Source organism: Callithrix jacchus, chromosome 13, assembly GCF_049354715.1.
Source record: "Callithrix jacchus isolate 240 chromosome 13, calJac240_pri, whole genome shotgun sequence".
NCBI lineage: Eukaryota > Metazoa > Chordata > Mammalia > Primates > Cebidae > Callithrix > Callithrix jacchus.
Window position 1 is genome coordinate 63361595 of NC_133514.1, and position 109423 is coordinate 63471017.

General features: G+C 41.6%; 2 protein-coding genes and 1 pseudogene across 7 annotated transcripts; all 3 read right to left on the reverse strand.

The window, feature by feature from the left end:
* Positions 1 to 8639: 8639 nt before the first annotated feature.
* On the reverse strand, positions 8640 to 49875 carry CLUL1 (clusterin like 1). Of its 6 annotated transcripts, none has more exons than XM_035270690.3 (9): positions 49795 to 49875; positions 48735 to 48853; positions 47468 to 47616; positions 38482 to 38649; positions 36042 to 36471; positions 31669 to 31806; positions 18072 to 18286; positions 13377 to 13564; positions 8640 to 8925 (listed from the first exon to the last, which is right to left on the reverse strand). In XM_035270690.3, exons 1-9 carry the CDS (start codon positions 49866 to 49868, stop codon positions 8922 to 8924), a joined length of 1485 nt encoding a protein of 494 aa, XP_035126581.1. In that variant the 5' UTR covers positions 49869 to 49875; the 3' UTR covers positions 8640 to 8921. The 6 variants fall into 6 exon arrangements, with proteins under 6 accessions (XP_035126581.1, XP_035126583.1, XP_054100007.1 ...); XM_035270692.3 differs by having other exon boundaries at positions 49788 to 49875; XM_035270689.3 differs by having other exon boundaries at positions 8788 to 8925; positions 18066 to 18286.
* A 15160-nt stretch (positions 49876 to 65035) lies between these two features.
* On the reverse strand, positions 65036 to 70647 carry LOC118146678 (tubulin alpha chain pseudogene; annotated as a pseudogene).
* Positions 70648 to 75116: 4469 nt separating this feature from the next.
* On the reverse strand, positions 75117 to 75866 carry CETN1 (centrin 1). Its single transcript, XM_008979579.5, has one exon. The coding sequence runs from the start codon at positions 75801 to 75803 to the stop codon at positions 75285 to 75287; it is 519 nt and encodes a 172-aa protein (XP_008977827.1). The 5' UTR covers positions 75804 to 75866; the 3' UTR covers positions 75117 to 75284.
* Between the last annotated feature and the right edge of the window lie 33557 nt (positions 75867 to 109423).

Sequence of the window (109423 nt, forward strand, 5' to 3'; positions counted from 1 at the left end):
CTGGAGCAAGTAGTAAAATGCAGGTTTTTACTTGATTAAAGGCTGCCAGGGCTTTTTCAAGGTTTTTTGTTTGCGATGGAATCTTGCTCTCTCGCCCAGGCAGGAGTGCAGTGGCATGATTTCCGCTCACTGCAACCTCCGCCTCTGGGGTTCAAGCAATTCTCCTGCCTCAGCCTCCAGCTTAGGTGGAACTACAGGTGCGCGCCACCACGCCAACCTAGTTTTCTTTTTTCTTTCTTTTTTTTCTTCTTTTGCTTTAACAGAGATGGGGTTTTGCCATGTTGGCCAAGCTGGTCTGGAACTCCTCACCTCACCTTGGGTGATCCACCCGTGTTGGCCTTCCAAAGTGCTGGGATTAATAAAAGCGTGAGCTACCGCCCTTGGACCCAAGTTTTTCAAAGACCACATTGTCCAATTTTACTGTATTGCTTATAACATTAACACTGGGGAGTAGGAACTGTTGACTGAAAGATTTAAACTGTTAAATATTTGAAGAGATTTATTCTGAGCCAAATAAGAGTGGCCAATGGCTGGTGACTGAGCCCTCAGGAAATCCTGAGAACATGTGCCCAAGGCTGCAGCTTGGTTGTTTTATACATTTGGTCGAAAGAATTATCTAAAGACTTGGAATCAATAGAAAGATTGGTTAAGATAAGGGATTGGGTTAAGATAAGAGATTGTGGGCCCTGGCTGTGGCTCATGCCTGTAATCCCAATAGTTTGGGAGGCCAAAGCTGGTGAATCACTTGAGGTCAGGAGTTCAAGACCAACCTGGCCAACATGGTGAAACCCTGTCTCTACAAAAATACAAAAAAAATTAGCCAGGTGTGGTGGCGCACACCTGTAATCCCAGGTACCTGGGAGGCTGAGACAGGAGAGTCATTTGAACCCAGGAGGTGGAGGTTGCAGTGAGCCGAGATCATGCCATTGCACCCAGCCTGGGCAACAGAGTGATACTTCATCTCAAAAAATAAAAAAAGATAAGGGGTTGTGGAGACCAAGGTTTCATCTCGCAGAGTAAGCCTCCAGGTAGCAGACGTTAGAGAGAGAGACTGTAAATGTTTCTTATCAGACTTAAAGAGTGTGTTCTACCTGTCTTAAGGTCTGTGTTGATGTCAATGCTAGTCAGCTGTGCCTAAATTCCAAAGGGAAGAGAGAATCATGAGGTATGTCTGGCTCCCCTTCTGATCATGTCCTGAATGTTTTTTTTTTTTTTTTTTTTTAAGAGACAGGGTCTCACTATGTTGCCCAGGCTGAAGTGCAGTGGCTATTCACAGGCACAGTCCCACTACTGATCAGCATGGGAATTTTGACCTGCTCCATTTCCAACCTGGGCCAGTTCACCCCTTGTTAGGCAACCTGGTGTGGGGACACCTGGGAGGTCACCATATTAATGCTGAACTTAGTGTGGACACCCAATGGGCATAGTGCACTACAGTCCAGAACTCCTGGGCTCAAGCCATCCTCCCACCTCAGCCTCCTGAGTAGCTAGGACTACAGGTACGTGCAACCTCGCCCGGCCTGAACTAGTTTTTCAGGTTAAATTTGGAATGCCTTTGGCTCAGATGAGGGGTCTTTTCAGATGGTTCTGGGGCTTAGAATTTTATTTTTGGTTTACAGAATGATTTCATAATGAGTTTAAAATGCACTGATACATGTGCTGTACTTACTTGCAAGCATCCTTTTGCCTCTATTGTTGATTGAGCACAGAGGTGCTCTCAGCATTTTGGGTGGGACTTTTCTTAGCTGGACGGGTTTGTTCTGCATACTGCAAGGCTTTAGCAGGACTGTGGAAAGCCAACCAACCATATGTGGGCATTCTCCCACCCCACACCAACTGAAAAGTGTCCCTACACATTTCCAAGCACCAGCAAGATCCCAGACTGAAAATATTCCAGATTATCCAGATGGACATTATCTATGCTTATTTTCCTTGTGTTATTCTCTTTTTTTTTTTTTTTTTTTTTGAGGTGGAGTCTTGCTCTGTCCCCCAGCTGGAGTGCAGTAGTGCTTGGCTTACTGCAAACTCTGCCACCCTGGTTCAAGCCATTCTGCCTCAGCCTCCCAAGTAGCTGGAACTACAGGTGCCTTCCTCCACGCCCAACTAATGTTTTCTTTTGCATTTTATTTATTTATTTTTTATTTTTTTTGAAACAGAGTTTCGCTCTTGTTACCCAGGCCGCAGTGCAATGGCACGATCTTGGCTCACCACAACCTCTGCCTCCTGGGTTCAGGCAATTCTCCTGCCTCAGCCTCCTGAGTAGCTGGGATTATAGGCACACGCCACCATGCCCAGCTAATTTTTTTTATATTCTTATTATAGATGGGGTTTCACCATGTTGACCAAGATGGTCTCGATCTCTTGACTTTGTGATCCACCCGCCTTGGCCTCCCAAAGTGCTGGGAGTTTTCTTTTGCATTTTTAGAAGAGATGGGTTTCACTGTGTTGGTCTGGCTAGTCTCAAACTCCTGATCTGAAGTGATCTGCCCACTTCAGCCTCCCAAAGTGCTAGGATTAAGGTATGAGCCACTATGCTCAGCCTTCCTTGTGTTATCTTTTAAAAACCTGATACATAATAATTGTGAGGTAGGTGGGGCTTGACTCTGGAGGTGGGGCTCTGATATGGGACCATATTGAGGAGTAGTCAAAACAAGGATAGGGCAGAAGTAGCTTTCTACAAGACACGCCATCAGTGTGCCATGTCCGTTTACCATCGTCATGGCAACACCCAGAGCTTACTACGCCTTTCCATGGCAATGATCCGACAACCTGGAAGTTACCACCCTTTTTCTAGACATTTCTGCATAATCTGCCCCTTAATTTGTATGTAATTAAAAGATTATAAATATGACTGCAGACTTGTCTTTGAACACTGCCCTCGGCATACTGCCTTTGGGGTGGCTCTACTCTGTGGGAGCAGTCAGGGAGCTGTAACAACACTGCCACCTTAATAGAGCTTTTCTTCCACCAGGTAGCTGTTAAATTCTTTCCTGAGCAAAACCAAGAACCCTCCTGGGCTAAGCCCAATTCAGGGCTCGCCTGCCCTGCGTCAATTGCACATCCTTGTGTTATTATTCTTTCTTTCTTTTTTCTTTTCTGTTTATCTTTTTGACAGAGTCTTGCTCTGTCACCCAGGCTGGAGTGCAGTGGCACATTCTTGGCTCACTGCAACCTCTGCCTCCAGGGCCCAAGCAATTCTTCTGCCTCAGCCTCCTGAGTAATTGGGATTACGGGCACCCACCACCATGCCCTGCTTATTTTTGTATTTTTAGTAGAGACAGAGTTTTACCATGTTGACGAGGCTGGTCTGGAACTCCTGACCTGAGGTAACAGGCTGCCTCGGCCTCCCAAAGTGCTGAGATTATGGGTGTGAGCCACCATGCCAGGCTCTGTGTGTTATTTTGAGCCTGGTTTATTTATTTCACCCAAATAACAGCTAAATCACATCTCAAGACTAGGCTCCTCTGCCCACGTGAAGCTTCCTCTTCCGCTGCCTTCCTTGAATATCTTGACTTGATAATAAAGAGAATAACGGCCAGTGTGGTGGCTCACACCTGCAATCCCAGCACTTTGGGAGGCCAAGGTGGGTGGACCACCTGAGGTCAGGGGTTCCAGACCAGCCTGACCAACATGGTGAAACCCCATCTCTACTAAAAATACAAAATTAGCCAGGCATGGTGGCACATGCCTGTAATCCCAGCTACTTGGGAGGCTGAGGCAGGAGAATTGCTTGAACCTGGGAGGTGGAGGTTGCAGCGAGCTGAGATCGTGCCATTGGACTCCAGCCTGGGCGACAAGAGCAAAACTACGTCTCAAATAATAATAATAATAATACGAGAGAGAGAGAGGGAGAGAGAGAATGGTTCTTTTCAAAGTGGTTGCTCCATAAATGTTGGTTAGAATAAATGGTTCTCTCAGACAAATATTATTCATTCATTCATTAACACACTTATATCATGATGCCTTCCTCATGTCTACAAATATCAAGACAGGCAAGGTCCTTTTCTTCAAAGAACTGATATTCTGGCAGAGACAAACAATACAAAAGTAACCAAACAAGGTATCTGTGGATAGAGACAAGTGTGATGATAGTAAATTAATGGGTGTAGCACTAAAGAGTGATTGTGTAGATGATGCTTTAGATCTGATCACCGGGACACCTCATTGAGGAGATCACATTTGAGCTGAGACCTGAATACTGGGGAGAAACTACCAGGGGAAGATCTGGGGAAAGAACATAACAATCAGCAGGTGCATTTATGCTAGTGGATGTCACAGTGCCTGCATCTATAAAAACATTCCCCAAGAGGTATGGTCATAATGCTTAATCCTGTCTTGTTCTAGAAAGAAATAAGAATTATTATTATTAGTGGATACACGAACTTATGGAGTATGAAAAGCTCTTCCTTCTCATTAAGAGACATATTTTTGTTTAAAATTTTACTTTTCTATGTTTAATAGAAATTTATAGTATATTTATGTTATTTTAATTATGTACAATAATAATTACAATGATCACCCAATCCAGAATAAATACTTCATACCTAGAATTTGGTGTCACAGGATATTCTTAATTTCTAAAATTTCAAAATGATCAAAATTTTATTGATCAACAAAAGATATTTAAGCATAAAAATATATTACATTCAGATAAAATTCTCTGAGGAATATAGATTGAAATAAGTGTTTAAGGAGAAAATGGAATGAGATAAGATTTTCACTGTTAAAGAAAAACTTGTACGGGCATGGTGGAGCTCGCCTGTAATCCCAGCTACTCAGAAGGCTGAGGCAGGAGAATTGCTTGAACCTGGAAGGTGGAGGTTGCAGTGAGCCGAGATCGTGCCACTGCACTCCCAGCCTGGGTGACAGAGCAAGACTTTGTCTCAAAAAAAAAAGAAAAGAAAATAAAAGAAAAACTTGTATATTTGTTTAAGTGGATGATGCTGGGTCAAATTGCGATGATATTTAGATTCCAATAGGTACATTTTAAAGAGGGATGACATGCTGATATTTACAATGCATGGGAAAATAACAATTTGCTATTCTTTCAACTTATATAAAAAAAAATCACATGCAAGTGTGTTACAACTTTTTCAGTTCCTTTGAGGGAGTATGAGAGAGCAAAAATCATTTGAAAATTAATGCTCTAGAAAAACCTCCTCTTTACAAACTCGAACATGTCAGTAAACTTAGGTAAAGGAAAGCAGGAAATAAACGTTTTTGAGAGTCAATTATGAATCAGTTACTTGATAATATAATTTTTTACTGTTGTAACTACCATCTATCAATGAGTATCACAAACCACACATTATGGATTAATTGTAGTTCTCACAACTACCCTATAAAACACAAACTTTTACAGTAGTTCCCCCTTATCCACGGGGGATATGTTCCAAGACCCCCAGCGGATGCCTGAAATCACAGATAGTACTGAACCCTATACATACCATGTTTTTTTCCTATATGTACATACATAGCTATGATAAAGTTGAATTCATAAATTAGTCACAGGTAGAAATTAACAACAATAGCTAATAATAAAATAGAACAATTATAACAGTATGCCAGCATCCCTACTGTTATGCTTTGGAGCCATAATTTTAAAAAGTAAGGGTTTCTTGAACATAGGGTTCCTAAGAGACCAACTTGGGGAATGTAGTCATTGTGGAGCCGCTAGACAAAGGGAGCATTCACCTCTGGAGAGGAAGCGGGCAGGGACGGCATGAGATTAATGTCATGCAATTGAAAATTTATTACTTATGTATTTCTGGAATTTTCCACTTAATATTTTTAAATTGTGCTTGACCTCAGGTAACTGAAAGTTTGGAAAGCAAAACCACAGTTTAGCGCGGCACTAGTGCACTTTAATTACCTAATAGATGACACTGAGGTTAAGGATCTTGCCCAAAGTCTAGAAAATATAGTAGCCAGAATGAAAATCTGGGTCAACCTGCACGCAAAATCTTCTTCCCACTTAGCTGCTTTCAGCCTGACTTCCCCCACTCCCTTTCCACTCTGTAAGCTTTTGATAGCTCATTGGATAGAAAATACGTTCTCTTAATCACTTATTTTTTGTCACCTTCACTAACAAATACATAAAATCTATGGTTGAATAGACTCTTTGAGATTGACTGCACACTGAGGAATCCAGGATTCTATCAATAATTCCCTGCCAGAAGCAGTGGCTCATGCCAGTAATCGCAGCACTTTTGGAAACTGAGGCGGGCATATTGCTTGAGCCCAGGAGTTTGAGACCAGCCTGGGCAACATGGAGAAACCCCATCTCTACTAAAAAATAATAATAATACAAAAATAGTCAAGCAGGGTGGTATCTGTAGTCCCAGCACCTCAGGAGGCTGAACTGGGAAGATCACCTGAGTCCAGGAGGTCAAGGCTTCAGTGAGCCCAGATCATCCCACTGCACTCCAGCCTGGGCAAGAGAGTAAGACCCTGTCTCAATATATATATATATTTATAGCCTTCAATTATGATTTATAAAAGGTTTATCTTCATTTGGAGTTTATTATAATCAGTTGGCTACCTCTGAACTCTAACTTTCTCTGACAAGCCTTTCTATCAGATTGGGTGAAAAGTTCTTTAAAAGTTGAGAATTCTCTTTTGTTATGTTTCTTTTTATTTTATTTTATTAATATTATTTTAAAAAAAAAAAGAGTCTTGGCCAGGCTTGATGGCTCATGTCTGTATTCCCAGCACTTTGGGAGGCCGAGGCAGGTGGATCACAAGGTCAGCAGTTTGAGACCAGCCTGGCCAACATGATGAAAACCCCTTCTCTACTAAAAATACAAAAATTAGTTGGGCAGTAGTGGTGGTGGGCGCCTGTAGTCCCAGCTACTCGGGAGGCTGAGGCAGAAGAATCGCTTGAACCCAGGAGGCAGAGATTGCAGTGAGCTGAGAAAGCATAACTGCACTCCAGCCTGGGCAACAGAGCGAGACTCTGTCACACACACACACACACACACACACACACACACACACACAGCAAAAAAGAATCTCACTCTGTCACCCAGGCTGCAATACAGTGGCTTGATCTTGGCTCACTGCAACCTGCACTTCCCGGGTTCAAGCAATTCTCCCGTCTCAGCCTGACAACTAGCTGGGATTACAGGCATGTGCCACCACACCTGGCTAATTTTTATATTTTAGTATGGGGTTTCACCATGTTGGCCAGGCTGGTTTCAAACTCCTTACCTCAGGTAATCCGCCCGCCTTGACCTCCCAAAGTGCTGGGATTACAGGTGTGAGCCACGGCACCCGGCCTACATTTCCTTTTATAATTTGAAATACTGACTGTATAAACTTTGATTGTAATCCTTAGTGATATATACTGACAAATATCTCTCCTATTATTGTGTTGCACCAATGTCCAAATTATGAGGTTGAGTGTCAGCCAGAAAAATCTTGTGTTTTCCATAAAATACGTATGGCTTGTCAAAAGACAGCACTGTTGTGTCAGTTTAAAAAAGTAACTATGTAGTACACCCATGTTCAAACCAGCATTATTCACAATAGCCAAAAGGTGGAAGCAACTCAAGTGTCCATCAATGGCTGCATGAATAAGAAAAATTGGGTATACACAGGCAACGGAATAATAGCCTAAAAAAGGAAGGAGATTCTGACACATGCAACAACATGGACGAACCTTGAAAACATTACTCTAAGTGAAATAAACCAGTCACAAAAGGACACTATGATTGCACCACTGCACTCCAGCCTGGGCGACAGAGTGAGATCCTGTCTAAAAAAAAGAGAGAGAGAGAAAAAGAAGACAAATACTGTATGATTCCATCTACATGCAGTACCTAGTGTAGTCAAATTCATAGAAGTACAGACGTGGTTGCTAGGGGCTCGGGGGCAGGGGAAATGGGAAGTTAGTGCTTAACAAGTACAGAGTTTCAGTTTGAGAAGATATAATGGTTCTGTAGATGGACAGTGGTGATGGTTTCATAACAATGTGACTGTACTTAATGCCATGTGTACACTACATGCAAGTAGCGTTTGCTCAATAAACTCTTAATCATGACTCATTCCAATGCCACAAATTGTGCACTTTAAGATGGTTAAAATGGTAGATTCACGCCATGTGTATTTTACCACAATTTTTAAAAAGACTATACATAAGCTATTGGTCTTTACTAAATAAAGGAATGAATCAAAAAAGTCAACTACGTATATATAGTTATATATATATATATATATAATTTATAATTTTATATATCTATAAATTTTTTCTTTTGAGATGGAGTTTTGCTCTTGTTGCCCTGGCTGGAGTGCAATGGTATGATCTCAGCTCACCGCAACCACCTCCGCTTCCCAGGTTCAAGCAATCTCCTGCCTCAGCCTCCCAAGTAGCTGGGATTACAGGCAAGGCGCCACCACGCCCAGCTAATTTTTTTGTATTTTTAGTGGAGACGGGTTTCTCCACGTTGGTCAGGCTGCTCTCGAACTGCTGACCTGAGGTGAACCGCTCGCCTCAGCCTCCCAAAGTGCTGGGATTACAGGCTTGAGCCACCGTGCCTGGCCAATTATATATATTTTAAGGGCAAAAGCAAACTAAAGGAAGAACACTTTGTTAATTAGAAAGTGACATGTTTGTAGAAGTGATAGAACATAGACACCCAGGTGATTTAGTATTTATTCATTATACAAAGAACTACCAAAGTACCATAAAAGGTAACACATATAATATTTGATTTTTTTAAGAAGGAATTTTTCTTTTAACTCAATTTGAGTATTAATAGCTAAGCTGTTCAACATAAGTAAACTAAGAGTACTTCATAGTATATAGCTAACATACTTTCCTGCAACTATGTTTATTGCATTGTCCTTTTTTATTTCAGGATTTCCTGGTCCCAGATGAAGAGATAATTCTACTTCCTGGATATAGGATGCATTAGATCTTCTTACCTTAAAAAAAAATGCAGCAATGATCAAAATACTAATAAATTATTTACAGACTCTGTATTTTTTTCTTGGAGTAAAAGTCCAGGATGAGTAACAAAATTAATGTTTTTGGCTTTTGGAAAAATTGATACTGTATATAGCAAAATAATGTGAAACCCATATGCATGGATATTCTTAACAATTTGAAGAAATCTTCACAGTTTTCCTGGGTTGTCGAGCCTGTAAGATGGCCTCTTCCTGTTTTTTACTTCCCTATCTTGGGAAGTTAAAAAAAAAAAAAGATGGCCTCTTCCTCTGATGTGATAATAAAGTGTTTATTTTGTACTCTACATGCACATAGTGTTTGCTCAATAAGCTTCTGTTATTCATGACTCATTACATTAGTCAACAAATTTTGTATGTTTGCCCTTCATGATGATGATGGTAAGAACCCATCTACAAAAGCTTATTAAATACTCAGGGTGTACAAGGCATAGTGTTACAGCCTGTGACTCTTGATCCCAGGGCCAGCAGCTGTGAAAATTGGAGATGGGAAAGAAAACACACTGCAAACCAATCAGGAATGACCAGGCATTTAGGATGCTAGATAACTAGATGAAAGTTCCAGAAGAGGGTTCTAAAGATATGTTTCACCCTATAAAATTGGAATTCATGTTTTAGTGAGCTGTATACCTGCAGTTAGGCACCTAACAAATGTTTACGTGATTGAAAATGCCAGGGTAATTCTTTTCTACCATCTTTCCTGGTTTTTCCCTTTATCTTTCTCTCTCTCTTTTTTTTTTTTTTTTTTTTTTTGCCCACCTCCCCTCCCACTGCCAGTATCTTTCTCTTTCAACTTTGGCGGGCTTGAGACCCTGAATGCACTGATATAATCAGAAAATTGACAAAATTTTATCCATGACACTGAATAAGATGCACATTAAAAAATCAGTAAACAAACTTGGAAAATGTTTATTCTCATGCATAGAAAACCATAAAAATTATAACAATAAGATAAAAATTTTCATTGATTACTGAAGATTGTAAAAATTGAAATGTCAGGCTGGGCACAGTGGCTCACGCCTGTAATCCCAGCACTTGGGGGCCAAGGCAAAAGGATCACTTGAGGCCAGGAGTTTGAGACCAGCCTGGCCAACATGGCAAAACCACATCTCTATTAAAAAATACAAAAATTAGCCAAGTGTGGTGGCACATGCCAGTAGTCCCAGATACTTTGGAGGTTGAGGCATGAGAATCGCTTGAACCTGGGAGGTGGAGGTTGCAGTGAACCAAGATCACGCCACTGCATTCCAGCATGGACAACAGAACGAATCTGTCTCAAAAAAAATTGCCTGTTAGTATATGAGAAACTGGTACTTCAGACATTGCTGTTATTAAATTCAGCAATATATATATATATATATCCAGAACAATAAGATGTTAATAACCTTTAAACAAGTAGTTCTATTTCTTGGAATCTAAGAAAATAAGTAGAAAATGTGAATAAGGAAAATCGTAATAACAGTGGTTGTGTTAAGATGGTGGGATTATGGATAATTTTTGTCATCTAAATGTTTGGTAATTGTGATTTTGTTAGTTTTATAATTTTAAAACTATGCATAAAAAAGAAAAACATTGCCTTTGTGAAAAATCACTTTGTGTGCCTTGTTAGTAAATTGCTTGATCTCTCAATTACTCAATGTCTCACTTCCCATTGTCATTGGAAGTCCCAACATCTGGGAAGAGATAGATGACTTTATGGAAAATACTTTGATTTGGCTACAAATGCATAGACAGTATCTGCTGAAGCACCAGCATGAGGTTTCCTTTTTCAAAAACCTATCGCGTCTCACCAGCTCTGTAGAATGCAGCTCAAACTCCATAGCTGGGCACTCAGAGCCCTGACCTCTTCCCACCTTTGCTTACCACCTTCACCTGCGGTTACTCTTGTTGTATTCTACTAACATTTACGTGTGTTTGTTAATTAATTTATTCAACAAATATTGAGGGTCTGCCCTGTGCCATCCACAGTCCTAGGTCCCCACTGACAAGGAGAAGAGCAAAAACCCTAGAACGGTGGCACCCTCATATGGAATGTAGGTCTAGGGATGGAGATGAATGTTTGTCAAAGAGCCACTTGGGTAAATGTCAAATTACAAGAGTTGAGTGGTACATGGTGTTATGGTCATGTATGAAAGGGGAGAGAAGGTATGTTGCCCCTAGTTTATGGGTAGGAGAGGACATATTGCCCCTGAAGAAGTGACTATTTGAACTGAGATCTGTTGATAACTCAGGAACCTAGACAAAGAGGTACTACATGGGGACTGTCAACCAACACTCCCCTCTCTCCTGGTTTAGAGGTAAACATACATGACCCAGCTGGGCCAGCCAGATTCCTCCTGGCAAGTCATGTTTTGAGCAGAGTGACCTAGGACTAAAATCATCTACAGCTGCTTCACCCTGCCTGCTGGGCCCTGAAGCAGCTGTCCATTGGTTTCCTCCTCTCGGACTCTAGACCAACCCATTTCTGCCCGGCTCTGGGGATAGCTGTCCAGCCTCCACTCTGATTCAGGAGTCAGCATCCTTTCATTTCTTTTAGCTGAGCTGGTCTTGGTTGCTTGCAATCAAAGAAAGAACCCAAACTCACAGAGGAGAGGTGCCCTGACACAGGGAAGCTCAAAAGCCCCACAGTGGGAGGGGGACCAGCTTAGCAGGACTTCCCAGCATCCCCAGTACCTAGATGTTATACTCTTCCTTGCCATATTTGCCTATGCCATGCCCCTTTTTGGAATTGTCTCCTCTCTAATCTGTACACTTTGATTCTCCATGTTTGTATCTACATTTATATATTTAATTAATTGATGTATTTTTAAGAAAGGGAGAGAAGGCCGGACATGGTGTGGCTCATGCCTGTAATCCCATCACTTTGGGAGGCCGAGGGGGCACTTTCAAAGTACCTGAGGTCAGGATTTCAAGACCAGCCTCGCCAACATGGCAAAATCCTGTCTCTACTAAGAAATATAAAAAGGGGCCAGGCATAGTGGTGCATGCCTGTAATCCCAGCTACTCAGGAGGCTGAGACACAAGAATTGTTTGAACGCAGAAGGCCACGTTTGCAGTGAGCCAAGATCCAGTCTGGGGGACAGAACGAGACTCTGTCTCAAAAAAATAAAATAAAATAAAATAAAGAAAGAAAATTTAAAAAGGAAAGAAAGGGAAAGGAGAGAGTGGGAGGAGGGAGAGGAAAGGGGAAAAGAGAGGGGACAGAAGGACAGTGAGAAAGGAAGAGAGAAAAGGGAATATATCCAACTCAGAAGTTTCTTCCCTCCCCTGAACTCCCAGGGCCAGCTCTTGTGCACTCTCTAAATCCTGCCTTGCTTTACAGTTTTGTGTGTGTGTGTGTGTGTGTGTGTGTGTGTCTGTCTGTCTGTCTGTCTGTCTTGTGCCCCATTAGATAGGAAGCTCCTTGGGGACAAGATCTTGTCAACTTTCTCATTTTCTCTTTCAGAGTACCTAGTTCCTGTATCTAAACTTAGTAGATGCTAAAAATATTGGTCATTTGATATAGCTAGAAAAAAAAAAAAGTCCTCCAAAGTACAAAAGTAAAGGGAGATGCAGCAAATCCTGTCACATCTAGCTTAACTACACATTGTGGGTGATGTACTAACAAGGTCCCTTATGAATGGTAACTTAAAATGTAATTATTTTTTAAGGTTGATAGCATTACCTACATTTTTATATTTTGCATTTTTTGAGCAAATAGCTTAACAGGAAGCAGTACAGTGTGATGATGTCAGAGAGAGAACTGGCTCCACACTCTGCTTTACCACCCCTGACCCAAGTTGTTCATTGGAACTTGGACAATGAGCCTCAGGATCTTTTTCTGTAAAATGATGATAATAATATTACCTCCAAGACTGGCTTATAATAAAGGTCTTGTTAAAGTAGTTAGCATGTCCTCATTTAAAATTTTAAAATATTTTTAATGTTTTATAAAACACATTGAGTGTATTTAGTCATAATTTACTTAACCACACTCTTGTTTTTAAATATTAAGATTACATTTAACATTGTAATATTTTAAATAATTTTGCAAATGTAGATCTTGGAGGGAGAACTTCTCATCAAGTTTAGATTTATTCCTTAGGATTGATTTCAGAAGTGGAATTATTATATTAAAAAATGTACGGCTTTTCATATGCATAATCAAATAGCTTTCAAAAAGAAAGAAAACCAGTGTATTTTCCTACCAACACATGACATATGAGAATTCCCATTTTATCACATTCCTATCAAGATTTCGTGGGTTTTTTTTAATTTGCAAATTTGATAGGCAGAAAATGCCGTCTTGTTTGTTTTCATGTCTTTAAGAGGTTAAAAATATTTTCCAGGTATTTTGAAACAAGTTTTGTTCTTTCCTTTCGGGAATTAACTATGCCTGTCCACAGGCATTCCTAACCAGGCACTCTGCTTACCAAGTTTTAAGATGTTCCTTAAAATGCTGTAGAGCTTTTGCCACTACGTAGCCAATGAAGGTAGAACTCTCAGCACTTTCTTCAAGAGGGATCTTGAGTGTGAAATTAGAGGAAGGAAGAATGCTTACGTCTGTCATCATTGTTTCATCTTGTTTGGAAATACTTCCTTCATGAAATCTTGGAACTGCCTACGGAAGAAGGATTATATAGTAAAAGATGACTAAATCCCAATACACGTTCAATAGTAATTTAATACCACATTAGTCAGGATAGGCTAAGTTGTGCTGAGGTAACAGATTAGTCTTAGCATTCCTAGGGCTTCATACAACAAAGATTTATTTCTTGTTTGTGTTATGTGTCTGTTACAAGGGCTCCATACTGGTAAAACTGACCAGCCTGGTAGGCAGAAGCACATTTTCTCATAGCTGTAGCAGATGAATTCACGGCTTTCTTTGTGCCCTCAGCAGAAAAATAGAACAGTTGAGCACTCATAGGCTCTTCACTGTCTCAGTCTACAAAGAACCCTTTTCAGTCTTACTCATGCCTCATTGGCCAGAACCTGCCACACGGCAACATTTAACCACAAGCAGAGCTGGAAATTTTGAGTGAGGAGGTGGGATGTTTGCTGAGTATTACTGTCTGTGCCACAAACTTCATTGCATTGCACCAAGTTTTGTACCGAGTTTTCCTAGAAATTTATAGTTTATGGTTGTATGTGTGATTTTTGGCAAGAATCAATGTGAAATTTATGTTACTCTTAATGAATAACACATATGTTACTCTCGGGAGCCACAGTAGCTCAGGCCAGTTGTCCTGGCGCTTGAGGTGAGGCTACGCATTCAAGGCAAGCCTGGGCAACATAAGAACCTCTCGTTCATTGAAAAAAAAAAAAATTATGCTACTCTGAATGAATTCTCAAGTGCATAGACTTTGATTTGAATCATTCAAATGGAACTGAACTGATGCGACTTGATGTAACCTTAAGAGAATGATTTTAAAATATTTCCCTTCTCTTTCAGTGAGTATAACATACATAAAAACTGCCTAAAGTATTTATGTTTGGTATAAGTAATTCTAAAGTAAACACTCATGTAACTATTATACAACCAGGGGCCATACCGTTTTCACTTGCTGGAATTTGTTTATTTCTTTGATAAAGCTTCTCTTCAGCACTCGCTATTTTATGAGTTTGTACTTGACATGGTGAAATAAGAGCTGTTTTGAGAAAAGTAACTTCACAGGCAGTTTAGCAAAGTGGTTACGTTTACTCATTCTAGAGAAACACTGCTTGAGTTTGAATTATAATTCTACCATTTACTAGCTGTGTGAGCTCAGACAAGTTGCTTAACCTCCTTTGTGCCTCATTTGAAAAACCGGGGAAGGAACACTACTTCCCTTATATAGTTAAGGAGGGTATTAAATGATCTGATATATGGAAAAAGTTCTTAGAACACTGCCTGACACCTAATAAGTGCGTTAGTGGTAATAATTGTTATAAACATTTATAATTGAAAACCATAATTTTATGTGGAGGTTTCATATAGAAGTGCCTTTGTTATCAGCATAAAGAATTTTAGATAAATCTGTTAGTGTTACTCAGAGACACTAGAGGGGAAGTAAATTTTTGTTTTTGAGACGGAGTTTTTCGCTCTTGTTACCCAGGCTGGAGTGCAATGGCGCGATCTCGGCTCACCGTAACCTCCGCCTCCTGGGTTCAAGCAATTCTCCTGCCTCAGCCTCCCGAGTAGCTGGGACTACAGGCGCGTGCCACCATGCCCAGCTAATTTTTGTATTTTTAGTAGAGACGGGGTTTCACCTCATTGACCAGGATGGTCTTGATCTCTTGACCTCGTGATCCACCCGCCTCGGCCTCCCAAAGTGCTGGGATTATAGGGGTGAGCCACTGCACCTGGCGTAATTTTTTTTATTACATTTTAGGTTTTGGGGTACATGTGAAGAACATGCAAGATTGTTGCATAGGTACACACATGGCAGTGTGATTTGCTGCCTTCCTCCCCATCACCTATATCTGGAATTTCTTTCCATGCTATCTCTCCCCAACTCCCCACCCCACCCCATTCTTCCACTACTTCCCCCTGACAGACCCCGGTGTGTGATGCTCCCCTCCCTGCATCCATGTGTTCTCATTGTTCAACACCCACCTATGAGTGAGAACATGCGGTATTTCATTTTCTGTTCTTGTGTCAGTTTGCTGAGAATGATGTTCTCCAGGTTCATCCATGTCCCTACAAAGAACACGAACTCATCGTTTGTGATGGCTGCATAATATTCCATGGTGTATATGTGCCACATTTTCCCTGTCCAGTCTGTCAACGATGAGCATTTGGGTTGGTTCCAAGTCTTTGCTATTGTAAACACTGCTGCAATGAACATTCGTGTGCATGTGCCCTTATCATAGAATGATTTATTGTCCTTTGGATATATACCCAGTAATAGGATTGCTGGGTCAAATGGAATTTCTATTTCTAGGTCCTTGAGGAATTACCACACTGTCTTCCACAATGGGTGAACTAATTTACACTCCCACCAACAGTGTAAAAATGTTCCTATTTCTCCACATCCCCTCCAGCATCTGTTGTCTCCAGATTTTTTAACGATCGCCATAGAATGGAAGTAAGTTGAAGCACAGAATAGACAGTACTGACAATGGTAAAAATTAAATACTGGCTGTAGCTTTCTAAAGGTTGAAAGCACTGCTAACATTTTTCTTCAGGCTTTATTCTTCAAGACAAGATTTTTTCATCATTAAATTAAAAGTCTACATATGTGAGGATGATCAAATATATTGAATTATCTTAAACCTTCCTATAGTATGATCTGATGGAGTTATAGAATCAGAGAGCTGGCAGGGATTGGAACAGTGGCTTTCAAAACTCTTTGACTGTGGTCTGTAGTAACAAATACACTTGATATCATGACTCAAAACACATACGTATGTCTACATGTTTATGTGTTTACACACATATACACATACAAAATGGAAATGAAAGTTCCACGATGTGCATATGACTTATGAAATGCAATGCATGCTAATATTTTCTACTTTGTCCTATTGTATTTTTTGTATGGTTTTTAAATTTGGTTTTCTGATGAGCTTGCTGTGATTTTCTAAATTTATTTCTCAAATCATACATGATCCACAGCTTTGTTGTTTGAAAAAAGAGAGAAATGCTGGATTATAGAATGCTGTAAGTCAAATTTCCTGGAAGCAGTGCCTGAGATTCTGACAGAAGTGGCTTATAAAGGAGTGCTCTCAGGTGCAACTTTTAAGGGGATGAGGAAAGCAAACTAGAGAAGTGAAAGAAGCTAAGCAAGGATATGGCTTCAGATGAGCTTAGCCTCAGCCAGATCATGCAGGAAGCTCTGGGGTGTAAGTGCACCAAGGACAATCTTTTGGAGAAAGTTTCAAGGATAAGCAGTTAGCAGCAGCAGCAGCACCAGTGGGAGCTGGTAAAAGGGATCCCCAGGGATCTGGGTAGGGCACCAGCATAACATACTACACAGAATACTGCATTTGTATTTGCAATATTGCAATTCTTCAATTGCTCTGCCTAGTAATTTTTGTATCCAGGTCTTTTGGGGAACCCCTCAATACCAGCCTCATCAGGAATCACGAGCCTGGTGCATATGTAGATTAATGTAATGTGTGTGTGTTGGATTGGGGATACCTTAGGAAGAAAGGTCAGTCACTTTCATGTTATGCAGAAAGTTATTGACTGAATCTGGGAGTCATGGTATCTGCGCAATTTAAGATGGCAATATGGTTTTGTTTTCTTTTTTTTTTCTGAGACAGAGTTTCACTCTGTCACCCAGACTGGAGTGTAGTAGCACGATCTCAGCTCACTACAACCTCTGCCTCTCGGGTTCAAGCGATTCTCCTACCTCAGCCTCCTGAGTGGCTAGGATTACAGGCATGCATCACCACACCTGGCTAATTTTTTTATATTTTTGTAGAGATGGGGTTTCACCATGTTGGCCAGGCTGGTCTTGCACTCCTGACCTGAAGTGATCCACCCACCTCGGCCTCCCAAAATGCTGGGATTACAGGCATGAGCCACTGTGCCCAGCTGGCAATATGTTTTTATGTGAAGAGTAACACATAAATGATGAATTCTCAGGATAACTCAGTGGCTTTATTGTGTTGGCAACTAATAAGAGCTATAATTTACAAAGCTCTTGTTTTGTGGAAGCAGTCTATACTAGCCAATTTGTAGGTGTACATGTTAAGATAGCTATTATTAATCCCACTTTACAGGTGACAACTGAGGCCTAGAATGGTTCAGGTACTTTCCCAAGCTTACTTAGCTGGTAAGTTTCAGAGTCAAATTTTGAACTCAAATTACTTTATTTGTAAGTCTTCTCTCTTAAAAACTACATTGGCCAGATTTCTTCAAGGTTACCTCTGTTAGTTACAGCCCTATAACTCTAAGCAGAATTAGCCATTTCTGGATTATAAAGTATTTTGTATTTTAAATTGATTTTCTTTATAGAGTTTCTTGTTTTCTAAGACCATGAACTATGTTAAATCAAGTCAGCCTGTATGCAGTCACAATGGAAATATGAATACCCTCTACAGCTTATTTTCAAATTCAGATACAATTCGTAAGTAAATTAACAGTGAAATCAAGGTGTGCACATGTCATCTCTGCAACTGCTCTTGGGTCTCACCTTTACCTGTATTGAATTAAAGATGATCTCCGTTTCTGGAGTCTGGTCTGCCAGTTCGGATACCCAGCCAAATTGCCCTCTCATCTTCTCCACCAGATAGGCAGTGTCCTCCAAGTGCTTCCGGGTCACCTGGAGAATCTGGCCATACTGCTGATTGGATATGTTGACCAGCCTGATGGCCTCGTCTAATTCCGTGTGCAGATCAGGTATGTGAGGACAGTCTAGCAAAGAAGAAAGTAACGCAGAGAAGGAAAAGGTCCATGAAACTTGGAGGTAGGTGACATGGGCTTATGTCCCAGCCCTACACTCTCTATTTTCCCCTTTTGCCTGTGGGAGTTGCTAGTTTATGCCTGTTGTTCTGGAGTAATTATTAATGTCTCCTACATTGTGTCAAACCAGATCCAGTTTAACTTAATTATATGGTTTTACGTAACAGAAGCTAAGCTGGAGACAGAACTTTTTGTTACAAATTCCACATGCCTACCATCTATATTAAGAAAAAATTTGCCAAAACAGGTGAAGTCCCTACTATGCCCCTTCTACGTCACATCCCATTTATACCTTAAAAAGAACACTACTATTTGATTTTGGATATATATGGCCAGTACCAGTAATTAGTATGGGAAAAAAGGAAAAGAACCATATATAGTAAAGCCACTTAAAATTAAGACCAAACAAGAGATTGAGACCATACTGGCCAACACGGCAAAACCCCGTCTCTACTAAAAAACAAAAATTAGATGGGCATGGTGGCATGCACCTGTAGTCCCAGCTACTTAGGAAGCTGAGGCAGGGGAATGGCTTGAACCCGGGAGGCAGAGGTTGAAGTGAGCCAAGATCGTGCCACTGCACTCCACACTCCAGCCTGGCAACAGAGCAAGATTCCATCTCAAAAAAAAAAAAAAAAAAAAAAATTTAAGACCAAAAATGTGTAGTTAAAAAAAAAGATTTGTGATGTTTTGGAAAATATTTTATATTTAACCATTATGAAATTACAATTATAGCTGTGTGCTTAATATTAGAACAAAGGAACAAAGTAAATCAAATGCTGATTGATGAGACAAAATTATTGTTTGATAAAAGGTATGAGATTTGCTTATAATAGCAAAACCTTGAAAGCAAATGTACTTCATCTAGGGAATGAATAAACAAATTGTGATAATGCTTACATAGACCAACATACAATAGTGAATTAATGAACAAGAGGAGAATTTTCACTCATTACACTGAGTAAAAAGTCATATTGCAAAAGAATACATAAGAGATAGTATTTATATTGTTAAGAAAGAAAAATTGGCCAGGAGTGGTGGCTTACACCTGTAGTCCCAGCACTTTGGGAGGCTGAGGTGGGCGGATCACCTGAAGTCAGAAGTTGGAGATCGGCCTGACCATGGTGAAACTTCATCACTACTAAAAATACAAAATTAGCTGGGCATGGTAGCGCATGCCTGTAATCCCAGCTACTTGAAAGGCTGAGGCAGGAGAATTGCTTGAACCTGGGAGGCTGAGGTTGCAGTGAGCTGAGATCGTGCCACTGCACTCCAGCCTAGGTGACAGAGTGAGACTTTGTCTTGAAAAAAAAAAAAAAAATTATTCAGAACTTGGAAATGAGGCAAAAGAATGGCTATTTTTCCTTTCATTTCTTTTTTATTTTATTTTATTTTATTTTTTATTTATTTATTTTTTTTTAAAATTTTTTATTGGATTATAGGTTTTGGGGTACATGAGCAGAGCATGCAAGACAGTTGCGTAGGTACACACATGGCAGTGTGCTTTGCTTTTCTTCTCCCCTTCACCCACATTTGGCATTTCTCCCCAGGCTATCCCTCCCCACCTCCCCCTCCCACTGGCCCTCCCCTTTCCCCCCCAATAGACTCCAGTGTTTAGTACTCCCCTTTCTATGTCCATGTGTTCTCATTTTTCATCACCCGCCTATGAGTGAGAATATGCGGTGTTTCATTTTCTGTTCTTGTGTCAGTTTGCTGAGGATGATGTTCTCCAGATTCATCCATGTCCCTACAAATGACACTAACTCATCATTTCTGATTGCTGCATAATATTCCATGGTGTATATGTGCCACATTTTTCCAATCCAGTCTATTATCAATGGGCATTTGGGTTGATTCCAGGTCTTTGCTATTGTAAACAGTGCTGCAATGAACATTCGTGTACATGTGTCCTTATAGTAGAACGATTTATAGTCTTTTGGATATATACCCAGTAATGGGATTGCTGGGTCAAATGGAATTTCTATTTCTAAGGCCTTGAGGAATCGCCACACTGTCTTCCACAATGATTGAACTAATTTACACTCCCACCAACAGTGTAAAAGTGTTCCTTTTTCTCCACATCCTCTCCAGCATCTGTTGTCTCCAGATTTTTTAATGATCGCCATTCTAACTGGCGTGAGATGGTATCTCAATGTGGTTTTGATTTGCATCTCTCTGATGACCAGTGACGATGAGCATTTTTTCATATGATTGTTGGCCTCATATATGTCTTCTTTCGTAAAGTATCTGTTCATATCCTTTGCCCACTTTTGAATGGGCTTGTTTGTTTTTTTCCTGTAAATCTGTTTGAGTTCTTTGTATATTCTGGATATCAGCCCTTTGTCAGATGGGTAGACTGCGAAAGTTTTTTCCCATTCTGTTGGTTGCCGATCCACTCTAGTTACTGTTTCTTTTGCCGTGCAGAAGCTGTGGAGTTTCATTAGGTCCCATTTGTCTATTTTGGCTTTTGTTGCCAATGCTTTTGGTGTTTTGTTCATGAAGTCCTTGCCTACTCCTATGTCCTGGATGGTTTTGCCTAGATTTCCTTCTAGGGTTTTTATGGTGCCAGGTCTTATGTTTAAGTCTTTAATCCATCTGGAGTTAATTTTAGTGTAAGGTGTCAGGAAGGGGTCCAGTTTCTGCTTTCTGCACATGGCTAGCCAGTTTTCCCAACACCATTTGTTAAACATGGAATCCTTTCCCCATGGCTTGTTTTTGTCAGGTTTATCAAAGACTGTATAGTTGTATGTATGTTGTGTTGCCTCCGGTGCCTCTGTTTTGTTCCATTGGTCTATATCTCTGTTTTGGTAGCAGTACCATGCTGTTTTGATTACTGTAGCCTTGTAGTATAGTTTGAAATCCGGTAGTGTGATGCCCCCCGCTGTGTTCTTTTTGCTTAGAATTGACTTGGCTATGCGGGCTCTCTTTTGGTTCCATATGAAGTTCATGGTGGTTTTTCCCAGTTCTGTGAAGAAAGTCAATGGTAGCTTGATGGGGATAGCGTTGATTCTGTAAATTACTTTGGGCAGTATAGCCATTTTCACGATATTAATTCTTCCTGACCATGAACATGGAATGTTTCTCCATCTGTTTGTGTCCTCTCTGATTTCGTTGAGCAGTGGTTTGTAGTTCTCCTTGAAGAGGTCTCTTATGTTCCTTGTGAGTTGTATTCCAAGGTATTTTATTCTTTTTGTAGCAATTGCAAATGGCAGTTCGCTCTTGATTTGGCTTTCTTTAAGTCTGTTATTGGTGTAGACGAATGCTTGTGATTTTTGCACATTGATTTTATATCCTGAGACTTTGCTGAAGGTGCTTATCAGTTTCAGGAGTTTTTGGGCTGAGGCAATGGGGTCTTCTAGGTATACTATCATGTCGTCTGCAAATAGAGACAATTTGGCTTCCACCTTTCCTATTTGAATACCCTTTATTTCTTTTTCTTGCCTGATTGCTCTGGCTAGAACTTCCAGTACTATATTGAATAGGAGTGGTGAGAGAGGGCATCCTTGTCTGGTGCCAGATTTTAAAGGGAATGCTTCCAGTGCTTCCAGTTTTTGCCCACTCAGTATGATATTGGCTGTTGGTTTGTCATAAATAGCTTTTATTACTTTGAGATACGTTCCATCGATACCGAGTTTATTGAGGGTTTTTAGCATAAAGTGCTGTTGAATTTTGTCAAATGCCTTCTCTGCATCAATTGAGATAATCATGTGGTTTTGTTTTTGGTTCTGTTTATGTGGTGAATTACGTTGATAGACTTGAGTATGTTGAACCAGCCTTGCATCCCCGGGATGAATCCTACTTGATCATGATGAATAAGTTTTTTGATTTGCTGTTGCAATCGGCTTGCCAATATTTTATTGAAGATTTTTGCATCTATGTTCATCATGGATATTGGCCTGAAGTTTTCTTTTCCTGTTGGGTCTCTGCCGGGTTTTGGTATCAGGATGATGTTGGTCTCATAAAATGATTTGGGAAGGATTCCCTCTTTTTGGATTGTTTGAAATAGTTTTAGAAGGAATGGTACCAGCTCCTCCTTGTGTGTCTGGTAGAATTCGGCTGTGAACCCATCTGGACCTGGGCTTTTTTTGTGAGGTAGGCTCTTAATTGCTGCCTCAACTTCAGACCTTGTTATTGGTCTATTCATAGTTTCAGCTTCCTCCTGGTTTAGGCTTGGGAGGACACAGGAGTTCAGGAATTTATCCATTTCTTCCAGGTTTACTAGTTTATGTGCATAGAGTTGTTTGTAATATTCTCTGATGATGGTTTGAATTTCTGTGGAATCTGTGGTGATTTCCCCTTTATCATTTTTTATTGCATCTATTTTGTTGTTCTCTCTTTTCTTTTTAATCAATCTGGCTAGTGGTCTATTTTGTTGATCTTTTCAAAAAACCAGCTCTTGGATTTATTGATTTTTTGAAGGGTTTTTCGTGTCTCTATCTCCTTCAGCTCAGCTCTGATCTTAGTTATTTCTTGTCTTCTGCTGGGTTTTGAGTTTTTTTGATCTTGCTCCTCTAGCTCTTTCAATTTTGATGATAGGGTGTCAATTTTGGATCTCTCCATTCTCCTCATATGGGCACTTATTGCTATATACTTTCCTCTAGAGACTGCTTTAAATGTGTCCCAGAGGATCTGGTACGTTGTGTCTTCGTTCTCATTGGTTTCGAAGAACTTCTTTATTTCTGCCTTCATTTCGTTGTTTACCCAGTCAACGTTCAAGAGCCAGTTGTTCAGTTTCCATGAAGCTGTGTGGTTCTGGGTTGGTTTCTGAATTCTGAGTTCTAACTTGATTGCACTATGGTCTGAGAGGCTGTTTGTTATGATTTCAGTTGTTTTGCATTTGTTGAGCAGTGCTTTACTTCCAATTATGTGGTCAATTTTAGAGTAGGTGTGATGTGGTGCTGAGAAGAATGTGTATTCTGTGGATTTGGGGTGGAGAGTTCTGTAAATATCTATCAGGTTTGCTTGCTCCAGGTCTGAGTTCAAGCCCTGGATATCCTTGTTGATTTTCTGTCTGGTTGATCTGTCTAGTATTGACAGTGGAGTGTTAAAGTCTCCCACTATTATTGTGTGGGAGTCTAAGTCCTTTTGTAAGTCATTAAGAACTTGCCTTATGTATCTGGGTGCTCCTGCATTGGGTCCATATATGTTTAGGATCGTTAGCTCTTCTTGTTGTATTGATCCTTTTACCATTATGTAATGGCCTTCTTTGTCTCTTTTGATCTTTGTTGCTTTAAAGTCTATTTTATCAGAGATGAGAATTGCAACTCCTGCTTTTTTTGCTTTCCATTAGCTTGGTAAATCTTCCTCCATCCCTTTATTTTGAGCCTTTGTGTATCCTTGCATGTGAGATGGGTTTCCTGGATACAGCACACTGATGGGTTTTGGATTTTTATCCAATTTGCCAGTCTGTGTCTTTTGATTGGTGCATTTAGTCCATTTACATTTAGGGTTAATATTGTTATGTGTGAATTTGATACTGTCATTTTGATGCTAAGTGGCTGTTTTGCCTGTTAGTTGTTGTAGATTCTTCATTATGTTGAAGCTCTTTAGCATTCAGTGTGATTTTGGAATGGCTGGTACTGGTTGATCCTTTCTATGTGTAGTGCCTCTTTTAGGAGCTCTTGTAAAGCAGGCCTGGTGGTGACAAAATCTCTGAGTACTTGCTTGTTTGCAAAGGATTTTATTTTTCCTTCACTTCTGAAGCTCAGTTTGGCTGGATATGAAATTCTGGGTTGAAAGTTCTTTTCTTTAAGAATGTTGAATATTGGCCCCCACTATCTTCTGGCTTGTAGTGTTTCTGCCGAGAGATCTGCTGTGAGTCTGATGGGCTTCCCTTTGTGGGTGACCCGACCTTTCTCTCTGGCTGCCCTTAGTATTCTCTCCTTTATTTCAACCCTGTTGAATCTGACGATTATGTGCCTTGGGGTTGCTCTTCTTGTGGAATATCTTTGTGGTGTTCTCTGTATTTCCTGCAATTGAGTGTTGGCCTGTCTTGCTAGGTGGGGGAAATTTTCCTGGATGATGTCCTGAAGAGTATTTTCCAGCTTGGATTCATTCTCTTCGTCCCCTTCTGGTACACCTATCAAACATAGGTTAGGTCTTTTCACATAGTCCCACATTTCTTGGAGACTTTGTTCATTCCTTTTTGCGCTTTTTTCTCTGATCTTGGTTTCTCGTTTTATTTCATTGAGTTGGTCTTCAACTTCAGATATTCTTTCTTCTGCTTGGTCAATTCGGCTATTGAAACTTGTGTTTGCTTCGCGAAGTTCTCATATTGTGTTTTTCAGCTCCTTTAATTCATTCATATTCCTCTCTAAGTTATCCATTCTTGTTATCATTTCCTCGAATCTTTTTTCAAATCTTTTTTCAAGGTTCTTAGTTTCTTTGCATTGATTTAATACATGATCTTTTAGCTCACAAAAGTTTCTCATTATCCATCTTCTGAAGTCTAATTCCGTCATTTCGTCACAGTCATTCTCTGTCCAGCTTTGTTCCCTTGCTGGTGAGGAGTTTTGGTCCTTACTAGGAGGCGAGGTGTTCTGGTTTCGGGTGTTTTCCTCCTTTTTGTGCTGGTTTCTTCCCATCTTTGTGGATTTGTCCGCTGGTCGTCTGCGTAGTTGCTGACTTTTCAATTGGGTCTCTGAGTGGACACCCAGAATGTTGATGATGAAGTATTTCTGTTGCTTGGTTTTCCTTCTACCAGTTTAGCCCCTTTGCTGTACGACTGCTGAGGTCCGCTCCAGACACTGCTTGTCTGGGGTGCACCTCTAGCAGCTGTGGCACAGCGAGGGATGCTACCAGTTTCTTTTTCTGCTATCTTTGTCCCAGGATGATGCCTGCCTAATGTCAGTCTTTTGGATATAGAGGGGTCAGGGAGCTGCTTGAGGAGACAGTTTGTACTTTATATGGGCTTAATTGCTGAGCTGTGCGCTCTGTTGTTCATTCAGGGCTGTTAGGCTGCTATGTTTGATACTGCTGCAACAGAGCTCATTAAAAAACCCTTTTTTTTTTTTTCTCAAATGCTCTGTGTTGAGGGGTTTGGGCTTTATTTTTGGATGTTCGATGAGGTGTCCTACCCAGCTAGAAGGCAGACTAGCCACTGTTTGGCTGCCGAGGCTCCGCCCTGCTGTTGTGTGATTCGCCCTGTTCCTGCAGGCTCTGCTGTGGTCTCTGCCACGCCCTGCGGCGGAGTCTCTTCGTTGTAGCGTGTTGCCTCAGAAACGGCAGGCTGCGTTAGCAGTGGGCGTGTATCTCAGTAGTGACGGGTTGCCTCGGCAATGGCTGGGTGCGTCAGCAGTGGGCGTGTATCTCAGTTGGGGCGGGTTGCCTCGGTAGTGGTGGACGCCCCTTCCCCACAGAGCGTCTCGGACCGTCTGCTCGGGATAGTTTGAAATCGCGGTTTTGTTCATCCCACTGGGTATCCCAAATGATCTGTTCCTGCAATCCCCTGGGCTGGCCTACTGTCCAAGTCTCGTTCAGTCTCAAGTCCAGCCCTCTCAAGTCTCAGGTTGCCGGTTCAACAGGGCACCCGGACAAGCGCGCCCTGTGGGGATTGCTGGGTAGGGCCGGCCACCGCCGCCCCGGCTGCCGGCTTCACCAGGCAGACCTACTGCCTGGCGTCCCGTGTCTTTTTTATACTTGGGAGTTTCCCCGTTCTGTGAGCAACAACGATCAGTCTGGAGATGCAGCTCTGACTCACCGTTTGCGGATTCAACGCGAGCTCCAATCCTGGGTTGTTCTCACAGCGCCATCTTGAGTCCTCACCCTGCCTCCTTTCATTTCTTTTTCTGTCTTTTTTTTTTTTTTAAACCGGTTCTTGCTCTGTTTCCCCAGCTGGAGTGCAATGGCATGATCATAGCTCACTACAGCCTCGAACTCCTGGGCTCAAGTGCTATTCCCACCTTAGCCTCCTGAGTAGCTGGGACTATAGGCTCACACCTCCATGCCCAGCCAATTTTACATTTTTTTGTAAAGGCAGGGTCTCACTATGCTGCCCAGGCTTGCATGTCCTTTCAATGTCATACTAAATTATTGTCTAAGAGGCCCATCCAAAGATCACTTCATGATCTAGGGAAGTGATCCTTTGTTGGCCTTACTATTTACTGTTGATTAGGGCCAGACTCCATGAAATTAACTGTAAATTATGGATTGAAAAGTGGCAAATGTTTGTCCAGTAGAGATGTAAATTATCTTGGTCTGATAGAAAAGATAATGGCAACATTTACAGTTTACGTTCCCTTTATAATTTTTTAAAATTTTTTATTCTTTCTCTTTTTAACTGTCTTGATTGAGTTGTAACCATTTAGAATATTAACTAATTTATATATAATTTCATAATCTGTCTCTCCTCGACTGTAAGCATTCCAGTCCGAATTATACTCCTTTGATCCAGTTCTAACACCCTGCTGCTTCCTTCATCAATATGTTAAATAGTCAAATTAACATTTGACATGTGCCCATTTCTTTTCTTCTTTTCTTTCTTTCTCATTTATTTATTTATCTTTGAGACAGAGTCTCACTCTGTCGCCCAGGCTGGAGTGCAGTGGCACAATTTTGGCTCACTGCAACCTCTGCTTCCTGGGATCAAGTGATTCTTGTACTTCAGCCTCTTGAGTAGCTGGGACTACAGGTGTGCACCACCATGCCTGGCTAATTTTTGTATTTTTAGTAGAGACAGGGTTTCACCATGTTGCCCAGGCTGGTCTCAAATTCCTGACCTTAAGTGATCGCCTGCCTTGGCCTCCCAAAGTGCTGGGATTACTGGCATGAGCCACCATACCCAGCCAGTCATGTGCCCATTTCATGTTTGTATGAAGCTTATTTTTAAGTTTAAAAATTCTATATTGACAATACAAAGATTAAAATGCTAAACATTGCTATGTATGATGTATTCATGTTTATATATTTTGTATATATAAGCACATGATATGAGTTAGAAGAAATGCAAGGAAATAATTAATACCAAATTCAAAATAGCAGTTTCCTTTTGAGGAGATGAAGTGAATGTGATGTGGAGGGAGACACTGGGAATTTGTCTATTTTGGTAATGTTCTGTTTCTCAATCTAGGTGGTAGGCACCTTTTTTTTTTTTTTTTAAATAAAGATGGAGTCTTGTTCTGTCACTTAGGCTGGAGTACAGAGGCTTGATCTCAACTCACTGCAACCTCTGCCTCCTGGGTTCAATCAATTCTCCTGCCTCAGCCTCCAGAGTAGCTGGGATTATAGGTGTGCACCACCACATCTGGCTAATTTTTATGTTTTTAGTAGAGACAAGGTTTCATGTGTTGGCCAGGCTGGTCTCAAACTCCTAATCTCAAGTGGTTCTCCTGCCCTGGCCTCCCAAAGACCTGGAATTACAGGTGTGAGCCACCATGCTCGGCCTATTACATCATTCTTTATATATTTATAATAAAATGCATTTTATAATAATAGTTTTAAGCAGCATGGGAGCACATTAGGACATTCTTTACATTTTACCTTTGCAACACTAAACTTTCATTGCATTTGTACTGTGTTATCTGATGTATACTGTATCCACTCTCTGGTGTATATTGATTATCAGGTGCATTTTAATATATTATCTGATTTACTCTGTATTATCTTGTGACATTCAGGGATTATTAATCAAATCTTTTAGCTAGATAGATGGAAATAGATGTTAATGATACATATATGGGATGTTTGCGAGAAACTATTTTGTAACAGTTCAGTATATCAAGTGTATATTTTTCTGTTATAAAACCTGTTTCTGTATATAATCTTGTAACTGTGACTTAAAAAATGAATACTTGAATAATGAGAATCATTGATACTTGAGATGTTTTATTTAATCTTCAAAAGATGTGTATGAAGCAGATATATTATTCCCATCTTCCAAATGATGAAACAGGCTGAGAGAGTCCTCGAGTCAGCAATTCAGGATAGAGAGCACTCTTTTTAAATACTTTTTAAAATTTTATTTATGTATTTATTATTATTTTTGAAAGAGAGTCTAGCTCTGTGGCCCAGGCTGGAGTGCAGTGGCTTGATCTTGGCTCACTGCAACCTCCGCCTCCCAGGTGCAGGCAATTCTTTTGGCTCAGCCTCCTGAGTAGCTGGGATTATAGGTTCATGCCATCAGGCTTAGCTAATTTTTGTATTTTTAGTAGAACGGGGTTTCGCCATGTTGGCCAAGCTGGTCTTGAACTCCTGACCTCAGGTGATCCACCTGCCTTGGCCTTCCAAAGTGCTGGGATTACAGGCAGGAGCCACCGCACCTGGCCAGCAGAGACGGCACTCTTAACTGCTCTAGGTAACTCAGCAAAAAGGTCCAGTTTATAATCAAAGCTACTTGGAGCAATGCTTTCCAAACCCTTTACTGTCATAAGAGATTCTAGATGTCAAAATTTTCTAATATACATTCTAAGGTGGAGTAGATGTGTCCATTGCAGAAAATTTGGCCCAAGAGCGATGTGGAGAAGTAGATAGGTCCATTTGTATTACCCTGCTTTCAAAAGAAGGGGGAGAAAAGACCAACTATTGAGGTGGGGAGAGGTTGAGAGAGAATAAAGTGGAAGAGGGTGAGAAAGAACAATCCTTGTTCTTGTTCTGTGGCCCATGTAAACTGACACCCTCACTAGTCCAACTAACCTGAAAATTCAGTGGAAATAAGAACCCAGGCTGGTGACATTTAAAAAGGAGAAAGGGTCTGGGCATGGTGGCTCACGCCTGTAATCCCAACACTTTGAGAGGCCGAGGCAGGTAGATCACTTGAGGTCAGGAGTTCGCCACTAGTCTGACCAACATGGTGAAACCCCGTCTCTACTAAAAATACAACAAATTAGCTGGGCATGGTGGCAGGTGCCTGCAATCCCAGCTACTGGGGAGGCTGAGGCAGGAGAATCACCTGAACCTGGGAAATGGAGGTTGAAGTGAGCCGAGATCACACCATTGCAGTCCAGCCTGGGTGACAAAGCGAGACTCCTACTTAAAAAAAAAAAAAAAAGAGAGAGAGAGAGAGAGAGAATGGTAGCGCTGTTGACTCTAAAAAGATTTAATAATCACTCAATGATCTAATTTAATAGACTATTAAATTCATGGTTTTTTTGGTTTAATTGAATAAAAAAATAGAACGGGAAATTTACTCCTTTTGAGTTGCAAAGCATGTAGATGTTTAGAACCTCTACAATGCATTAATTTGCACAATGGAAAGACCTGTTTCCTAACAGAGAATATTAATATGTAATGCACAGGCTTCTTGAGCAAGGTGATTAAATAAAAGTAATATGTTAAAAAGTCAAATAAGTTTTAAGGGTGTCTAATAATTTTTAATATCATATATGCATACCTGTACATATGGTCCCCAACTTACAATGATTCAACTTATGAATTTTTGAATTTATAATGGGTTGATTGTGACATAACCCTATACTAAGTCAAGGAATATCTTATGTTTATAGTTAAAAGTTTGGAAAATACAGAAAGAAGTATTTTAAAACATCATCTTTAAGCTTAAAGCCCAAAGGTAACATTTATTAGTATTGTGGTGTGTCTAATGATACATTAAAAGCCAATATGTTTAAGATATTATGCTATTTAAGATTGTAACAATTTGTTGGCTCCGCGGGATGGTGCATGCCTGTAATCTCAGCTATTCGGGAGAATCCTAGCTACTCAGGTTGAGGCAGGAGAATCACTCAAACCCAGGAGGCGGAGGTTGCAGTGAGTAGAGATCAGGCCAGTGCACTCCAGCCTGGGCGACAGGGCGAGACTCCATCTCAAAAAAACCGAAGAACAGACAAACAAAAACACCATGGCACGTGTATACCTAACACACCTGCACATTCTGCACGTGTACCTCGGGACTTAAAGTATACATATAAAGATTGTAACAATTTTATTCTCCCATTCCTCTGAACAGTGAAATTTGTTGCAAGTTGCTCATTGTTAGATTGAGGCGAGAACGCAAAGGGAGGGACGGGAGTTTCCACTGACTATACTTTTTGTTCTTTCTGTTGATATAAATTATTACGGTGGTCTTCACCGCGGGAAGTTAAGGGCACGAGAGCTACTACTTGGTAGCAAACGAACTATAACCTAATTTTTTCTGAACTTCCTTTAGAGCAGGAGTCCCCAACCCCTGGGCCACGGACCCGGACCCGGACCCGGACCAGCTTGCGGCGGGTTAGGAACTGGGCGGTAGAGCTAGAGGTGAGCTGCTGGCGAGCAAGCCTTACTGCCTGAGCCCCGCCTCCTGCCAGATCAGGCAATAGATTCTCACCGGAGAACTAACACTGTTATGAACTGTACACGCGAGGGATCTAGGCAGAGCGCTCCTTGGGAGAATCTAATGCCTGATGATCCTCCACAAATCATGGCCCCTGCCCCACCATCTTCGGAAAAATTGTCTTCCACGAAACTAGTCTGGTGCTAAAAGGTTGGGACCACTGCTTTATGGAAGAATTTTATTAGAACCCAAAGGTTATCTTGGGTCCTTTATATACAAATTATTCAACTGAGGCCTAGACAGCATAAATGAGTTGCCCAAAATCTCAAGCTAGTGTGGTAGAATTTACCGACGTGTTGATTTCTGTCCTTCCTCTATCTTCCAATTTCCTACTCTAAGCCATTAGCCACACTTTTAAAATTTCCTTCCCTAGGACTTTAGTGAGATAAAATGCAGAAGCATAGGAATCAAAAACTCTTGTTTTATATAAGAAAATTTGTAATTTGGCCCTGGTGGGGCGGGAGGAGTGACTTTAGTCAGAAGGAAAAGGGAATGAGGGGAGGGATGGAGGAAAGGGAGAATGACTTCCTTCCTGGGGAAGGAACTGGAAAGGCCACCCTGGGAGGGAAAAGGCCTCCTGGGGCTTCGGAGGAGGAGTCACTTTCCCTATTTAAATGCTAATTAGTTAATTAACCCACCAATGGGAAAGAGCCAATGCAACTTTCAAAAAACATTTCACTTATCTAAACATTGATTTAAGGAATGAGAAGGTTTCTTTCCTGGTGGGAGGAGTGGGAGGGGTGGGGGGTGAGGGGTGGGGATGGGAGGGTTCTTTTTCTTTGCTGTAAGAAGGAGGGAGTTGACCTAATTTGCTCAATGTTTTTCTTTTGCACACATTAGTGTTTGGTCTTTAATCATTAAAAAAAATTCACAAGAACAATTAGGGAATTAAAGAAAGTGAAAGAATGACATTGAGCCCTCCCAGACAGAAATGAGCCTCCAAAAACTGCTTGGATTGGTTAGAGGACAGCAAATGAATCCACAATGCTTGTTAGAGTGAGATTTTGTCCTCTGTCCAGAATAGTAAAGAAACCCTTAAAAAAAAAAAAAAAAAAAAGCAATTATTTACCTTCAGACAGGTGAGCCTGACATTTTTGGCATTTTTCATGAAATTTGAAACATCCGGACAAATTCTGGCCAAGTTCCCCACACAGTCCTCTGTCCTGCCCAGGTACCATCTTTGAAATCAGGCCTCCGTTGTCAGGGGCTACACGGAACACAACATTTACACATTAGTGTTGTAAGAGTTTGCCCTTTAAAGAACTGGAGACAATGTCACTGATTTTTCTTACCAGTGCTTTCAAATCTTATTTATTTATTTCTTTATTTGTTTATTTTTCAGGTGGAGTCTTGCTCTGTTGCCCAGTCTGGAGTGCAGTGGTGCCATCTTGGCTCCCTGCAACCTCTGCTTCCAGGGTTCAAGTGATTCTCCTACCTCAGCCTCCCAAGTAGCTGGGATTACAGGCATGCACCACCACACCCAGCTAATTTTTGTACTTGTAGTAGAGACTGGGTTGCACCATGTTGGCCAGGCTGGTCTTGAACTCCTGACCTCAATGACCTACCTGCCTCAGCCTCTCAAAATGCTGAGGTTACAGGCATGAGCCACTGCGTCCAACCCTTTTTTCTATATTTAGACACTGGAATGCATGTTGGTGCAATCATTTCCTAGGACAACTGGACATCTATTAAAAATTGCACATACTCTTGAATCCAAGAATCTTATTACTAGAAATTTATTATTATTATTTACACACATATATTAATGCATGTAATTATATTTTCTAGGGGGGATCATGAAGAATTATGAATAACTATCTTTTAGGAGCAGGACTTAATGAGGTAGGAGAGGGCAGCTTTCATTTATTTTGTTCTTTTATTTATTTGAATTATTTTGAGGTTAGTGTGTCTCATTTGTATCGTTAGGATTTCTGATACCAATAGGATTAAGTAAAGAGGTGATTGTGAACCATTTTTTTCTTCGGGCTTTTCTCTATTTAAAAAATCCTCTAATAATTATTTTAATTTTTTAAGCTATAATTGGGAAGAAGTTTCAGAGGTATTAGAAATGTCTGTTTCTTAACGTGGATGGTAGGTATCTATTTTATTACTATTCTTTTTTGCATTTCTCAAATATACACATATGTGTGTGAGTGTGCGAGTATGCAGATGTATTTATTGTTATGAACAGTGGGTCAAAGATTTGGGAAAATACTTAAAGATCAAGTTTTGAGAAGTTTTTCCCCTAGGGAGAATTAACAATCCATATAAAATTGTTGATGTTAAAGAGAAGTCTATCCAACAGAAAATTGGCAGTTCTCAATAGAATGTTCACATTAGGAAACACGTATTACTAATTTACAACCTGATGATTTTCTGTTAGATTAAATCCTCAGATTTAAAAATGAAACATTTTATTTTGAGATAAATTGCAAAGTCCCTAGTTTAAAAACAGCAAAGTGTTGTTTGACAGAATGGTGTGCCAGGCACCCATTCCCTTTGGTGACTAGAAAGTCAATTTCTCCCAGCTGCTTTCTGGAACCTTCTTCTTTACCCCACATAACCCCCTGTGAGGAGTTCCACTCTGAATTTATTCCTGCTTTATGCAGTGTTTGCTTTCTTTCTTTTCCGTTATACACTAAACCTCTTGAGGGAAGGGATTTGGTCTTGCCATTTTAATCTTGTCATTCTTCTGTACCTTCTTCTGCCATCTCACCCACGATATAGTGATGTAATTCTCCACTAATCTGTTTTCCTTTCTCTGGACTGAGCTTCTGGAAGTCAGGGGCTGTGTCATAATCATCATTTTATCTCTAGCATCTATATTAATACCTGGAAGGTACACAAAGGATGACAAATTCCAGGCCCACGTGACACTGATTTTCAATCCTGCACCCACAGCATAATTCATCACCTTACTTAGTCAAGCCTTGACAGAACCTAGGAACCTTTCCAGGAAGCTACTTCCGACTGTTGCTAAGATAAATCATCTACTTTTCTTCCTGCCTGTTTGTTTCCTCCATGGGAAAATTAATGTCAACTGATACTCTTTAAGGCAGGATTAGAACCAGATCTCCTGGCCCCCAGCACTGGTCAAGCTACAGTAGAACATGATCTCATCTGTTCTTTCCAGAGATTCATAAGACAAGTCAAGACAATTCCAAGAGCTACTTTATTCTCTTTCAACAGATTCAGGAACCGAGGTCCAGAAAGACCAAGGTAGGAAAGAAATATGAGACCAAAATGAAACTATACTAAAAAGATATTTCTGATTTTCAAATTTCTGCTGTCCTTTGAATGTTGTTCAGAATTCAGTTTTAGCTATTTTTCTAATTTTAGCCCCTTAAACAATTATGACCAATAAGGCCCATCCATGAAGGTTGCCACCCAGAACTTGCTCGGTAAATATTGGTCAGTTACTATTATTATTAGCTCTGTTACAGACCACCACAGATTCAGTGGCTTGAAAGAGCACACACTTATTATTGGATGGTCTTTTAGGTCAGAAGTCTGAAGTGGGTCTTACTGGGCTAAAATCAAGATGTCAGCAGGGCTAGTTTTTTGTGGAGGCTCTAGAGGAGAATTCATTTCTCTACCATTTCCAGTTCCTCGAGGCCACTTATATTCCTCAGCTCAAGCCTGCCTTGCTCCGTCTTCAAGGTCATCAAAGTAGGGCCACATTCCTCTCTTGCAGCCATTGCTATTCATTCTTTTCTGCCTCCTTCTTCCACTTTTAAGGACCCTGTGATTACATTGAATCCAGCTGGATAATCCAGAATACCCCCCGCCCCTCTCTATTTAAAGTCATTTGAGGCTGGGCACGATGGCTCACACCTGGAATCCCAGCACTTTGGGAGGCTGAGGTGAGCAGATCATCTGAGGTCAGGAGTTTGAGACCAGCCTGGCCAACATGGTGAAACCCCATCTCTACTAAAAATACAAAAATTAGCCAGGCATGGTGGCACACACCTGTAATCCCAGCTACTTGGGAGACTGAGGCAGGAGAATTCATTGAACCCACGAGGCGGAGGTTGCAGTGAGCCAAGACCGTGCCAGTGAACTCCAGCCTGGGCAATAGAGCAAGATTTCATCCTACCCACCCCCTAAAAAAAGAAAAAGAAAAAAGAGAAATAGATAAAAGGAGCCCACTCTAGTTTTCATCTCAGAGGGGAGCAGCCTTCAACTTGGCTTAGTGATCAATACAATAACAAAGGAGATGCAGATCCTACACTTGACCCTTGTGGCAATTCTCATTTCTCAAACACGGTGTCTAATTTCCTCCATAGAAGCCCACAGAAGATATCTCCTGGCTTAAAACATAAAGCAGCATTGTGTCTCCAAAATGGAGTGCCATGAGACATGATTAGTATTGGTGGAAGGCAATTCTTATCTAATAATTCTGTAGTTTGAGGTTTATGAGCATTTTCTGTGGTTTTATGCATACACTTTATAATTTAAGTAATGATTGTAGTGATTCAGAGGAGGGGACTAAATTGCTCTGGTTATATGTGAGAGTGAGCTTCTCCTCAAACTGGGAGTTGAGGATTTCAGATCAATTTTTTAAAAACTCCCTGATGCGGCCGGGCGCGGTGGCTCAAGCCTGTAATCCCAGCACTTTGGGAGGCCGAGACGGGTGGATCACGAGGTCAACAGATCGATACCATCTTGGTCAACATGGTGAAACCCCGTCTCTACTAAAATTACAAAAACTTAGCTGGGCACGGTGGTGCGTGCCTGTAATCCCAGCTGCTCGGGAGGCTGAGGCAGGAGAATTGCCTGAACCCAGGAGGCGGAGATTGCGGTGAGCCGAGATCGCGCCATTGCACTCCAGCCTGGGTAGCAAGAGCGAAACTCCGTCTCAAAAAAAAAAAAAAAAAAAACTCCCTGATGCTTTAGCAGAATAGAGCTGAGTATCCACATGAGCTTTCATAAATGAGGGAAATGGCCAGGCATGGTGGTTCACACCTGCAATCCCAGCACTTTGGGAGGCCAAGGCGGGGAGGTCACCTGAGGTCAGAAGTTCAAACCTGTAGTCCCAGCTACTCAGGAGGCTGAGGCAGGAGAATCGCTTGAACCCAGGATCACCCCACTGCACTCCAGCCTGGTCGGCAGAGTGAGACTCTTTCTCAAAATAAATACATAAATAAAAATAAATAAGTATTAAATGAAGGAACTTTTTTTTAAAGTTCTCAACCTATTAGTATTTTTTTCGTTCTGCTTTGAAAATTTGCTCTAGAAGGAGTTGAGTTCTCAATAATGATGGAAGAGGGATGGTGTGTAACAGACTTCAAAGCTTCTTTTAAGAGGCTCTGAAACTTTTTCCATATTGTCACTTCAAGAAATGTTATACAATGTGACTCAGAAATGTCTATCGTTTCTGAAGCTTAACAAAACTTGACTTTAGTGTAGACATCTAAGTAAAAGTAATCTTTTAATACTTGCCTTTGTCTTGTTTTGGTAAATCTATTGCCTTCAGTGTCTCAGTAATTGTTTCACTGACACTTTCATAAACAGAAAGACTGAAATTACAAAACAGCTGGAAGAAGTTGTGAATGTCCCAAGGTTGCTCAAGATCTGCTTTTGTCATTGTCTCTTTAGGTAAAGCCGGAAAAAAGTAAGGCTCAGTTAGCTCTGTATCTGATATGAAATGTGATTGAAAAGTCTGGTCAAATTCTTGCTGCATCTGTTTGAAGACGTTAAAACTCCTATTAAAGAGAGAATTCACATTCACAGTCAACTGGCTGAACACATCCTCCATTTGCATCAGTTGTGCATCTTCCTCAATGAGCTTTTCACTGATGGGAAGATCTTTTTCATTATCTTCTTGAAAAGGAAATAGAAATTGATATATCTTCCTGAAAAACCGTTCAATCTGCGGAGTAGAGTAGGGGACAGAAATGGAAATAGAATATTAGTTTCTTTCTGGATCCTTCCTTCCTTCCTTCCTTCCTTCCCTCCCTCCCTCCCTCCCTCCCTCCCTCCCTCCCTCCCTCCCTCCCTCCCTCCTTCCTTCCTTCCTTCCTTCCTTCCTTCCTTCCTTCCTTTCTTCCTTCCTTCTTTCTTTTGAGATGGAGTCATGCTCTGTTGCTCAGGCTGGAGTACAATGGCACAATCTCAGCTCACTGCAACCTCCACCTCCTGGATTCAAGCAATTCTCCTGTTTCAGCCTCCAGAATAGCTGGGATTACAGTTGCATGCCGCCATGACCAGATAATTTTTTTGTGTATTTTAGTAGAGACAGGGTTTTACCATGCTGTCCAGGCTGGTCTCGAACTCCTAAGCTCAGGCAATCCACACTCCTTGGCCTCCCAAAGTGCTAGGATTACAGGCGTGAACCATCACCCTAGCCCTGGACCATTTTTTAGTGTAAATTTTAAAGTCATCAACTTACAGTAGTCATTTCAAATCAAGAATAATTCTGGGCAAGCTAGGATGAGGCAATTAACTTTAAGATAATTTCTTAACCCTCTTATACCTGGCTTTGCCTTTGCCTATGGAAACTGAAATTTCTCCTGGCTTGCATTTGCCCACTGATGGCCTAAAAAGGTCAAGTTTTCACTTTGGGAGGCTGAGGCAGATGGATCACCTGAGGTTAGGAGTTCAAGACCAGCCTGGCCAACATGGTAAAACCCTGTCTCTACTAAAAATACAAAAATTAGCTGGGTGTGGTGGCAAGTGCCTATAATCCCAGTTACTCAGGAGGCTGAGGCAGGAGAATCACTTGAACCCGGGAGGTGGAGGCTGCAGTGAGCAAAGATGGCACCACTGCCCTCTAGCCTAGACAAAAGAGCCAGACCATGTCTCAAGAAAAAAATAAAGAAAAGAAAGTAATTTGGGTGGATTGTCTGCCTCTCCCTATACCAGCTTCCGTTTACTTGATTCTTCATCCACAAAAACAAATCTTTAAAGCCTCAAGAAGTTTTCATAAGATAACATGACTGAGGCCCCCAAATCTCCTGACTTCCTGCTGGTGCTCATTACACCATATTCTGGTGTATTAGTAGGTGACAGTGGCTCTAAAAATAGAGCAGATGCAATTAGTAGTGGAGGCAAATTAACTTGGTGCATTCATCATCTTAGTAGTTGCTCCCTTTGTAATTGAGTATGGCATTGCCAAGCCAGGAGCGTACTCTAATTAGTGTGTGCTCTAATACGGAATGTGAAATTCCACTCAATTTTGTATTCAGCTCACTTCTTGAAGGGGAAGGAAAATCTAGCCTGATTGGAGCCTTTAGTGGGGCAGAGCTCATCCTATTCAGGTCAGCAACCTCTGCGATCCCTCTGCTCAGAGGACAACCAAAGGGACAAAAAAAGAAAACATGCCAGTCCTACAGAACATGCATGGGTAGGGCAAAAGGGGACATGAAGGGGTGTGTGTGTGTGTGCACATGTGTGCATGCTATACCTAAGGAGGCAAGCATGTTGAAGGTGACATTTGGGAGGCAGATAATATCTTTAAATTGCCTCCAGAAGGAAAAATTAATGTAGATTGAAATCAGAGACTGCAATACTATGATTCTTAATGTCATTTGGTAAACATTTATTGGATGCCTCTAATGCCCAAATGAAGATAAACAAGATATGATCCCTGCCCTCAAAGAGCTTATCATCTAGTGGGAACATGTTCACAAATAACAAATACAAAGCAGAAAGCCAGGATATTTTAAGAGATGCATTCAGTGTCCACTGAATGGATGCTCTAACTTACAAATTACGTATTACACAGGTGATGGTACGTAGCATTAGTGTTAGATTCTAGAAAGCAAAAGGCCTATAAGAGATCAGGCATCTCTGTTCTAAATATTAACGTAAACTAATAAAAAAGTAAGCTGAAATAGGTGCCTTAAGAACTATGAAATCTTGAGCTCTCTTTTTATCTTACCTTATTTTTCACAGAGGACCAACTAGGTTGACAGGTTGTATGAATTCTCATGCAGTTATTTTCCAGGCAAGACTTGCATTCATCCCAGGAATCGGCCAAAGACACCTGGCATAGCTTTTCTTCTTCCTCTAGGTGTTCTTGAACTTCATTCAGAAGTTTCAGGGCCTCCTAATTAAAAGTAGAAACAGAAGTCCAATTTTCTTTTCATGATTCTAAGTGCACCTTAGTTGATTTCACCCTTTGAAATGTGCACATTCTAAATTACATTTTCATTCTTTCTCCTTCAGGTGGCTTGCAGCTGACAGATCTCTCCCAAAGCTTTCTAAGAAAAGAGCACTAATTGATCCCTATTGAAGACTGTAAATCTTATTCATCGGTTCCTTCATTTGTTCAATAAGTATTTGTTGCATGTTTGCTATGTGACAGACGTTACTCTAGATGTGGGAGACCTGACAATGAAGACACTATCCCGATCTGGAAACAACGGTGATTTACCTACTTATTGGTGAGTCTGTCTTCAATTCTCATCCACTGGGGGAGGGGGAAAGTGGGCTTTATAGTTTATAAAGCTGGCACATTTTATTTCTTTTATTTATGCTGCCTTTAACTTGTACGTCCTTAAACATTGCATGAAAGTGCAATTCTTATATGTCAAATTAAATGTTCCCATTGAGTTACATTCTAATTGCAGAGATGCCATCCTTCAGCCAGCTATGCCATCCTTCAGCCAGCTTTGTTCTTCTTGTCTGTATTCCCAGAGCTCCCCCTTGTGGTGCTTGCTGTACTTGGCAAGTCCTGCTCCAGGTGGTGAGGAGCCCAGCAGTAGTGGCACCTGTCCCTGCAAGCCTCAGCCATACCTCTGGAGTGCCTTGTGGGTCAGCACAATAATGCAACAGACCTTTCTTCTTGTGCCCCTGCCTAAACCCCTGGCTTCCCTGCAAGTGTGGACTTCTGAACCCCAGCTCTCTCCATGACGAGATATTGTGGAGGGGAATGAAGTGAGTATAGTGTACCTGTCCATAAGAAGACAGCCTCAGAGATAATGAAAATGACCCTTTCCTGGAGTACTAACCCCAGAGAATCACCTGGACACTGACAGTCTTCTACATTTTCTCTGCCTGGCTAGGACTCATTGTAAAATTCTGCTGCTAAGCCAGGTAGCATTTGCTATGATCCACATAAGAAAACTACCAGGGCCCCAGCTTGCCAAATGCACATTTTGATTCAGACAGGAGTGTGTGTGTGTGTGTGTGGGGGGGGGGGGTGTCCTTGGACTTTGCAGAACAATTTTGGAATCTTGTATCTTTTTTTTTTTTCTTTTTTGAGGCAGAGTCTGGCTGTGTCACCCAGGCTAGAGTGCAGTGGTGCAATCTCAGCTCACTGCAACCTCCATCTCCCAGGTTCAAATGATTCTCCTGCCTCAGCCTCCCAAGTAGCTAGAATTACAGATGCACACCACCACACATGGCTAATTTTTGCGTTTTTAGTAGAGACGGGTTTCACCATGTTGTCCAGGCTGGTCTTGAACTCCTGGCCTCAAGTGATCTGCCCACTGTGACCTCCCAAAGTGCTTGTATTACAGGAATGAGCCACTGCACTGGCTGAATCTTACATCTTAAAATGGTTGTTTCCCAGCTGGGCATGGTGGCTCACGTCTGTAATCCCAGCACTTTGGGAGGCTAAGGCGGCAGGATCATCTGATGTCAGGAGTTTGAGACCAGCCTGGCCAACATGGTGAAACCCTGTCTTTACTAAAAATACAAAAATTAGCTGATCATGGTGGTGGGTGCCTGTAAACCCAGCTAGCTGGGAGACTAAAGCAGGAGAATCACTTGAACCCAGGAGGCGGAGGTTGCAGTGAGCCAAGATCTCACCATGGCACTCCAGCCTGGGCAATAAGAGTGAAACTCTGTCTTTAAAAAAAAAAAAAAAAAAGGTTGTTTCTCCAAGGCATGTAACAATACCTACGGAATTTTCTCAGTCAGTCCCAATTTTACATATTCTGCTCATTGTCCCCATAAGCCAAAATCCTAATATTCCCAATTCCAAACTACAGTGACTGTGTACCCTTGGGCAAATTAGTTATTAATATGTATAAGCCTTAGTCTCCTCATTTGCCAATGAGAATAATAGTATCAGAGAGAGATCCAAGATGGCTGATTACTAGCAGCTCAGGATTGTAGCTCCCAGTGAAACTGCAGGGAACGAAAGGACGCCACATTTTCAGATGAATTTTTGTTGCTCATGGATAAGGAGATTCCCAGCAGAGGAGCCCCACGGGTTGCCAGTGCAGCAGTTTTGTTGTGGCCGGTGACTCTTGTGGCCGGTGCAGCAGTTTTGCTGGCGCTCCGGCATGGTGGTTCTTGGTGCAGAGTAAACAGAACTGGGTCCCCCTTTGGTCGACATTTGGAGCTCCGGGAAGTCAGAGTCGCCTATTCAGCTGATTGAAAAAGGGACTCAAGAAGAAAGCCAGATTGGAGATTCCTGGGCAGAAAAGCATGAATCTTAATGCCACTGTTTTGGCTGGCGCAGTGGGTTGCTCAGATTCTGGCTCTGGGAATCAACAAGTTGGATGTCCACTCAGAGACCTAATTTGAAAGTCAGTAATTACAAAGATGACAGGTGGATAAATTTACAATGACGGGAAGAAACCAGCATAAAAAGGCTGAGAATACCCAAAATCAGAATGCCTCTCCCTCTACAGGGGATCACAGTTCCTCATCAACAAGGGAACAAGGCCTGATGGAGAACGAGTGCATTCCATTAACAGAATTAGGCTTCAGAAGGTGGATAATAAGAAACTTCTGTGAGTTAAAAGAACATGTTCTAGCCCAATGTAAAGAAACTAAGAACCTTGAAAAAAGGTTTGACGAAATCCTAATGAGAATGGACAATTTAGACAGGAATGTAAGTGAATTAATGGAACTGAAGAATGCAATAGGAGAACTCCACAAAGTGTGCACAGGTTTCAACAGTCGAATTGATCAAGCAGAAGAAAGGATATCAGAAGTCAAAGACCAACTTAATGAAATAAAACAAGAAGACAAGATTAGAGAAAAAAGAGTAAAAGGGAATGAGCAAAGTCTCCAAGAAATATGGGACTATGTGAAAAGACCTAATTTACATTTCATAGGTGTACCTGAATGTCATGAAGAGAATGAATCCAAGCTGGAAAATATTCTTCAGGTTATTATTCAGGAAAACTTTCCTAACCTAGTAAGGCAGGACAATACTCAACTCTAGGTAATACAGAGAACACCACAAAGATATTCCTCAAGTAGAGCAACCCCGAGACACATAATCGTTAGATTCACCAGGGTTGAAATAAAGGAGAAAATTCTAAGGGCAGCTAGAGAGAAAGGTCAGGTTACCCATAAAGGGAAGCCTATCAGACTCACAGCAGATCTCTTAGCAGAAACCCTACAAACTAGAAGAGAGTGGGGGTCAATATTCAATATCCTCAAAGAAAAGAATTTTCAACCCAGAATCTCATATCCAGCCAAACTAAGCTTCATAAATGAAGGAAAAATGAAATTTTTTGCAAACAAGCAAGCACTCAGAGATTTCATCACCACCAGGCCTGCTTTACAAGAGCTTCTGAAAGAAGCAGTATACACAGAAAGGAACAACCAGTATCAGTCATCCCAAAAACTTACCAAAAGGTAAACAGTATCTCCATAATGAAGAATCTATATCAACTAATGGGCAAAATGCCAGCTAGCATTAAATGACAATATTAAACTCACAAATATCAATATTAATCCTAAATTTAAATGAATTAAATGCCTCAAAGACACAGACAGGCAAATTGAATAAAAAGTCAAAACCCATTGGTACGCTGTATCCAGATCCATCTCATAAGCAAGGACACACAAAGACTCAAAACAAAGGGTTGGTGAAAGACTTATCAATCAAATGGAGAGAAAAAAACAGGAGTTGTAACTTTCGTTTCTGACAAAATAGACTTTAATAGTAACAAAGACTAAAAGAAACAAAGAAGGACATCACATAATGGTAAAAGGATCAATGCAACAACAAGAGTCAATGATCATAAATATATATGCACCCAATATAGGAACACCCAGATACATAAGACAAGTTCTTAACGACTTATAAAGAGACTTGGACTCCCACACAATAATAGCGGGAGACTTTGACACCACATTGTTAATATTCGATGGATCAATGAGATAGAAAATTAACAGGGACATCTATGATTTGAACTCAGACCTGGAACAAGTAAACTCAGTGAATATTTATAGAATTCTTCACCCCAGGTCCACAGAACATACAGTTTTCTCAGTATCACATTACACATATTTTGAAAGTGACCACATGATTGGAAGTAAATCACTCTTCAGTATTTGCATAGCATTTCACAGACTTAAATGAAATATTGGTTGGCTGTTTCTTTGTTATTTTCTTCTCTTATTCCTTCCTGTCTCTGCTGTTAAGCACAATTATCGGCATAAAAGAGGTTTTTAATACCTATTTTTAGACTGCATTCCAGCCTGAGCAATAGAACAAGACTCCTATTCTCTCTTCCCCTTTTTCTTTCTTTCTAAAAAAAAAAAAAGAATAATAGTATCTATTTTTCAAGGTCTTTGCATTAAATGAGCTAAACAAGCAAGGTATCTATTATTATAATTCGTATCCATTATCATAGGCAAGGCATCTATTATCATAGGCAAGGACTCTATTATTATAACTAGTTCATTATAATAACTACTATCTCTCAGGCTTCCTTCCACTGACTGCCCAGAAGCATAACAAGAAACAGTTACCAAATCAGGGGTCCCAAGTTTTGGAAGTGAAATATTGCCATGGAAGAAGTAGACCTCTGTCTGGTAAATATTTCTGTAGGAATGTCCTACCGATGCCTTCCATTTCCTGCTAGACATTGTACCAACTGGCAGATTCATGCTTGTAACTCTATTCGTATAGTTGACAGTTTATCAACAGTACTATATAAACCTGTTGTTGAGCCATTAGTGGTGGCCCATGCCTAGGATCCCAGCTACTTGGGAAGGTGAGGCAGGAGGATCCCTTGAGCTCAGGAGTTCAAGACCAGCCTAGCAACATAGGAAGACCCCATTTCTTTGTCTTTATTTTTTGATAGAGTCTCTATCTGTTGCCCAGGCTGGAGTGCAGTGGCACAATCTTGGATCACTGCAACCTCCGCCTCCCGGGCTCAAGAAATTCTCCTGCCTCAGCCTCCCGAGTAGCTGGGATTACAGGCACCTGCCATCACACCCAGCTAATTTTTGTATTTTTATTAGAGACAGGGTTCCACCATGTTGGCCAGGCTGGTCTCAAATTCCTGACCTCAGGTGATCCACTTGCCTCAGCCTCCCAAAGTGCTGGGATTATGGGCGTGAACCACTGCACCTGGCCAGCAAGACTCCATTTCATTAAAAACAAAAACAAATAAAACCTGGTTTGGGGGTCAAATCACTCTAACCTTCTCTAGGATTTCCTACTTAATAAATTTCACATGGTCCCACTAAATATTAATAAGGAGGGGTGGTGGAAGGGGTCAGTGATGATCCTGGGTCACCACCAAGCAGTACCCCCTAGAATGGGTAGGGCTCAATACTGGGAAACTAGGGTTGCTTACATCATATTTGCTAATTCATAAATTGTCTAAACTGACCTTTATTCTAGGCTTAAAGTAATTTTATGGAGGGATACTCAGGGTTAAAGAGATTTTTTTCCCCAATTTTCTAATCGAGTGCCTCAAACTTAAGAGTATAATTCAATGAATTTTTGTACGATAAAGTTTTTAAGAATAAACACAAATTCTCCTAGTTGCTTGGATTCTTCAGGGCCAGAAGTGAAATCAACATTTGCTTCCTTGACCCACCCAAACTCGAATATTCTTATTATAGCTGTATACCCTATCTTCCCTGCCAGGAGGTTCAGGGAAGTGAGAAAAGCAGAAAGTCACTGGGTCCCATGCACACGCATCTGCTGACTATCTCAGTGCACTCATTACAGTGTTGGAGTAACATGTTAATTAACAAACATCTCAAACCCGTTTTCTTAGATGTGAATGAAAGTAGTGGTTTACCCAGATGTTCAAAGTATTTCATGTGACAATGTGTTTTGTGAAGAGTGTATTAGTGCTATCTAGTGTCTCTATTCCCAGATGGCCAAGCTCACAAGCCCACCAGGGAAGATCCCAGCTGGAGGGGCTTCCACATTTTTCTGATGAGGAGCTATTTTGGATTTCCTCAAAATCTTTTGATTGCTGCCAAAAGGGAGAAGGGTTTTGCAGCTGCTGGTCAGGCATTCTCCTTTCCTTGCTGGAATCCTGACTGACTCAGGGCAGTAGGTGGGGCTGCAAGATCAAAGCTGACACGCAGCTTTGGGGTCAGCCTGTCACACTACCTGGCTCCAGTTGCTTAATGGACTCCCAGAGGCCGTGATGCTCATAAGTAAAAAGATGCCAGCAGCAATCTGGAATTCAGTGGCCCTCAACTTTATAGATAGAGGAATAGATAGAAAATATTAGAACTTCCACTTATCCTTTTTAATTAAAAGTCTGGCTGGGTAGGGTGAATGAGGCATTGTTTAATATGTATAGACTTTCAGTTTTTGCAAGATGAAAATAATTCTGGAGATGGATTGCATGACGATGTGAATGTATTCAACACTATTGAACTGTACACTTACAAATGGTTATGATGGTAAATTTTGTTATATGTATTTTAAAATTTAACATTTTTCAAAAAATAAAAATAAATTTAAAAATAATTTACTCTCAACATGAAAATTGGAAAGACTTTCCAAATTATTTTTGTTAAATTTTAATTTCCTGTTTGATTTAAGGGTAATGTTTGAAGATAACCTTTTTTAAAAAAAGTCATTGTTTCTGAGTGTGATGTTAATTATTGTCATTAAACTGCAAGCTATTCAATGTCCATAGTTTAGAAATGTACTGAACTTTATACTGTAGCATATGAACAATTTTTTACATCTTCCAAGGACATTTGAATATAACATGTATTCTCCATTGATAAAATACATAGTTCGAGCTATAGCTATTAAGTAAAGCTATTTGAATCTTTCTTTTTCTTTTTTTTGAGACAAAGTCTCACTCTGTTGCTTTAGATTGCAGTGCAGTTACCCGGTCTTGGCTCACTGCAACCTCTGTCCCCCCGCAGTGTTCAAGTGATTCTCCTGTCTTACCCTCCCAAGTAGCTGGGATTACAGGCACCTGCCATCCCCTTCCCTCCCCCCAGCTAATATTTGCACTTTTAGTAAAGTCGGGGTTTCACCATCTTGGCCAGACTGGCCTTGAACTCCTGACCTCGTGATCCACCTGCCTCAGTCTCCCAAAGTGCTGGGATTAAAGGCGTGAGCCACTGTGCCCAGCAGCTATTTGAATTTTAAAAGGTGAATTAGGTTAATGCATTATTGCATATACATGGTACTCTTTTTTTTTTTTTGAGACGGAGTTTTGATCTTGTTGCCCAGGCTGGAGTGCAATGGTGTGATCTGGCTCACTGAAACCTCCGCCTCCTGAGTTCAAGCAATTCTCATGCCTCAGCTTCCTGAGTAGCTGGAGGCAGGCACCACGAGGCCTGGCTAGTTTTTTGTATTTTTAGTAGAGACGGGGTTTCTCCAAGTTGGTCAGGCTGGTCTGGCACTAGAGACCTCAGATGATCCACCCGCCTTGGCCTCCCAAAATGCTGGGATTACAGGCGTGAACCACCACGCCTGGCTACATGGTGCTCTCTTGAGATGAATATGTCAGACATCATATGTGCCCAGCTCTGTGAGAACCTTGGGAAAGAAGGGATCAATCCTCTACATTCCAGAAGCATTGACTAGCTCCCTTGCTCTGTTCACATGCAGCCAATTGTAATGAATGTGAAGTCCTGCAGAAGCCATGTACAAGAACTCAGGTAGACTAATGGATTTTATTATCTAGTTTTAACTAAACTAACCTTCACTAAACGGACAGGAGGCTTAACAAGATTCTTGGAAAAAAACTAGGCAGATTAAAAACAAATGGATAATTTAAGCTCAGTGGACAAAAAACAAATGGCAGAGCTGACAGTTCATCATCGTGAGCTCTTTATTGGCCATGTGACAAAGGAAAACTATGGTGATCTAATCAGATCTGGCAAGTTGGCTAAAAGTTTCAAAGTATCTAGAAGATTATTTGAAATGTGGACTTACATCCACACTCGCTAATGATGAATCTCACCTTAAATACATATTGTGCCTTGAGATATTAATGGCAGCAATTCATGTATCTAATTTATAAGTAAATTAATATGTATATATTTAGGAGTGAGTGCTAATAAATTTTTTAGTCAGAAATGAGAGACCAAAAAACTTTGGGCTGGGCATGGTGGCTCATGCTTGTAGTAATTCCAGCACTTTGGGAGGCTGAGGTGGGAGGATCGCTTGAGCCCGGGAGTTCAGGACCAGCCTGGCCAACATGGTGAAACCCCTACTAAAAAAAAAAAAATTAGCCAGGCATGGTGGTGGGCACCTGTAATTCCAGCTGCTGGGGAGGCTGAGACAGGAGAATTGCCAGAACCCAGGAGGCAGAGGTTGCAGTGAGCTGGGATCAACTCCAGCCTGGGTGACAGACGAAGACTTTGTCTCAAAAAAAAAAAAAAAAAAAAAAAACCTCTGGAGACCACTGATCTAATTAAAAAAATTCTCCAGATTCTTTTGACTCAATATCTTAACCAGAAGAGACCAAGAATTATTTATTTTTGAGAAAGCAGCACTTACACAGAGATGAATCCCTCAGATTCCAGGGTTTGGAGTCCTGCAGAAGCCTATCTTACAGGAAATATGCTCTTCAAGGAAACCTGAATTTTCCCTCAAACTTGTCCTCTAATTAAAGCAACTACCAATAAAATTTATTATTAGAGAAAATAAGTGATTCATCAATGGCACTTACAAATGCAATATTTCTGGTCCAGATCTGTGTAAGAACAGACATTATTTTCAATGACCGTACCTGCTTTTCTTCTCTGCATTTCTTTAGGGTGCTCATTAGATTTCTGTGTTCCTTCTCTTTTCTTTCCATCATGATTTTCATCTGCTTAATACCAATCAAAGCCTTCTTCACCTCTTCATCTGCCTCTATCTCCCCCACTTCAGAAAAACCTAAAAGACACGTGGCAATTTTTTCTTTGAGATCTGATCAGGTTACAGAACACCAGGTTCACCAATCTTTCATGTTTCCTAAAGAGAGGCTTAATTGTTCTTTTATAGGCTCATACTCTGAAAGCAGATGATAATGAATTAGCTGGCAGCTGCCACATGGACCCAGCTGCCACACGGAACATACCTTCTGTTCCTCACTTGTGAGCCCCTAAACAAATCAGAGGTCACTGAACCTCCTCTTGTCATTTTGCTCAGGCCCTGTTTTCATTTATCCATTTTTTTCTTTCATTTAAGACTCAAGTGTGTTTATATTAGAGGAAATTTTGCATTTTCTTCACAAACAATTTATATTAAGTGCCCAGCTGGGGACCTCAGACACAATCAACAATTTCTCTTTCTTTCAGCTTCAATTACATTCCAAAGAGGCATGAAATCTAGAAAATATCCCAGGTAATACAAGCTTCCTTTATAACCTAATGGACGTGTCTTATACTTTTAATAAGCCCTTAGTAGGTTTAAAATCAACTGGCATTCCCTGTTCAAAATAGCTGACGTGGCCTCCTAAGGAGCTTATTCTTGACTCTGAATTTAATTACAGACACCAAATCAGCTACATTTTAGCTAATTGATTCTTCTAAATATTAACTACCCAAAGCATTTATCACCAAGCAAGGGTTGCAAGTTAATGGCCACAGAACAACCAGATTCAATGTAATTATAACCCATTCTTTCACTAGTTTAAGAATAATTACACAGATTACTCTAATGGTTTACATTTTTCAAATGCTAGGAAAGTATTTTACTGTTCATTAGAGCTGTGCTGAGATGACACCAACCATCCGGATGATACAAAAAAAAAAAAAATGCCGTGAAAAAATTGGCAAGTTTTATCTACATGATACAAACATCTGGAAATGTGAATGTTTGCAGAGATGTGATTGGAATTTTCTATTTTTATCCAGATGTTTGGAGTCATGATGACTTGGTCTAAGTGCCTAGAGAATGTTTCACCATGCAGACAGTGAATATGGTTCTCTCTCAACTGCAACTCACTATAAATGCCATCAGGACAGCCAACATGCAAACAGGACACAGCATGGATAAGAAACCAAACATACTCTTCAGGTTTTCACTGATCGCAGCTTTGTCCTTCCAAGTAGGTGCACAGTGACAATCTTTCAACCACAGCAGATACATGGTAAACACCAAGAATGGCGGCTTCATGATCCCGCTGTTACTGCAGAGGAAAAATAAACCCGCATCAAATGCCTTCCATTAGGTTAGTTTCTGTTGGCATCAATTGAAAACACATGGGGTTCCAAAGCATTTTTCCTTCAATTTTTCTTTATAACTTTAGACAACTTATGCTAATGTGCCTGAGACATAAGGAAGCTTGAAATGTAAGTTAAAAAAACAAAAAAAATCAAGTCCCTATTTGGTTTAAATTCTTCATGACAGTTAAGTAAGTTCTCCATATGAAGTACTTGAAACTCAACGCAATGGGCAGGATAGACCACGTCCTCTCAGAGTCCAAGCTTCATTTTATTTCCTTGTCAACAGCAAACATCTCTAAATACAGAATTGATTAGAATCTGTTAGAGGGATTTTTTTTTCCCTCCAGAATTCTGTGTTCTCAAGTGAGTTTTTCCCTAGGTGGTTTGCTATTTTCTTTTTAAGAAAGCAAAACCAACCACACGTATTTTTCTCATACTCTTTATAAAACCCATTATGCTACATGAATAGTGCACAGTTAAAATTTTTTCTTCTCATTTAAGGAATTTCCCTTTGAGTTTAATTTGATATACATTAGTAATAAATATTCCAAATACAAAAGTTAAAACCTTACTAAGGAAAGTTAAATAAATTAGAATAGCCATATGCTTTAATAAAGTTAAAACTATAAAATAAGCTTGATTATTTTAACTCCCACAAAGGGAATAGTTAACTGCTTTATGCATATCTACTATTTAAAAAGAAAACCACCACAGAAAACTCCATTATTTGATCAACATTTGGAATGCCTTTTTAATAAAATCATAAACTAGCAACTGTACTAGTAATTATATAGTTATCACATTTTACATACATCATTTCAACTAACTTCAACTAACTCTTCTCCTTCTATTAATATCCAGTTTACAAAACAAAACTTTTTAATACAGTCTAGTTACCACGAACTTTGCAATATCTCCCCAGTGAAGTTGCCACCAGTTCCTGGAAGGACCTTTGTTTTTCTCTGCTTTAACTTTCATCTGTGTCAGGGATTTAGCTCTGTCCTGTCAATTTGATGACTCAGTGTTTAATCCTATTAACCCAACATTTTGAGATTATGACTATGATTTAAAATTTGGTACAGTTTAGAAGAAAACACTAGAGGGCAGGCTGTGTACACAATTGGGAACAGTGACCTTTGGCTACCTTCCTTTATACAAATGTGTTTTGATAGGACTCATCAAAACCTTAAAAATATTTTTAAAATGTTCAATTTAAAACACATAGATTCCTATGCAGGCAAAATAAATCTCTTAGATTGGAAATACTATAAGCTGCAATGTGAAAGTGAGTAAACTCTTAGATAAAACAGTTTGAAAAGTGTATTTACAGTCATTTGGCATTTTTGTTTTGTTTGTTTGTTTGGCATTTTTGGACTATTAATATATGAAGTGATATAACCAGATAGCGTGAGAAAGCCTAGCATATGCATAATGCAATAGATGAGTATTTTAGGCCTATTGCAATTTGCTACTTGATTAGCTGAACTGAAAAATGTAGCACTTAAGGATTCATTTAAAAACAACTTAGCAGTTAGTCACAACAGCCAGCTCTAGAATCTACATGATGGGTCTCTCTGGCTACTGAAATCTCAAGATCACCCTGCGCCCTGTTTGCAAGTTTTGAGAGACTAGCCGGTCAATCCTTATTATGTGCTCAGTACTTGTCTAAGCAGGTCAGACCATGATAATTCTGAACTGGTCCACCTGCCTTTTAGGGGCCCTTCGGAGTTGTTTCTGGTCTCTGAGCAACATGCAGTCTGGAGTTTATCTTTGCTCTGCTTGGGCACAGAGAGTGACACACATTCAAGGCCCAGCCACACCCCATGTCAGCTGCCTTGATTACCCACTAATTCTGTTTTAGTTGGAAACCTCTTAGCTCTGTTAGAAAACAGATCAGCTCATAGCAAAACTCGAACTATTATTTTAAACAGCCTAATGTTGCTTATGAGTAACTACAATCCGCACTTATAAACAGATGTGTTGCTGGGCGCAGTGATTGACGCTTGTAATCCTAGCATTTTGGGAGGCCAAGGTGGGTGAATCATGAGGTCAGGAGTTTGAGACCAGCTTGACCAACATGATAAAACCCTGTCTCTACTAAAAATACAAAAAATTAGCTGGGCATGGTGGTTCGTGCCTGTTATCTCAGCTACTTGGGAGGCTGACGCAGGAGAATTGCTTGAACCCGGGAGGCGGAGTTTGCGGTGAGCCGAGATTGCGGCATTGCACTCCGGCCTGGACAAGAGTGAAATTCCATCTCAAAAACAAAACAAAACAAAACAAAATGAAAAACCAGAAGTGTCCTATCATTCCGGAAATGTTGGTCATAGGAATTTGTTCAGCTCTACCCTGACTCTGTGCACCCTTGCTCATTATTTCACTACTGTTCAAGTTTGGGCCCCTTTGAAGTCATGGATGGCATCTGTGTGTTCTTTTTCAAGAGACCCAAATTTTGTTGAAAATAGAACCAGTTTTTAAAAGTCTAGTGGCTTATTTCCTAGTAGTCGACTTTTTTCTTTAATCCGTGTTCCTTCTTTAAGTGCAATTTCTGAGAACAGAACTTTATTGCTAACTAGTACTAATTACTTTGAAAATATCTTGAAGCTTCCAAAAGGCTCTTCCTCTAATTACTTCATCTGTTTTCACAGCTGCCATTTTTTCTTAAGATTAAGTAATACTTCATGTGAATCCGGTCACTTTCATAATTATGACATCATTATGCTCAAGATTTAAGTGGATTATAAAATATTATAGATAGCTGCTTGGCAATTAAGGAGATCTAGAAGCAAAGCCATCTTAATTAAGAAGGATGGCAAGAGAATGCATGTGGCATCAACTGAAAAATAGAAGAATCAGGTGAAGTTGAAAATGTCTGGTTTATTGTTGATAAGTTCAGATGTGGACAGAGCATCTTAGATGCCTGGCCATAATGGTCTTGCTAATATATCACCCTTGAGTTAGACTTGCCCATCCTGCCACTGGCAAAGGCAGACAATCTCTGGGTTTCTAACTGGGACATTTGGCCAGGAGCAGACTAGGAAGCCTGTAAACCCCTCATGCTGTGTCTTATGTAGAACCAACTCCAGGATACAATGACAGTGGCCCTGCAGCCATGTAATACAGGAGTGCATGTGTCCTGTAGATACCAGCTAGGATTTGCTGTCTTGCACCAGTAAGGTCCAAAAGAGATGGAAAGAGGGAAAATCCAGTAAGGTCCAAAAGAGATGGAAAGAGGGAGTTCTCCTCAGCTGAGATCCACAGACTAAGAATGTGAATCAAATAACACCCTGCTTTGCAGGGGAAGAAGTGGGAGGGTGAGAGGCCAGGGGTGTCAGCCTGGTAGCAGCCTTTCCACAGTTGCAAGACACAGGCCTCCACTGACCCACTGAAAAAAAAGTTGAGGAGAATATGCATAAGAGAAGTAAAACAAAAGATAAAGCATATAGATCTAAATAAATTATCCACATAGAGTATAATAGCAGCTAATGTCATCAAACTTATCCTTCCCTTCCCTTCCCTCCCATCCCTCCCTCCCTCCCTCCCTCCTTCCCTCCCTGTCTTCCTGTATCCCTGCCTCCCTCTCATCCTTCTTTTTCCCTTCCTTATTTCCTTATGTTCATTTATTCAGTCATTCATTTAATAAACTTAAAGAAGATGATTCACAATCAAGCAAAATTTTAGAAGTGGAGTGTAAATACTTATTTAAAAATTTCCCCCTTTGCAGGCAAAGGTTGGATAACTCACTTGCTCAAAAGGACTAACGGTGTCCTTAAGTCAGTGATGAAGATCACTGTATACCACTCATGACAAAGATCACTGACTTCAGAGGTCAATTTCCATCAACTTCCTTGCTTCCTTGTCTCATGGTCCTGTCCACTTGGACCTCATTGTCCTCTCATTACAAAAGAGATTATTGGAAGAAATATTTCCAACTGTTACTCCCAGCTCTGAAGTTCTGTGATTATTATTCACATATTCTTACCAAGCTTCTACATAACTGGAATGTATGAAATGATTTGACACGACCTGTAAAATGAAGAATTACAGCTACTTTATCTCTCTTAGAGATTGCTGAGCAGGTCAAATTAGTTATCACAAATGAAAATATTTTATTGAGCCTTCAATGTCATTGAAGGTAGACCAATAACCTTTTTAAAAAATTAACTAGACCAGGCACAGTGGCTCAGGCCTGTAATCCCAGCATTTTGGGAGGCCACAGCAGATGGATCACTTGGGTCAGGAGTTTGAGACCAGCCTGGTCAACATGGTGAAACCCCATTTCTACTAAAAATACAAAAATTAGCTGGGTTTGGTGGCAGGTGCCTGTACTCCCTGCTACTTGGGAGGCTGAGGCTGGAGGATTGCTTGAACCCAGGAGGCAGAGGTTTCAGTGAGCTGAAATCGCATCTGCGCTCCAACCTAGGCAACAGAGCGAGACTCTGTCTAAAAAATAAAAATAAATTAAAAAATTCAGACTAAACTAAAATTATTGTTTTAGTTTCATATAACAGAGTAGCAAAAGTAGGGACCGAATCTAGACTTCAAAATCTTTCATGAAAAAGATCACATTTGAATACAAAATGAGAAAATTATATTCCACTTAACCATCATCATGAAGCCAGAATTTATCTGTTTAGAGCAGCACTGCACAATTTTAATTATTGGTGAGAGTATATATAAATATCAGGTACAGTCTAAAATTTCTATTATACACCTAGCAGAGTGCTTCTCTTGCTTCCAGCAAGTTCAGCCCTTAGAATAGTTTATTCAGCAAATGTATCAGGCACTCATTACGTTCCACACTGGGGATACAGCGGCCTCTGCATTGTAGGTGCTCAACGCTGCATTCCAAAAGGAGAAACTGGACAATACACAAATAAATACAGAAGCCAGAACATATGACAGCATGACAACTGTTATAAAGAAAATTAAATGAGAGTAATAGGATAGTGAGTAACTTAGAAGGGAAGGGGCTACTTGAGGATAGGTGGCCAAGGAAGGCCTCTTTGAGGAGGAGTTTTTTTTGTTGTTTTTTTTTTCTGGGAAACGGAGTCTCGAACTGTCGACTGGGCTGGAGTGCAGTGGCTCCATCTTGGCTCACTGCAACCTCCATCTCCCAGGTTCAAGCAATTCTCCTGTCTCAGCCTCCCAAGTAGCTGGAATTACTGGCGTCTATCACCACATCCAACTATTTTTTTGTATTTTTAGTAGAGATGGGGTTTTACTATGTTGGCCAGGCTGGTCTCAAACTCCTGACCTGGTGATCCACCCGCCTCAGCCTCCCAAAGTGCTGGGATTATAGGCATGAGCCATTGTGCTTGGCCTGAGGAGGAGACTTCTAATACAATCCCTGAAAGCAGAACCAGCTACACAATTTTCAGGGCCAGTGCAAAATAAAAACGCAGACTCCATGTTCAAGGACTATTAAGAATTTCAGCCGGGCACGGTGGCTCATGCCTGTAATCCTAGCACTTTAGGAGGCTGAGGTGGGTGGATCACCTGAGGTCAGGAGTTCAAGACCAGCCCAGCCATCATGGTGAAACCCCATCTTTTTATATATATATAAAGGAATTTCAAGATGGTAACAACAGATACAGATCTCTTCTGAGCAAAAGGTGCATGTGGCACATGCGTGAAGCTAGCTGGCCTGAGAGACAAGGAGCACGCTCCTTCTGAGATCTGAAGGAGAGCAAGTGCAAAAGAAGTGGGAACAAACTTGGCCGAGTATGGCGGAGTGCAGTGAGAGAAGAAGTGTGATGTGAGAGCAGAAATGTGCATGTCCTGTAAGTAGGGCAGGGTAAGAAGTCAGAAATATTTTTTTTTGAAGTAAGACTGGATCATTGTGGAGGATTTCCCAAAGGGCAATGATAAAGTGCTGGTTTTAAAAGACCACTGTTGCTGTCTTGCGAACAGACTATGGGAAAGCAAGGTAGAAGGGAAGCCAGTTACGAAGCTGTTTAATCACTAGGAAAGAGATAATGGCGGCTCTTTGAAGAGTGAGAAGTGGTGAGATTTGGGACTTATTTTGGAGACAGGACTAGACTGTGAGGTGAGTGGAAGAGCAGAATCAAGGGTGGCTGCTGGATTCTTGACTTGAGCTTTGGATGGGGGATGCCATTTTCCTAGGTGAGAAAGCCTGGGGCAGAGTGCAGTGGGGACCGTTGGCTGGCAAGGACGTTTGCTTATGTTCTAGGAACACCCTACCCTGTGCACCAGGGTCTCACTCTCACTACCAATAAGAATTTGTGTTGCTAAAGTCATCAAGAAGCCACTTATGACCAAATCCACTGGTGACTCTCTATCCCCTTACTTCTTGTCTTGGTGGAGTTCGATTAGCAACTAATTTTAAAGCATTGCTTTTAGTGTAAATAATGCCATTAGCTCTTGGTCCTCTTACCTCTCCATCTTCTTTTTTTTTTTTTTTTTTTTTGATACGGAGTTTCCCTCTTGTTACCCAGGCTGGAGTACAATGGCGCGATCTCAGCTCACCGCAACCTCCGCTTCCTGGGTTCAGGCAATTCTCCTGCCTCAGCCTCCTGAGTAGCTGGGATTACAGGCACGCGCCACCATGCCCAGCTAATTTTTTGTATTTTTAGTAGAGACGGGGTTTCACCTTTGTTGACCAGGATGGTCTCGATCTCTTGACCTCGTGATCCACCTGCCTCGGCCTCCCAAAGTGCTGGGATTACAGGCTTGAGCCACCGTCCATCTTCTTTTATTTATAGCAAGATGGGATTACCTTTCCCCTAATATTTAAATTTATTCAAAAAAATTTTATTTCCCTAGAAACAGGGTCTCAATATGTTGCCCAGGCTAGAGTGCAGTGGCTATTCACAGGTGTAATCGTATAGTCTCAAACTCCTGGGCTCAAGCAATCCTCCTGTCTCAGCTTCCTGAGTAACTGAGATGACATGCTGCAGCCACCATCCTCAGCCCCCCCAATCCTTTTAATTCTACCCCTTCTCACTGGCAAAACAGGATGAGTTCTTCATCCTCTCAATTGTCTTTATCTTATCCATCCCAATCCGCCACAGAGAGAGGGCCTTTAAGGAGAATAACGAAGCCCAATTCTGTACTGGTAAAAAAAAAAAAAAGGGCGGGGGGTGTTATCTTGTAGATGCTCCATTCTGAAAGACGAGAAGGTGCAGGCGAGCTGTAATAGGTGGCACTGGGCTCTCCCTGTGGTGGGCTGAAGCTGGGACAGGGGTCGGGGGTGGGGGAAGGGGAGTAGGAAAAGAAAGTATGAGGGAGACCAGGAGGAAGGGAACTAGGAGCATGGGAAACGAACTTGGTGGAAAGTGACCTGAGCAGAGCAGCCAGGATGTCAGACAGGAGCCTCAGAATTCCAGGAAAATTTCTGATTAGCTGCTGGTAAGAGTGGGCTGCACTTTTATACCCACCCAACCCATGGTGGGCTCTAGCAGCCAGGTTATGAATTCATCTCTTTTTTTAATGATTAATTTTTGTTTTAGAGGCAAGGTCGTATCATGTTTCCCAGGCTGGTCTTGAACTCCTGGACTCAAGGGATCCTCTCACCTAGGCCTCCCAAGGTTCTGGGATTACAGGCTTGAGCCACCCCGCCCAGCCTTGGATTCATCTCTGTTAGGGTATTTGCTGACTGTCTACTATGTACTATGTCAGGCTCTTGTGTCAGACACATGACGCCTGCTCAGTCTCATTCCTGACCCTTCTTCCTCTGTCCTCCTTCAGCTGTTTCTCTTCCCTGGGGTTTTGTCCTGGGTACTCTTATTTCTACTGCCTGGAACTCTCTTTCCATGAAGTTACCCAGAACCACAGACAGGTAAAGGCAACCTTCTACTGGCTGTCTCTGTCGGCACAGCCCTCAGGGATTTCAGGTTCAACAGTTCCTAACCCAGCTTTTTCGCCTCAAGCTCACCCTGCTGTATCTCCCTGTCACCAGATCCAGACATTTGGGAATCATCCCAGACTTCTCTCTCTCCTTCAATCTAGTGGCCAACCCAAGCAGACAGCCAGATGTATTGCATCTGGGTCCATGCAATATAAAGGCCCACGTGAGTCAGTAGTGTTAGAAGTGCTGCGCTTTATTACTGAGTAAGCTAAAGCAAATAGAAATCTGTAGACTAAACAAGCAAACTGATACAAAATTAAAAATCAGTTTTTCTTTACATTCTGGCCACATTATTATGACCCTGGGCAAATGTGTTTTAATTTGTTTCTTAATCTCCATGGCAACAGGATGGGTAAAATACCATAAGTATTTGGTGATAACACAGAGGAATGAATTGTTCTATCCATTGCACAGTAACATTTAAGTCTCATCCTCTAATCCATAATTGGCTAAGTAGTTCCAAGTCCATTAATTAAGGAAATATAAACAGGAACATATATACAGTATCAGAATATCTCATATGTTTTGTTAAGTTTGTCTTGAGCAAATTAGATTTTCTTTTCAGCTTGAACATACATAATGCAAAATCCAAAATCCAAAATGCTCCAAAATCTAACCTTTTTCTTTTTTTGAGAGAGAGTCTTGCTCTGCCACCCAGGCTGGAGTGCAATGGAGTGTTCTCTGCTCACTGCAACCTCTGCCTCCCAGATTCAAGTGATTCTCTTGCCTCAGCCTCCTGAGTAGCTGGGATTACAGGTGTGCACCACCATGCCCGACAAATTTTTGTATATTTAGTAGAGACAGGGTTTCACCAGGTTGGGCAGGCTGGTTTTGAACTCCTGACCTCAAATGATCCACCGGTCTTGGCCTCCTAAAGTGCTGGGATTACAGGTGCGCACCACCATGCCCAACAAATTTTTGTATATTTAGTAGAGACAGGGTTTCACCAGGTTGGCCAGACTGGTTTTGAACTCCTGACCTCAAATGATCCACCGGCCTTGGCCTCCTAAAGTGCTGGGATTACAGGCATGAGCCACTGTGCCCAGCTAATCTAAACTTTTTAAGCAAAGAGAGACAAGTGGAAAATTCCATACTTAACCTCATAGTCAAAATGCAGGCACATAACACACATGGTCACAGTCAAAATGCAGGCACATAATACACAATTTATTCAGTGTCCCCAAGGGAAAAAAGGACCCTCCAGCCCCCTTTTGCTGCAATATAACTCTTCTGAGCATGCCAGATATATACGTCATATTTTTTACTATGTGCTTATGTGTGAATAAGTGTAAGAAAATGATTTGCTTATCAGTAGCATATAAATTCGGCATCAAGAATAATGGTGACGACAGACAACAACAGACTGTCCTTGTGGGTGGCTGAGACAGGGACAGCTTGCTTTCTGATGGTTCAATGTATACAAACTTTGTTTTATGTCCAAAATTATTAAAAATATTGTATAGAGCCGGGAGCGGTGGCTCATGCCTGTAATCCTAGCACTTTGGGAGGCTGAGGTGGGTGGGTCACCTGATGTCAGGAGTTCAAGACCAGCCTGGCCATCATGGTGAAACCCCATCTTTAAAAAAAATATATATATATATAGTATAAATTTACCTTCAGTCTATGTGTATAAGGTATATATAAAACATAAGTGAATTTTTTGTTCAGACTTAGGTTCTACCCCCAAGCTATCTTGTGTATTTGCAGATATTTCAAAATCTGAAAACATCCAGAACCTGAAACGCTTTGGCGTCAGCATATTAGATAAGGCATACTCAGCCTATATATGGAAAAAAGAATTCTTGTGTACTGATTCTGTGGATTATTGGAAGATAAAGGCAATAGATTTAGATTATTATAATGGTGAAATAAATTATATGCATATCTTAGAAATAGATCAACAGGCCTTATGAAAACTCTTGGTTATTGCCAGATTTTTATATAAAAGGCAGTGAGAGACTCAGGTCAAAGGAGACAAATTATTTGTCATGCTTGAAAAAACTTTATTTATTTATTTGTTCGTTTGTTTGTTTAGAGACAGAGTCTTGCTCTGTTGCCCAGGCTGGAGTGTGAGATCATGGTTTACTGCAGCCTCCACCTCCTGGCCTTAAGTGAGCCTCCACCTCAGCCTCCCAAAGCACTGGGACTACAGGCATGAGCCACTGAATCTGGTTGACAAAGCTTGAATATTGAACCACTTGTTAGCCAAAGTGTCACAGAAGTTGTTTGGTTTTTTAAAAATCAAAATTGTTCATTAATATGACTTTTTTTTGAGACAGAGTTTTGCTCTTATTGCTCAGGCTGGAATTCAATTGTGCGATTTCGGCTCACTGCAACCTACGCCTCCTGGGTTCCAGCGATTCTCCTGCCTCAGCCTCCCAAATAGCTGGGATTACAGGCATGCGCCACCATGCCCAGCTAATTTTGTATTTTTAGTAGAGAAGGGGTTTCTGCATGTTGGTCGGGCTGGTCTCAAACTCCCGACCTCAGGTAATCCTCCTGCCTCGGCCTCCCAAAGTGCTGGGATTTCAGACATGACCCACCATGCCCAGCCAACTTTTCTTATAGTAAGTGAAAGTGAATAATTTTTTAAAAATATGTATGTGCATTAAAAAGCAAAATAAACACCTCCCTGATCACCAATATCAGATATTACTTGGGGGATTTTTGCATAATCTACTTTGGCCTGTCCATTTTTCTGGGTCCTAGAATAAAACAATTAATCTCACATGGGTAAAAGGAGGAAACAATGATTCTGGAGCTCAGGGAGAGCTAGAGCTGGGACAGTGGTTGCCTCATGGGGGCAGTAGTCCTCGAGGGGAACCCAAGAAACCAGCAGACTGAGGCCTGGTGATGCCAACTCAGGGTCATGTCAACCTCTCAAGGGCACAGAGCAAGGCAGAGAAGTGAGAGCATAGGCAGCCACAAACAGAGCACCCAGCACAGCCTTACTCTGCTTTGGTCTGGCATGCATCTAAAAGTTCCCTGATGGTTACTAACACTTTTTAGGTGGAGGGAGGCTTTTTAGGTTCTTCTGCACTGTGCAGTTGATGACTACTCAAATACATATAAAACTTTGAGGACTAGGTATAGCTGTTGACTCTTTTTTTTCACCCTAGATCCTAATTAATTACTATAAAGAGGCAATTGGGTGAAATGCACAAATGGCCCGGAAGTTTTAGAGCCAGGAGTGGCGGTGTGTGCCTGTACTGTCATCCTAACTACTCTAGGAGGTTGAGTGGGAGAATTGCTTAACTCCAGGAGTGGAGACCAGCCTGGGCAATATAGCGAGACTCCCCCTTCCAGGTTCAAGCAATTCTCTGGCCTCAGCCTCCTGAGTAGCTGGGACTACAGGTGCCCACCACCACACAGGCTAATTTTTGTATTTTTAGTAAAGACATAGTTTTGTCATGTTGGCCAGGCTGGTTTCGAACCCCTGACCTCAGGTAATCCTCCCATGCCAGCTTCCCTGTGTTAGGAATACAGGTGTGAGCCACTGTGACCAGCATTCTATTGCTTATTGTTCATGTTTTCCTAAGAATAGGGATGTTTGTTTTGTTATCTTGCGAATTTCAAGTGCCTAGACAGTGTCTGGTACATGATGGGTGAGTGTGAATAATGAACAAGACTGCTTTCCATACCTATATGGCCAGATCCTGGCCCATCTCTCCACACTATCTCCCACTGCTTTCTCCCATATTCTTTGTGTTCCAGATGTCCCAAATGCTAACATTTGTATGAATGCACCATAGTTTATTTTCCCTCCTTGCTGTCTATCATCCCTTCTAGGTCTTTCTTCCATTTGTTTCTTATCCTTCAGTACTCAGCTCAAGATGTATTTATTTATCTCTGTTATATTGGCATTCTTTTATTTTAAATTGTACCTTGAGTTCTGGGGTACATGTGCAGATGTGCAAGTTTGTTACATAGTTATATACATGCCATGGTGGTTTGCTGCATCCATCACCCCGTCATGTACATTGGGTATTTCTCCTAATGATATCCCTCCCCTAGCCCCCCACCCCCCGACAGCCCCTGGTGTGTGATGTTACCCTCCCTGTGTTCATGTGTTCTCATTGTTTAACTCCCACTTATGAGTGAGAACATGCAGTGTTTGGTTTTCTGTTCTTGTGTTACTTTGCTGAGAATGATGGTTTCCAGCTTCATCCGTGTCCCTGCAAAGGACATAAACTCATCATTTTTTAGGGCTGTATAGTATTCCATAGTGTATATTTGCCACATTTTCTTTATCCAGTCTATCATTGATGGGCATTTGGGTTGGTTCCAAGTCTGTGCTATTGTGAACAGTGCCACAATAAACATACGTGTGCATGTGTCTTTGTAACAGAATGATTGCTAATCCTTTGGGTATATGCCCAGTAATGGGATTGCTGGGTCAAATGGTATTTCTAGTTCTGGATCCTTGAGGAATCACCACACTGTCTTCCACAATGGTTGAACTAATTTACGTTCCTACCAACAGTGTAAAAGTGTTCCTATTTCTCCAAATCTTCTCCAGCATCTGTTGTCTCCTTACTTTTTAATGATCGCATTCTAACTGGCGTGAGATGGTATCTCATTTCTTTAATGACTAGTGCTGACGAGCTTTTTTTCATGTTTGTTGGTTGCATAAATGTCTTTTTTTATGAAGTGTATGCTCATATCCTTTGCCCACTTGATGGGATTGTTTTTTTCTTGTAAATTTCTTTAAGTTCTTTGTAGATTCTGGATATTAGCCCTTTGTTAGATGGGTAGATTGCAAAAATTTTCTCCAATTCTGTAGGTTATCTGTTCATTCTGATAAACTTAATTTGCTGTGCAGAAGTTCTGGAGTTTAATTAGATCCCATTTGTCTATTTTGGCTTTTGTTGCCATTGCTTTTGGTGTTTTAATCATGAAGTCCTTGCCCATGCCTATGTCCTGAATGGTTTTGCCTAGATTTTATTCTAGGGTTTTTATGGTTTTAGGTCTTACATTTAAATCTTTAATCCATCTAGAGTTAATTTTTGTATAAGGTGTAAAGAAGGGATCCAGTTACAGCTTTCTGCACATGGCTAGCCAGTTTTCACAACACCATTTATTAAATAGGGAATCCTTTCCCTATTGCTTGTTTTTATCAGGTTTGTTAAAGATAAGTTGATTGTAGACATGTGGCATTATTTCTGAGGCCTCTGTCCTGTTCCATTGGTCTATATCTCTGTTTTGGTACCAGTACCATGCTGTTTTGACTACTGTAGCCTTGCAGTATATGGGCATTCTTGATGGTGCAAAAATGTACCATTTATTGCCCATTCTACTTATGTATACCTCTATTATTACATTTATCTTCCTCTATTTCAGTATTTATCTTCCTATTGAATCAGGGTCTGTACAGGAAACAGAAGGCACACTCAGAGGAAATTATGAAAGTTTTTTTTCTTTTTTTTCCCCCTACATTCCAAGAAAGTTGTTTTACAAAGAAACTATATTTTCAGGAGTGGACAATTAAGGGAAACTGTTATTGGATAGAGGAGCCCAGTGAGTGCCAGCGCCTTGGAGGAGGGAACTACAATTGTAGAGGAACCGCCAGAGCTGCCATGCCAAAATAATGCCTCCCATTGGCTGAACTCAATCAGAAGCCACAGAGCAAGGAGTCTCGGTGATGCAGCTCACAGAGGTCAAATCCTGTAGGCAGGGAGAGGGGAAGAAAACATGGAGAATGGATCTGGAGGAGAGGGGGAGAACAGAGACCAACTAGCATACACTAAATCTCCATACTAAATGAAAGGTTCCTGAGGACAGGACCTATTCTCATTCAGCCTTGTAGCTCCAGCACCTAGCACAAGGTTTAGCCTAGAGTAAGTATTTGGTAAGTCTTTGTGAAGGCAAACTACAATGTCAGGGCATGTATTGCATTTAACTTAGTATTTTAGGAAGGCAGGCAGAAAGGCAAGCAAGTTGTTTATTACCTCTTAAACATGCTTTTTCTTTCATAGAGATGAGGTCTTGCTTTGTTACCCAAGCTGGTCTTGAGCTCCTGGCCTCAAGTGATCCTCCCACCTCAGCCTTCCAAAGTATTGGGATTCCAGGCATGAACCACCACACCTGACCCTGTTTGTTACCTATTTTGGCCCATTTTCATTCATGCTCACATGAAATTTTTTAATACTTTTCTTGGTATATCTAATTATATATTCATCTATTTATGTATGTATTTATTTTTTATTATTTTTATTTTTTAAGATGGAGTCTTGCTGTGTCACCCAGGCTGGAATGCAGTGGCATGACCCTGGCTCACTACAACCTCCACCTCCTGCGTTCAAGCCATTCTCCTGCCTCAGCCTCCTGAGTACTTGGGATTACAGGTATGCACCATCATATCCAGCTAATGTTTGTATTTTTAATAGAGATGGGGTGTCACCATGTTGGCCAGGCTGGTCTCAAACTCCTGACCTCAAATGATCCATCCATCTTGGCCTCCCAAAGTGCTGGATTACAGATGTGAGCCACAGTGCCTGGAAAGTATATCTAATTTAGCAGCACAAGGACAGAATTCACTGGAAAGGTTCATTTTGATTATCCTATTTTGCTGCGGTCAGGCTAATACCTCCAGAAGTGACACAAACCTGAAAACATAATTATCTATGTGGAGCTATCAGCACAAGATGCAAAGTATGAAAACCACAAAATATTTCAGTCTGTGATGCTTGTTGATCATTTGAACAGTACCACCTCCAGAAACTGACACACAATAGGCAATTAATAAAAGCTTCTTGACTGTGTAGAGTCAGGTAAGCCAAGGATATTTCTGAAGCATTAAGTAATCCAGATATTTTAATGAGACAGATGAGGCCGTGGGATAGGGTTATCAACATCCCAGTTTGCCTGGGACTGTCCTGGTTTTAGTACCCATTGTCCCTCAGCCTGGAAACCCTGAGTCCTGGGTAAACAGGGACAGTTAGTCACCCTATGATTACAACCAATTTAAGAAAATGTAGATTTTTATCCTTATGATATAGCTTCATTGAGAGGTATTATTCAAAGATGATTAAACCATTCCAGCTCTTTGACAGTTATCTCGAGTTTTGTGAAACTTGGAACTGTCTCCAAGGGATCTGGTGACTTCACTGATTATCCAATTAAGAAATCCTAAAACGGAAGGGCATGGTGGTTCACACCTGTAATCCCAGCACTTTGGGAGGCCGAGGTGGGTGGATCACGAGGTCAGGAGTTTGAGACCGGTCTGACCAACATAGTGAAACCCTGTCTCTATTAAAAATACAAAAATTAGCCAGGCATGGTGGCCAGTGCATGTAATCCCAGCTACTAAGGAGGCTGAGGCGGAAGAATAGCTTGAACCCAGGAGGTGGAGGTTGCAGTGCAAGTCTGCTCCATTGCACTCCAGCCTGGGCAACAGAGTGAGACTCCATCTCCAAAAAAAAGAAAAAAAAAGAAGTTATAAAAACTACTTAATCTCATTAATTCCTCAGGTGTACAATCAAAACGTACTCTAGCATATTTCTAGAAATAATAAGCCTCTCTTTCCACTAATTTCCTCAGGTTTCTGAGTGTGTTTCCAAACACCTTGCCAGCCTTCCCCTCTGTAAACTGCAAAAATCCCTTGTTCTAATATTCTACAAGAGAAATATGCAGACACAACTATTGTACCACTGACCACTTCAAATCTCCATATATGCTAAATGAGAAAATGGTTGAGAATAATAGAAGACTTTTTGCAGTAAGTTCTTATCCTTAAACTTTTGGCTGAACTGTAGAAACCTGATATGCAATAAATGCCTGGGGCTTGAACCAGATAAACTCCTTTATAGTGAGAAACATCATACAGAGACTGATTTATGTATCCTTTATGTCTGTCCAGGAAATATTTAGCCAGTATGTAGTATTTATAATGTATGAGAGATTTTTTTTGGGAAAAAAGGCAAATGGATTGTTTGGATCTTGGTAGAAAAGGCTAATGCTACTGAAGCAAATAAAAAAATAAAATCCAACGGCTGAGTTCAGTCACAACACACAGGTGATCATCCACCCAACAGCAATTAGCTTTTAGGAAGAATAGATAAACCAGTCACCAAAATTATCACCAGCCTATGTGATGTGTTATTAAAGGAAATAATTCAGTTAATATTTATGGTTTAAATTATTATTCATTTTTATGTTTATGGCAGGCATTGACATTTTTGGTACTAAAAATAAATCTGGTAATAAAAATAAATGATTAAAATAAGCAAACCTAATCAGTGGAAGATCAACTATTTCTGAAGTTTAAAAAATTATCTAAACATTTAAAATCACCATCACCTGAAAAAAAGCTAATAATAATGAAAGATATCTTTATTAAGCATCTTCCACTGTACCAGGCACCGTGTTAGAAATTTTACATAGAACCTCATTTAATCCTTTCCACCCTCTGATATGAGTATTACCAACACTATTTCATAGGTAAATAAAATAAAGATCAGAGAAGTTAAATAATTTGCTCAGTATCACAAACTGTTAAGGTAGACAACCAGAATTCTATCTAACCCAGGTCTCTGTTCTTTCTACAACATCATTTAATTACCTAAAAACAAAGAAACACTTAAAGACGTGTAAAAGTACTATTCTGGTAACGATATTACTTTGCTTCTATGCAATTTCATTGTATTTTGAGAATTAAGAATGAAATTAAATAAGAAACCTTCTATGGCATTATAAAATCTACTATAATCATGCCTTTTGTGTATTGTAGAGGTATTTGTATCTTTTGTACTTGTTGAATGATATTAGCTAATAATTGTACTCATTTTGCTAATTTGCTCATATATTTTAATCTCTGAAAAAGTTGCCAAAAGCTGTTAACAGGGAACAATATGTATGTTTTTAAAGTTTAGTAAATCAGAACAACATGGGCACATGCTAAAGATTAATTTGGAACCATTTACATATATGGCCTTCTGGAAAAAAAAAGAGGAGGTACTTTCTTTTTAAGTGCAGAAAAAGGAATGCAACCTATTTCTTGCAAGGACATATGAGTGGATCTCATATTCTCACACATGGCTTTGTTTTCAAATTCTTGAAAGTGCAGAAATTCTTTTAATTTAAAGGTGAGCCCATGGAAAATCTGGACCAGCTGTAGAAAACTATCCAAGAACTCAGTGCCACAGAGCCACTTTTGCAGTTGTGACACCAACCCCAGGGTGATCTGACCCCGTGCTCACTAGTGTTCTAAATTATCTAAGAGAGGTACTTCTGTTCCCACTGCTGCAAACAAGATGCCTCCATGAAATTCACCTCATTAACTGATACTGCCTAGAGGATGTTAGAGAGTAACTCGGGCAGCCTTTAGACTTGAGAGAGGCTCCAGGCTGTCCAAGGAAGGAAGACTCACAAAGGGTCTAAATTCAAAACATTGGAGAGGAAGACCTGGAAACAGCCATAACTCACCGCGCTATTTGAAGGACCTGGAAAAACAGATCATCGTGACTTTCTTCAAGGTCACGCAAAGTTTAAGTGATTTTTACTGTCCCGCATTCCAGCATGTCCTCTTCTATGGATTCATTTCCCATGGTAGTTCATAATTCTCTATTTATGGCACTTTTATTAGGTAACAATATCTCATCTCTTTCTGATAATTGTGCTGCCACATATTTTTAGAAACTTTCCCATACATCTGAGGGACTGAGGGGTTGCATTAATGTTGCGTTTGAAAATTCTGTTCTTGCACCAAACAGGTAAAAGTGACCTTATTAGTATTTCTGTTTTCAATGTCCAGAGAAAAGTCCCAGGGAAAGAAAAACAAGATAAAGCATCATGTTGTCCACTGGCAAAATCTGTACATGGAAAGTAGGCTAAGCTAGAGTGATCAGCTTAAGGTGGCAGTTAATAGTGTCTACAGCTCTTCGTTAACCTCAGGACCTGGCAGGGCGGGGATTGAAATGAGTGGGCTCCTCCACGGTTTCCTCAAATACTGATTTTATCAAGTTGGGCTGAGAATTCCATAAACTGTCTGAGCATTGATCCTTGGATGTGATCATTTTCAGAGTAATTTTTTTTCTGCTTGGGTTTATTTATTTATTTACTTATTTATTTACTTTGAGACAGAATCTTGCTGTGTTGTCCAGGCTGAAGTGCAGTGGTGCAATCTCAGTTTACTGCAAACTCCGCCTCCCAGGTTCACGCGATTGTCCTGCGTCTGCCTTCCGAATAGCTGGGATTACAAGTGTGCACCACCACACTCGGCTAACTTTTGTATTTCACCATGCTGGCCAGGCTGGTCTCCAACTCCTGACCTCAAGTGATCCGCCCGCCTCGGCCTCCCAAACTGCTGGGATTACAGGCGTGAGCCACCGCACCAGGCTCCACTTGGCTTTTGCCAGTGGTTCTTCAGGGATGGTGTGTCTCCCCACCTGTACCTCCTCCTCCTCTTCCTGACTGTTTTGAAAAAGCGAAGAAATGGATTGCAACAGCCCAGGAGATTGTCTGAGTTTTGCTGGCAGCCTCCGAAGCAGCCAACGATATTTCTACCTTCTTCGGCAAGGACAGGGAGTGGCTTTGTTCTACCCACGCCGGAGGGACCGGGCATCTGCGGAGCCCGACCCCTGGACTTGGGAGCGGCTTTCTCTGACTCTCCGGAGAAATGGGCAAGAGAGCGAGGAGAGAAATTTGTGTTCTGAAGGATGTTGTCCCTCACCTGTCACTCATCACTCATAAGATGCGTTGGAGTGCTGCCCCCTGGAGGTGTCTGTGCTACCGGCTGCAAGTCAGAGCCGAAGGCACAGGGTGTCAGCAACCTCCACGGTGGAAGCCAACCCCGGCCCCGGCCTGCAGGTGACGCCAGGTACGCGGGGACTGTAGACGACCTGCGAGTCTGGGCCTGAAGCTAGCAGAGGCCTCTCTGCTCCAGCTTAAAGGCGATGGTTGTCAGGAAGGAATGTGGGCTCACTGTGGAAAGAACATTGTTTTTCAGAAGAAGCCAGAAATATAGATGCTTATGTAAAATTCCTGATTTTTCAAACTTGGCAACCTCACTCCGTTGAAAAATGAAAACATGCAAAAAAAATTGCTATGGCAGGACCACAAATTATAGATACAATGCCTTGTACACATAAGAAAGAGGGCATCCCTCTGGGCAGATAAAGCAGGAGGGGAAAAATGCAGTGGGTGCTGATGTGCCAAGTCAAAGGTGCCTCTGACCAGTTGCTTCCCTGCCTGGGGCTGGGCTTAATGCGAGGGTAACAGCTGGATGTCAGCCTCCTTGTGGGGACACCCGACACAGCTGCAGTAGCCCTGATAGAGCTGTCAAGTGCACCTGTCTATGCCAGATTCTGTCCCTTGGCCCCAGGTTCACAAACTCTGGATGCTGGAACAGGTAGCCAGAGAGCAGGGAAGCCAGTGCAACTTGCAAGTCTACCCTTGGTAAAAGGCCATACAATTGTAAAATATCACGCCCCCCCATAGCCCAAACATCCTCTCCATATTCCTGGATGATGAACATTGGCTCGGCAGGCATGTTTACTTTAGGCAATATTTTTCTGAGGTTATCGTATTCTATGTGTGAGAAGGATGCATTTAGTTATCCACTTTATCTCTGGGGGGTACCTTTCACCTGTTGTTATTTTTAGTATCTTCCCTTGATTGACCTACTTGTGTTGGACCTCTACATTATTTCTAATTCTGACAATGTCCTGACCAGGTAATGTAATTCCCCTTATTTTACAGATAAAGACACTGAGGCTTGAAGTAATTTTCCCCAGACCAGCTAGGAAATGGCTGTGCAGAGCTTCAAACCCAGGTCTGTCTAACTAGGAGGCTGATGACTGTTACTTCTACCTGAGATGGCTAAGTCTGTGTCTTTTCTTTCTGCTGTCACCTAATGAAGATTTATTCTGTCTGAGCACTTAATGCATAAGAATCTTCCATTTGGTGACTTCTCCTTTACCCTTTTTATGTCTATATAAATGCAATGACAGTTCTTTTATATAGCAAGGGATGCATCTTTGTGGCACACAACTTTGAAAATAACAACATCACCAGATGCACACATCCAAATGGGTGTGAGTTGCCTTGGTGATTAGAGACTTATTCCAATGATGCTGTTGTCTGTCACCACCTTTCTTGTGCTTCTTTTTTAGAAGTACCTTCAAAGCCAGTTTACAAACCATACAAAGAAAGTAGCCTCCTCTTTTAGGAGGCATTTACTTTTTTATTTTTTTTTAAATGGAAACATCACTTTTATTGACAATTAAGGGCCATAATGGACAGGTCCACAGAACAAAAATAAAACGATTCTAAGACAATGGAGTACAAAATACAGCATACAAGTTAATACTCTTCACCCTCATCCTCTCCCTCAGCACTATCTGCTCCATCCTCCTCATAATTCTTCTCAAGGGCAGCCATGTCCTCACGGGCCTCTGAAAACTCTCCTTCCTCCATCCCCTCACCCACGTACCAGTGAACAAAGGCACACTTGGCATACATCAGGTCAGACTTGTGGTCCAAGCGAGCCCAGGCCTCGGCGACAGCTGTGGTGTTGCTCAGCATACACACAGCTCTCTGTACCTTGGCCAGGTCTCCACCAGGCACCACAGTGGGAGGCTGGTAGTTGATGCCAACCTTGAAGCCAGTGGGGCACCAATCCACAAACTGGATGCTGCGCTTGGTCTTGATGGTGGCGATGGCAGCATTGACACCTTTAGGAACCACGTCACCACGGTACAACAGGCAGGCTCGGCGGGCATCCCCCTCCTACCTTACCACTCCATGTGTGTCCCTCCTGAAGCTGCGAGTTCGGTGGAAGAGGACGACCATCCTTGATAGATGAGGACTGGTCTTTGGTCAAGGGTATACAAATCCCCCACTGGAACCTCCAAACAAGCTCTCAAGAGTAAAGAAAAATTATATCGTTTAGAATTCACATCTATATAAAGAATAGCATTAGAGAAGGAATAAAGGCAAAATATAATTCTTTTATTTTTTCATATTTTTAATTGATAACAGTTTCTCAACATAATAATACCAAGAGGCGGGGCATGGTGGCTTATGCCTGTAATCCTAGCACTTCAGGAGGCTGAGGTGGGCAGATCACCTGAGGTCAGGAGTTTGAGACCAGCCTGGCCAACATGGCAAAACACTGTCTATACTATAAATACAAAAATTAGCCAGGCATGATGGCATGTGCCTATAATCTGAGCTATTCCAGAGGCTGAGGCAGGAGAATCGCTTGAACCCGGGAGGCTGAAGTTGCAGTGAGCTGAGATTGTGCTACTGCACTCCAGCCTTGGCGACAGAGCAAGACTCATCTCAAAATAATAATAATAATAATAGCAACAAAGTTTGCAGTGATTACAGACACCCTAGTGTTGGCTTAATAGGCACATGAATGGAACGGTTATTGTGGCAGAGATGGGGGCTGCATATGAGCCCCATAGCAGGGTCCCTCATTCATCAAGGATGATGAGTGCAAAACAGCACCGTCCATCAAGGACACCAGCTGGTCTGTTTGTGTCAAGTGCTCTACACTGGATCTCATCTATTCTTGAAAGAGCAGGAACTCATCTTGACTGGGCTCAACTCTTATTTCAGCCATGGGTTGGCCTTTTCTGCTTGGAAAGCTTCAGCCAGAACATCTGAGTATTTATTCTATTGACACAAGATCCCACATGGCATCACACTGAACCAGACTACCGATTTTACAGGAATGGAGGTGCAGCAGTGGGCACATGACCATGAAATCTACTGACCCTGGAACACACTGACGGAGCAATGGAAAAGCCTCTGCAGCTCAGGTGCTGACAAGATGACCAGTGAGAATACAATGCCCATGTTCCGGGATGCAGCATAGGTTTCAAATGAATGACCAGTATATGGCGTGCTATCTCCTAGGTAGAACACCTGGATGTAGCACATCAAGGGTGGAAACAGTTCTTACCATAATCCCAGTCATCTCCTCTTTAATTTCTGCTTTTGGTCCCACGACTTTGGACTCTGTGCATTTAAAGATCTTGGCCCCAGGGAGGGAATGCTTCTATTGTAGGCACAGCAAGAGTCTTATTAAATTTCATACAATGTGTCCCCACCTAACACAGTGGGTTCCTCCTGAGAGAGCAACAGTCAAGGAAAGGAGTCACCATCCATGATTGCCTGATCATCAAGAGGAGGCAGAGCTGCAGGAAGAGCAGGGAAAGGGTATGTTTGGCATCTCAGTAATCACTCAACTGTCTCTCAATGCACCTGCATTTGATTTTGAGGGTAAAAGGGATAAATGTGGCCAGGTGCAGTGGCTCATGCCTGTAATCCCAGCACTTTGGGAAGCAGAGGTGGGAGGATCACTGGAGCTCAGGAGTTCAAGGCCAGCCTGGGAAACATGGAGAACTCTCATCACTGCAAAAAAATAAAATAATTAGCTGGGCATGGTGGTATGCACCTGTAGTCCCAGCCACTCGGGAGGCTGAGGTGAGAGGATCGCTTGAGCTCCAGAAGCCAAGGCTGCAGTAAGCTAAGATTGTGCCACCGCACTCCAGCCTAGGTGACAGAGCAAGGCTCAGTTTCAAGAAAGAAAAAAAAAGGAAAGGGGCAGTTGGGGAGATAAGTACAGCAGCCACAGACTGAGAAGGGCCTGGTGACTGGGAGCTCAGACCACTCAGGATTGAGGATCTGGATCATCCCACCAGGTGAGCCACCATCTCCATCAGCAGAGGTGTCTGCTAAGGGTTAGGGGAATCTAGGTCGGGTGGTTAAGGGAAATGATGAGCACCATTTGTCTCCTTGAGACCAGCTGCTGTGGCAGGGGCTCTAGTTTGTTCCTCTAACTTTCCTTTTACACGTTTCCTTCGGGAAGACAGGTTCATCAGAATCCTGAATCAGCTTCTCCCAGAATTTACATAAAAGCCAGTGGATCTGGCTTGGGGTGGTGGCTTACGCCTGCAATCCCAGCAGTTTGGGAGGCTGAGGCAGGCGGATCATGACATCAGGAAGTAGAGACCAACCTGGCTAACACAGTGAAAACCCATCTCTACTAAAAATACAACAAATTAGTTGGGCATGGTGGCACGCCACCTATAGTCCCAGCTACTCAGGAGGCTGAGGCAGGAGAATCACTTGAACCCAAGAGGCGGAGGCTGTAGTGAGCTGAGATCGTGCCACTGAACTCCAGCCTGAGCAACAGAACGAGACTTCGTCTCTGGAAAAAAAAAAAAAAAGTCAGTGGATCTAAGTGGTGCAAGGGGTGGAATATAGTGGAAGCCACAGTGTACTGCCCAGAGTCCACCATCCACACCCCTCCCCTTAGAACTGAAGCCCTCATCCTCCCAGATGCTGGGAATATTGGCAGCTGGACAGTTTGTAGCTAGTTCTCCTTCCCAATGATTGCCCTTGGCTGAAGACATCCACCTTGCTCAAGGTCATCTCCCCTTCCTGGAGACTGCTCATGGCCAGTGACTGACAGTCAATGAGAAGTTTTAAAGGACCAACTTCCTTGTCCCAGTTTGGAACACCTTGGGACCAGGCATCCCAGGTCCTGCATTCACCATGGGACCAGCTGATGCCTTTGTTGTGACTTGGTACAGCCCAGCCTCTCTCTGCCCAGTCCTGGTTTCTTCCCTCCTCCACCTGGGTGGTCCAAAAAGCACATTTGAATTAATTTTCTGCATACAAATCTCAGACTGCTTACTACAGAAACCAACCTGCAACAATCTCAAGAGTTGGACCTATCCCTTTCTGTGTCATTGAAAACTTTAAGATATACTTGAGAAAAAAAAATTCCCTTTAATGTCCTCTGCTTACATGGAGCATTAGCTTTCTTGATAATATATTAATACTTCATTACTGTTGTATTTTCATCCTTAGCCCTGTGCTCTGCTTTTCATCTATTAGGTAGATGATTAGAAAGCAAGGTCTCTTCCATGAGGTTCCTACACACTGCATGGGTTTCTTTAACATGAGTCCTGCTTTTCCTTTATTGGGACCATTTGTGATAGCCCCTTGAAAATTACATTTTTAGTTCTTCCCAATCTGTTTTTGTTTGTTTGTTTTGTTTTGTTTTGAAACAGAGTCATGCTCTGTCATCCAGGCTGGAGTATAATGGCATGACTTTGACTCACTGCAACCTCCCCTTACCAGATTCAAGCAATTGTCCTGCCTCATCCACCCGAGTAGCTGGGATTACAGGCACATGCCACCACACCTGGCTAATTTTTGTAATTTTAGTAGAGACAGGGTTTCTATGTAGCCCAGGCTGGTCTTGAACTCCTGACCTTAAGTGATCCAGGTGCCTCAGCCTCCCAAAGTGCTGAGATTACAGGTGTGAGCCACCATGCTCAGCCAGTTCTTCCCAATATTTATAGCTGTGTTTCCTCATCTGCAAATAGGTGTCTGTACATTTCCTTTGAATTTTTCATGTTCTACTTTTATAAAGACTAAGAGACATTGCTGACCAGCCAAAGTATGATTAACTTCTCTTAAAACTCAAATGCCAGTTTAGGCTTCTTCCAGTAGACCCTCCTCCCCTTTTCCCCATATTCTCTCAAGTATGAGCTGGTTGAGAAGCAGGAGAATGCACTATTCAGTGCATTGAGAGGTTCTTCCCTGGCAGGGAGTGGGATTCAGAAATATTCTGGAGCTCCCTTTCCTTGCTTGGAGTGAATCTTGCCCTCAGGCCACCCCTGTAAGGCTATGCATGGTGTGTGGCCAGCCCAATCGCTGGGCTTCAGCCTGGGTTCCTGGTTTTCTCTTCTATCATCTGCTGGGCCAGGAGCCAAGACTAAGCCCAGTCCAGTTGGCTGAGACTCTGCTTCTCCTAGTTTCTGCCAACTTTGTTGCTGGTATTTCTACTTTAATTTATACGTTGATACTTGGGCCAAGACTCTGGTCAACAGGATACCAGGAACTCTTGCTTCCCAGAATGCCCCCTCCTCCCCCTGCCCTCACATCAGGCCCTTCATACTGATGCTGGCCCAAATTGCACCTGTTTCCACCCTGACTGCACCTGAGTCCACACTAAGACCTGGGACCTGAACCGTTAGCATCTTGCAGCCTGGGTGAGTTTCCCTGCCCTGTACTGGGCACCTCAGCAAAATCCTCACAGTGAATGCTTCCATACCCGTCACTTCAGCTAGTGCAGCTGCTTTGACAAATTAGTCCCTGTTAATGAGAATGAAGCCCAGTGTAGTTTGTTCCTCTGATTAGATCCACAGCCTCTGAAGGGTAAAATTGCTGGCAAAGCAAGTGAAAATGTTACCAGATTTTGAGCATTTATCTTAATGGGGCTTTGTATGAGGATTTAATTTAGGTTTAGTTGTGACCAGAATATCCTGCCTCTGTTTTGTTCCCTGTTATTAAAACAGTATTCAAAGCCTCCATCTCAGCAGATGGATTTGTTATTTTCCCACAATTACATTTTCAAAACTTTAACTTCAGATTTGTTGATATTCAAAACGATATCTTACTCCAAAGCAAGAAAGACTTAATTTATGACAGAAAACAATTAGTATTAACACATAAACAAACCATAGTGGAACAGTTCACTGGGATTTGTAAAATAGAGCACCACCTACATGCCAGACACTCTGACATCAACTATATGTCAGAGAGGCTAAATGTCAAGTACCAAGAACCAAGCTGTCCTAAGAATGAGCAGGGAGATAGTGGCTCATCATCAAGCAGTAATAAGATGACTAAGGTCATAATAGACTAATAACTAAGATATTCGTTGATCTTTCCAAGTACTATAAGTAGCTTAAAATGTTATATTAAGATACTTGTTACAATATCTTAAACTGAGATCTCACATTTTTAAATGCTTACTCAAAATCATGTGTCAGCATAACTTCTTCAGCAAGTTATACATTGCTTGGGCCAATATTAGCTTTTGTTTTTATCCTGTAGCCCTGGTATACATACTGGCCTTAGATAAACCCACAGTGGACAATTTACACACAAAAGAAGAATCATTTACCTGTATGAAGCCAGTGAATAGTCTAAATTGCACAACTTACTACCACCCGAGGCAAGCCTATCCTTTATAAGATTATCTGTCCTGAGCTCAGTCAGTTTGTAAGGGGCTACCTTGTTTTCCTTCAAACTGGTATTCAGCTAAGTGGACAGGCTAGGCAAATCCACTGGCAGATTTCTTCTCATTATGCTGGAACAATTACTGGAATTTAAGGAATGATATATGAAGCAAGATAATTTAAGACCACCAAAGAAGTGACAAGGGAACCACATTTTTGTGTGTCCGGAAGCTGTCCTGCCTCCAGCTCAACGGATGTCTCTGCAAGTTCAGCGCAGGGCAAATGGAGGGAACACTCCAACTTCAGGGGCCTTTGCTTAACCTCATGTGCTCCAGGTTGGCTCTTGAGAATTAAAAACCAAAACCCACGTTACAAGCATCTTTCAAATTCTATTAATTGAGCTAGAGATATGGAAATAGATCTAGACAAAATTATGGGGGTGGGGTGGGGTGAAGAGAGGACAGGAAGCCGCTGTCCTATAAGGTTTCACAAAATGGAAGCGGGGAACCCAAAGTCACTTTAGCTTCTGAACCGACTTCAGTAAAGGTTGGTCTTCCTCATGATCCGAAGGAACTCCTCCTCGTTCACTTCGCCGTCCCCGTCCCGATCAGCTTCGTCGATCATCTCCTGCAGCTCCTCGTCCGTGAGGTTTTCCCCCAGCTCGTTGGCCACACGCTTCAGGTTTTTGAACGAGATCTTCCCAGTCTCATCGTCATCAAAGAGCCTGAAGGCCTTCAGGATTTCTTCTTTGGTGTCCTTCTCGGACATCTTCTGAGTCATCACGGCCAGGAAGTCATTGAAGCTGATCTTCCCCGTGCCCTCCTTGTCCACCTCGGAGATCATCTTCTTCATCTCTTCCTTCCTGGGTTCGAAGCCCAGCGCTCTCATGGCCACCTTCAGCTCCTTCACATCGATGGTCCCGCTTCCGTCGACGTCAAAGAGGTCAAACGCTTCTCTAATTTCTTGCTTCTGATCTTCAGTGAGCTCGGGCTTAGGCACCACCTTTCTCTTCTGGCTGGTGGCAGCGGCGCTGGACTTCTTAAAGCTGGAAGCCATCCTCAAGCCGCGGCTGTGACCCCAACGGCGACGCCCTGTGCTCGCGCCCCGGCGCCCCCAACTGGCGCTGCGCGGGGCCTTGGCCTCACCCACCTCCACATCTGCAAGATCTTGTTTACGCGAGAACCCACAGTTTCCTCGGGTTATTACCCGTTTTTCACGCTGACGCCTGAGCAGGCAAGAACAGCCTGTAGCCACAGTTGTCTTCTGTAGTTCACTGGCGCTGGCAGTTCTTTCCAAGCTATTTGCTAGCATCCATTAAGACCGCAGTTTTCCTCGGCCTCCCAAATTGCTGGGATTACAGGTATAAACCACCAAAAAAAGAAAAAAGAAAAAAAAAAAAAAGACCGCAGTTTCATAGGCTTCTTTAGAGGCTCTGTTTGTCTTTCTCTCTCCTCTCTCTCTCTCTTTTGACAGCAGGGCACTGGTGCCACTTGGCTTACTGCAGCCTCCAACTTCCAGGATCAAGCCATCCTCCCACCTCAGCCTCCATAGTAGCTGAGACTACAGGGCGTGCCACCACACCTAGCTAAATTAAAAAAAATTTTTTTTTTTGTAGAGACAAATCTCACCATGTTGCCAAGGCTGGTCTCAAACTCCTGGGCTCAAGGGATCTTCTCACCCCAGCCTCCCAAAGTTCTGGAATTACAGGCATGAGCCACCAAGCCTGACCTCTCCTTTTTATACTAATTAAAAAATCATTTTGGTCTGGCTGTGACATCTGTCACCATTGGGTGACAGATCCTAAGGGTAAATTTAAGATAATCAAGATTGAGTGTGATCACTTGACATTCAGTGTGGGGAAGGAGAAGGAAGGGAGAATGTTAAAAGTCATGTGTTCAACTTGACATAAATGGGAAACAGAGAAAATGGAAAAAGTTATGTATAAAATTTGTAGAAGTTTGTCTCCTGACATTACACTCAACAATAATAAAAATGTTTCTGGCATGGTCTCAAATAGGAAATGTAATATCCAAATGTATGATTTACTTTCAGTGTTTCCATTTTACAGGCTCAGTATAATCGCACTTGAATAATGGTCATAATTTCATTCACCAGGCTTTTGATTTGGAGGGAGGGAAGTCAAAATACTACATTCTGGTATTCTAGTATTTTTTTTTTCTTTAAACCCCTAGCAGCATATTACTCTCCTTGCTTATCATCCAATCAGAGCTGTGCTGAACCCGGCACTCTGGTAGCCTTCCTCTGGCAGTGGGCACAGGAGATGGTGCAGGACGTGTTGGGACTCAGAATTGCCTCCTGGGAAAAAAGGGGTCCTCCTACAAACCAAAGAGCAAGAGGAACATGGAAAGGAAGGAAAAAAGTTACCAAATAAGCCCACCAAGGAATTGCTTGTAGAATTACTGTATTTCTTTAAATGTTACAGAAAATACAGCTGACTTACTTTTTAGCATTCTTCCCCCCCACCCCAAATCTGAATATATTGATAACTCATAGGTTACAAAAGATGGCACTTTGAAGAGTTTGGGTTAAAGAGTTTTCATGACCAGGTGCAGTGGGTCAGACCTGTAATCCTAGCACTTTGAAAGCCTGAGGCAAGCAGATCACCTGAGGTCAGAAGTTCAAGCCCAGCCTGGCCAACATGGAGAAACTGCGCCTCTACTAAAATATAAAAAATTTCTGGGCGTGGTGGTGCATGCCTGTAATCCCAGCTACTTGGGAGTCTGAGGCATGGGAATCACTTGAACCTAGGAGGCTAAGTTTGCAGTGAGCAGATATCGTACCACTGTACTACAGCTTAGGCAACAGAGTGAGATTCTGTCTCAAAAAAACAAAGAACAACAAAACAAAACAGTGCTTGATACACAGTAAGTAGGTTAATAAAATATCTGTTGAATCAATGAATGGACAATTAATGTTGTTCCTAAAATACCTTCTGAATCCAACAAGCAAAAACTCCTAAAGATTAAATAATGCCAGGAGTGTTTTACAAACTGTTTTTTAAAATTAGCGGTCAGATATTGTTTACATGGCACATTTAATTAGCCATATCTCACTATCTGCCCCAGTTCGATATGTGACTTAGTTGACAGAAAGCCTGGACACAGGGTTTCTTCTAAAGGCCAAGGAAACTTACATAAGACCTCTCCTCCCTCACCTTCAGTAGTTGTTGTAGACAGCGTCAACTCAAGGTACACTTTGGCAGGCAGATGCTACAGCTGCTGTTCTTCCAACACTGCAAATCCTTGGACCTGCTTTCTTTCATGTCAGAAGCCTGGTATCTTATCCCAAGTCCATGCCTTATTATTTCTGTGAACTTGGGAAAGTCAAACCTCCCAGAGTCATTGAAACACCTGCAAAGTAGGTACAATCATAAAGCTTCCTATGGCATTTTCAGTGGGAGAATGTACATGAAAGCTCCAGAAACAGTGCCCCAGTGGGACCATACAGATCTGGGTAATAGCTGAATCTGAATTTTTCCCAGACATTGTACATTTCCTTTGGCACCCACCCCTCTGCCCAAATTCAAGCCAAGCTCTGATGTGTTGGGAAAATCTGAAGTATAGAAGCTGCCTTATATAGAGCTACATTTGAGCAAAGCTGAACTCAAAGCAAAATGGTTGTCATGGTTTCCAGATGTGTGCAATCAATAGTCACAACAAAGGGCCACCAAGAGCTTCCTTCATAGAAACAGTGCCCATAGTCAGAGTCAGCTCTTGGTGGGGAGTTTCTTTATGTTCAAACTCTGACTTAAAAAGGGAAAGGAAACACATTTACTGTGTGCCTAGCATTGGGCTTGCTTCTCATAGTTGTCATCTTATTTGATCCTTGCCATCATTTCCCATTTTGCAGATGAAAAAAAATGAGGCCCAGGAGAGGCCTGTAACACATATCTAATGGTATGTGGCCAATAAATGGTGGCTCTGGGATTTAAATCTTGGCCCGCTGAAGCTTTGTTCACTACATCATGCTACCTTCTCCACAAGTTGAGACTGTTACCAAAATACAGAATCACTGGGAAGCCATGGTACTGATTTTGTTTCAGTAGGTAGCTAGCCAGGCATGAGCAGGGTAGAGGAGGGCTCCTCCGCCCAACCCATCAGGAATGTCAGGTGAGGATCAGGGGATGGTTTGGCGGCTGTCACACTGCCTCTCTAAAATGATCATTGGTCGTGGCCACACCAGGGAGAGGCAGTTTCCCAACAGATGAAAACACTTGAAATGGGTAATTGGCAGCTTCCAATAAGATCTCAGGAATTGGGCCAGTGGGCTTGAGCATGCGCATTAAGAGACAAAATGGCGGAGTGTGACCTTCTTGGGCGTTCCACTGGAAAAGGGAAGAAAGCTTCAGGTGAGCACGCATGCAACTTCTTAAACACACTGCATATGCTCACCTCCCAGCACAAGCAGGGCACTACACATGCAGGCGGCTCACGCTAAGGGAAGAATGAGGGAAAGAGGCACAAGAAGCGGAAAATAGGCCAGCATATAAAATCCTAGGTTAAAGATAAAACCCGGCACTTGACCTCCAAGGTGTCCACTTGGCTCTCTTACAAGTGCACTTGTGAAGCAGCCTTGTTGTCTGGGGTGACACCCAAGGTTCTCGGTCTCATGGCCAGAGATTGAGGATGGGAAAACACACAAAAGGTGAGGTTTAGAGCAGAAGTTTAATAGATGAAAGAAAGAGACTAGCTCTCTGGTACAGAGAGGGGTCCCGGAAAAATGGGTAGCTGATCCGTGGTTAAATGCAGGGGACTTTATAGATGAGCTAGTGTGGAGGCGGTGTCTGAGCTAGTGTGGAGGGCGTGAAAAACTGGTTAGGACTAGGTGTGCCGTCTGCATAGGACGGAAATCTCTGACCGCACCCACTCCAGTCTTTTATTATGCAGGTGGGTAGCTACTCCATCTTGCTTATTTCTTTCTTTCTTACTGTGCATGTGCTAAAAACAGAGGGGAGGTGGAGCCCCCATGGTGAACCTGACTGGCCCCAGCTAGCCCTTTCTAGCTGTGCAGCTCCGGGCATCCCCTTGTGCCAGTTTCCAGCTTTCTTATCTATATTTGCAGCCCAGTCTCCCAGGCTGCTCTTTGTTAGAAAAGAAGTGATTTCTTGGGCTGCTTTTTGTTAGAAGGGAAGTTCTGCCGAGGACTCTTGCCCTCATTATCTGTTTAAAATAATTTCTGTCTCCTATATCACTTGCTTTATGTTCCTGTTCTAAAGTGGTTTTTTTTTTAGACAGAATCTCACTCCGTCACCAGGCGCCAGGCTGGAGTGCAGTGGCGCGACCTTGGCTCACTGCAACCTCCGCCTCCTGGGTTCAAGCAGTTCTCCTGTCTCATCTTCCCGAGTAGGGGGACTACAGGCGCGTGCCACCACGCCCAGCTAATTTTTTTGTATTCTTAGTAGAGACGGGGTTTCACCATGTTGGCCAGGATGGTCTCGATCTCTTGACCTCGTGATCCACCCACCTCGACCTCCCAAAGTGCTAGGATTACAGGCATGAGCTAAAGTGTTTTAATAAGCTTCCTCTCCTGCTCTGAAACGAGCCTCAGTCTCTTTTTCTGCCTTATGACCCTCAGTTGAGGTCTTTCTTCTGAGGAGGTAAGAATTGAGGTTGCAGCAGACCTGTATGTATTCGCTGAAGGTAGCTTGGATATTTGCTATCAGTGATACATTTTGGTGCCATGTGACTCGGATACTTTCTGCCGCTAACAATTTTCTTCCCAACACATAACAATAATTAAGCATCTTGCCTAGAAAGATTGAACAGGAATTTGTAGGACTAAGTCAAGGTCCCATTCGGGGGCGAGTCACAAAACGAGCAAGATGCTTAGTATTTACATCTGTTCTTCCATTCCACTTCACCCCATTCCCTGCTTTCAATTCTGTGTATGAGCTGGGGAAAGCAATCTGGGAAAAATGCCTTTGGTTGGCATTAGTGAAAGTCTATACAAGGCATGTGAAAATCAGCTTTATTACTTTAAAAGTAATTTTTAAGTTCTAGTGAGACTGACATAAAATAAGACATCCAGAAAATCAATGGAGATGAGTGGATTCTTGTTTTTGGATTTTGGGGGACCTCAATTTTTTGTACCACAGTGTCCTAAGTATTATGGAAAATCGGTGGTTGATTATCTGAGGGAGAGGAGATGGACTTGTTTAAATCTGGTCATGGAGACTTAACAGCTGGAAAGGGAGAAAAGAAGTACTGGAATTCCACAACAGGGTCTGGAGTCAGTTGAGACCAAGAGAAAAGACCGACCAGTTTGCTTATGCTGATTATTTGGTTTTCCATTTGACTTGCATGGAATGAAAAAGGTGAGGCTCAGGAGCCTTTTAAACTTTAAGTTGCACTCAGCAAATTCAGCAAATTCCAGGTGCCACCCAAGGCAGAAAACATGCATAATACAGCTTCTTTACTGGGGCTTATTTACTTTCCAGTAAATGCAGAACAGAGAAAATGCAAATGCTGGATGCTGCTCCTACAAATCAGGATAACCGCGCTGGGGCTGTGGAGAGAGACCCCAAAACCAACGCTAACAGAGCTGAATGATTTATTCTTCAATACATGGAATCGGTTACAAGAAATGGACTCAGCAGCAAAAGATTTTTACAATCCCACTGGTCTCTGAATGGGAATTTGAAGTCGAATCCAGTGACTCAACCCAAGTCTTTTTGGCAAGTCCAGGAACACATTTAAGTGTCCAGCCAAGGGCTACATGATTCTTTATTCCCTGAACCCCAGAAATAAGAAAAGACTCTTCTCAGATACAAAAGCAGACTGTATTTTCCAAAAATATTTGCCAGAATTTCACACGGTTTCTCAAACTTTTACCCAAATATGCCTAATAGCAAAGGAGAGTTGAAAGCTATCCCCTGAGATCCAGGGAAACATTTGGAAGAAAGCTGCAAAAAGCATCAGATGTCTTTATAATCCTGTGTTTTATCTGTATAAAAAGTGAATGCTGCTTTCTGTTTCATAGTGCAGTTGCTGGTTCTATGATAATTTTAAATGACTGACCATTCCAAAAAAGTACATTGCTTATTTTGTGACTCTAAGTGGTCTCCAGGGACATGACCAGGGTTACAGAACCTTATATGTTTTAGCAAACACGGATGCGGGATTTAATGTGGGGCTTGAGGTGAATAAAATAAAGATCTACAATGTTTCGAACCTCTGTCTGCTCTACTTATATACCCCATTTGGGTTTGGGAGTCAAAGAAGGGAAAGGATGGAAAAGTGTGAGGAGGAGAGGAAGGAAGAATGAAACTCCAGAGCATTTTGAACTTGTTAGGTGGAGTAAAACTAAATTCATCCATTGAAAGAATGACTGCCCTCTCCCCTGCTTCCCTAGAGCCCAGATCAGCCCCAATTAAGCATTGCTTTGATGGAAACAGGTGAGAAAAGACAAGATCTGTGTTGACATAAACTCCAACCAGAACCTCATGGGATTTGCAATTCGGCAGTAGTCCCACCCTGTAGGTGGTCTTGCAGAGGGCCCACCAGGTGCAGGCATCCAACAGAAAATGCAGAACCAGGAGGCCCAGGAGTGGCTTCATTGGATTTTTAAAATATTTCCTAGACGGAGAGATTGGTTACTCTTTGATCCACCTTTTATTCTCCAAGGGCCCTGGGACATCAGGATCTAAGGCTGGCTCTGGGGCTGTTAACTGAGAATTTTTCCGCTCACCAGAGGTTGAAAGGTCAGAAGCCCACAGTGGTGTTAGGTAACACAGAATGAGCCAAGTGGGCTGCCTGGGAAGGGTGGATTTAGGGATTAACAGAGACCTGGAGAGTTTGTGCCCTTTTTAAAGACACTGACATTCAAATTAAAAAGAAAAAGAATAATCCCAGCACTTTGGGAGGTCGAGGTGGGCAGATCACAAGGTCAAGAGATCGAGACCATCCTGGCCAACATGGTGAAACCCCGTCTCTACTAAAAATACAAAAAATTAGCGGGGTGTGGTGGTGCATGCCTGTAGTCCCAGCTACTCGGGAGGCTGAGGCAGGAGAATTGCTTGAACCCGGGAGGTGGAGGTTGCAGTGAGCCGAGGTAGCGCCACTGCACTCCAGCCTGGCACCTGGTGATGGAGCAAGACTCTGTCTCAAAACAAACAAACAAACAAAAAGAAAACTGTGCAGTTCCAAGAAAATAGGTGAAGCATAACTTGGCCTATGGGGTGCACATTAGCCACCCAGCCCTTGCAGTGGCCACCTCTTCTGCTGAGGTTCAAGCAGTAAGGACACTTCTCAGAGAAAAGGATAGAGACAGAGGGAAAATGGAATTCTAGCCTCAAGCCCATCTGTGCCTAGTCCTGTTAGCATAACTGTCTTTACTAAAGGATAGGCCATACTACAGGACCAGCCCATGGGGGAAAGTGAACAGCAATTAATCTGTTGGATTTTTCTCCCCAAGCCAGCTTTGAAGGAGAGAATCCCACTCTGCCTGCCATGTCCCTATGTTCTTTCCGCTGGGACCGCTTTGGGCCTAGCAGGCCCCTAGGATTGGCAGCAAGTCTGATCTAAGTCCAGTCTTAGAGTCCATTCATGAGGTTCAGTACATGGCACAGTGAGGAAGAATAGCTGGGGGCTAGGACTCTCTCCCATGCACCCCACAACAGCCATGTTTCCAGAAGTCTGCTCCCAGCTCACAGGGAATTGAAGAAGCCAAATAAAAGTGAAAGGAGATGGTACGCCTTTTGTGAAGAAAAGACTTGCATTTTTTTTAATTCTGAGAAGTGGATTTTAGATAAAAATAAGTTCTGTGACTGAAATATACATTTGAAAACAAGCTTCTGAACTAAATTAGAGTTCTACTGCATTTCAAAGTCCAGCAGTTGTGTCAGCAAATGAAACATCAAAGGAAACCAATAGGTCATTTCAGTCTCCTCTGAAGCAGCAACTAGAAATCCCTTTCTCAACAAATAATTATATTACAGCCCCTCCTGCTAAGCTCTAAGTAGGAAAGCGGGGTGCAGGCAGGAGGATGATGTCTCCCTCATCCTTTTTGAGTTGGCAACTGACCACGCCCAGGGAGGTTTTTCATTTAGATGCTGCTTAAACATCTTTTGAAGCTCAGTGGGTTCACTACCCCAAACTGAGGCCCTCTTAGCTTTCTTCAGGCTCTGCATTTACTCGTTTGCATCCACAAAGTCTTTCCCAAATTCCTTTGGTTTCTGGATCATTCTTATCTGAAATCCATGTTCTTTTACTTTTTTTCACATGGCACTGGTCAGGGCTTTTTGTTTTGCCTTGAATACCGTGCAGGGGACGAAGCTTAGGATGGAAACTGGGTCATTTAGTGGTAGTAAGTGTTTTCAATTACACCTCATGCAAAGTGTTTGCCTGCCAGGGTGATCTCAGACCCCACTGCATTACTGTGAGTCCATCGTTAATTTTAAAGCTCCCACAGCCTCTAAGAACTGATTTCATAGAGGCACATTGACAAAGAATATTTTACAGATAACAGATGAGAATGAGGCAAGTGGGGAGAGAGGAGGCAAACTCACTCAAATGTAAACTCACATCAAACTCATCTACCAAGCTGGGCTGAAAAGTAGGGGATACATATCTCACAATGGAAGTGTCTTTGTGAACTCAAAATCATGAGTATTTAGTGAATCCTAAGAAAGTGGTAGAAATTGTTTAGCCTCTCTTTCTGTTTTAAAACTGTGAGTGTCTTTTTAAATATGTATTTATTTATATATTTTTAGAGACAGGGTCTCACTCTGTCACCCAGTCTGGAGTTCAGTGACACAATCAGGGCTGACTGCAGCCTTGACCTCCTGGGCTCAAATGATCTTCCCACTTCAGCCTCCTGAGTAGCTGAGACTATAGGCACATGCCACTATGCCCAGCTAATAATTTTTATTTATTTTATTTTTTTGAGATGAAGTTTTGCTCTTATTGCCCAGGCTGGAGTGGAATGGTGTGATCTCTGCTTACTGCAACCTCCGCCTCCCAGGTTCAAGCAATTCTCCTGCGTCAGCCTCCTGAGTAGCTCAGATTACAGGCACCCACCACCATGCCCAGCTAATTTTTGTATTTTTGGTAGAGACGGGGTTTCACCATGTTCGCCAGGCTAGTCTTGAACTCCCGACTTCAACTGATTCACCCACTTTGACCTCCCAGAGTGCTGGGATTACAGGCATGAACCACTTTGCCCAACCTCAGCTAATTATTTTTAAAAATATTTATAGAGATGAGGTCTTGCTATGTTGCTTAGGTTTGTCTCAAACTCCTGGCCTCCAGTGATCCTCTCATCTCGGCCTCCCAAAGTGCTGGGATTTCAGGCTTAAGCCACCCTATCTGGCTTAGAACTATAAACATCTTAATTTCCTAACACAGTCAAATTTTAGAGACTCAAACATAAGCCATACATTTTATGCTTATGTATTATGTAAGATAAAAAGGTACCTTAAAATTTCTGATTCATTAAGCGTGAATTTAGAATACACAAAAATAAATAAGGTTAAATTTAGCATGCGGGTATTCCAGAAATTTATCAGACTAGAATTAGTGTCTAGATAAATGGGATCAAATTAAGAATGTGTTCAGAAACTGTATTCCTGGTCTTACAAAAAAGCAGCTCCCAGAGAGATGTCTCTCCTCTGACTCTCATTATTCCACTTCTGCCAGAGCCTGTTAATACTCCAGTGAGGAGAAGGCAGGAGCGTCGTCGCTATAGAGTACCTTTGAATCTGAGATGGGTTGTCCATATTATGTAGGTGGTATGTAAATATGTAGTTGGTGACCATATGACCACGTGTACAGGGCAGCAGTGTGGTGGGGGGCTTGAGTGTGGGCCCATAAGCCCTTTGTGGCACCTTGGAACACCAGCCTCCTCCTTCTACTGGTTACTTGGCCACAGGCAAGCTGACTTCAAATTCCTATAAATCAAGCAGAAGAGCAATTAGCTCATAGGGCTGTCGTGGTGATTAAATGAGATCATCCATGTAAAGTGCTTTAATAATGTGCGTGGCCCGCAGTAAGTAATGTAGTACTTTACAGTTTATAAAGCACTTCTGTATACACATCCGCTCATTTAACATCTCAAAAAGACTGTGAGGTAGGTTGCATTATTCCCGTTTTATCAAGGAAGTGCCTGAGGTCAGACATTCTCAGCTCTTTTCCTATTCACACAGAGATCAACACTGGTCTGCTGATCTTTTTATTTATTTATTTTTGAGGCAGGCTGTTGCCCAGGTTGGAGTGCGGTGGCATAATCATGGCTCACTGCAGCCTCGACCTCCTGGGCTCAAGTGATTCTCCCACCTAAGCCTCCCAAGTAGCTGGGACTATAGGCATGCGCTGCAATGCTCAGCTGACTTTTTAATTTTTTGTAGAGACAGGGTCTCACTATGTTGCCCAAGCTGGTCTCAACTCTTGGGCACAGGTGATCCTCCTGCCTCGGCCTCCCAAAGTGCTGGGATTACAGGGTGAGCAACGGTGCATGGCCAAGTCTTCTGATCTTGACATCATGCTCTTCCTTTAAGGCCCTCCCTTTAAGCACAAGGCAGGCAAACTATTTATTTTAGGTGTTGTAGCATCCCAGAGATTATCAAAGCAAAAACTTTCTTCAGTCAGATTTAGCATAATGAGTAAAGCAGACACTTTTGAGTCAGACATGCTTGGGTTCAAATCCCAGCTCTGCTAGTTTCGAGTTGGGCCACTTTGGTCAAGTTATCCCACACTCCCTGTACCTAATTCCTTCTTCATAATGTGGCACAGTTTTCCCTCCAAGTCAGTATGTGCACTTTGAAGGAAAGCAGTCAACACAGTTTCCTTTATACATCCTATTCAAGGCCCTCTCCAATTTAATCACTTACTAGCTACAAAGTTTAATTATTGAGAGGTATATTTAGTGTTCTAAAGCTATATCAATTCTCCTAAATAACTGGTATGACACAATGACATAAAATAAGCATATTTGTAAAAAAATTATCATCATTACATGACTTGAGCTTAAAATACAGTGTGCTAAGGCAAGAATGTGTATATTTTATTTATTTATTTATTTTTTTGTGGTGGTGGGGGCAGAGTTGCACTCCTGTTGCCAAGCTGGAGTGCAACGGCACAATCTTAGCTCACTGCAGCCTTCACCTCCTGAGTTCAAGCAATTCTCCTGTCTCAGCCTCCTGAGTAGATGGGATTTCAAGGTGCCCACCACCACACCCGGCTAATTTTTTGTATTTTTAGTAGAGACGGGGGTTTCACCATGTTGGCCAGGGTGGTTTTGAACTCCTGACCTCAAGTGACCTGCCCACCTAGGACTCCCAAAATGCTGGGAGTGAGCCAGTGCACTCGGCGTGAGCCAAGTGCGTGAGCCACCTCACTCATCCTAAAAATGTGTGTATTTTATGAAGTATTTGGAGGAGTTGTGTTTGAATGGTAACACCATACAGTGAACTGAATAATGAATAATTCGGTGCCAATTGTCAGAACTGTTCTTTGGTGTCACGGACTGAGCCAACTAGTGGTGAAATTTTCAGTGTGCACATCATGTGCTGCTAACGGTTGCTTAAGTGAAATAGATTTATTTTTCTCTCGTGCAGCTAAGTTCACATGGCTACTCAGATATTTCCAGGGTGCCAAGAACCTTCAGTATATTGCCTCAGGCCTCCCAGGTGGTTTGCCTTTGTCTGCATGGTCCGAGTTGGCTTACTACCACAAGCATCTTACCGAGCAGGAAGGGTAACTTCTTTTTTTTTTTTTTTTTAATTTTTTATTGGATTATAGGTTTTGGGGTACATGAGCAGAGCATGCAAGACAGTTGCGTAGGTACACACATGGCAGTGTGCTTTGCTTTTCTTCTCCCCTTCACCCACATTTGGCATTTCTCCCCAGGCTATCCCTCCCCACCTCCCCCTCCCACTGGCCCTCCCCTTTTCCCCCCAATAGACCCCAGTGTTTAGTACTCCCCTTTCTGTGTCCATGTGTTCTCATTTTTCATCACCCACCTATGAGTGAGAATATGCGGTGTTTCATTTTCTGTTCTTGTGTCAGTTTGCTGAGGATGATGTTTTCCAGATTCATCCATGTCCCTACAAACGACACGAACTCATCATTTCTGATTGCTGCATAATATTCCATGGTGTATATGTGCCACATTTTTCCAATCCAGTCTATTATCAATGGGCATTTGGGTTGATTCCAGGTCTTTGCTATTGTAAACAGTGCTGAACTTCTTAAAGATTACTTCAAATCCTCTCAGCCCCACTTAACTACTCCTTGATGATCAGATCTGTGCAGACTTTGCCAGTTTGCACAATTACAACCTGTCTGTGCCTCTCCTTGGCCCATGCCCTAAGCCTCTCAATTTCTGTTCTGGGGCTTCTCAGACATCACAGCAGTGTAGAATTAACACCTTGATCAATGGTGGACTAGCATCAATGGATATTTCCCCTTGTGTCTTCCCATCAGAAGGTCTGTGGGATTGAGCACCAGTCATCCATAAGAATGGCCACCGGCTGGGCGCGGTGGCTCACACCTGTAATCCAAGCACTTTGGAGGCCAAGGTGGGCAGATCACCTGTGGTCGGGAGTTCAAGACCAGCCTGACTAACTGGTGGTTTTTTTAGATGGTGAAACCCCATCTAAAATAAAAAAGTTATTTTATTTTATTTTTTAAAAAAAAGAATGGCCACCTTCTGGGTGCAGTGGCTTACGCCTGTAATCCCAGCACTTTGGGAGTCCAAGGCAGGTAGATCACGAGGTCAGGAGTTCAAGACCAGCCTGGCCAAGATGGTGAAACCCCTTCTCTACCAAAAATACAAAAATTAGCCGGGCATGGTGGCAAACACTGGTAATCCCAGCTACTGAGGAGGCTGAGGCAGGGAATTCCTTGAACTTGAGAGGCAGAGGTTGCAATGAGGAAAAAAAAAAAAAGAACTGCCACCTTAGTACCTCTTTGTTGCATTGACCTTCCCTCTTCCCTGCCCCATCCCTCACCCTTGCTCCCTGAAATCACTTCCCAAATAAACCTGCAGTTGAGCTTCAGCTTTAGATTCTACTCTCAGGGTGACGTGGGCCAAGACAGGAGAATGTATAAGCCTTTTATCTACCAAAACTTGTCTTCATCCTTTCTGTTCACATTCCACTGGCCACAGGAAGCTACAATGGAGGCTGAGCAATGGATTTTTTATTCTGGATTACTCCCAGTTAAAAAGTTCATTACTATGGGTAAAGTCTCTGTGCATGCTTCATAAAATTTGAATTTGTAAAGGTCATGACCACTGAACTAAGAGACCTGAGTTTTCATCCACACTCTTCTACCCATCTTCCATGTGAACTCAGGCAAGTTGCTAAGTCTTCTGGGCTTGAGCTTCCTCATTTGTAATTGGTGATAGTCATATCTTTCTTCTCTCTGGGTGGCTGTAAGAAAAATGAGATTGCAGATGGGAAAGTGCTTTGAAACTTTTAAAATACAATGGTGCAAAAGTAATTGTGGATTTTTGGCCATTACTTTTAATTACTTTTGCACCAACCTAATAAATATAGGTTATATCTAGTTACAGCCTGTACGAAAACAATAAACCAGTTGTAGAACATTCGATTCTATTGTGTTACTATATTACTGGTTACACCTACAGAGCACAATCCAATTTATCCTAGATGGATGAAATTGCCTGAATCGCCATCTGGAGAAACAGCAATCAGCACCAGGCAAGGATTTTCCAACTTAAAAGGCTGCATTGCATGGGTCTCTTGCACATCATCTCTCATCATTTCATCGTTTCATTACTATTTCCTTGTTTTCCAAAAGGTTATCCACCTCTGGAATGTATCCTCTCAAAAATAATCACAAAGAGAGGAAAGGGAGAAAAAAGTTACCCATGGTACTTATTATGTGAGCCCAAGGGACAAAACGGCGTTCTCTCTCCCCATTAATAACCTAAACTTTCAAACATGTAGCAAGTTAAGGATTCCTTCTGGACTATTTTAAGGAACAAATTTATTAGTTCTATAGCATCTCGTAATCCTGAGGTATTTAGGAAAACTACATTCTTTGGATTCTGAAACCCTGGCTGTTTCCCCAAGCTACTTCAAACAATGCAGCTTTTGCTGACAGGGCACTCCATGGGCCAGCAGTGTTGTTGAATTGTAAGTAAATAATCTTGAAACAAATCCATGGTTGACACACTGTCATATTACGTTTACTGCTCCAGAGGAGGGATTTATTCTGAGGTTATTGAAAAATTCCATTGCTGTTTGGGGGAAGTGACAATTGGGATCACCCATAAATTAGAGTAATTGCCCTCTCTTCTGTGCCATAGATATGATTCAAAACATTGCACATGTACTATATCATATGTGAAATAGAACAGTGCTGGATAAAAATACATAATGTTACTAAATAAAAACAGACACCATGGATATGACAGATGTTTAAATCACCAAGTTTGGCTACAACTAGCTTTGTTCTTCTTCCCGGATTAATAGCATGAGAGCTCTAAACTGGAGCAGAAAAATGAACCAGTCCAACCACATCCTCCTTTTTAGCATAGGTTTCTTGATATAATTTAGGTTACCTCTTTTAAAAAATGAATAATATTTAATTTTATTTTTTGAGATGGAGTCTTGTTGTCTTACACAGGCTGGAGTGCAGTGGCGCAATCTCAGCTCACTGCAACCTCTGCCTCCCAGGTTCAAGCAATTCTCTTGCCTCAGCTTCCTGAGTAGCTGGGATTACAGGCGTGCGCCACCTTGCCTGGCTAATTTCTTGTATTTTTTAGTAGACACAGGGTTTCACCATGTTGGCCATTCTGGTCTTGAACTCCTGACCTCAAGTGATCTGCCTGCCTCAGCCTCCCAAAATGCTGGGATTACAGGCATGAGCCACCACACTCAACCTAATGTTTAATGAGCCAGATCTCTCTTTCCCTGTAAGAAAGGCGCTGGTATTACAGCTTTCTAAAACGCAGTACCTTCTCTCTCCTCTCCTTTTCCCTCCACCCTGTCTCTCTTAGGGGTTGGCATTCTTTGCCACTGGTGGAGGTTGGTGAAAGAAGTCATTTAATATGAAATAGGGACCAATACACAGGTGAGAAAGGCATCAACAGCAGTCCTTTATTTTAGCAAAAACCTCTCTAGGCTAACTTCATCTAAATCACAGCAACACATAATTATGAAAAATTGAAAAGAATAAACCAGGATTAAACTACAACATCCCCTTGTGAACCTAATTGCCTTCCTGTGATACCTTCTACAATCATTGAAATAGGTGCTTTTTGAGACCATTTTTCTATGTATAATGGTGGTCACAGAGATAGGAGAATAAAAAAAGAGTTCCTTCACAATTGTGATTGGAAGAGAACAATTTCCTTCCTTTTCTGGCTCTAATGAGTACCTCCTAACGTAGAGCTGAAAACGCATCTTTGGATTCCTATAGAAGAGGCTCCAGTATTTAGCACAGGAACAGTTCGGCCAAGTGGAAAGAGCCAGCCATGTTACACATACTTATAGTCCTGAGGACAATGCTGTGTAGCAGAGGAGGAACAGCTCTGCTCGGCCTGGGGAGTCAGGGAGACACCTCCCTGGAGGAGGAGGCCCCACTTGAGCTCATTCCGGCAGGATGACTGTGAACTGGCCAAGAGAACAAGGGGTAGGGAGGAGCAGAAGACTTATGTAGAGGGAAGAACACATACAAAGGAGTAGAAGCCAGAAGGGGAGCATGTTCAGAACTGCAGGCAGTCTATTTGGTTAGGCGTGGAAGGTGAGCCTGTGAACTTGGAGGGTGGGAGGTGAGGATGGCTTGAGCCCTCTGAAGGGCTGCTGGGTACTCAGGTATAGTGGGCACTGGGGTGGCAGCTGCAAGCCATGAAAGTCCAGAGTCAGAGTCTTCAAAGAGCAGTCAGAGTCTTGGAGTCAGTCTTAGAAGGGGAGAGTCTGGTGATGGAGCTTCCTTTGTCATAGATTACCCAAGTCGGTGGGCTGACAGCTGGTGCAGCACTACAGGATGGCCACAGTGTCCTGTTTGTGGGCTTCCTCTGGCCAGCCCAAGGGCTCAGGGCCACAGCATGACCCTGAAGCTTCTCAGCAGCACAGCAGCAACAGGATGGATTCCTGCACTGCTCTAGAGCCATCCATGGCCGGCCTTCCAGATCCTACCTTCTCCCCCACCTCCCCTGCCAGCCTGGCTGGGCCTTTCATGTTCTCATGGCTGCACATTTTATGTGTTCTGGCCAACTGGACCCTTCCCCACATGTAAAAATCTAGCAAGTTCCCCTTCATTTTGTTCCCCTTTCTTTTTTAATCTACTCTGTTTTATGCTTTATAGCAGGGAATGCTTAGTATTCAAATAATCCATAAATACCCTCCTTTGTTTCAGTTCTCTTCTGGTGAGGATTCTCTACTCTTATCCCCTCTGACCCCTCCTCCTCACATGTACACAATAGTAGGGAGAAGAGTACAAATGAACCCAGCTTCAGCAGTGACCAACTCACAGTCAATACAGAAGGCCCCCCTTTATCCACTGTTTCACTCTCTGAGATTAGTTACCTGTGGTCAATTGAGGCCCAAAAATATTTCAGTATTTTGAGAAAGAAAAAGAGATAAGAGACCATATTCATATAACTTTTGTTATAGTATAATTTTATATTATTCTTGTTAATCTCTTACTGTGCCTGATTTATAAATTAAATGTTATTACAAGTTCGTATATATAGGAACAACTATACATATTACATATAGGGTTGGGGACTATCTGTGGTTTCAGGCATCCACTGGGGGTCTTGGAGTGTCTCCCCAAGAGATGAGGGGGGCACTACTATATGTTTTGACTATCAAAAATTGTAACATATACAAACAGTCCCCTACGTTTTTGGCACCAGGGATCAGTTTTATGGAAAACAATTTTTTCCATTGACAGGCGGGCTGAGGCGGTGATGGTTTTGGGATGATTTAAGCACATTACATTTATTATGCACTTTATTTCTATTATTATTACATATTCACCATAATGTAGAATCAGTGGGAGCCCTAAGCTTGTTTTCCTGCAACTGGACAGTCGCATCTGGGGGTGATGGGAGACAGTGACAGATAATCAGGCATTAGATTCTCATAAGAAGTGCACAACCTAGATTTCTCACATGTGCAGTTCACATGGGGTTTGAGCTTCTGTGAGAATCAGATGTCTGGGCTGATCTGACAGGAGGCAGAGCTCAGGTGGTAAAGCTCGCTCACCCACCACTCACCTCCTGATGTGCAGCCGGGTTCCTGACAGGCCATGGACAGGTATTGGTTTGTGACCTGGGGATTGGGGACCCTGGACTTACACTATAGATGAATTCTTCAATATTTTATGGTTAGTGATTTTTACAACTTATTTGAGAAACCTGCCACTACTTTAAGGTACTGTTTTTGTTTGTTTGTTTGTTTGTTGTTGAGACAGAGGCTAGCTCTGTCACCCAGGCTGGAGTGCAGTGGCGTGATCTCTGGTTATTGTAACCTCTGCCTCCCGGTTCAAGCGATTCTCTGCCTCAGCCTCCCAAGTAGCTGGGATTACAGGCGCCTGCCACCACAGCCAGCTAATTTTTGTATTTTCAGTAGAGACAGGGTTTCACTGTGTTGGCCAGGCTAGTCCCAAACTCCTGACCTTGTAAGCTGCCCGCCTCGGCCTCCCAAAGTGGTGGAATTACAAGCATGAACCACCGCATCCGGTCAAGGTACTATATTTTATACTAAAGGTTTAAAAGGTTTGCCTTTCACATGTAAGCTCCTTAATCTATCTTGAATTGATAAATTCCTTAATCTACCTTGAATTGTGTAAGGTAGGGATACATTTTCATTTTCTAAAATATGGATCATTGCTTCAGCACCACAGATTGATGGTCTCATCAGTTTTCCATGTATGCTGGGTCTGTGGCTGATCCATTCATTCAGTTTGTCTGTCCTACACTAGTAATGCATCATTTACATTACCACAGTAGCTATGTAATAATAAGTCTGGATACCTGGTACAGCACACCCTTCTCTTTTATTTTGCATGAATGTCTTTGCTATATTATTGGCTTTTTGGTCTTCCTTATACATTTTAGAATTATCTTGTCAATTTCATGATAGACCCTTTTTGAGATTTTGACTTGATTTTCTTTAAATCCTTAAATCACTGGGAAGGGGGATTTGTGACTTTAAATATTGAGTCTTTATCCATAAACATATCATCTTTCTATTCTTAAAAAGTTTTGGCCAGGCATGGGGGTTCACGCCTATAAATCCCAGCACTTGGGAGGCCAAGGTGGGTGAATTACCTGAGATCGAGGGTTCGAGACCAGCCTGGGAAACATGGTGAAACCCTGTTTCTACTAAAAATACAAAAATTAGCCGGGCATGGTGGCAGGCACCTGTAATCCCAGCTACTCAGGAGGATGAAGCAGTAGAATTGCTTGAACCTGGGAGACAGAGGTTGCAGTGAGCCAAGACTGCACCACTGCACTCCAGCCTGGGCAACAAGAGAGAAACTCCATCTCAAAGAAAAAAAAGTCAGGCCAGGCACAGTGGCTTACACTTGTAATCCCAGCAATTTGGGAGGCCAAGGTGGGTGGATCATGAGAGCAGGAGTTCAAGACTATCCTGGCCAAGATGGTGAAATCCCGTCTCTAAAAAAGTCTTCTTTAATGCCTTCTTTAAAAAGTTTTATGATTTTTACATATAAATCTCGTCCATCTTTTGTTGAACTTACTTCTAGGTATTTTTTATTTTTATTGCTAGAATTAATGGTATTAATTAAAATTCTAGCAGGTGAAAAGAAAGGCAAAAAACATGGTATATTGATTTAGTATTTGTAAATTTTGCTAATCTTATTTTAAGTCTAATAATGTATAAGCTTATTAGGTCTTCTGTATAAGCAAGTCTATCATCTCTGAATGGTAGCTTTGTTTTATCCCTTTCAACCCTATTAATTTTCCAAAAAATTTAATGTGCTGGCTGGGACCAGTTTTAGAATTAAGATTAAGCTGGTGTCATAATATGAAATAGGGATTTATAATTTGAAAATGCTGTAAAGCCTGAAGTTGTTTAACCCTTAGCTGTCTGGTAACATTTAACAGTAAAACAATGGACTTTGTATTTTCTTTAAGGAAAGATTTTGAATTACTTCAACTTCTTTTATGAATTTGATTTATTTAATTATTTCTTTTACAATTCAGTTTCTTTAGTGTATATAAACCATTATGATTTTGTTTCTTCTTGAATGAGTTTTTGTAATTTTTAGTTTTCTAGTAATTTACGTATTTCATTTATGATTTTGAAATTTATTGGCATAAAGTTGTATATACCATCTTTTTTTTTTTTTTTTTTGAGACGGAGTTTCGCTCTTGTTACCCAGGCTGGAGTGCAATGGCGCGATCTCGGCTCACCGCAACCTCCGCCTCCTGGGTTCAGGCAATTCTCCTGCCTCAGCCTCCCGAGTAGCCGGAATTACAGGCACGCGCCACCATGCCCAGCTAATTTTTTTGTATTTTAGTAGAGACGGGGTTTCACCATGTTGACCAGGTTGGTCTCGATCTCTAAGACCTCGTGATCCACCCGCCTCGGCCTCCCAAAGTGCTGGGATTACAGGCTTGAGCCACCGCGCCCGGCCGTATATACCATTATTATATCCCATTGTAAATTTTTGCTACAATTACAGTTATGTCTTCTTTTCTATTTCTAATATAATTTATGGATACCTTATCTTGTTTTCTTGATCAGTCTTGCCTGAAAGTTGACAATCTTATTAGTCTTTTGAAATAACGAATGTCTGACTTTGTTGGTCCTCTTTATTGAAGCTTTTTCCCCCATTAATTTCTGATCTCTTTATTATTTTGTTCCTTTTACTTTCCATTTTTTTTTTCCCATCACTCTTTTTAACTTCTTAAGCAGTGTGTTTAGTTTACAGAATTTTAGCCTTTATTCTCTACTACTATGAGCACTTACGGCTAGCAAATTTTCAAGTATTTGCATATTTAATACTTAATAGTATGAATATCTAATAATATAAAACATTTATTAATGCTAAACAACCTTTGTTCTCATTTTACTGAGACATTAAATACTTCTTCCTATTTTAAAATTTTGGTTAAACAGTTTAACCCTCAAAGAGTTTGGTTCTCAGTTCAGTTAATTTCTATACTTGATTTTAATGACTGTGATAGCTGAAAAAGATGCTTCACAGAAATATATAAATACAAAACTGAAAGATGTGTGTTGTTGGGTGCAGTTACAAATAATGTTGTTGTTGTTGTGTTTGCTTGTATTTTGTTTTTAAGTGCCAGGCACCAACTATACAAAGATTCTTGCTAAAATTTGGTTAGAAAATTTTCATCTTCCCTGATCAGAGGATGCTGCCTGTTTATATTTTTGACAAATGGTTCAAAGTACGCTAACATTCTCCATTTTGAAGAGTTGAAAAATAATCTTTTTTCAAGTCTAAGTAGGCAGATACAAGTATTTTAATAGATGAGGCATATCTTTCAGGCAAGAAAGTTATGCAATAATGGATAGATTTCTTAACATTCTCTGCAGAGATCATCTAGTCTCCAGTTTCTTATCTTTGACATAAGTCATTTTACTGAGTTTCAGTTCAGCTGATGCCTCCTAGTGCCTTATGGGTATTTTATTCCATTCACTCTTAGTCATATTTTTTTTATGTCAAAGATTTAGAGAGTTGATCATTTGAACACATGTGTTTTTATTTATTATTATTGTGTATTTGAAATACACAGGCAGCGGGGGGCAGGGGGGATTGATAACCTGAACATCTACCATCCCTTTATTTTTGACCCAGGTGGCATTAGCATTCACTCACATCCCCGGGTGACTGAGCTTTTTAGTGTGACTGCAATGTATGGTACACACAGGACATAGTAGGTGCTCAGTAGGTGCTGTTTGTATGAACAAATGAATGACCTAATTTTTTTTTACTTCCATAGATGGTGATCTAACCACTTCTTATTTACCTTTGTATCCCAAGCATCAGAATAATGTTTGCACATAGTAGGTGCTACATTTTTTTGGAAAGAAAGACAATTGAAGGGAAGAAAAGGAGAAAAGAGGAGAGGGAAGAATTCTGTGTTCTTATCTAGCTGTCTAAGTTAAAAAGAATGGTTAGTGGGTTTGGCCAGTTCCACTTTGACCTTATTTAAAGACTTTTCAGTGCTAATTTCAAACAAGAGCAGTCAGAAAAGATTCCAGGTGTAGCAATTACCTCTCTATATGTGAAAATGTTTTCCCAAGGGATACAGGAAATAGAAAATTCTATTTTCATAAAGTCTCAAGGCTACTCCTGATTGCCTATGAATTGGAAAATAGTCCTTTGTCTTTGATGTTATTCTTTTTTTTTTTTTTTTTTTGAGTCTGTATCTTGCTGTTGTTGGCCTGGGCTAGAGTGGAATGACAAGATCTTGGCCCACTGCACCCTCTGCCTCCCGGGTTCCAGCAATTCTCCTGCCTCAACCTCTTGAGTAGCTAAGATTACAGGCACCCACCACCATACCTGGCTAATTTTTACATTTTTAGTGGAGACAGAGTTTCACCATGTTGGCCAAGCTGGTCTCGAACTCCTGAGCTCAGATGATCCACTCGACTCAGCTTCCCTAAGTGCTGGGATGACAGGCTTGAGCCACCGCACCCGGCTGATGTTATTTTTTTTATCTTTTAAAAGATAAAAAGCCAGCAGAGGTCTGTGACTAAACTGCATTCCTCTTACCTGAACCCTGGAAGTCTGTGGTGGGTTAGGATATTATAATATTTCAATTTACTCAGAGCTGAAAGTGAATAAAGCATAGCAAATAGTTGACTGTTAATATTGCATACTGCATTTAAAAAAATTTTCAAAATTATTTTAAGAATGTTTGTGGCTACCTACACCTATATGTTTATGGGGTACATGAGGTGTTTTGATACAGGCATGCAGTGTGAAACAAGCACATCATGGGGAATGGGGCGTCCATCCTCTCATGCATTTATCCTTTGAGTTACAAGCAACCCAATGACATTCTTTAAGTTATTTAAAACTATAAAATTAAGACCACGCTCCATGTTTATATGTGGGATACACACCCTCATGCTGATACTTTGCCTCATGCCAGGTTGTTTAATCAGTGGCTTTGACAGAGTTACACAGTTACCTGCAGTGAGACTCCAGTAATACTTTTAGAAATCAATCCACCGTGAGATCTTGCTGTGAAGGTATTTAAATAATTTAAAACATTCCTTTATCAAAGGAGTCTCCTTCTGACAGTGGAATCCATAACTTTTGCAGTTTTTCTTTTCAAAACATTTAGATGAAAGAGATGATTGAGTTTTGTGCAGCACCATCAATTTTTTTTTTTTTTTAATGAAACTGAACTTTGTTCAAAACTTTATAGGTTAAGAATCTTAATGATTTTAGATTGGGGTACCCAGCTTCTTTTGAGGATATGTAAAGTCTTCTTCCAAGAGCAATGAATGCTATAACTGTGCTACATAAGGAGATGTTTGTATTTTTTTGTTTGGATCTTGACAAGCTGTTTTTGTTTACACAGGAAGTTGCAGCAGTTGGCTTCAGGCTCAAATCTCTGAAGATCAGTGAGGAGGGAAACAGAAGGGCCTGAATGTGTCCGTACACAGACACACACACACACACACACACACACACACACACACGATCATCAGGTCTTACTCATTGTAGAGGAAACACAAACAGCCTAAAGAAAGGCCCTGAGAGTTAAGATGGGACACATCTGGAGGGGAAGGTCAAGAGAGGACATGATGCCCAAGTTGGGGAAATACCACCCTCTGTGCATCATTTTATTATTAAAAAATTGTTTTAAATGACAGTCCTCTACAACAGCAATAGCTTCTGAGATTCAAGCTATTGAAATTCACCCAGAAAGGTCCAGATGGTCTGAAGGCCTTTCAGAAGGAAAGGCCCTGCTGTGGGGTTTGGAGGCACTGCTGAGATTAACATGCCTCCAGAGATATAGAAAGGAACAGGCACCATCTCTGTTAAGGTTTTGTCGCTGGATTGTCACCTGTGGTGAGAATTGGATGATATGGAGAACAAGGAGTGTTGTCATGGCAACAGAAAGAGGAGGTCACCATCAGGAAACCCGGAGAAGGAAGCCTCTGCCCAGCAGGCTCCAATTTGAGTGGCAAGTTGTTCCTGCCCAGGGCAAAATATCTAGCTGGATGAAGATCTCAACTCTTTGCATTCTAATCTTCCATTCTCCAAGCAAAACTTATAAGGAAAGGCATGTCCTGGCCAGTGGGCCAAGTATTCTCTCCTCTGCAAACACATCAGCGCATAAATCAATTTTCTCAAGTCTGGGCATTCCCCCAACTCCAGTACCTCTGAGTGAACTGATCAGAGCAAGATTTTGAACCCAAAGGTAAAATCTGAGGCCCAGCTTCCAGGCCTCAGTGACTCCATGACCTCAACTGTTCCTAAGGCCCCAGCTGACCTGAAAGGATGCTGGATCTGACTCCCATGACCTAGAATGACTAGGAAGGGACCAAGGGCACATAGTATACAGTCCCCTAGGTTGCTCCAGTTAGCAATCAGTCTACTTTGTGCCTTTTCTGACTTTGCATTTCAACTTTCAGCATTGGGTTAGTCTGAATTCCTGCTCACCTTCATGGGGCACTGTACGGTCTGTGAAGCTTTTCACATTCATGATCTCATTTGACCAAAATAACAAGCTTGAGCAATAGGTAGTATTACTGTCCTCATTTCATGAATGAGAAAAGTGAGGCTCAGAGAAGTGAGGTGACTTATACATGATAATTTACCCAGACATTCTGGCTTGATTTCTAATGACATGTTAGTTATATCCTGAAACCACTGATACACAGAACAATTTCTAGCCTCAAATTCCTGTGAAAATGTTTTTGTATTTGAAACATAGGTATGTTTATTCATCTAAAAATTGTAAAATCTATGACAATGTTAGTATATTGAGTGCATTATAGAAGATACAATAAAATGTTTTAAATAGATAAGAAAAAATGAATATTTTAAAAACTCATTTTATTCATTAATTAAACTATTTTTGCTTTTGCTTCAATTATAAGTAATGCTAATTTTTAGGGATGTTATAGACAAAATGTCAGTATTTATTAAAATCTTGGTTTAATACTTTGTGATGTAATGATTTTCAAGTTTGGTCTTCAATTTAATATGTTTTGATTTTTTTTTTTTTTTTTTTTTTGAGATGAAGTTTCGCTCTGTCACCCAGGCAGGAGTACAGTGGCATGATCTTGGCTCACTGCAACTTCCACCTCCCTGATTCAAGTAATTCCCCTGCCTCAGCCTCCTGAGTAGCTGGGACTACAGGCGCCCGCCACCATGCCTGGCTAATTTTTGTGTGTGTGTGTGTGTGTGTATTTTTGGTAGAGATGAAGTTTCACTATGTTGGCCAGGCTTATCTTAATTACACTCCTGACCTCGTGATTCACCACCTCTGCCTCTCAAAGTGCTGGGATTACAGGCGTGAGCCACCGTGACCGGCCATTTTTTAAAAAATAAACTTTGTTGTTGTTGTTGTTGAAACAGAGTCTCACTCCATCACCCAGGATGGAGTACAACAGCACGATTTAGACTCACTGCAACCTTTGCCTCCCAAGGTTCAAGCGAGTGTCCTGCCTCAGCCTCCTGAGTAGCTGGGATTACAGCTGCCACCACACCCAGCTAATTTTTGTATTTGTAGTAGAGATGGGGTTTCACCATGTTGGCCAGGTTGGTCTTGAACTCCTGACCTCAAGTGATCCACCTGCCTTGGCCTCCCCAAACTTCTGGGATTACAGGCAAGAGTCACCACGCCCAGCCTAAATAATCTTTTTATTTTGGAATAATTTTAGGTTTATATTAAGTTACAGGCTGGGCATAGCAGCTCACGCCTATAATTCCAGCACTCTGGTAGGCCAAGCTAGGAGGATCGCTTGAGTCTTAGAGTTCAAGACCAGCCTGGGCAACATGTCCAGACCTTGTCTCTACCAAAAAAGTTAAAAAGCCAGGTATGGTGGTGCATGCCTGTAGTCCCAATTACGTGGGACGCTAAGGTGGGAGGTTGGCTTGAGCCCAGGAGGTTGAGGCTGCAGTGAGTTATATTCACACCACTGTACTCCAGCCTGGGCAACAGAGCAAGATCCTATCTCAAAAAAACAAAGAACTTGTGATAGTATAGTCTGTGTGTATACCACTCTCCTCATTTCTCCGTTGTTAACACCTTACATTACCATGGTACATTTGTCAAAACTAAGAAACCGACATTGCATTATTTTCAACTAAACTCCAGACTTATTTGGATTTCATCACTTTGTCATTAATGTCCTCTTTCTGTTCCAGGAACCTACCAAGGGTCCTACATTGCATTTAGCTGTCATGTCTCCTCAGTCTGCTCTCGTCTGTAAGTTTCTCAGTCTTTCCTTGTTTTTTTTTAATGACCTTGGCAGTCTTGGGAAGTTTTGGCCAAATATCCTGTAAAAAGCCCTTCGATCTGTGTTTGTCTGATATTTTTCTCATGATTAAACTAAGGTTATCATCAATAATTTTAAAAGATTTTCTATTTATAGAATAGCACAGAGGTCAAGTGCCCCTCTCACTCTGTCATATCAGGGGTGCATGATAGCCACATGTTGTCATAGAGGATGTTAGGTGTCACTTGGTTAAAACATTATTTGTCGGGCTTCTCCACTGAGGAGCTGCTGTTTTCCCCTTTTGCTACCCTATTGTTTGGAGCACGTCACTATGTGTAGCCCACTCTCATGGCAGGGGATTAAGCTCTACCTCCCAGAGAAGGAGTATCTACATACAACTGTTTGGAATTCTGTAAAGGTTTGTCTCTCTATTTATTTATTGAATCATTAATTATATTAGCATTGACTCATGAATATTTATTTATAATTTGTGTTATAATCCAATACTACATTATTTTTTGGCTCAAAAATTTCCAGCTTTGGCCATTGTAAATCAATTAATTAATTAATTTGTTTACATTCATGAGATACCTTTCTCTTGAATCTGAATTGGGATTTTTTTTTTCTATAGACTATTGGGGAACAGGTGGTGTTTGGTTACATGAGGAAGTTCTTTAGTGGTGATTTGTGAGATTTTGGTGCACCCATCAACTGAGCAGTATATGCTGCAGCCAATTTGTAGTTTTTTAACCCTCACACACTTCCCACCCATTCCCCCTGAATCCCTCTGAGTCCCTAGCCATGGTGAATTCTTTAGATCTTCAGTCTAGCACTCTCCAACCTGAGCTATCTCAGCTGCCCTGCTGAATTCTTTTAGACTGGCTCCTGTGTCCCTTTGACCTTTTGACCTTTTGTGGTTTTGGGGAGCAGTTTCTTGCTTTCAGGTATTACAAGATACTCCTCGTTCATCTTGTATTTTCCCTGCCCCAGTCCTGGAATCAGCCATTTCTTCTAGGAGTCCTGCTTTCTTTAGTGGGAGAATGGTATTTAGAGACCAAGATGTAAGCACTGGGTATGTTCATTGCTACTGGGGTGTCATTGCTTCTAGCCTCAGTCAGTGGACAGAATTAAGATAGGTATGTACACTAACTCATATTTGCATAACATTTTGGTTTTTTTTTTTTAGAAAGAGAAAAAAGAAAGAAAGGAAGAAAAAGAAGAAAGAGAGAAAGAAAGAAAAAAAAGAATGAAAGAGAGAAAGAAAGAGGAAGAGAAAGAGGGAGAGAGAATGGGAATCTTGCTCTATTGCCCAGGCTAGAATGCAGTCTAAAAATGGGTATTAAAAACCTCTTTTATGCCAATAAATGTGCTTAACAATGGAGACAGGAAGGAATAAGGTAGGAAAATAACAAACAAGCAGCCAACCAATATTTCATTTAAACCTGTGAAATACTATGCAATTGCTGAGGAGTGATTTACTTCCAATTTTTTGGTCACTTTTAGAATAGGTGTGATGTGATACTGAGATAAATGTATATTTTGTGGATTTGGGGTGGAAAGTTCTGTAAATGTTTATTAAGTTTACTTGTTCCATGTCTGAGTTCAAGTCCTGGATATCCTTGTTAATTTTCTATCTTGTTGATCTGTCTAATATTGACAATGTAGCGTTAAAGTCTCCCACTATTATTATGTGGGAGTCTAAGTCTCTTTGTAAGTCATTAAGAACTCGCCTTATGTATTTGGGTGCTCCTGTATTGGGTACGTATATATTTAGGATCGTTAGCTCTTCTTGTTGCATTGATCCTTTTACCATTATGTAATGTCCTTCTTTGTCTCTTTTGGTCTTTGTTGCTTTAAAGTCTGTTTTATCAGAGATGAGAATTGGAACTCCTGTTTTTTTTTCTTTTTTTTTCTCTCCATTTGGTTGGTAAATCTTCCTCCATCCCTTTGTTTTGAATCTTTGTGTATCCTTGCATGTGAGATGGGTCTGGATGCAGCATACCAATGGGTTTTGGCTTTTTATCCAATTTGTCTGTCTGTGTCTTTTGATTGGGGCATTTAGTACATTTAAATTTGGGATTGATATTGATATATATGAGTTTAATACTGCCATTTAATGCTAGCTGGCTGTTTTGCCCATTTGTTGATGTAAATTCTTCATTATGGTGACGCTCTTTACCTTTTGGTATGTTTTTGGAATGGCTGATACTAGTTGTTCCTTTCTATGTGTAATGCTTCTTTCAGAAGCTCTTGTAAAGCAGGCCTGGTGATGATGAAATCTCTGAGTACTTGCTCGCTCACAAAATATTTTATTTTTCCTTCACTTATGAAGCTTAGTTTGGCTGGATATGAAATTCTGGGTAAAAAGTTCCTTTCTTTAAGGATGTTGAATATTGGCCCCAACTCTCTTCTGGCTTGTAGGGTTTCTGCTGAGAGATCTGCTATAAGTCTGATAGGCTTTTCTTTGTGGGTAACCTGATCGTTTTCTCTGGCTGCTCTTAGTATTTTCTCCTTCATTTCAACCCTGGTGAATCTGACGATTATGTGTCTTGGGGTTGCTCTTCTTAAGGAATATCTTTGTGGTGTTCCCTGTATTACCTGGAGTTGAGTATTGTCCTGCCTTGCTAGGTTGGAAAAGTTTTACTGGATGATATCCTGAAGAATATTTTCCAGCTTGGATTCATTCTCTTCCTCACATTCAGGTATACCTATCAAATGTAGATTAGGTCTTTTCACATAGTCCCATATTTCTTAGAGGCTTTGCTCATTCCTTTTTACCCTTTGTTCTCTAAACTTGTCTTCTCATTTTATTTCATTAAGTTGGTCTTTGACCTCTGATATCCTTTCTTCTGCTTGATCAATTCAACTGTTAAAACTTGTGCATACTTCTCGTAGTTCTCGCATTGTGTTTTTCAACTCTATTAATTCACTTATATTTCTCTGTAAATTGTCTATTCTCATTAGCATTTTGTCAAACCTCTTTTCAAGGTTCTTAGTTTCTTTGCATTGGGTTAGAACATGTTCTTTTAGCTCACAGAAGTTTCTTATTATCCACCTTCTGAAGCCTGATTCTGTCAATTCATCACACTCATTCTCCATCAGGCCTTGTTGTGTTGCTGATGAGGAGCTGCAATCCCCTGTAGGAGGAGAGACATTCTGATTTTGGGTGTTTTCAGCCTTTTAGCACTGGTTTCTTCCCATCTTTGTGGATTTACCCACCTGTTGTCTTTGTAATTGCTAACTTTCAGATTGGGTCTCTGAGTGGACGTCCAGCTTGTTGGTGATGAAGTTTTTTCTGTTTCTTAGTTTTCCTTCAGTGGATACCCCTCCCGCACAGAGCTGGACCTTTCTGGGTTCAGCTGTGCTTGCTGTGAAACTCTCAATCTTCAGCTCTTCCAATTGCTGTTTTTTTGTGGGGGTGGGACCAGCTGAGCCTGATCACCTGGCTCCCTGTCTCAGAGCCTCTTCTTTTTTTTTTTTTTAGTCAAACAATCGACTCTCTCTGAGGTGTTCCAGTCACCCACTGAAAAGGCACCAGAATCTGTGTAATTTCCCCTGCAGCGACCCACTGCTCTGGCTGAAACAGCAGCATTGAGATTCGTGGTGCTTTTCTGCCCAAGAATCTCCTGGTCTGGCTCCCTGCTTCAGTCCCCTTTTCAATTAGCTGAATGGGTGACTGTGCCTTTCCAGAGCTCCAAGCACCAACTAAAAGGGCACCCAGTCCCGTATACTCTGTAGTGAGAACCGCCGCACCAGGGTCGGCAAAACAGCCGCCATCAGCCAAAAGAGTTGCGCTGGCAACCCGTGGGGCTCCTCCACTGGGAATCTCCTGGTCCATGGGCAACAAAAATTCGTCTGGAAGTGTGGCCTCCACTCACTCTCTACACTTTCACTGGGAGCTACAGTCCTGAGCTGCTGCTAATCGGCTATCTTGAATCTCTCTCAACACTTTGTTTTAATGGACTATATAGAAAAAGATTTCTTACAATGATAAATAGACACAAATAGAAGAATTGCATCATTGGCTAAACTTTCTAAAACAGCATAATTTTTAATTGGATCCACCAGTTATGCAAAGCTCTTTTGTTCAAACTCAGCTAGCAAACTTAAATATTCCCTAATGTTAGTCAGTTGGATCTTGCAAACTGATGAAAAAGTGTTGCATTTTCATATTGTGTATTTGAAACTATTGAAATTTTTAAAAATAGAACATTTTAAAGCTAGAAATTCTCTTCCTAAGTTTTTAAAATGTGCAATATCAGAGACTTTACAGATGTCACACAGTATTTTTGACAACAAAACTCTATAATTACGGAAATATTTTCATTCATCCAGTTTCATACTTTATAGCATTAATTTCAGTCAGACAATATTTACTGTCTCACTCATTGTGAACATCTCACCTTTATTGGGAAGTGACAGAGGAGGAGTGTTTATTTTTATTTATTCATTTTTTACTATCATAAATATATATCACACAAAAGTTACTATTTTAATCATTTTCTAGTGTACAGTGAGGTGGCATTAAGTGTATTCGTGTTGTATAGCCACTGCCATCAGCCATCTTCAGAATATTTTCATCTTGTAAACCTGAAAAACCCATACTTAAACAATAACTTCATGTTCCTCTCTCCCCACAGCCCCTGATAACTACTATTCCACTTTCTGTTTCTATGAAGTTGACTACTCTAGGTATTAATATTCTATTTCTTATATTAGAATATTAATATAATATTCAGAAATCTTTATTTTTTTCTTCTCATATACCAATGGACCCCTGCTCTAATCTGCACAGAAAGCAGTGGGGGTTGAGGAGTGGGGGGCCTGAATCCTATCTTTTGTTTGCATGTCCTGCCCTCCCCACTTTGGACAGTTGTCTCTAACCCCTCTAGGTGACAGAGTGAGTCCAGGCCCCTCTCTCCTGACTGCTCTGCTACCCTCCTTCTCTCAGATTAACCCCTTAATATCCCAGGCCCTCAGTCCAAGACAGCTGGCTGAGAGTTCATCCATTTTCTTTGTTTTCTCATAAGCAAATACAGCAGAAGGCCCTGAGGTCCTGAAGCACCTCTGTCAGAACTTGAAGTAAAAATTTGCTTAGTCAAATTGCTCTGGACAGAAGCAGTGATTCATGCCTGTAGTCCCAGCACTTTCAGAGGCCAAGTGGGGTAGATCACTTGAGCCCAGGAGTTGAAGACCAGCCTGGGCAACATGGCCAAACCCCATTTAAAAATAATAATCATAATAAATTTTTAAAAAGACAAAGAAATTGCTCCTGGGCTCAGGACCTCCTGCCACGTTGAGAAACATTCAAAAATTGCTAAAAGTTCTCGAGATTGATTGATATAAGTAGAAGAGTTCCTGCAGAGACCTAAATATCAGGATTTTGGCTGTCTATACATGTTACAAAATAATTACCAGCCATTCTCACTGCTTTCTCATGGAACTCTTAGCTGTAACCTAAGTATAAACTGAGCGGGCTGTGTGTGCAGCTATATATATGTGTTCAACTAAGAGGTAGAATTCGAACAGGCTTGGAATTATTCTATTGTCATCCATCTATATCTTCTCTTGCTTCATTTGAAAAGACAACCATATTTAGATAGTTTAGTGCATGTACATTTCTTTAAACTGTAAGGCAATCCATTTATTCATGCTGGAGTTTCCTCAAGCACTCCTGGGTGGGTTTTTTTTTGTGTTATAGGGTCTGCCAGGACACAAATCAGCACCCTTCCCCACCCCCCAACCAAGATCAACACTGACACTCTTCTGGCTGAAAAAGAATGGGTTTTCTTTATTTCAACTTACTCATTTGGCAGAAACATTATGCTTCCATGCCAATCCAAATAGAAAAGAGAGAAGGGGGTGTATGAAAAGGGGAAGGGGAGAACTGTTTTCTAATTAACCAAGATATACATATTAACACTTCATTTTTTCCCCCTGTGACAGCACTGTCCCCCACAAATTGATATTTGGTGCTGCAATTCAAAAATGTAAGCCTTTTAATATCACGAAAAAAAAAACTGTTGTAAAAGAAAGCATAAAAGAAGTTGGGATCTTCATTACTACTCCCTCCTACATATGTGCTCCAGTGAATTAAATACTGCATTGATTCACACAAATCTTTCTTGTCAAGAGTTTCTCTCAATAATAAAGCAGAATTTCCAGAATTGTTATTACCTATGTGCAGATGGTTTCCATACAGTTTTTTCCAACAAAAGCAACCTCCAGCAATGCATGGAGGATATCACAGGCATGGACCTACCTGCCGTTCACACATTCAGCACTGGGAACATGCCCATGATGCACATAAGCAAAGAGCTAGGAGATGGCCAAGCCAGGACAGGTGGCTTAAGGCTGGAGAGGAGGGAGCGTGCAAGGTGGGCTTGGAAAAAGGATGGTGGAGGGAGGGTATTCAAGGCTGACGAAACAGTGCCTGTAATCCCAGTGCTTTGGAAGACCAAGTCAGGAGGATCACTTGAGCTCAGGAGTTCAAGAGCAGCCTGGGCAACATAGTGACATCCCATCTCTACAAAAAAATTTTTTTAAAGAGCCGTGCATATGGCCAGATGCAGTGGCTCATGTCTGTAATCCCAGCAGTTTTAGAGGTCGAGGTGGGCGGATCACTTGAGGTCAGGAGTTCCAGACCAACCTGTGCAACATGGTGAAACCCCCTCTCTACTAAAAATACAAAAATTAGCTGGGTGTGGTGACTAATGCCTGTAGTCACAACTATTTGGGAGGCTGAGGCAGGAGAATCACTTGAACCCAGGAGGTGGAATTTGCAGTGAGCCAAGATTGTATCACTGCACTCTAGCCTGGTCAACAGAGCAAGACTCTATCTCAAAAAAAAAAAAACAAACAAAAAACAAAAAAACACCCCTGTAGTCTCAGCTACTCAGGAGGCTATGGTGGGAGAATCCTTTGAGCCCAGGAGTTGGAGGCTGCAGCAGTGAGTTATGTTCATGCCACTGTACTCCAGCAGCCTGGGCAAAAGAGTGAGACCCTGTCTCTTAAAAAAAAAAAAAAAAAAAAGACTGAAGAAATGAGTGGGGCAAAGGGGTAGGGTGGGAGTGAGCAGAGAGTAGCACGCACACCTGTCCAGGCTTCCTGTGATGCTGAATACATAAAAAGTCTCATAAGGACTGCTGGAACCTGAATGCAGCTGCCCTTGAGTGTGGGATTAGGGAGTTTATGTTTCAGATGGTTGGCTGTGGGCGTCCAATGTAGATTTTGAGTAGGGGAGTGAAAATGTATTTCTGTTTCTAGGACTTTCTTCTCCAGTACTATGGCTCCTTGAGCACTGAGGATTGAAGGCCAGCCTGACATGAAGAACCTTAGGAAACTTCATATTAGCTTCATGGAGTCAGGTGAAGGCAAGGCAACATTCCAAGTTTAACTCTAAGAAGTGTGTTCCGACAAAGCATCGCATGTAATACAACCCCATTCTCTAAATGTCCATTTTCAAATCTGCTCTCAGTTCATCTTCCCATATGCGTGAAAAGTCACGGGGCTCATTATTAAAGATAGAGGAGGAGCAAGCCTGTCAGCATGACCTTCTCCCCACTCAGGAGATGTTTGTGTGTATAGGCATCACCAGTGATATGGTTTGGCTGTGTCCCCATCCAAATCTCAACTTGAATTGTATCTCCCAGAATTCCCATGTGTTGTGGGAGGGACCCAGGGGGAGGTAATTGAATCATAGGGCTAGTCTTTCCTGTGCTGTTCTTGTTATAGTTAATAAATCTCATGAGATCTGATGGGTTTATCAGGGGTTTCCCCTTTTGCTTCTTCCTCATTTTTCTCGTCACTGCCATGTAAGAAGTGCCTTTCACCTCCCACCATGATTCTGAGGCCTCCCCAGCCATGCGGAATTGTAAGTTCAATTAAACCTTTTATCGTTCCCAATTTCAGATATGTCTTTATCAGCAGTGTGAAAACGAACTAATATAGTAAATTGGTACCAATAGAATGGGTGGTGCTGAAAAGATACCCTGAAATGTGGAAGCAACTTTGGAACTGGGTAACAGGCAGAGGTTGGAATAGTTTGGAAGGCCCATAAGAAGACAGAAAAATGTGGGAAAGTTTGGAACCTCCAAGAGACTTGTTGAGTGGCTTTACCCAAAATTCTGAAAGTGATATGGGCAATAAGGTCCAGGCTGAGGTGGTCTTAGATGGAGATGAGGAAATTGTTGGAAACTGGAGCAAAGGTGACTCTTGTTATGTTTTAGCAAACAGACTGGTGGCATTTTACCCCTACACAGAGTCCCTACTGGGGCACTGCCTA

Coding starts and splice junctions, on each gene's coding strand:
- CLUL1 (XM_035270689.3), bottom strand. CDS start 49,868: ATGAAAGTTAAAGCAGAGAAAAACAAAGGTCCTTCCAGGAACTGGTGG. Junction 36,472..38,481: donor GGTCCTCTGTGAAAAATAAG/GTAAGATAAAAA, acceptor TCTACTCCGCAG/ATTGAACGGTTTTTCAGGAA. Junction 31,807..36,041: donor TTTACCAAAACAAGACAAAG/GCAAGTATTAAA, acceptor TGTTCCGTGTAG/CCCCTGACAACGGAGGCCTG.
- CETN1 (XM_008979579.5), bottom strand. CDS start 75,803: ATGGCTTCCAGCTTTAAGAAGTCCAGCGCCGCTGCCACCAGCCAGAAG.